The 144,179-nt window shown below is 38.2% G+C and overlaps 8 protein-coding genes across 9 annotated transcripts; 4 read left to right on the forward strand and 4 right to left on the reverse strand.

Moving 5' to 3' along the window:
- The first annotated feature begins 1,488 nt into the window (after positions 1–1,488).
- ddx28 (DEAD (Asp-Glu-Ala-Asp) box polypeptide 28) lies at positions 1,489–3,561 on the forward strand. 2 transcript variants are annotated; one of them, XM_079867918.1, is made up of 2 exons: positions 1,489–1,565; positions 1,691–3,561. In XM_079867918.1, the coding sequence occupies exon 2, from the start codon at positions 1,763–1,765 to the stop codon at positions 3,329–3,331; it is 1,569 nt and encodes a 522-aa protein (XP_079724044.1). In that variant the 5' UTR covers positions 1,489–1,565; positions 1,691–1,762; the 3' UTR covers positions 3,332–3,561. The 2 variants fall into 2 exon arrangements, with proteins under 2 accessions (XP_079724044.1, XP_079724043.1); XM_079867917.1 differs by having other exon boundaries at positions 1,490–3,561.
- Positions 3,562–6,797: 3,236 nt separating this feature from the next.
- On the reverse strand, positions 6,798–64,139 carry galr1b (galanin receptor 1b). Its single transcript, XM_079867330.1, has 3 exons — positions 63,214–64,139; positions 49,892–49,957; positions 6,798–7,136 (listed from the first exon to the last, which is right to left on the reverse strand). Exons 1-3 carry the CDS (start codon positions 63,910–63,912, stop codon positions 6,819–6,821), a joined length of 1,083 nt encoding a protein of 360 aa, XP_079723456.1. The 5' UTR covers positions 63,913–64,139; the 3' UTR covers positions 6,798–6,818.
- A 7,280-nt stretch (positions 64,140–71,419) lies between these two features.
- On the reverse strand, positions 71,420–74,288 carry ctrb.3 (chymotrypsinogen B, tandem duplicate 3). Its single transcript, XM_079867617.1, has 7 exons — positions 74,213–74,288; positions 73,896–73,999; positions 73,703–73,782; positions 73,518–73,602; positions 73,129–73,309; positions 72,327–72,460; positions 71,420–72,240 (listed from the first exon to the last, which is right to left on the reverse strand). The coding sequence occupies exons 1-7, from the start codon at positions 74,262–74,264 to the stop codon at positions 72,079–72,081; spliced, it is 798 nt and encodes a 265-aa protein (XP_079723743.1). The 5' UTR covers positions 74,265–74,288; the 3' UTR covers positions 71,420–72,078.
- A 1,145-nt stretch (positions 74,289–75,433) lies between these two features.
- LOC307156503 (chymotrypsin A-like) lies at positions 75,434–77,215 on the forward strand. The gene is made up of 7 exons (XM_079867914.1): positions 75,434–75,532; positions 75,677–75,780; positions 75,904–75,983; positions 76,131–76,209; positions 76,345–76,525; positions 76,749–76,882; positions 76,997–77,215. Exons 1-7 carry the CDS (start codon positions 75,481–75,483, stop codon positions 77,156–77,158), a joined length of 792 nt encoding a protein of 263 aa, XP_079724040.1. The 5' UTR covers positions 75,434–75,480; the 3' UTR covers positions 77,159–77,215.
- A 3,314-nt stretch (positions 77,216–80,529) lies between these two features.
- Positions 80,530–83,126, forward strand: LOC307155533 (chymotrypsin A-like). The gene is made up of 7 exons (XM_079866236.1): positions 80,530–80,657; positions 80,787–80,890; positions 80,976–81,055; positions 81,220–81,298; positions 82,260–82,440; positions 82,664–82,797; positions 82,914–83,126. The coding sequence occupies exons 1-7, from the start codon at positions 80,606–80,608 to the stop codon at positions 83,073–83,075; spliced, it is 792 nt and encodes a 263-aa protein (XP_079722362.1). The 5' UTR covers positions 80,530–80,605; the 3' UTR covers positions 83,076–83,126.
- A 2,020-nt stretch (positions 83,127–85,146) lies between these two features.
- On the reverse strand, positions 85,147–86,771 carry agrp (agouti related neuropeptide). Its single transcript, XM_079866890.1, has 4 exons — positions 86,696–86,771; positions 86,351–86,522; positions 85,794–85,873; positions 85,147–85,388 (listed from the first exon to the last, which is right to left on the reverse strand). The coding sequence occupies exons 2-4, from the start codon at positions 86,463–86,465 to the stop codon at positions 85,206–85,208; spliced, it is 378 nt and encodes a 125-aa protein (XP_079723016.1). The 5' UTR covers positions 86,466–86,522; positions 86,696–86,771; the 3' UTR covers positions 85,147–85,205.
- Positions 86,772–89,399: 2,628 nt separating this feature from the next.
- On the forward strand, positions 89,400–94,690 carry atp6v0d1 (ATPase H+ transporting V0 subunit d1). Its single transcript, XM_079866298.1, has 9 exons — positions 89,400–89,623; positions 91,203–91,374; positions 91,609–91,787; positions 91,969–92,048; positions 92,690–92,767; positions 92,874–93,050; positions 93,262–93,339; positions 93,466–93,629; positions 94,343–94,690. Exons 1-8 carry the CDS (start codon positions 89,497–89,499, stop codon positions 93,625–93,627), a joined length of 1,053 nt encoding a protein of 350 aa, XP_079722424.1. The 5' UTR covers positions 89,400–89,496; the 3' UTR covers positions 93,628–93,629; positions 94,343–94,690.
- A 7,163-nt stretch (positions 94,691–101,853) lies between these two features.
- On the reverse strand, positions 101,854–115,410 carry hsd11b2 (hydroxysteroid (11-beta) dehydrogenase 2). Its single transcript, XM_079865180.1, has 5 exons — positions 114,768–115,410; positions 106,725–106,937; positions 104,642–104,827; positions 103,439–103,576; positions 101,854–102,795 (listed from the first exon to the last, which is right to left on the reverse strand). The coding sequence occupies exons 1-5, from the start codon at positions 115,039–115,041 to the stop codon at positions 102,365–102,367; spliced, it is 1,242 nt and encodes a 413-aa protein (XP_079721306.1). The 5' UTR covers positions 115,042–115,410; the 3' UTR covers positions 101,854–102,364.
- Positions 115,411–144,179: the final 28,769 nt, after the last annotated feature.

Genomic DNA, 144,179 nt, shown 5'->3' on the forward strand with positions numbered 1-144,179 from the left:
TGGGCCCGATATGGAGCCCATCAAGAGTCCATCATCAACCCATCTGGGCTAACCCATGTGGGGCCTCCATGGAAACTGAGGACAAAATTAGCTGGGTCCCAGTTGGGTAGCCCAGGTGGGCCCCAGATATCAGCCCAAGTGCAACCCCTTTGGGCCCCATGTGGGTTTGTTGGCTGGGAGGCTCCATTACCTTGTATCTTACGTTATGGCCCCGTAGAAGCAGTTTTTGTACAAATAGGCTAATGATTGCGTCATAACCACGCGACTCTCTGTCGCACAGTAGAGAAATTACCGTATGGACAGGAGGAGAAGCTTGCGTGCAATCGGGGGGACGTGGAGGCAAAATGACAAAATAATTAATCAGAATACTTAGCAAATGTTGCTCATAGCTCATGGACACCTCCTACTCACACTCTCCGTCTCTGCAAGTTTCGGAAGGGAATGATTCAGATTTCTCTTGGCACAGCTATAGAAGACAGACAGGTTGCTCACGTCACATCTACGCCGTCAAGCTCAGTTTGAGTCTGCGCAGTACGCTCGGCCATCAGGAAGTGAGTGCTTCTAATTGACTTCACTTTTCTCTGTTGAATCCAATGGGGTTGCTGTGTCCATTTCTTTTACTGTCTATGAGACGGGCTGAATTAAAATGCATTCACTCTCTGACATTAGGTGGCAGCGCTTATGGAAGAGCAGCGACATAGCGTTGCCTTGGTTCCCGATTTAAACAAATCTGCACTGCACTGAGGTAAGAGGAAAATAAAATCCTGGAAAGTTGAATTTAAAAAAAAAAGAAGAAAGAAAATGTCATCGAAACTTCTCTTTAGGGATTTTAAAATAGATAAGAAATTGAATATTTATATTTTTCTTTCAATATTTTGAGCATCACGAACTCCTGTCGAGCTTGCTGTGCCTGTTAAGTTACAGTATTTTCTGTGCTTTCCCTTACCAAAATTAACCATGGTTTTATTATAGTAACCATGTTTTTTTTTTGATTGCCAGTTGTATCAGTTTACTACAAATACAATGGTTAAACTATAGTGTAGCAAAACCATGGTTTATTTGTGGATACATGGTGGAACTACAATAACCATGTTTTATTTGTTATGGTAAATTTTCTTTATCTTTGCGCCTGTCTTGAGCGTGTCCTATCTCCGGCCATGTGTTAACGAATATTTCCACAAAACAAATACATGTTCTAGAATAAAGAACATTAGTTTTGCACTCTTAAAAATTATTTTATGCTTCCACTATTTCTTAATATGAATCACTCCCTGTCCATGTTCTAGACAATGTTTGAAAATGAAATAAATCGCTTTCTGTATTCCTCAAAGTCGCTTTAGATAAAATCGTCTGTTTAAATAAATGTAAATAAATTGCAGAAATAGCAAGAGTAGGCAAGTACGCGGTTATGAATTCAACAATGGTCATTTCACATTTGAACAATGGGGCTTTAATTTTGACATTAGCCCGCTGTGTTTGTAAACGTCATCATCCTGTGCCCGGACAAACTAAGCGCATGGGTGCATGTGAGATCAATGTTTTTTCCGCATTTGTCACATTAAAAGGTACTTCTCTTATCCGTTTGTGTATTAAACAGGACATACGATATTCATTTTCGTTTGTACTCGTATCCACAATGCAGGCAGTGAAGTTAAGACGCTGTGCCTTTCTAATTTCCAAACTCTCGCAGGCAACACGCTGTTCTTCTAGTTCGCAGCCTGGCAGGGGACAGACCGCGTCCATTAGTGCGGGTCTACGCAGAATGACAACAGCTAGCTCACAGCCTGTTGTGATCCGCATCCCGAGACCCATGCAAGAACATATAGAGAACGTCAAACAGATGCAAAGCAAGAAGTTTGACAGGCTGCCAACAGTCAAGCCGGGCAGACTATTGATCAAGAGCAAGAACCCGCAGCTAAACCAGTCTGTAGGCTATACACTTGGAAAATTTGAACAACCTGTTCTGACATCAAAGGGATGGAAGAGTAACAAAACGTTAGGGGATTACTTCTCCATAAATAGCATCCAGAGTGCTCCACCATCCATGCTCAAGCAGAAGGACAAGGGTAATGACATAGCTTCCACCACTAAAAAGACATTTAATTGCTTTCACATTTGTCCAGAACTGGTTGAGACTTTACACAGTCAGAATATAATTCACCCCACCACAGTGCAGATGCAAACCATTCCTAAAATACTAAAAGGATGCAATATTCTCTGCGCTGCAGAGACAGGAAGTGGAAAAACACTCGCTTACCTCCTTCCCATAATCCACAGGCTGCAGGAGGTGCCGTTCACAGACTCTGAGAGAAACATTCGCGCTGTGGTCGTTGTTCCATCACGGGAACTAGCAGAACAAGTGACATCTGTAGCTCGATCAATCAGCCAACGGTTTGGAATAGTGGTCAAAGTCGCAGGAGGTGGGAGAGGTGTGGGAAACATCAAAGCGGCGTTCACTCATGGTCAGCCGGATGTTTTAGTGGCCACACCTGGCGCTCTGCTAAAGGCTCTCCAGAAGCGGTTCATCAGCTTGAGCGAACTAAACTTCCTAGTCATCGATGAAGCCGATACTATGTTTGACGTCAGTTTTGCGGGCTTGCTTGAGGATATTTTTTCGCACACCCAGGTGGCGTCCAGACTCTCAGAGACAGTTGGGCTTGATCATAAAGCTCAGCTGGTTGTGGTGGGAGCCACGTTTCCGGGTGGTGTAGGAGAGGTCCTCAGCATGGTGACTGACCTGGCCAGCATGGTGATCGTTAAAAGCCGGATGCTACATCATCTCATGCCGCATGTAAAGCAGACGTTTCTCAGGATCAAAGGTGCAGACAAGATTCTAGAGCTTCATCAAGCTTTGAAGAAGGCTGAACTGGAGCATAAAGGCGTTCTGGTGTTCTGTAACTCGGCTTCCACTGTCAACTGGCTGGGCTATTCGCTGGAGGAGATGGGTGTTCGTCATATGAGGCTCCAGGGAGAGATGCCTGCAACCATGAGAGAGGGAATTTTCAGGAACTTTCAAAGAGAGAGTGTTGATGTTCTAATATGCACTGACATTGCTTCAAGAGGTTTGGACACACAGAGGGTTGGACTTATTGTCAATTATGACTTCCCAGAGACCCACACAGATTACATCCACCGGGCAGGGCGCGTGGGTAGAGCAGGTGGCTCCGGCGGAGGGGAGGTGCTGAGCTTCGTTACTCACCTGTGGGATGTGGAACTTGTGCAGAGAATAGAGACAGCAGCCAGGAGGAGAACATCTTTACCAGGGATGGAGTCAGAAATTCAGAAACCCAGCAATAAAACTGATGTTAAAGAAATGGAGAAAAACAAATAGGTGGTTAAAGTATGATCTACAAATCAGCCTTATTAAAAATGTTAAATGTTTATTGTATATTTGTTGTTTGAACCTTTAAAATAAACATGTTAAAATAACGTTTTGTCCTAAAGCTTCTGTTCACATTTGTATTAGACATCTTAATGGGATAGTTCACCCAAAAAAGAAAATTCTGTAATCATTTATCACATCATTCTAAACCTGTATGACTTACTTTCTTTTGTACACAAATGATCAAAAAAAAAAGAAAAGAAAAGTTTATTTATTTATTTATTTGACCCCCAATGACTTTCAAAAATCTTCACAATATATTTTCTTATGTGTTCTGGCCAAGAAAGAACACCATGTAGGTTTGGTATTATTTGGTTCTTTGTGCATTTGTTGTTTTCAACCTTTACTAAACATTTAAGAACATTTTGGCCTAAAGCTACACATTTGTACACAAGCTAAAATGTACACATTGTTATTAGACATCTTAAGGGCTAGTTCACCCCAAAATCTAAATTCTGTCATCATTTAAATCATGTCTGAAAGCGCATATCTTAGTAAGTATTTCCTACTCTAGGAAGAACACCAGAACACCTTTATTCTTCAGTTTGGCCTTACTTTGGAACTGTTAAAAAATATGTTTTATATAGTTTGAATGTGTATAGTATGAATGTATTCCACACATACTACATTTGTCATGTTGTTATTGTCATGTGACCTACAGTGTCAGTTGCATCGCTTGACTCGCTTCACTGCTATTCATGATGCTATTCACTGTAATTCCTATCCCGTGGCCTCATGGGATAGTAAAGTGTCCATCAGATGCTCACTTCAGAATAGCACTAAACATTTACGAACATTTTGGCCTAAAACTTCTTTACATTTAGACTGAATGTTGTTTTTCATTTGAAAATGTTTGCAGTGACCTCTCACTGTTATATTATGCAAGGTATTTGACACTGAACAATAAATTGTACAACAAACAGACTAATTTAAGGAAGCTGTAAGTGGTGCTAAGACAAAAACACATTTAAATAGCAAGGTTGTCAGTTTTCCTGTTTTATTGGTTGATGTGATGTTGGTTTATTTGCATTGTTATTTCAGTGGTGCTAATGCTGCATCTTTTGCCTAATGGGAATGAATGTGATATAGAGGTCTAAAAGTGAGGCTTCATGCTTCACTACCAACTGTTTATCACGGCACAACAGGAGGGTTGCCATGAGATAAATTTGAACTTTGCTGCAGTGTTATTGAGAAGAGGGTCTTTCATAACATTGATTAGAGAAGACGTAAACAGGGAGCTGTGAAGAAAAAGCAACCTGGCCAAGCAGAACTACTCTCTTATGAAGTAAATGTACACGTTCTTGTTTTTTCAAGTCCATTTTGTGAGATTCATGCTTTAATGTATGAAAGACAGACAAACACTCATGCAAATGCCCTTGAGGTGCATAATGTTATTGACTTGTAGAGTACAGCAACATTTTAGCTTTGAAATGCAACAAATACTTTTGGGTTTAATTGTACACTCCATTTAAAGGTTCATTTGGTTCATCAGAAATGCAGAAGGAGATCATTTTAGTGAAAGTGTTGAAAAAAAGAGGATGTTTAGGCTATATGTGGATCTGCTTTTTTCACATTAGAGATATTTGGTGTAAAATGTATAGTGAATGAGGTTGCATATCTATAACTGTTAATGACCCAAATTATGTTCCAGGCACAAAAAAATTACCATGCTTTATTTCAACTCTAATAATTAGAAATTTATATTTGTTGATTCAAGTTTATTTCAAGAAAACTTGCATTGAATGCATTGTAAATTCAGGTTGCTTGCAATGCTAAGATATTTGATAACTTTTGTCTAAAAAATTTTGACTCAATTTTAGTGACTGGACAAAAGTATAGAATTACTAATGAAATAATGGTCACTGATAGTGATACAGAACTCAAAGATTTATTTACCAGCATCTAATCTAATTATGATTTAAAAAGAAAAAAAAACGGAGAAAAGTGATGTGCTTTGACACTGACAATGTCTGAAAGGGTTAACTTTGTTATTAATGATTTGTCTGAGCATGATTTAGCATCACCAGATTCTGGATATTTTCCGTGACTACTCACCTGGGAGTTCTCCCAGTGTAAAACATTTTTTATCATGGTGCACTGCCAGACCTATATAGTGCTGCTGATACTATGTGAAATGCAGCACTGTTTATAAATATACATCATATACTTATAAAGAAAGAAAATAACAGAAAGTTACCAGTCTGTACTTTGACACAGTCATTCCAAAGTTATGTGATCTGTGCAAAAAAAGAAAAGAAAAGAAAAAAAGTGTAATTTTTAGGGTTATCTACAGCACTGTGTTATCATTTGTAGTACTATTATATCACATTATAGAGAGAGCTGCATTGTAATGGAGATGCATTCCACAAAGGCATGAGTGATGGTAGCATTTTATGCAATCATATTCACCTGACAGGAACCTGACCTGTTGGAAAATGTGCCATTCTTTTTTTGTCATCAGGGAAGTTCCTAAGTTTTGAGACATTCTTGACTCGTTCCTGATTCTAAAAAAAAAAAAAGTGTTTATAAGAGGTTTTGTCCTGATATCTCACAGAGAGCCGTGAGTAATAGACTGGTAAGAGATGTGCACTCACACACACACACACACACACAAAAGTTTCCACTGGTCTTTTGTTTAGGACAATCACCAGTTTATGTCAAACAGTTAACCATAAGCATTAGGATACAGATAGACATCCTTTTTAAACAAGAACCCACTCTAACTTACTCTTAAAGGACCAGAAAACCTAAACATACATTTTATTTTTCATTGAATTAGATATTTTTTTATTTGAATTCTTAAGGGGGAAACCTTCAATAATATTTTCTTTTTATAATGGATATATGACCAGAAGACTGGACATAATACACTGAAACAAACGTCACCAAATATATAATTACAGCATACAAGTAAATATTGAGGTTTATGGCATGTTTATACTGAGACTGAAAGTGTTTGTTGAATACAACATAAACACTAAAAAGGAGTTAAGACAGCACAGTTCATTCACAAACACAGCCTTTTACGAATCACTTCTTTAAGAATCACTTTTCACACATTCAAAAGAATCACCTTTAGAGTGGATCTTTCAAACATATTCAAAAACTATCTTATAATAATTATATTTTTAAATGAATATCTACATATGTTTGAGTTATTTTCAATAACATTAAATACACATTAAACAATGAACATACAAAATGTAATAAAACAACATTTCAATGACAAACATTATTTACACTTAAATAGTTCACACTTTTTTCCTAAGCAAATGCCTTTGATATACATGGATTGAGATATTATAGGATTTTTACTTCTCAAGGTAGCTTTTTCTTTTTTTACTGTCCTTGTTAGTCAAACCTTCTTGAATATACACTAGGCTATGATCCAGAAACATTTTTTTAAACAGTGCTGATATCTCAAAAAAAATTTGAGTCACAAGTTAGTAGTGGAATGTGTCATGGAGAAGTTCTCCATGCGAATGCGCACCACTTTCTCCACAGGCGGAGGGGAGTAAAAAAAATGGCAAGTGAAGACCTGCTTGCAGGCTTTTCTGAAGTTTTCCGAGAGGAAAGCGTAAAGAATGGGGTTGACACAGGAGTTTCCATAGGCCAGGCAGTGAGAGATGATGCGAAACGCAAAGGAAGCATCATTCAAGGGAAACTGGCCGAACTCCACCCACATAGCAATAATGTGGTGCGGCATCCAGCAGATGAGGAACGCAGCGACAACCAACAACACCGTCTGAGCCGTCTAGGGAACACAGAAAGAGAGAGAAAAATTGGTTGGTTAATCGAACCTCAGATGACCTGATTTTTTCGCAGGTATACAGAAACAAACTTTCTTTAAATAATTGACAGAGTTTTTTAAGGTGTTAGCACTTGTGAAAGTTATTCTGTAAAAGGTGCTGGCCTTTTTAATAGATGACAGAATTATTGAGGCTCAACAGAGCGTATGATTCAGACTCTGCTGTAACCGTAACTGAGACAAGCATCTGTGTACAGTATGTGGGCTGGGAATCAAAGGCTGGACAGGACATTGAAGAAAGGCAATAGTGCAAGACTGTGGTAGCAGATGGCATGGGTCTGATTTTCACTGAATTGAAAGTGGAGGCCGAAGTGGGAAGAGTGTGGCATATTCTTCCTTGTTTCTCAACCTGGAGTCAAACTGTTCTTACAAGGCAGATGACACCCAGTGAACCTTTTGTAGGCTTGATAATGCATACCTCATCCTGCAAAAGATGAAGAAACGCATCCTTTGAGTGGGCAGATGAGGCTCCACACCAAAAGATGATTGATGAGAGCAGAATGAACTCAATTATGAAACTAAAATTAGCAGTAATGTGTAGCGGCAAGAGATGCATTCTCTAATGGATGTTATGTAGTCGCTCTGTTCAAAATCTATACAATAAATGGTGCCTGGCAATATGAATGATGCTGGAAGAGAGGCTGGAAGGGACGCCAATTTTCAAAATGTTCTTTTTATATTCACTTCCACAACTTTGTAAAGCTGGTTGTTTTTGCCACACCAGGAAAGCAGATATTCAACCTTCCTCCAATTTATGAACTCATTAGCAGAGATAAGACCAGTCTATAGTTGGCACTGGCCATGTGGAGAGCATCTGCCTAACAGAAATCACAGCCCACACATTGTGATTTGCTTAAGGTTAAGTATTGTTTGTAATAGAATAATTCTGAGTAAAGCAACATTATCAAAGATAGGATAAACATATGCCAATATAGATTATATCCAGTATATTTGGCAGATTTTGAAATATTCCAGACACTTCCAGTGGTAGAACATCAAAATGAAACAAATACACAAAGTACTTAAAAAAGGTCTGGATATTTGAAACTATGCACCAATACCGGTACCAGTATTGGTATCGGGCCAATACTGTGCTTGTGTACTTGTACTTATTAAAATGCTCTGATACCAACAACCGATACCACACAATTATCGATACCTGTACAGTGCTTGTGACAGAGAAACACTGACAACAGAGCAAGAAGAGAGCAGAATGGATACAGTATATCAGAGAAGGATGTCTGTGTCACGTTTTGGGTTTTGTTTCTTGTTCTTGTCATTGTCATGTTGATGTGTCTTGTCATGTGATCCTGCCATGTGTCTTGTCATTGGTTAATCGTCTGATCATTATTCACAGGTGTTCATTGTCTTGCAATTAGTCTCATTGCCTCATGTTTGCCCTGTGTCTTTGTTGAGTATTGAATATTTCCTGTTGATGTTTTTGTTTTGAGTTTCCAGTTTCATGCCTTTTGTTTTATGTTTGATCACATTTTGTTAATAAATTGCAATTGCATCTCACTTCAACTTAATTGCCTCCAGTGGACTAAATCATTATACTATGAAGTAAATGTATCGAATTAATATAGAATGTTTAACAAATTAAATATTTACTATATAGCCTATGTAAAGTGGATTGAGAACGCAGCAGCACAGACGCACAAGCTTATCAAGCGCACATCCCTTTTTCACAGACATCGCTGGAAAGTTTGTAGTTCGGTTGGATATGCCAATAGCAAAGAAGGTAAAAGAAGGCACATAACTAATGTTAACTGACGGTAAAGAGAGAGAGCGCACTTCTGTTGCATGCTCTTAATTGCTGATCGCTCACGCAGCACAAGCATCATTTGGATTAAAACTAAACGCATGTGTATACTATGCAGAGATGGGCATAAATACTATAGCCTAATATAGACCCGCCAACATTCTGTTACAGCTTGAGGAAATTGTGGAAAAAATTACGAAACATTGCAAAAACATTAGGGCTATGCAAAACGTTCAGAATAACAGAGATAAAACATTGTGTTTAAATAAACTGACCATAAGATAAAGTAATGCTAGCACCACAAATGACAAACAGAAGTCAGCTTTTTATTGGCCTTATAAAACTCTCAACTGTTAAAACAAAACATCACGGATCGAGCCTAAAACTTATTTAAACATATGCGTAACAACACACACACACACACACACACACACACACACACACACAACAACAACAACAACACACACACACACACAACAACAACAACAACACACACACACACACACACACACACACACACACACACACACACACACACACACACACACACACACACACACTTAAACATCCCAGATAAAATCTGGGAACCTAAAAAGGCACAATATTTAATTGAATTATTATAAAATAAATAAATATTAAATTAAATATAAAACAAATAAATAAAATAAGAAATAAAAACCTCAGATATCATAGGTGTTTATGTAGCAACTAAATAACAGCAAAAAGAAAATAAATAATACTAAAAAACATTAAATGTAGCTACTTAACGAATGAATTAAATAATGAATCACTTAGCCTAGCCTGCTATGGAAGAGCATTACTGATCGACTGCGGTGAACTTCATTTGTTGACTCCTTTCTTGTTGCATGGCAAAACGCGGGATTGCTGTATTTTTTGACCGCCCACTCCCACCCCCAGCAAAGGTAAAACCGTCCGCTCACACGACATTTACGTTGGGTCCCACATGACCCCAATCCCAATGCAGCCCTCTAATAAAATGAACAGTGAAAATAACAGAAGCCTGTACAATAAATTTTAACATCCAAATATAAGTATGAAAATAATTGATGGAAATATAAAGTTGCTAAACAAATTAAATCAATGAAAATGATTCATATTCTTTTGGATTCTCTACGTAATATAGCTTATTTAAAAATGACAAATGCAATGAAAATGCACGTATGGGTTTTAGCAAGTATACCAACATTGAAAGTATCGGTATTAGCCTTGTTCTGGAAAAAGTGGTAGGCCTATCGGTGCATCCTGCTTGAAACAGAGTGTGGCCGAGTGATGAAGACAAACAGAAAAAGAGAAATAGACCACCATGATTAGTCACAGGATGAAAGTCTAGCAAAGTGCAATACATTTTCTGCTAGATTGGTGTTGTCCTCATTTGGCCCTAGACTCGCTTCAGCCTTTAATATCCTTTTGAGCTTTGAAATCTTGATAGAATGATTTAAAATTTGACACTTCATACTTGGCTGTACCACGTGAAAGCTGTGCTACATTTGAGATATATTTTGTAGAGAAATCAATATCATTGTCAGACTGATTGATTGATTATTATTGAGCAATGTTAGACACAAAGCAACAGTTCTGATGAACTCCTGTCAATAATGAAGAGTGACTGGCGGATTTAACTAACTGGTGAGCATATTTAAGCAGATAAGGAGATAAACATTTCCAAAGAGGTGCCATTGAACTACTAATGATGTTTGAAAGCCATGCTTCTTCATCACATCTTTCCCTATACAGTACCTACCTGGAATTTCCTATTTACTAAGAACATCAGGGTAACAAGATAAATAACTGTTTGGTGGAGCAAATACACCACAGCTACTTCTCACATAAACAACAAAATAGCAACTCCTTGCTCGACTTCAGTATCACTGCGGACAGACATGGTTTACTTCGGAAACACAGCTGGAGATTTTACAGGACAGGATCAGATTAATGTAAATAAACAAGCGAGAAACCAACTGTTTCTTTTCTCCTTTGGCGGTCATTTCATCTTACTTTAATCTCTCTGTTCAATGCTCATTATTCACAATCCATTTTATTTCTGAGGTGTTCACCACTGAATAGCGGTATCTTTGATTTTTAAAAGTGAGACTGAAGGATAGACACGGATCTCTTCAGGTGGTTGCAATGTTATTTATTTATTTATTTATTTATTTATTTTTAAACCTTTTATGTAAAAATATCTTTCTAAGAAATTTCAGTAGATAATAAACTCTAGACAACATGAGCTGTGGAAAACTGATCTAGGAGCTTTAAACAGGTTTTTAAAACCATTGAAAATCTCTCACAGCCTCACTTTCATACCTGTCATGGCCCTGCTCTGAATAACGTCTATAACCGCTGGTCTAGGATCAGTTTTCTCAGTAATAACAGCATATTGGCGAAACAGATTTGGTGTTTTCTTGAGAGTGTCAAAGGTTTTTATTTACAAAGTGTTTTATTTTTGCCTCTTGTTAAATTTAATGAATTAAAATAAGCTAAAGTAACACGATTGTTTAATATTTTACAACTTAATTTAATTGTGTTCAATCAACCTAATATATTTAAAACTGAAGTTTACTTAATTAATTTGTGTGAAAACTACATGAATCATTTTTGTTGACAACTAGCAGTGGATCTGTAGTTCTCAGCATGCTTTGCAAGGGACTGCATTATGAGGGTAAATTTAGGGATTAAAGTGTTATTTTATGTGTTTTTCCAGCCTGATCTCACGGCAATTCGTACGAATTCTACGAGGTGGCTAATTCGTACGAATTCATACGACCTCACTCGTATGAATTAGTAAGATTTTTGCTAAATCGTACATATTGTACGAATTGCCCAATTCGTATGAATTCATACGAATGACTTACCCCTGACCCCGCCCCTAAACCTACCCATCACGTGGGTTTAGACAAATCGTACAAATTCGTACGAGTGAGGTCGTACGAATTCGTACGAATTAGCCAACTTTTTATCACTCGTTCGAATTCGTACGAATTGGTCGTGAGATAGCGTTGGTTTTTCTGTAAATGGAAAGATGTTGTTAGTTAATGTTAGGGTTTAATATTCAGTTATGTTAGAAACTTAGAGAACTTTCTGTAATGTTTTTGAATTTTGTCGTTACCATTATGCAGAAGAGTGGCGACTGTGTTTAGCTTAAGGCTGTGGGCACTCAGTACACACTATACATGCATTAAACCTCTTTCGCAAAGTGGTTTTAATTTAATTGAAAAATTAAATATAGTCAACCTGACAAAACTTTATCTAGCAGGAATGACTAAATGAATTTAAGTTCATACAACAATATTACAATAAATCATTTCAAACAAATTCGATTTTGTTGGAAAAATGCAATTCATTTTCGTGGAAAAGTTTTCCTTAATTTAATCAAGTTAGTTCAACAGCTTATTTTTTTTAGTGTATCTGATGATTTCTTGAGAGCAAACTGCCAAACAGACGTGATTAAGTTAAAATCACTCACCTCTCAAACTCAAAGCTCAAACTTTTTGTCCAGTGCTGAGTTCCACACGCTCGCAAATACTCTCATTATAAGTTAACTTATAACAAACAAACTTTAGAAATTACATAGGCTAAATAGGAGATTCATTGTGCAGTCAGCTTCATTGATTATAGCAGAACTTTGTGAGATTGCAATGAATTGAGATGAATCATATGAGAGCTTTTTAGTGATTATAAGGGGAGCGCTTTTAGCTTGCTTTCTAGGCGATATACTGTGTATGTATATATATATAATCCATTTAGAATTTGAATGGATTCTGACTAATAATAACAAACTAATAATAAGACCAACTGACAGAACCCTGACATATTTACTCATCCTCATGTCGTTCTAGACCTGTATGGCTTTCTTCTGTAGAAAACAAAAGACATTTCAGTGTTTTTGTCCATACAATGGAAGTCAATGGGGTCCACTGTTGTTTCATTGGATAAAATAACTTCTTTAGTGTTCCTTAGAGAAAGTAAGTCATATAGGTTTGGAGTGACATGACAGTTTATAAATGATAACATTTTTCCTTTAAGAAAGAAATATGGTCAATTTTAATTTTAGGTTAACTATTAAATAGTAGCCTGGGTTTCCCCATGCTGCCTTGCGCGCAGCGCGATTTTATTCACGCTGCTAGGCAGCCTGGACACCATGGACCAAAAAGGGAACCAATCACAGAACGGGGAGGGAGCAGCAAGACGATGACGACGTCTATGCAACACACCGAAGCAGTTTGTTTATATCTATGGATCCAACATGGCAGCAGACGCGAAGTTACCTTTCGATGCAGCCTTAGATAGTGTTCTAAGTAGTTTAGAACGCAAGTTTATTTCGTCTTCTTCCTCGTCCAATTTCTGTCGCTCTACATACGTCATCTGGTATAATTGAAACGATTGGCTAGAGCTACGTGCAGGCGCATTTGATAGACATTCGTATCGCCCAATAAACGGCTCTGGGCATTCGTAAACCACGCCTCAAATACAAGAAAATGAACATGTGGTTCCCAGACCACGTCTCAATGAGAAGAGGTCTGACGTTAGCCAGGCTAGTTAAATAGCATAGGACACATCCAATATCCAATATTACTTGCAAATCAAAATTATTTATGGGTCTCTACTGGGTATTTTGTATTCTGATTTAAGAATGACAAAATGCTCCATACAACAAAACAAAACATAACAAAACAACCAGTACTTTAACAGTGTAGAGATGCACAACACTGCAAACCTGCAACCATGTTTTCTTTTCAGATATTAAAACTTTCTCACTGACATGCATAACAACCATAATGACACAGATGAAACAGAAGCTGTGGGCACTAGGGCCATCGCATTGAAACATCTTCAAAAATATAACAAACATGCTTCATTTTTGTGATAGCAGGAGGAAGAGCACAATGGGAAGGCCTAAATATCTTTGTCCACACAGACACATCATACAATGAGCAAAATTTAAACACACACTGAGGGGAATTTTTCTTTCTTACATTTTATGACTGACCTAGCTCTGTCCACTGTTTCACAAACAGCAGGTAAAAAATAACATTATGTGTGAATTTGTACATTTTTAATGGTGTGAATGAACAGCAGAAAATAATGAGTGGCTCATAACAGCTCTCAGACTGATTCAAACATAATTACTGCTATTTCCCCTCTGCCACCATCCACAAAACCAACTGTCAGAACCCTGGGCAAAGGAAAACAAGTTGTTTATACAGCACGAATTGTGAAGGTAGCCTGTTACTATGGGCTGAAAGGGTTTGTCAGTGGCCAGACACCTGTTGTGACCTCCACTGTCTGCAATTATGTTTCAGTTCTCTTCTCCTTGGTCTCTCCCTGGGTCTTCTTTCTTTCTCTTACTAGACTGTTTTGCTCTCTTTCACATAATTCTCTACCCAATTACACGATCACTTTTCCATGTCTACTTCACCTGCAACACATTTGAGTGTTAACCTTCAAATATATGCTACTTAATGATATACAATAAGTCTATCTGCATATTAAGCTGGCTTGAAATCCACTTACATGAAAGTAAGACATTTCTTTGATAACACCTTAATACTCCAGTTCAGAAGGGTAATTAACAAGTGAATTGGAAAGTGTGAGAGTGAACTATAATGAATAGGACTGCTAACAACTCAGGTAGTTTGTAATAATTACATGGAAAATTACTTTCAGATGTACTGTCAAGAGCCCTGTCTATATTTATGAAAAATAGGGTGAGTATCAAAAATCATTAAAGGCCCACTCAAGTGCAGAGGGGGAGAGAGGGGGAGAGAGGGAGGGGGGAGAGAGGGAGGGGGAGGGGGAGGGGGGTGTAATTAATGACAGAATTTTCATTTTTGGGTGAACTAACCCTTTAAGCAAATAGAATGTTTTTTAAAAAGTTTGTTTAAATGGAGGAAGCTTTTTTCTCCAACTCAAGAGAATTGATGACAAAAATTAATCATTGGCCTCAAATTCTGCTCTCACTCTAAGCTGAAAATACAAATTATATGTAATGCTTTTGCAAAAAAAAAAAAAAAAAACAAACAAAAAAAAACAAACAAACAAACAAACACATTAAGCAAAGTTTGATTTATACATGGAGCCTCATACACCCAATAACAACAAATACACGCCAACTCTAGAGATACAGACATTCCTTCTTGAAGAAAAAACTAATAAACATAAAAAGGAAGACTAAACATTAAAAATGTTTAATTCTGTGACTGGAGCAGTGGATTAAATTATTGAAGGATAAAATTATTGGGATGATTTACTATATGTATTTAAAAAAAATTAGGCTATTATGTGCAAACAGATAAATAAAACATTCCATATATATATATATATATATATATATATATATATATATACATTTATATACTAATTATATACACCAACACCACTAATATATAGGCCTATATATTTATTAGAGGTGGGCCGTTATCGGCGTTAACGGTTAACGTGCTGCGTTAACGTGAGACTCTTAGCGGGCAATAAAAAAAATATCGCCGTTAATCTATTCTCAAAGTTGGGTTGGGAGCTGGGTCTATATTAAGCAAGCTATGGTGACTTTCACCTTGCTATTTTAGCGCGGATTCGGTTCGGTACGCATTTTCAAACCGAACGGTTCGTTGGACCATTTTTCCTGCCGACCAAAATTTCATTATTTCAAATGTAGGCGGGTCGCGCGTGGCAAGCGCGCTCATAATGTGAGACGCTGGCGCGACCACAACATTGCCCAACATCAAATGGCAAACGTAATGCAAGCCGAACGAAACTGAGCTACTCGTTATTGTGTGGTTGACGGACCGTTGTTTATCAGTTTAGACCAAAGCAGCGCGAGCCGATCTTGATCAAGAGATTCAGTAAATAAATCATTTGAATTCGCTACTTAAGTAACATCGCTGCGAGAGTGAGAAACATTCACATTTTTCCGTTATTAACGGATCAAACAGTGCTAAGCCAGGAAGAAACATTGTGCCATGAATGAACTATCCAGTGTCCACAGATCTGCAACATTTACCATGGATTTACTGTAGTAAAACTAACTGCAACCATGGAAGTTTGGCAGGAATAGTAGGCTATTGCTTTCAAGTAACATTACGTTGGTTTTATTTTGACATTATGAATAAAATTGCTGCCCTCAAATGTTAATCTGAACTAAAAATAGACCTTTGTTTATAACTACTACAATATTAGGCTACATTTCATTTTTTCCAAGGAGCTGTTTTGTTTTATATGCTCATCAAAGTAAAAAAAAAAAAAAAAATCATACTTTATTATGCTAGTTTTAATAATAATAATAAAAAAAATCTCTGGCATTTCTTCACAAGTTCTTTTAAATGTCACTTTGTATTTAAGAAACACGTGCCCTTTAGTCATTATTTGGGTAGCACACACATATTCTGAATGCCTTCGGCAGAATTCAAATGAGCCATTTTAATCTAGATTAATCTAGATTAATTCCAAGATTACAGTGAGATTAATCTAGATTAAAAAAAATAATCTATGCCCACCACTAATATATATATATATATATATGCACACACACACACACACACACACACACACACACACACACACACACACACACACACACACACACACATATATATAAAACCTATTATTATATTGCTTATTTTTGAGTAATTATTTTTACCAGTACTTTTACTTGAGAAGTTTTACCCATGATTAAAGTTTTAAGTGTCTATCACTACCCACTTCGGACTGGCAAATTGAAATTTAATGCTAGAACTAAAAGAGATGGGTACAGAACAACATTCAGGTAGAGTGCCTGTACATTTACATCTGTAATGTAACATTCTTAAAATTGCATTTTTAAGTAGGCTACGTACTTTTGTTAGTGCTATGACCCTGGTACCATTACATCCTTTTAGCTCTGTGCACTAAAAGTAAGAGGAAGAACGAGAAAGGCATTATTGTGTTTAACCCTTTACCTGTCACCCCCCTTTTTGAGAATGGACATTAAAATGCACTATTCAAGCTTAAATGGTTGTAATTCAAGAATGCTTTGGAGTATAGACCCAAGTTTGGTCTTGTTTTAAAGGGAAAAAATAGCAGATTATCACTGAAGTGAAATCATTTCAAAAAATTAAAGTATGAAAAAGTTATGGAAGTTTAAATGTACATTAAATCAAATATAATTTATTTAATATTTTTCTTTTATATAAAATATATATTTTACTAAATATGTTTTACAAAAAAATTACTATAAAATCAAAGCCAAATATCTAACCAAGTTGTGTTCCAAATTTGAAGTTGATATCACAAAAATTGAAGTTCCCATGAGATTTTGTTTAGGCGTATTACCAAAAATAGCCACCGGGTGCCATTGAATTCCATTGAATTTAACTGTATGCATTCTACCATAAAAAATTAATAAATTTCTGTCCAAATATCACTTCTGTCACAAAATATGGAACCTTGAGACTCAGACCTTTCTGACAATATGTGTTTTGTCAAGATTAGAAAATATTTTGATCATAAATTATGAAACATGACGACGCCCAAAAGGGGAGGAGCCTGATAAAATAATTTAGAGTACCGTTTCTATGGTAACACAATGTCCAATTTCAAAACAGTTTTCACAGGATGAATTCTGAGATCATAAGCTTTCAAATGATACCTAATTTATGATAACTACTAAAATATGTGATGTAATAAAAAAGGAAATAAAAAAGATAATATTATATTTTAGAGGATAATATGTATATTATACTTTTTAGAGGATAATATTATTTTATATTTTTTTTAGTGACAAATACTAGATTAAATGTTTTATTATGAACTTTTAGCATGAAAACCAAAGTTTCAATTATTAAAAGTGTGTGCGTTGACTTTTTGTGACAAACGCCAGAAACGCCTGTTATGATGTAGATTTTTTGAGGTGCACTCTTGTCATAAATTCATCTATTTCTGTTCCTGCATAAATTGTAACAAAAAACAGTGCTTAAATATCTATTAAGGAGTCTTAGACCTTTCCAACAATATATAGTTTGTCATGATTAAATTAGGATTTAATTGTAATATAGTGAAGTAAATTTAGGTTGCCCGTATACGGGCAGGTGACAGTTAAGGGGTTAAAAAGCTAGATGGAGCAGAACAGAACAAACTGCATGCATCTCAAAACATATTTTTTAAAATCTGAACCGTTTTTAACAACACAAGAGTCTTGTCAAGTTTATCTGTCTTTAAACCTTGCTTCAAAATAATACTTTCAAAAATGATACAGAATTCCAAACATATTTTCTACCGTTAAATTCTAGTTAAATTTCTTTCTACCGCCTGTTGTTTACTTATTATTAGACACCTTCATTTTAGACCATTAGTCACTAAATGCTCTGTGAACACTGCAGGTACCATGAAGGTCACAGGCGCAGAAGTGGACCTTTAATTTAACAGAGCTGAGTGCTCACTAAGAACCAACTCACTCACATATCCTTAAGGTTATTTATTGTTTGTTTTGTTAAACAATACATTTCCACCAATTTGACATATTTTATGGACAAATAGGTGGCTATTATCAATCACACCGACAGTGTTATCAGCCAATCACAGTGACATGGAAAGCCATCCCCTATGAGAACACAATAAGAGACACTACCTCCCTCTGAACCTTTACCCGCTGTTGCAAGCACGACCCAATGCATGGTGGTCATTAAATATGTAAAAGCTTTAGCTCTCTGCAACCCCCCCCCCCCCCCCCCCTAAAAAAAACCCTGTATTGTTTTGATACACAGTTTATCCGCTCGGGGCATCGCACATCTCTATACTTAAATTACAAGTAAGCCTTTTCCTTACAGCATGCTGACTCCTTATCGGCCACATAATGAGAAGACAGTTGCTTTGGCAGGAACATCAATCCATTGATCTCAAAGGAAATGGAATCCTTGCTGTGGTGTGCAACACCAATGTAATGGGTCTCCCTTTGATGTGGCTGCTAGCTCAGACTTTTGTCTGTTGAGAAGCGAGTGTCCCTTGTTTCTGCTTTTATTACATTATGCACTCTAAAACATTGTTCAACTTCTCTTTCTTAATCTTTAATCAGATTCAAAACAAAATAATCTAAAGGTGTATCTCTTGGTATGACTGAGTGATATTAATGGTGTAAACAGTGTTTACATCATCAAGGACTGATCATAAATGTATTAAAACAACACTATGTAAAGTGAAAGCTAAACAAACTCAGTTATTTTATTGTACGGCCACCTTTGATAGCAATTTTAGCTGCTAGTTTGTAAGTTTAATTGGCCACATTTACATCATACAGATTCTATCTTAGCAAATTGTAAGTGCATTAATCACATTAATGGAAATTACTAGGACAAGTATCCGTGAAATCCATAATCAATTAAATGTTAATTTAATCACTTTGCTGCCCAAAAAAATAATCAAGAAGAGACATTGCCAGTGGACTAGGACAGCGAATCTGAATTGGACTCTAGCACATTCCAGCATATTACTGAGCATCCCTACTGTAATGCAGTCATCATCATGCTTTACTGTAGGGAGGGTGCTCACACAGTAATGTGCTTTGTTAGATTTATGCCAAACAACATATTTGAACACAGAGGGAAAACAGTTCAAGATTAAAAATTCTTGCAGAATGATTTAAACTATATCCTGTATCCAGGCCCTTACACAATAAACCATAATTTATGAGTTCATATTTGCATGATCCTTAAATGAGATAAAGTTAAACATATTTGGAGTGCTATGCTATCTATTATGTAAGGGCTCGCTTGACTTGAGAGATAAATGGAGTACTTGGAGTACTTTAGTAATAGAGATTACTAAAGAATATTAAATACATAATAGAGAGAACATAAATAGAGGAGGATGTGGGGTGGAAGAGGGATGCTGGAAGTATTGTCACTGGACTGAGGTAAGCGGCTATTTATATAGACTGCTCGTGTAATGAGTGATAGGACATAAGATAAGATGAAGTTATGTTTAGAGCACCATATATGTCCCAGGGTTCCGAATATTTTCATATGCTACTGTATGTAGGCATTTATAAAACACACAATTCAGAGTATACGGGTTCAAAACAAGTTCATCTTTATCAGCAGCATTTGTGACAGGCTGTAAATGACCAGAAAATTATTTTGACTGGCCTCAGTTTGTTAAAAACAAACACAATTCACATTTACAGTGAAGCACTTACAATGGTAGCAAAGGGCAATGCATTCCAGAGGGTTTAAAAGCAGATACGTGGAACTAAAAATTCTGTTAAAGCACTTGTATTAATTCTGCCATACAAATGTGTGTAATGTGAACTGTAATGCTGCTAAATCATGCTTTTAGCACTGGGACTATTTATATGGTCATGGAAAAGTTGAAGGATTAGGATCAAATTCAGTGCATAATACATGATTTGTCATGTATTATAATAAACATTTTGTCAGTTCAATTTATTTTTTACAGAATTTCAAATTCCATGATTGAAATGTGTTCGAAGCATAAAAATCTATATTAGCATAAACGTCACTGCAACACAGCCTCTTTGTGCCTTACTGCAATCATTACCTTACTGCAAGACAATTTATTTTTCCTGCCAAAACATTTGGATTTACATTCAATCAACAAGTTCAAAGCTGAATGGATGGCATCACAGGACAAAGAAAAGTCCAATTACAACAATTTGGCACCAACTACGCAGGTGGACAAAAAGAGAAGCAACGCATGGGTGACACGATCAAAGGAGAGTTTGAAAAGTATGCCATATGCAAAATATACTATGCTGTTCACACAAGCAATAACATTCCGTCTTTTTACCCATTACCAAAATACCGGTAAACTCTGTGATACCAGTAATCTGCTTTAGTTTTACTATCTGTCCAATTTGACAACATTCTTGAGTGTGAGACACTGAAAAAGCTGTGACACAACGCAATGGTCAAAGACCTCCTTCTAGCACATTTAGATAGAAAAACAATTAAGCTTACTGTAAACAGTGTGGAGTAATCACTTCATCTCAATCAGGGCTTTATGACTGGCCCAGAGCAGACTTCTTACATTAGCAGGTTCTGACCTCCTACCTGCTCATAACAAGTAATCTTATGCTTTGTTCACACATAGCATCATAATTTACTAGAAAATGCTACTCAATTTCTCATACCAAAAAGACTGGTAATTTACTGGTATTTTTGAAAATGTCCTGTTCACACATGGGGCCCTATCTTGCACCCAGCTCAATTGACTTTGTAGACCGACGCATGTATCATTCCTATTTTGCACCCGCGCAAAGCGGACTTTTCCCTCCACAGACGCACGTCGGTTAAATACACTTGCGCTCCCCGGGGCGGTTCAGCGCAAAGAGGAGGCGTGTTCCGGCGCAAACGTTCCCTCATGCTATTTTACAGGTTTAGAAAACAATTCCGCCACTGACCGAAAAAAACCCCAGTTTAAAGTCAGTGGGGCGTTGCGCATGTTATTCATGCTATTTTAAGGGCGCATGCTTGGCCTTAATAATGTAGCGTGTGCACAACGCGCATACACTTTGATTCTCTCATCTACACACAGACGCAGCAGTTCTCATTTTTGCAAATCATACATTATTACGATAGATAGATAGATAGATAGATAGATAGATAGATAGATAGATAGTTTATTATAAAAGCATACATCTAGCTTACACATTTACCCAAATTATCATGATACGCCTGTTTAACCGAAGTTAATTTGGGTGTGTTTCTCCATCCCCAACGTCCCTGACGAGAACGTCGGTCTCCTCGGCTGTGAACCGCTCCTCGCGTGCGCCTGGCAAATCCGCCGTTATAATAGGAATCCGCTATAGTACAAGCGCGCCTGCTCTTAAAGGGAATGTGAGATGACGCTCTGATTGGTTTATTTCACGTTACGCCCAAACCACACCTATGAATAATGAAGCTACTTCAGACCAACCCCTTTTAGATTTGCGCCGGGCGCAAGAGTCATTTATCCCGCCGGGAAAATAGCAACAGCGCCCAAGACCCGCCCACAAAGTTACTTGCGCTTTGCGCTTGACAATTGCGTCTCAGATCGTTAAAATAGGGCCCATGATCTCTAAACAGTAACTTACCAGTAAAGACTGTGTGTGTGAAAGGGGCTATAGTTTTACATAATTTATAAACAGACAATCTATAAAGGAACCTTTTTTTTTTTTTTTTTTTTTTTTAAAAAGCATTCAATTGAATTCATTCGCCATTCTTTAGTTCCTCATTATATAAGCCAGGATTGTAATCAAAGTGGAACATGAAGCAAATGCTGATTTTTATTAATTCTAGTAATAAGAATATTTAAGAAATACCATACAATTGTGTCTTAAACTGGTTATAATCAGCTTTAGACAGTAAAACATGCAATCAAGAATAGACAAAAACCTCTAATGACTGTTTTTTAAAAACGGTTCCCTACAAAGGCAAAAGACCTTAACTCGCTGAGTGTGGACAGTGGAACTGAGAAAAATGACTTTAAAGATTTTTAGTTGTTCCGCCAAATTAAGTAGGACACTGGAAATCTGGCAATTAGATGTTTTAGTAATGAAAATTATCTACATAAAAAAATATTGAGCTCAACCTTGACTTTTGACCACTATTTTAAAGTTACTGTACTGTGCCTTTGTTTTGTCGGCAAAAAGTGAGAAGTCATGCCAAGGCAAAAGGCAGTAGCCTAACTTCCACATTATCAATATTTGGTTGCTGATCACCATTAACAAAATCATTATAGTAACACCTGCAAAAGCTAGTAATCATGGTATTTATTTTGTATGATTTACAATTACTTATAGCCATCTATTGCTATCCTGTGCTTTGGTTGCATTCTGATGGCATTATTAATACATTTGTCATGACAAAATACCTCCATAGATATATGTTGGCTCGACCGTGTTTAGGGCAATGCTGAAGGCGCCGGCGAAGTTTTGGCACTCTGCCAGCTAGATGCATGAGTGTTTCAACCAGGTCCGGTACCCGAACTGGGTGAGGCGGAGCTTTAGATCTTTGTTGTATTCACCTGCTACGGCATGTGTAACATGTTTCTGTCAACTTTGCATATATCCTTCGCGATCAATATCGCACGTTTGTCGATGGAGCGGGTTCAGACCATACTAAATGTTCTGACCGCGTTTGTGCAGAACAAAGCTCTGAGGACATTAGAAGTTACAGGGACTGATGGCAGCTGTACAAAGTACACAGGCTACACTGTAATTTCAATTTTAATGGACAGTAAAACAAAGACAGATAACCGTACAATCTGATTTAGCCGTTTTAGCTTAAATTGTACCCAGCGTTACTCGTCGTAATTGCATTTTTACTGGTAAGAATTAGAGAGCTCTACAATTCAATTCTTACTAGTAGCAATTCCAATTAGAGAGCTCTACAAATGAATTTTTTCTAGTCATATGTCTCCATTGACTTCCATTCATTTTTAATTACGGAGCTCTACAATTGAATTGTTACTAGTAAGAATTCCAATTACAGAGCTCTCTATTTCAATTGTTAAGAATGCAATTGCAGAGCTCTTTAATTCAATTACAGATCTCTGCAATTATATATAATTGCAGAGCTCTGTAATTGAATTAAAGAGCTCTGCAATTGCATTCTTACTAGTAACAACTTAATTAGAGAGCTCTCTAATTGGAATTGTTACTAGTAATAATTGAATTAAAGAGCTCTGCAATTGCATTCTTCGTAATAACAATTGAAATAGAGAGCTCTCTAATTGGAATTCTTACTAGTAACAATTCAATTGTAGAGCTCCGTAATTAAAAATGAATGGAAGTCAATGTAAATTTTCACTGTAAATTTACAATAAATTGCAGGTTACCAGTTGCATGACTTTCACAGTAAGTTACCGTATCATTTTTACAGTAAATAATTGTGAAATGACAGCTGTTTACTGTGACTTCACAATAATTATGCCATCATATTACTGTGATTTAGCAGTAAGCTGCTGTATAATTACTGTATTTTACTGTGCAATTACAGTTAGTCTATCATATTACTGTAATTTAACAGTAAGCTGCTGTAGAATTACTGTATTTAACAATGTCTATACTGTGATTTAGCATAAATGATGGACCAAACAAAACTGATAAAAACAATGGTTTAACTTTTATTTTTTAGAAGAAAAATACATTTTACAGTTTTTCTCGATTGCTTAAACACTATAACCAGGCTTTTGAACTAAAATTTCAAAACCATAATGCCATTTATCAAAAAGCACACCCATTTCACTAAACTATAAACACTATTCCCTGTTTTGACACATGAGTCAGATTGGTTGAACTGTCACTGCAAAACTCTACACACAAATCCCTTCATTTCTCATTGCTTAGACCATGTTGTCATATAGAAAGCACTAGCATTCAAAATTGTTCACTCAAGTCAGCACAGCTTCAGCTCAATTAGCACACAATTATCCAGATGGAAACACTAAGAGTCAAAATGTAACACACATCAATCAGAACCTTCAATAGATATATAAAAGGGCCCAAATCAGTTCATTGCGTTTTGGAACAATGGATCCAGAAAGACATGAAGGAAGAGATCGGGGAGGGATAAGAATGAGGAGGAGGAAGGACAAGAAGACAAGCAGTCTCAGATGAAATTCAAGCCACTCTAGTTGCCCATGTCTTAGTCAATGGTGTGATTATGAGGGAGGCTGGGCTACGAGTAAGGCCAAATTTGAGTCGCTTTACCGTCGCCTTGAGAGCCTTCAGGGAGGTGTGGTGACAAACAAAATTCTATTACTGAATAAGAGACAAACATTTCCAATAGTCTTTGATGAGGTTTATTTTCTTGCAAGAAAAGGCCAGCAGTCGTACAGTCACACAGAGTAACACAGAGTGTGACAGTGAAGGGAGGGCATCCTTTCTCCTTTATAGTCTTGACTCCCAGAATGTTATCTTTCTAGGCAAATGATGGTATTTCAACCATATGTGGAACATTCTTAGACGTGTCCATCATATTGTATCCTTGAGTGGAGACCCTCCTGTCACGTCCCAACACTCTTTACCATTCCAATACAATTCGAATTCCATATTAGAATATGGTTTGTGTGCTCTTTTACTGTCATATGTTGGTCACACACATCTTACTGTAAGTAAATATAAAAAAAAAAATTGAGGAGAGAGTAAAAAAAAAGAAGAGTAAAACAGGAAAAAAAAATATTTTTGTGTGTGTGTGTTTTCTGTGTATGAATAAAAATGTGCCAATGTATCCACTGGTTGTGTCTTTTGTGTTCATCATGTGAAAAGGTTTGTGAGGGGGGAACCACAAGCAACATAACTTTCCAGTTTTGGAAATGTTGTTTTGAATTTATTGCACCAGTGTCTTAGATTATGTTGTAGTGTGTGTGATTTTGATGGCTTGTGTGTCCTGTCTGAGGGCAAAGTTTGGTTTTTCAGCGAGAGTGAATGGTTTTGAGTGTAGAGCTTCATTTTGACCTGAAAATAGGATGTTTGGGGAATTGGGTGAGACGTTATGGATTTGTGTTTATAGTTTTGAGAATACGAGGCATAGTTTCAAGAAATGTGTTTAAGCAATCAAGAAAAACTGTAATAACAGGAATAAACACTGTGTAACATGAATGAACACTGGGTAACATGAATGAACACTGGGTAACATGAATGTCTGTCAATATGTGTGTGAATGTGTTTACTATGTGATAATGGTACTTGAAAAATACAATTTAATAACAGGAATAAACACTGGGTAACAGGAATGAACACTGGGTAACAGGAATGTGTTTCCATGTGTGTGCACTGTGCATGTGTTTACTATGTGATAATGGTACTTCACAACGTAGGAGCTGAAAAGAGAAAGAAGGAGAGATAGAAGAGAGTGAGAGAGGGAAGAAAAAGACAAAAAGGTGGGAAAAGAGAGGGTTGCAGGTGTCTCGCTCCTTCCCTTGCAGCTGGCACCTGCATAGTATGGGTTCTGTCCACTATCTACAAAAGATAAGAAAGACAAAAAGTTTAAGTTACTGTGGTGGACTGGCTACCTGCAAGTATGGTACTCGCATTGTAAAACTAATCCTAAAATGTCTACAATTTAAGAAATTACAATTGTAAAACTCTAAAAAATGATAAATCAGATAAATCATGTGAATAGTACTATATCAATTAATATTAAATCAACAAACCAGAGGACTCTCTCCTGTTACTTTTGCTCAGTCCTGTTATTTTTCATATGAGTTTGCAGCCTGTCTAAACTCGTAGAACAGATTAAAGGGATAGTTTACCCACCCTCATTCCAAACACGTCAGCCCTTCTTTCATCTTTGGAACACAAATTAAGATATTTTCTGACTCCTCCATGGACAGCAATTTTATTACCACTTTCAAGGCCCGGAAAGGTAGTGAAGATTGTTAAAATAGTCCATGTGACTACAGTGGTTCAACCTTAAAGCAGCACTAGGTAACTTTTCAACCTTCATAATATATTTCCAAGAATCTTGTGATGGTACATCGACTTACAATAGGTTGAATGACACGTCTGCCATAGCCTGACGTGGTCTGTATAGTTTTTAATCGTACTTTTAAACTTCGGGGTTCGGGTAGTAACACCCGCGCACAGAAAGAACTACAAAATTCGACTGCTTTATGGCATAGGCTACCTCACTTCCCCCAACACGTCCTCACATGCTGTTGGACTTGTAAGTAACGTTATATTGCTTATATTGTTTATCACTCGGACAAGCTTTCACTCGTTGGTGTGAGCTAAAAAGCACAGCGTTCTTGTTGATGGATTAGTAACTTAGACATCTTCGGAGGCTAGCTCGATGTCCGACAATTTGAAACGCGTTGTGTTTATTCCCCAATCGAACTCGTGTAAGTTAACTGTCTGTCACACGTTTTACCGTCCACAGCATTACTTGATAGACAAAAATAGGACAAGAATGAGCATCAAACAGAAACAACCCGCTTACGGGGTGTTCGAGGCGCACATACAATACAGACTGTGCAGAGTCAGTTAAACAGGGCGCGCGGCGCAGCTCTTAAAGGGGACACACCTTATTGCCACTCGTTACAGCTTCCATCTGACTGAACAGGGACCGGTATACAGGGGGGAGGGGATCAGGCCGTGAGTGAAGAGACTGCTCTGCGTGAGTGGTATTTACGACAGTAACGTTAAATACAAAGAGTCCACAGCGACTCTAGGGGTCGTTGTTTGACCAAAACGGAGTTCTTACCTAGTGTGGCTTTAATGTTATGAAGCGATGCAAAAATACTTAATAGTGCGGAACGCACAAAAAGTATTCTCGTCGCATCATAGCAATAAGGTTGAACCACTGTAGTCACGTGGACTATTTTAACAATGTTTTTACTACCTTTCTGGGGCTTGAAAGCGGTTATAACATTGCAGTCTATAAGCGGGATCAGAAAGCTCTCGGACTTCTTAAAATTATCTTAATTTGTGTTGAACAAAATTCTTATGTGTTTGGAACATCATGAGGGAGTGTAATTAATGAGAGACTTTACATTTTTTCACACTTTAATAGCTTAAGTAAACATCTTACTGCATAACTAATTCTAGCTTAAAACAGAGACAGTGTTTCGTTAGTCTGTTCTGAAGTTGGAACACAGCTTACATTAGACTGACATCCATTCACAGTCAATGAGCTTCCTGATCAGTGTACAGATTTGCTGGTTTATGTGTCCTCTCTGCCTCTTTGATTTTGTACCTGTCTCTGGGTTGATGCCCAAGAAGCACCTATAAACAAAAAGACAGAGAAGAAAGATGTTAGTTTAAAGTGGGATTAAAAAGGTTTCAGTTCCCAGTCATCACCTTCAGTGGGTCACTGCTGTTGCAGTACTGAGCAAAACTAAAGTTAGCTCAGTTTTAACAAGGTGACATTACTTGGATTCAATTAAACAGCAACCATTTAAATAAATTAACAGCAACTGAAAAACATTTACATCACAAACACAGTCAAGAATAGTCCTGCAACAAAGTAAGTTAGATGTATGTGATTTACCCAGGCAAAGCATTTGCACACAACAATTTACATCATTTACACGTACTGTTTGCAGAGGATGGAGGAAGAGCCTGTTGCCAGTCCATCTCCATGTGGTTGTTTCTGCTTGCACTCTTCCTCCTAGAATTATTACCCGTTCACAGACAAAATGGCTCCTAATATTTCCAGATGTCGACCTGTTTTACTTTAGAATACCTCAGCTACTAATTCAGTGATAAACACATTTATTTTTCTATATCTTTTTTATAATAAAATGCACTTTATTTTTTCTGTTGACGAGACAGACAACGGCTGCTCCATTTCACACACGGCAGAAAAATATGGACGACGCCCAGCTAGCTAACGTTACTAATTTGAGATGAATTTATTCCACCTTTGCACAAATCCACAACACTATAATTTATCTAGTTGATCATAACTGTCTACACACATAAGGCCACAGCTTACCTTATAACTTTATTTCCCGGTGGTAGAAAAATGCTGTGGGAAAAGAGAGAACGCTGTTAGAGTAACGAACGTTAACTAAGAAAAGCATTAAGCAAAGCTAAAGTTCAATTTTGACGGTGTAGCTAACGTAAAGTTTCACAGTTAATAACTTAATACGGTACACTAACTTGCTACACTTAGAGCTGGTAAGTCCCGCCCCCTCCGCTAACGCCGCTGGACCTCTAGGTTGAAAAATCGTCAATGCAAGTGAATGGGAGAAAATAATTATTTTCTGGTCCCGTTTGAATTGTGCCATGAATGTGAACATATGTTGTCTGTGAATTTTTTATATAACTTTTCATGTTACAAGTTTGACAGTATATGGTCGACAGTATATTCTTCGGCTAGCAGTTGTGGAAAAGACATAACGAGAAAGACTACATGTCGCCTATGTGACGTCACCCCATAAAGTTAACTTACCCGTGGTTTTCGCCAACCTCAACGATTTTGTCCTCTCCCTGAAAGAAGGAGGTGAAGTGCACCAAAGACACAGCCATGTTTAGCGGGATCCGTGAGCTAGTGTCCGTGTGCTAGTGGTGTTGACGTTTCAAACGCGTCGAAAGCAGCGAGGAGTTGTAGTCGACAAAGTGCTCTCACACAAAGTCTAACCGTATCAAACTTCTACCCGCTAAATTGTAGCATTCTTTACACGAAAAGTTATATAAAAAATTCACAGACAACATATGTTCACATTCATGGCAAAATTCAAACGGGACCAGAAAATAATTATTTTCTCCCATTCACTTGCATTGACAATTTTTCAACCTAGAGGTCCAGCGGGGTTAGCGGAGGGGGCGGGACTTACCAGCTCACAACCAACGTCTGTTCATTCAAATTTGCGCGCTCAAACCTAGACGAGTCTGCTCCAGCTAAGTTACAAAATCATGAAACAGAACCTACAACTAACGCTAATTTGGTTCATACTTTTAAATAACATGCAATTCATATTAAAAACAGTCATCAAATTGACAAAGTTTGAAATTTAAACACTTACCGCTGAATCCGTCGAATGAGACCAGACCACGGAGGAGATCAGGGAGCTCAGATGACGCAGTTGCAGCGCGAAAATGACGGAATTCACAGTAGTTTCTTGTAAAAGCCCCGCGCCTGCATTATTTTCACAGTAAAAGTCTAAATACGGTATTATATTGTGAAATATCACAGTTAAAGCCTGTGAAGTGGTAATAATGTAATTACCTGTGAAATAGTAGCCTACAGTTATCTTGTGAAATCCTGGAAATATTTTACAGAGTAGGCTACATATCTTTAATTCTTTTTTTTACTAGTTAAAATTCAATTAGACAGCTCTGTAATTGCATTCTTACTAGTACGAATTTAATTAGAGAGCTCTCTAACTGGTGTTACAGTGTTCTGCCTTGGTTTCTCATTGGCTTTTGGAAGTTACTGTTAAGACAACTCATTATTTTGTCGAAAAACAAAATTGGAATTGATTCAAGGTATTATAGGTATTTGTTCGTCCGAGAGAAAAACTGAGTTTCAAATTACATTCCACTCACAGAAGTTCCGTGATGGTTAAAACAATGCTGCATTCCTTCGGTACACATGCGTACTGAACCGAAAGACCCATGCCAAAATTTTTCAGTAGGAATACTTTCACTGCTACACTACCTGTCTGTCTGTCCATCCGTCCATCCATCCATCCATCCATCCATCATTATAAATAGTGATAACCAAAATCAACATTTATTATCCTCTCTCACATTGTAAGACCTCAGCTCTCACATGGTGTTGAAGAAAAAAGTGAATGAAGAAAAGCAGTCACTCAGTAAAAGAACCACTGACAAAAAAGAACCACTTGGCTAAATACTTTGAATCAGAGTTTTAAATATGACTTGATTCAATACAGATAATGGAATAAAGCATTCACAATGTACAATATCATTCATAATGACATTTCCTTGAAACCTCTTTTATGACATGTGACATTTGGCTCTGTCACCAAAATCATAATTAAAATCTTAATTCCCAACACTTTATCACAGGTAGGAAAATGATTTAAGTTGAATGGAACGTTTGACAGACATCTGTCAAAGGATTTATTATTCAGCGCTGGTGGCCAGATTAAGAGAATCTATTATTTATTGTAATTAAAGGATGGCAAACCCATTCCTTTGCTCTGGGACAGAGTTTTTTTTTGTTCTCTTTCTTTCGGAAATTCAGTGAGTTATTAGAGTCAATCTTTCAAACGATTCGTTCGTTAAAAGGTTAAAAAATACTCATACTGTCACAATCTCCATTCACTTCACCATCACGGTCACCTTTACACTAAATTTCCCATAATCCCTCCTGGCTCACACCTGCACACACTTCATAATCATCCACACCTGCCATCATTCACCCGCATCAGCTCCACACTATTTAAGCTAGTCTTGTTGTTGTATACATGCTTCAACTTACCTGTTGGACTATCTGCAGTGCCTTCCATCTTCAATCATCTGTGTCCCATATCCAATGACTCTTCACCACCTACATTACAAGAAAGCACTGTTACCATTAAGCTAAGTTTATACAAACTATCTGACTGCTTCACCTCTTACCTGTTATCCTCGGCAGCTTCTATTCTCCACTCCTGCAAATAAACTTGCCTTAGTGTTTCACTGATACCTGCGTTGTCCTCTTCTGTTGCTGAAAGAATACTAGACCACAAAGAAAAAAAAAAATTGGCTGAAGATCATCTCCTCTCCCTTTGTCAAAAATCCCTCTGGAGTGGTATGTGGAGGAATTTAGAGTTTTTCCATCTGGTGAGTTGGAGCAACACTACGCTCAATACCCGCTTTCAAATGGGACTGGATGATGAGGTAATTCGGTTCCTGTCTCCTGGTCGTTGTGATTCACCTTTAGTCAATTCCATTAATTTCATCCTCTGGCTAAATGGTTCTGATTCCTTGGTTGAAGTTACAGTGGACAATTACTACCCTCATCCAGTCCCATCCTGAAAGCATTTGGGTTTCTCATCCGCTCCAGAGCCTGCTCCAGAATGCTCTCCATAGTCCGCTTCAGTCCCAGAGTCCAGTAACAAGCACGTTCCAGTCCCAGAGTTTTGTTACCAGTCCATTTCAATGAGAGAAATTAACCAGTCCTTTTAAGAAAGGGAAATTCTCTAACCCGTTCCAGCCCCAGAGTCAGCTCCTGAGAATGCAGCGCTGACCATTATGGCCATGGCCATTTGGTGTGTGGGCTGCACACGTTGGCACCAGCCCCTGACCAGAGTCAGAGTCCACTCCAGCCTCTGAGCCCATTCCAGAGTCCTCTCCAGCCCAAGAGTCTATAGCTCCTCTATAACTCCTCCCAAGAAGATTTTATTGGGGGCCATCACCAACCATTGTGGCCGAGCCAGGTGTCAAGGCCACGGAGGCCAATCCTTCATGGCCCCCTGAGCTACCTGCACCGCAATGGCCCCCTAAATAAACTTGCCTTGTCTAAACCGCCCCTTGTCAGCCTCCAGGATGCCCTTCTGGGAGGGAGGGAGGGAGTACTGTCGCGATTTCCAGTTTATTCGCGATGTCCAGTCCTGCCATCATTCTCCCGCATCAGCTTTACTCCATTTAAGCTGTCAATCTCTTCATCAGTTGTCTAGTCTCGTTGTTGTATACATGCTTCAACTTACATGACCACTTACCTGTTGGACTATCTACAGCCTGATGCTAAATTGCCTCCATCTGTCTTCCGTCTTCAGTCATCTGATTCCCATATCCAGTGACTCTTATGATCCTCACCACCTACATCACAAGAAAGCACTGTTACCATTCAGCTAAGTCTATAGAAACTCTCTCTGACTGCTTCACCTCTTACCTGTTATCCTCGCCAGCTGCTATTCTCCACTCCTGCAAATAAACTTACCTTTGTGTTTCACTGATAAGTGTGTTGTCCTCTTCTGTTGCTGATACGTATGTGCCCAAAGGTATGAATTCCACAACTGATTCAGTATATATTATGCTTTTTTAGAAAAAAAGAGTTTAGGGTTGTGCCAAAATGATGCTTATAGGCTATAGAGATTTTGGTATTGTGTAATTACCATAAATTTTATGAATCTGCACTAATTCTCCCTTGTTAGAGACTTAAACGGACTGCAAGTATTAGGCCTGCTCTCCCGGCACTCATTTGAATCAAATGGCTGTGTCAGATCCCTCTACCCAATATAAACCCATGTCATTTGTGCACCAGTGTCTGGAAAGTTTGTACATATCAAAAGCTAAATTCAGTCTCACAGAAAGGGATCAAGATGAATGTTGAAAAGGGAGAAAGAGGGGCACCATTATGACATAATAACACAAAACCCCGCCCACTGTCATTATGCCATAATGGCACCATATGTTAATAAGACTGAGGTCTCATCTTGCAACAGACTGACTTTGATATATAATACCTATATAATGAGCCTAATAATGATTTAACCATATTTCTATTTGTCCACAATTTCTAATCGTAATGTTCTTGAGACGAACCCCTAAAAACAGTTATAAATGTCAATCACATATGACAGAAAGGATCCCAATTTCCATTATAAAGCTGCACACGGTGCAGTGAACACCTATTAATTAAAAATACCTTCGACCAGCTCCTTATCAATTAATGACAGCATTTTTTCTGCACATATATTAGTCTCAGTTTTGAATTGTGGCAACTCCTTTGTGCAGTTACAAGAAAAAGAATATAAACCTTTTTCTGCTTAACTTGGTCTTAAAACTTGATCTGATAGGTCACAACAACAGACAAACAGAGTTGGCATAAATTCAGTTTTTGTGTCTTTACTAAATATATGAATTAAACATTCACAGTACATGATGGGAAAATAATGGACATTGAATTCAATAACTAGTTTATGCTTTGTTCAGCAACCATGTCCATCAACAGTTTTCTATAATTGCGGATCAAACCTGCAAAAAATTATGCATCATTTTTCAAAACAAAAGTTTCAGTTCAGCAATATTCTTGGGATGTCTGGTATAAATCTCTCTCTTAAGTAAGGTAAAGCCAAAGCCATATAGACAATATCAGGACTGAGCCACTCAAGGTGTATTTTCTTTTGTTATGCCATTCTGTTGGTGTAGCTATTTACTGCTGTGCTTTGGGATGTTTTCATGTTGGATCACCCAACGTCTGTTGAGCTGATAAAAAGATGGCCACACATTCTCCTACAAAATGTCCAGATATACCTGGGAATGAATTTTTTCCCCATAAATGATAGCAAGCTGTCCAGACCTTGAGGCAGCAAAGTAATTTATAACCATTTCCGGATTTTTGCAAATCAACGTACTTAAAGGAATAGTTCACTCAAAAATGTAAATGACTTATTTACTCACTCTTCAGTCATGGCTGTAGCCGTTCAGCAACAAATCCAGACCTGGAGGGTATTGAAGGACGGCGGAGCACGGAGCCGACACACAGCGGAGCCGATCCGCAGCCGTTCCGCAGTTGGTGGAAATCCGGGGTCAGTTTTTATAGAGAACAGCTCTGACCAACACCTCCAATCTCTGACTACGTTTACATGTGCACCAATATGCGATTATTTCTAATAATCAGATTAAGGTCACTAATTCACTAATAAGTATGACTATACCACACTCAGATAGGCATATTATTCGGTGCCGTGATGAACATCGCAATGCCCTGCACTGCCATCACGTTCTTCGCGCTGTCTGGATGAAGATACGAAGCAGAGACTGCGCAGTGAGTTGTGTTTACAGAGTTTAGCGATTTGGAGAACTAGAGAACTTCAGAATAATATCACGGAGTTCATTCATGAAGTTGTGTGAAAAAACACACTATATCCGTGTAGAAGTGAGCACATGCACACTTTGGTCAGAGCGGTAATAATGCGATTACAGTGTTTACATGCCTGCTCATTGCGATTAAAATCAGCATACGGCACGCAGTTTAATGCGAATATGGTTATCACGATTATGAGCTTAATCGCATTAGTTTGATCAAAGTATTGCACTTACATGAGGTAAAGTTTAATCTAACATTCCCAAAATCGCATTATAATCGCATTAAGAGGGTGCATGTAAATGCACTGATTGATTGGACTCCAGGATAGTTGAATTTTGACTTTTTTTAGGATAAGTTATTGCGTGATATTTAAGACGACTGCATTTGTCTACAGTTGCAGCGTAGTGGGATATCAGATCAAAGTTTAAGACCAATAAAAGTAATATAAAATCTAATATAATATGCTGTTTTGTAAACTTTTCAAAATGAAAATTCTAAATGTATTTACTATGTATTATAAATGTAAACATATAAATTCATATGACATTACATAATGACATCTAAATTCCGATTACATTCCGGCCTGGTTTCACAGACAGGGCTTAGATTAAGCCAGGATTAGGCCTTAGTTCAATTAGAACTTAAGTAGATTTTATAAACATGCCAAACATTACTGTGTGAATCTTGAGACACAATGGCACTGACATATTTTAAGATAGTTCCTTTCAACTAAACAGCTCAAACATGCATTTTATTCTGGGACTAGGCTTAAACCTTGTCTGTAAAACCTGTTACGGAATTAGACTCACAAGACAGGGATGAAGCAAACAGGAAGTTTGACAACAACAGGGCTGGTGAACGGGAAGCAGGTGAGTGGGAAGTGCAATGCTGGATTGGAGAGTGGTGTGCTTGCAGTGAAAGGAATGCGTCTTCTTACAGGGATGGTGATGGATCAATGGAGATATGGAGAGATGAGATGCAGGATCGCTGGAGACTGGGAGAACGCTGGAGAAGTCAGGTAGATTGTGGAAGGCAAGGTGAGTAGTCCTCTTTCCAACCAACCAACGAGACCAGACCGTGAACAGAAGTGAAGAGGGAGTCTTTATAGTGGTGGTGATAAGGTGCAGGTGTGTGTGATTAGGAATGACTTGCAGGTGGGAGCAGAGGAGAGTGATGGGAAGTGTAGTGCAGGAACCTGGCAGACCTGTGGGGCGCCCTGGAGTCTAGACTGGTGTAAGCAGGTGGGTACAGACTCCAGGGCGATGTCGGACTAGCAGGTGACCAGGGCGGAGACGGCCCTTCAGGCGGCCATGGCGGGGACAGCTCAGGGAACCAGGACAGAGCCGGCATTTATGGTATATGGTCCCCCCCCAAATTTTTTCTTGGGGAGCTCCAGGTGTCGCTGGGATGGACTCTGGACAGGGTCAGACACTGGAGCTCCCACTGGACTCTGGAGGATGGAGACTGGACATTTAGGAGCGGCCGCAGCCATCTTGCACGAGGGCTCTAGTGCAGCGACTGCCATATTGGACGAGGGCTCTAGCACGGCGGCAGCCCTCTTGGGACGAGGCTCTGGAATGGTGGCGGCCATCTTGAGACGAGGCTCTGGAATGGCACCGGTCATCTTGAGACAAGGCTCTGGATTGGTGGCGGCCATCTTGAGAGGAGGCTCCGGGAATGGCGGCGGACATCTTGGGATAAGGCTCTGGAATGGTGGTGGCCATCTTGAGAGGAGGCTCCAGAATGGTGGCAGCCATCTAGGGACGAGACCCTGGAAGGGTGATCTCGGCAGAACGAAACTCTGGAAGGGTGGTCTCGGCGGGACGAGACTCTGGAAGGGTGGTCTCGGCAGGACGAGACCCTGGAAGGGTGGTCTCGGTGGAACGAGACTCTGGAAGGGTGGCGGCCATGACAGAAAGGGACTCCGATTCGGCTTCTCCTATGGTGTAGGACGATCCACTCACCCACAGGATGTTGTCGAAGTATTGTCCAGACCCATCCAAAAGAGGGATTTGAGGGTTGCCTCTTTCCAGGACACCTGGTGAATGAGGAGGAGGAATTCCTCTACTTAAGTCTCAATCGGGTGGTGGTCCTGGGAGATGGCAAGAAGCAGATCAGCCGGGTCTAGGGGACTGAGGAGGATACTCATATTGTTGTCTGTCTGTAATAGGTCTGGTCTTCTGTTACGGAATCAGACTCACAAAACAGGGATGAAGCAAACAGGTAGTTTATTGACAACAACAGGGCTAGTGAACGGGAAGCAGGTGAGTGGGAAGTGCAATGCTGGATTGGAGAGTGGTATGCTTGCAGTGAAAGGAATGTGTCTTCTTACAGGGATGGTGGTGGATCGATGGAGACGTGGAGAGATGAGATGCAGGATTGCTGGAGACAGGGAGAACGCTGGAAACATGCGACCTGTATCTGGATGTTGTCCACAAACACATTGAAAAGACAAGTGTAAACGCGCTTCTGATCGGAATGTTATCCGATCAGCGTGTCCAGGTTCGGTGGTAGTCAAGGACGCATTGTGATCGTATCTCAGTGTAATGTAAACGCAATCCAGCCATCGTGTCTGCATTCACAGGTGGACGTCACACAAAACCCCGCCCACTGTCATTATTCCCCCTCCTCTCTCCGGAACTGAGAGCTGTGTGGTTTTGCGATACTTCGCAAAGATACAGTGCGAAGTACATGTAGGCTACATCGCAAATATACTGAAATGTTTGTCTTCGCAGTTCGCACCCGAAAGTTGCAGAACCATTAATTTTCTGTAAAGAACGCACATTTTTTTCCACCACAGCTGGCAACGTTCTCGGACCCATACATTTCTCTGTACCGTTGCAACCTCTTCATCCTCCTAATTTTGCGAGATTTGTAAAATGTCCCCCGACTGAAAACTGTTCTTAAAAGAAAACCCACCACTTCAGGTCGACTTTGCACCAGAGCCATCCTTTTTTTTTTTTTTTTTTTTTTTTTTGGAATGCGAGATCCGATCTGTTATCGAGATACAGAAGCCACTTGATGTGGACAGGTGTAAACGCACCGTGTCAGATTGTATATTGTATAAATTGTATATTAAAATATAAGTTAACAGACTTAATAGATACTCTTGATTTGTGAAATTAATTAGCGAGAGATCTAAGCTGGCTGACCATTTTCCCTTTTGTAATTCTTTGCTGTTTTCAGCATGAAAGAAAAAGAAACCTTAATGTAAAAACTTTTTTTTTTTGTCGGTGAAGAAGGACAGAGTTTATAACGATTTATAAGCACAATTTAACCAACCCAAAATATGTCCAAACCTAATGTTGTATCGCATAGCGCTGTGCTTAAGACGTACACTACAAAAACTGGGCCCTTACACCTTCAATAATATGATGTTAGTCAAGTGTAGATTGTACAGAATGTGAATCCTCACATCTAAGATGAAACTTTCCACTTTCAAAACACTCTCCTTTGAGAAGATTTCCCTTATAATATGTGGGTACAGCCCCAGATGTTTGGTAGTTCTCTGAAATTGGGAATGAGAAAGGAAATCCTTGGTGTGTTTTTGCTGTCAGATATGACGAGCCCCAAGGTGAGTGTGAAGAGCTCTTATACTCCCGCTCTGGTAGAGAGTAAGCCAGGAATAATTAGAATTAGCCAGCTGCCTTTTTTTTTTTTTAGACACAACATAGTTAGGGGTTTGACAATGACAAGTGGGTGTGGTGGGCTCTCGGCTCAGAAGTGACTAATGAGCTTCTCACCAGCCACGGCTCATCTGTAAGGGCAGGTGGGGCAGAGCCCAACCAAAATATTCATTAAAACTGAATCAATAATAATAATAATAATTTGTTACATTTATATAGCTCTTTTCTGGGTCCTCAAAGCGCTTCACATATGTAAGGGGGGAATCTCCTCAACCACCACCAATGTGCAGCATCCACTTGGATGATGCGACAGCAGCCATATTGCGCCAGAACGCCCACCACACACCAACTTATCGGTGGAGAGGAGAAGGTGATGAAGCCAATCAGTATATGGGGATGATTAGGAGGCCATGATGGACAGGGGTCAATGGGCAAATTTGGCTAGGTTACACCCCTACTCTTTATTAAAGGACATCCTGGGATTTTTAATGACCACAGAGAGTCAGGACCTTGGTTTAACGTCTCATCCGAAGGATGGTGCTCTTTGACAGTATAGTGTCCCCGTCACTACACTGGGGCGTTAGGACCCACACAGACCACAGAGCACCCCCTACTGGCCTCACTAACACCTCTTCCAGCAGCAACCTGGTTTTTCTCAGGAGGTCTCCCATCCAAGTACTAACCAGGCTCAGCCCTGCTTAGCTTCAGTGGGCAACCAGTCTTGGGCTACAGGGTGATATGGCTGCTGGGATATTGCTATATGTACAATAATAAATTGTAAATGTGTTCAGCATTCTGAACTTTTTCAGATCTTTCAATCTAATGGGCAAATTAAGCTCGAGCAATTTACATTTGCAATTACGACCAGAGGCTACGAGAAAACGCATGTAGAGCAGCAACTTTTGTTTCTGCTCTGACAGCCGCAAGGCCATGCTGAACGCTGTGAGTGTGCGTTAGAAATCAGGAATGGTGAGAGAACATTGTGCTTGGTACGTTTTTCATCTTCAAACCAAATATAACCTTCAGCTGACAAAGTTTAAATTTCATCTGGCAAGCGCGCTTCTCGTAATGTCTTTTGTGGCTGTTCGAGTGCTTTCGACCACATGAGCCGAATGAATGCGTTTCTGACTACCTCTGACAGAGGTCGAAATTGGACAAGCTCAAAATGTTTTAGAACCCGTTAGCATCGTCTATTTGTGATCTGATCGACCAAAACACTTTTTAATACCAGGTGTAAACAGGCCCTGTAATCTGCATTTGGTCAGTAACTAGTCTGGCATGTCTGTTCTTCATATCAAATTAATGAAAGTTTAAACGTGCTAATGTGAAATTTAAATGTGCTAAATAGATACTGTGTCGTGGCAGGGAGGGGTAAATTGGGCATGAATTAGCTTAAAACTCCTGTAGTCTGAGCCCGGCTTTAGGCAGTACTAAGATAGCATTCTATGAGTGCCTGTCAATTAACATTAGAGCGCCACCCTCAGGCTGAAAAACGCAAGGACGTTAGACCTCTGCCAAAAGTGTGTCTGCATGAGTTCAGCGATTAGAATATAAAGCTTACAAAATGTTTATCATAAACTAGCGCTAAGACCCAATCTGCCCAACCTATATTTAAGGTCAGGAGCCGCTACTGCTTCTCACCACCAATTAACCCAGGAGAAACTACAAGCAATAATTGTCCACAATCCAACAAATGTTCTTTTTGGTTCTTTTTATTGTGTTTTTTTATGCAAAAGCACCTACATTTGCAAAACACAGATCATTGCCCATGGTGACCATTTACAATCACATAGACATGGTTGTGTACCAAACTTTTTTTCAAATTATTATGTAAATTAGGTGATACTAAATCAGTGGAAAATCTCTTGCTTGAAAATAACTCAATTTGGGTTGTTTTGCAATCCATCGCTGGGACAAATATGTATGAACCCAACCGTGAGTTATTTAAACCTAGCATGTTGGTTTGTTCATTTAAAGGTTGGATAGGCAATTTTGGAGAGGCTAACAATAGCAAGCTAGCTTTGAAAGCATGAGATCCCACCCTCACTTCAGAGGAATTGCCTACCCTACCTTTAACTATTATTTTTTTTACCTCATACATGGTTTCATGTTTCCAGATTAACTTAAATCTTGTACAAAACGTGTAAAATACGCTACACAACCACTGTGTTTACAGTATACAGTTATAAGTTTTTATTCATTTATACAATATTACCTAGATTTAAACTTGTTTAACAAAAATTTTAGACAAACATCTAACATTTATAAGTATTCTTCTGTCGGTGTGTTGCTGAAATCTGAGCTGGTGATGCGCTGCCGTTTGACGGGGAAACTGCAAACCTCAGACTGTCACGGTTCATGAATTCACTGGCTTTTCCTTGTCTTGTTTGATCGTTGTGTTGTGTGTATCATTAGTGTGGGTGTGTCCACTGATCATCAGCACCAGCTGATGATCATTTACTCATGTATATATTCTCTGTGACTGGTGTTCTCTGTTGTCAGAGTGTTGTGGTGTTCCCGGTGTTAATTCCTGTCCCGATTTGGCTGTCTCCTGTCGTCTTTGTTACCCATTGGACTGTTCAACGTGTCTTCGTCATCGGTGTTCTTCGTCACTACTCTGGATTCGGACTTCAGCTTCATTCACCAACCACCACCAGCCCGGTTGCTCATCGATGTCCCTGCGTCACTCTCCTGCCCCAGTGTGTCGCATTGTGTGGACCTGACCTACTCTGTTTATTCTCAATAAACTTACCATTTTACTTGCATTTGCCTTCTCTCTCTTGTTGCCATGACACAGAGTGCTTGCTCTATATTTCTGATAGCTGAAAGATGTTGTGACAGACTCCTTATAACCTGTAAATAAACAAACAGTAGAGTTCTGAGAACATATTTTAATATCCAAAGTAATTAGATTCAGTATTATAAAAAAAATTAAATCTGTTTATTTATGAAAAGAAAAAGGATTTTCCATCATGCGAAAAGACTCATGCTGACTGATGTGATAGCTGACTGACACCTCTGTATGTTTGTGTAAAATAAAATGATTAATAGCACAGTAAAGAAATTATAGATTAAAGAAAATGTATACAAACCTTTATTTCAGTGAAGAAATGCACCAATTCACAGTCGCTGAAAACTGATCTCTCCGGAAAAGCCCGCACTCTGTTCAAATATTAATATTCAACAATATTTTTGATCTGACTGTAACGCCACTGTATGAATACTGAACTGAGCTGGACGATCAAATTTTTTCACAGAAATGCTTTATAGATTAAATACGGAAAAAAACGGAACTGAATCAATACTGAACTGACTTCAGCTGAACAACAGCCGAAATGCATAATTTTTCCTGTTATCACTGTAAAGCTGCTTTGAAACAATCTGTATTGTATAAAGCGCTATATAAATAAAGGTGACTGACTTGTGTAACTTAACAGCTGGGTTGTTTCCATAACACTGGGTTTTTGTTGCATTGGAGGGTAGGAAAGGCATGCATTGTTTCAACAGTCAGTGAGATTGACTCAGCATATAACCTAACAGCAGGGTAACACAAAAACTCAACCATGGAAAAAATAACCCCTAAAAAATTACCCAACAGGTTCAACCCAGTGTCAACCCATTGTCTTTTAGAGTCATCTATGAGGAATGTAGAAATATGATAAATTACTTTTCTCTAAGCTCCAATTACACAAGCTAACTTAGACAAGGCATCCCATGGGAAAGAAATAGATATTTCATTTAACAGCTTGGTTTTCAGTAAGTAAAGATACAAATATTGATTGGATATTATTCTTATGTATGCTGAAATGAACTGTGACATTGGGAATTAATTAAATTACATGGGAACAAATGTTCAATTGGGAATGAAGTCTGTGACCCTATGTGCCGATTTATGTTTTTGCAGATGGGTGCACACACTTCTCACTTTTAAAATTGTGTGTATTATAACACGCCGGGACCCGATGTGAGATCCACCAATCAGAGAGGTTCCCAAATCTCAATCGATTTTTTGATTGGTTAAAATAAATTAAGAATATCTGTGTTTTTTTTTCGTGGGTGCTTGGCCATTTCTGTGGATGCTCAGGGACTGGTTCCTTCAAGAAAACGGGGTTTTTATAATGTTTTTTTCTTTTCTTTTTTTTCAAATTTATGAGTAAAATAAGATGTGTGTGGTAAACATAACTTGACAATACTTTGATGTTTTTTTTCTACAATGTAAACTGCACACACTCACACCCCAAACTGTCCTCACTAGTTACTTATTAGAAACATGCGTTTCAAATATAATCATAACAGCTTCAAAATTTGCATTTTCAGTATGGGTGTGTGTAGTTTACATTGTAGAATTTTTTTTTTTAAACAACGTAAGTTCTACAACGTGAGAACAGGCTTTATTTTACTCCTAAATTGAAAAACCCCATTATAAAAACCCGTAGGAAAATCTGGAAGGAACCAATGGTGAATTAGTCTTCCTTGTTCTGACGTCCTCCCTGCACCTCTCTATTTTGTTGATCCTGGAACAACATTCCTGTCCGAAAATTTTGCCCTAACCCCATACCTGCCACTAAACCAAACCCTACCCATATCTTATCCCCAAAATCAGAAGGAAAGGATAGGCGAATAACACTGATGTAGAAGCTTACCTGGTTGTAAGCCTAAACTTAAAAAAATAAATAAAATAAAATAAAATAATAATATGTCCCTCAAATATGATTGGTTGATTGGAATGTTGTTCCAGGATTAACAAAGATGTTGATCCAGGAACATGTTGTACTTAGTGAAATCACATTCACCGAGAAGCAGAAGAAAAAAAATATACAAAAAGGCATGGTAACCACCAATAGAGATAATAGGCTAATGGAAAAATGATAGCATCTGGCTGTCTAATCCTGCTGTTTCGGGCTCTGTGACAGCACTGACCCCCAATTAGGGCTACAGATAGCAATAACAACAAAGTACTCAAATAACCCTGGATAATGGGATTATGGGTAGTTTTCTCAGTGCTAATCTCTGTCCACTAAAGTAGGACGGGAAATTGAAACAGCAGACCTTTTATTGAGTCACTAAAGCTGTTTTGGTTATAAACTTCTTGTGTCAAGACATATTTACTCAAACTTACACTTCTACTCATTGTGATATGTTCACATTCATATGGATTGGTTTGGTAAGAAAGCATCTGCTAAGAAAGCTAATATATTCTCCTTTGGCATACTACACTTGGTGTTTGTCCTTGTGATGTTGAATTAAATAGATCACAGTCTTCTCTTTGGTAGTCCATCGTATCCGATAATGACATTCCACCTCATTTGCTGTGTACTCTTTCATGACTGTGCTCTTTCATGACACAAATTTTATTACATATTAGGCATGTAAAGTCTGAGTTTGTAGGGGCAGGCATGGTTGTATGTCTCCGTAGTCTTTTTTGTTGTTTCCTTATACAGGTCCTTCTCAAAAAATTAGCATATTGTGATAAAGTTCATTATTTTCCATAATGTAATGATAAAAATTAAACTTTCAAATATTTTAGATTCATTGCACACCAACTGAAATATTTCAGGTCTTTTATTGTTTTAATACTGATGATTTTGGCATACAGCTCATGAAAACCCAAAATTCCTATCTCCAAAAATTAGCATATCATGAAAAGGTTCTCTAAACGAGCTATTAACCTAATCATCTGAATCAACTAATTAACTCTAAACACCTGCAAAAGATTCCTGAGGCTTTTAAAAACTCCCAGCCTGGTTCATTACTCAAAACCGCAATCATGGGTAAGACTGCCGACCTGACTGCTGTCCAGAAGGCCATCATTGACACCCTCAAGCAAGAGGGTAAGAAAGAAATTTCTGAACGAATAGGCTGTTCCCAGAGTGCTGTATCAAGGCACCTCAGTGGGAAGTCTGTGGGAAGGAAAAAGTGTGGCAAAAAACGCTGCACAACGAGAAGAGGTGACCGGACCCTGAGGAAGATTGTGGAGAAGGACCGATTCCAGACCTTGGGGGACCTGCGGAAGCAGTGGACTGAGTCTGGAGTAGAAACATCCAGAGCCACCGTGCACAGGCGTGTGCAGGAAATGGGCTACAGGTGCCGCATTCCCCAGGTCAAGCCACTTTTGAACCAGAAACAGCGGCAGAAGCGCCTGACCTGGGCTACAGAGAAGCAGCACTGGACTGTTGCTCGATGGTCCAAAGTACTTTTTTCGTATGAAAGCAAATTTTGCATGTCATTCGGAAATCAAGGTGCCAGAGTCTGGAGGAAGACTGGGGAGAAGGAAATGCCCAAATGCCTGAAGTCCAGTGTCAAGTACCCACAGTCAGTGATGGTTGAAAAAAGTTGACTATTTATTTATCTCAAGAAAGTTGAGAGACGCAAGACCCAACACTCTGGATGAGCTTAAGGCCGCTATCGAAGCATCCTGGGCCTCCATAACACCTCAGCAGTGCCACAGGCTGATTGCCTCCATGCCACGCCGCATTGAAGCAGTCATTTCTGCAAAAGGATTCCCGACCAAGCATTGAGTGCATAACTGAACATATTATTTGAAGGTTGACTTTTTTTGTATTAAAAACCCTTTTCTTTTATTGGTCGGATGAAATATGCTAATTTTTTGGATTTTTGGTTTTTCTTTACTTTTTTGCCAAAATCATCAATATTAAAACAATAAAAGGCTTGAACTACTTCAGTTGTGTGTAATGAATCTAAAATATATGAAAGTCTAATGTTTATCAGTACATTACAGAAAATAATGAACTTTATCACAATATGCAAATTTTGAGAAGGACCTGTATTTCTCTCAGATTCCAGCTGCACTATTCCTGTGTGGCAGAGCTGCTTACAGGTGGTTCGGTTTGCTGCTAATTCTTCCAGGCATGATGGATTAATTTGACACTTTCCTAGTGATGTTTTTAGTTGGTCTTCTTTGTACCGCTTTTTCTGACCCCCTGCAGAACGGCGGCCCTGATGGAGCTGACCATAAAGGATCTGTCGTGGAAGACGATCTTGAGGCAGCCTAATAACATGCCCAAGCCAGCGTAGTTGATGTTCAGTGACTGTTGCCTCCATACTCTTGCAGTTTGTTCTAGCAAGCACTTCAGAATGTGGTACATGGTCATAGCATGTGATCCCCAAGATTCGCTGCAATTACCTTAAATGTAAACACTCCAGCAACCTTAGGTGATGGCTGCATATGACCCAGGCTTGACAGCTGTAAAGAAGAGTGGTGATGCAGACAGCTTTATAGATGGTAACTTTAGTGCACAATTCAAGGTGCTTATTTTGAAAGACCTTGCATCAAAGTTTGCCAAAGGCTTGCCTTATCCGATTTTTTATTTTGTAATCGAGATTGCAGTCCTCTGATACAATGCTGCCAAGATACTTAAAGGATGGCACTATTGTAAGTGGTTGTTGTTTTATGGTAAAAACAGACATAGTAGGTGGAGCCTCCATTGGCATATCACTTCAGTTTTGTTGGTATTATTAACTAACAAGCCCAATCTGCTATAGGTCTTCACAGCAGCAGCAAGGATAATTTGCAGGTGTTCTGGGGTATGTGCCAAGAGCACGCAGTTGTCAGCATACTGCAGCTCAAGGGCCCGCATAGCTGAGATCTTGGTGGCGACCTGGAGCCTTCACATATTAAAGAGGTTTCCATCCAACCTGAAGTCAACAGTGATCCCATTACAAGCATTTAAGTTTATCACGCAGAACCAAATTTTGTCAAGATGTCCCAGAGCAGCTCTCGGTTCACAGTGTCGAATGCTTTGGAGAGATCGACAAATGGCATGAAGAGGTCCTTTTTCTTGAAGCTGTCTCACTGTGAAAATCATGTCCACAGTACTCCAATTCTTTCTGAAACCACACTGTGACTCTGGCAACAAATGTTCGGTTAGGTTTTCCACCAGCCTACATAGCATGATTTTTGCCAGGACCTTACCTGCGACAGCTAGCAGCGATATACCTTGACTGTTGCTACAAATAGATTTGTCAACCTTGTTTTTAAATAAAATTGACAATGTTTGCATCCCTCCATTGTTGAGGGACACACTCCTGTTCCCAGACCTGCAGGATATATTGATGAATCATCCTGGTACACAGGTAGCCACCCTGTTTAAGGAGCTCTGCTGGGATGCCGTCATTGGGTCCGTCCCTTCAAGAACCCCAGCATAACTGCACATTAAACACTAACAAGTATCCCCACTTTTCTCAAAAACCGAAAATAACTTATAATAATAATTAATTGGTCAGAGCAAAATCAACAAGCAGCAACATCTTTTTATGTGTGTGTGTGTGAAGGGTGCAGTTTATTGTAATAAAGTCAATTTCAGCATTTAGTTTGAATATTATGTTATATTTTAGCTAGAACTTCACATGATTCTCTCAAATTGTTTTAGACCTATACCCACAAAAAAAGTAAATACATAAATACAATTTATAAATACCAGTGAAAGTTGTTCTCTTCAAGTTCTTGGACTCTCTTGCTGCCTGTTGTAGTCATTTCAGTACATTGCAGACTGAAAGCCCACAAATCCATGTTCTGAAACAACATTTTCCCCATAATACCCATGAATAGATGACTACATCATCTACTATAAAAGGATCTAAGGTTAGATTTGTTGCTATAGATACAGATCTCAGATTTGTAGTTGTGCTCTAACACCAATCTTTCTCACATTAAAAGGTCGAATTCACCTCAGCATAAAAATAACTGTATTGAGGTCTAGTGCATTTTGTATGAGATCCCAACATAGGTTAGGATAATCTTACTTTCATCAATGATTAAAAGCGTTATTAGAATTCCCTTCTGACCCCAGCCACCCCATAACACCCTGCTTGGTCGCCACTGGATACAAGAGACCACTCTGGAGCGTATTGGCTATTATGGACCATTATCTTAAGTAAGGAGCTAAAACCACAGATGCAATGGTTGCATGACATGCATGAATTTGTCAGTTTTAATCAAGCAGTGCATTTAAAATATCGGATTTGAAAGTCAATATGTCTGAAATGCTCAGGCTGTGCACTATTAATGTTCTTGAAGGGTTATACAGGTTATCCAGGGTTATACAGCCACATTATACAGTTTTATAGATATAATTATATAATCACAGCTAAAAAATACATGAATGTCACTGCATTATTTAACAAAATATCAAACAAGTGGTATATTTTGAAAAACAAGCTGAGATGTGCAGGTGAAAGGTTATTTACCTTTCTGTCTTATCTTTGGTGGTTCTGTATTATCCATCTCTATGTATACAGTATTTTAAATGTGATTTAAATATATCCACTAATTTGTTTAATTGATTAGGGGAATCTGAATAGAATAGAAGCTGAATAGAATTAGCCGTAGGTATAATATTTGATTATGTTATACATAATGTATGTTATAGGCTGCACAATACTTATTACTTGATAATACCAGAGACAATTTATATAACTCATGGGGCCGTATGCACCCAAAAAAAAAAAAAGGTTTATCTTACCACTAGGAGTTCTCCTAAGAGCTCCTAAGAGTTTTGGCTTAAAACCAGTCACTTTTTATGAGTGCGCTCTTTTAATTTACACACAGTAGTTTGTAGAGAAGCATAGCAGGCAGCCTGTGGGAAGGAAAAATATATAATGATAGAAATGTATACGTGTGTGTGTGTGTGTGTGTGTGTGTGTGTGTGTGTGTGTGTGTGTGTGTGTGTTTTTTTTACCAAGTATTGTGTAGCCTATAAAATAAATTTTGTATTATGAATAATTACACCAACAGATAATTCTAATCAGTTTCTATTCTCTTCAGTTTCTCCATAATCAATTTAACTAATTAGTGAATATATTTAAACCACAAAATACTGTACAGATATAGCGATGGATAATACAGAACCACCAAAGATAAGACAAAAAAGATAAACCTGACTGTTTAAATCTAAGAAAACACCTTTTAAAATGATACATTTGTAAAAGTTCAATGTAATTGTAATATTTCAGTATATTTACTGAGTTGCAACTCAGATTGACAACAGCAGCCATGCTTCGGATCGTTTCTCTTAGGGATTTAGAAGTCCGCAGGAGGACTTTGCTGTCCAATGTTTTAGGAGATATTTTTAGCGTTAAAAATGCTTTGTGACTTACTTTTAGATTATACATTCACTCTCAGAAAAAAAGGTACAAAAGCTGTCACTGGGGCTGTACCTTTTCAAAAGGTACACTTTTGTTCCTTTTTACTAATTTGTCCCTTTTAGGTACTAATATGTACCATTAAGGTACCAATACGCACCCTTTAGGTACAAAAATGTACATTTTAAAAAGCTACAGCCCCAGTGACAGCTTTCATACCTTTTTTTCTGAGAGTGTACTAAAATTAAGAGAGACAGAGCCCTCATTTTTAAGAGTTGCCCCTACATTTCCACATTAGGAGCAACATTTAGCCTTAAGATTGTTTGTGAACATGGCCCCTGGCTAGGGACTCTTAGGAAGACTCCTAGTGGTAAGATACAATTATTTGTGAATACAGACCCTGGCGTGCACCTGTGAATTGGGGTATTGATAGCAGATTCTAGACGGGACGGCGTCACAGTATTGTATGTATTAGCAACTGGAGGCAGCACAAAAATAGTATACTGGCAACAAGAAATTGTTCAAAATATTGTATTGACAACTGGAAATTGTCTGAATTGTCACAAGTGAGTTAGTGTTCGTAAAGTTGTTCAACACTCACTGGTTGTCAAACATAGCAGAACGTGTAATTCCTCGGAATAACTGTAGAGTAGACATGTGGTTACTCTCTGCTAGAGCTCTAGTTCAATGAAAAGTGCCAGCATTATTTGTTTGCAGATGCTACATGGTGTTGTATTTTGTCATCAATGCAATACAATCCATACATTTGCGGCTAAGTTTCCAAATTCAACTAAATCAATCTGCTTAAATTACACTGCAATTAATTACTGATTTAAGAGTGTCAGATTGCCAGAATTTAATGTGAATAACGGGGACCTATTATGCCCCTTTTTATAAGATGTAATATAAGTCTCAGGTGTCCAGAATGTGTATGTGAAGTTAATTTTTTAATGAAAGGAAAAACTTGCTGTTTTCAAGCATGTATTTTTAAATGCAAATGAGCTGCTGGTCACCACCCGCTTTCCAGAATAGGGCGAAGCCTTTTCAGCTCTGACAGTTTAAACTTCTGATATATGGTTTTCTGAGCACACATATCCGAAGCATGCGCACATTGACCTGGACGTCAGACGGCGCGTCCTTTGAGTAATAAACTAAGTTCTCTTTCACGTCTTATTGCAGTTAAACTGTCAAATACACACAATGTTATGTCAAAAATGCACAAAGTTCACATAAACACAGCCGGTTATGTGAACGTAAACATTAAGTAAAGAAATCGCATGTGTATATATTACAGTAGATGTGTATTAAAGTGAAAGCAGCGTAATATACTGTACCTACTGCTATATATGCTGTTAAAATTAATCAAACAACAAAAGAAAAACAGAAAATCACTCACTGCTCTTGACTGAATAACGTTTGCAGCTTTAATAAGAGTGCATTTATTGCTTGAATGCTGCTGTTAAATGCTCTGGGAAGATAAACATGGCGGACTGTGTACAGCTCACTCAGAGCAGGGTCTATGCTTATAGGGCAGAGTCCGTCAGCAGTCGTGGACAGGGCCTGTGCAATGTGACGTCACATTACATAGAAACTGCAAATGGCTTATTCTGAGACACTACTTATGATTAATGGGGATAAAGGAGTGAGAGGATTTTTACCATTATAGGGTTGTTGTGTACACACACTGCCGACACATGTATGTTCAAACACCATGTAAAAGTGAATTCTGCATAATATGTCCCCTTTAAAATGATATATTATATGTGTTGTCATTTATTTAAAAATGTACTATATCATCCATGAAGGTTTATGAGGTCTGTCATGCTCCACTAGCTTTCATACGAATGCATGAATTTTCACAATTACTGTGGTAATATCATGCCAGCTTGCCATCAAATCTGGTAAAAATCGTACAAAACCCAGTTTCACAGACCATAATATTAATAAATGTTGTCACACCAGGAAAAGAACACATATCCAGGAAAAGAACACACATCCACAAAACAAATCTCTTACCTTTCGCTTTGACCGTTCAGACTTCTTGGACATATTTTTCATTTTTTTATGAAGATGATATAATACCTGGAATAAAAAAGCCACATTAATGCCTAAGAGTGTATACCATTACTCATCCACCATTAAACAAGAGGTTACATATTACATTTTTACAACAGGTATGACAAAAACAGTAGTATGACATTTACACATAATAAATACATTGATTACATTAAATACATGAGTAAACAATCTAACTCACAATAAATGTAATAAAAGTAGTCTAATGTTTAGTGGCATTCTTCTGAACTAGCAAATAAAAGCCATACACTTCATGGAATGCTGATCTCCATACTCATAATGTAAATGTATAAATATATACATATATATGCATAAAGAGCGCATGAAATCTGTTGAAAGGAACAGCTTTCTACCCTGTGTTGACATTTACTTTATTGAAAAGATTGTTTGGGAAAAAAATCTCATATCTAAAGACAATAGCTCATAGTCTTTGAATTATTATTTGCTACTTGTTAAGCCCCTTTCACACATTGATCCCAGAACATTGCCATAGAATTGCTAGAGTGCCTTCTGTGTGAAAGCAAACGCGTCCCGGGATTGATTCTGGGATCAATCCTGGTATGGGGACCAACTAATATTGCTGGGATCAGTCCCGGAACGCGTCCTGAACAAAAGTCAAGTCAAGTCACCTTCATTTATATAGCGCTTTTAACCATATGAATTGTTTCAAAGCAGCTGTGCGGTGATAATAGGAAATTACAGTTTCAGAGATTATTTTAGAGCTGCTGTAAAGCCAAAACAAAGTTATTGTCCAGCTAAAGTTAGTTTTTATTGATTCACTTCCGTTTCGAAGATCATTAGTTATTAACTTGGGGCCGCTAACACGACACCGTTCTAACAGAAAACCCTCAACGCGTTCTGGCCGCCCAAAACAGTGCCTCGAGAACGCACTCCCATAAATAGGTTCCAAGGTGCAAATGATTATCAGTTTTCTCTGCGCAAACTAACGCAACCTCTGCGCAAATCTCTGCGCAAACACCGACATCACACACATGCGCATCATGTGTTCAGTCCATAGGTATGCGCGTTTGAATATATATGTGCGCAGGCGTGTAGTCCTTCTTTATAGATAAAACGACAACGTTTTATTCGTACAGAGGTAAAGGGAAGGGAAGGAGGCCTTCACAGGGGAGAGACTAATTGACACTTCAGGACTGTGTTGTCGTCGTGTCCAGGCACAGGTTCACCATCAGATCTGGATATGGTGGACTGCGGTAAACCTCGGGATAAACAGAGAGACTAATATTAGCGTAGATGCCATCCTTCTTATGATGTAACAAGTACATCAGGATTTATGGGAAGTGTTCTCGGTTCCGGCTAACCTAAACTATGCAGCCTAACATTGAATTATAGAAGTCTATAATGTGTTATGTGAAAACTAGGCCAAAGATAATGTGTTTTTAGTCTATATTTGAACTGACAGAGTGTGTCTGCTTCCCGGACAATGTTAGGAAGACTGTTACAAAGTTTTGGTGCTAAATAGGAAAAGGATCTACCGCCAGCAGTCGATTTTGATATTCTATGTATTATCAACTGGCCGGAATTTTGAGATCGCAATAGACGTGAAGGACTATAATGCGTTAAGAACTCGCTCAAGTGCTGCGGAGCTAAACCATTTAGTGCTTTGTAAGTAATCAGCAATATTTAAAAAAATTATACAATGTTTAATAGGGAGCCAATGCAGTGTTGACAGAACCAGGCTAATATGGTCATACTTCCTGGTTCTGGTAAGAACTCGAGCTGCTGCATTTTGGACCAGCTGTAGTTTATTTATTAAGCGTGCAGGGCAACCACCCATAATAGCATTACAATAATCTAGCCTTGATGTCATGAACACATGAACTAATTGTTCCGCATTTGTCACAGAGAGCATATTACGTAATTTAGATATATTTTTAAGATGGAAAAATGCGGTTTTACAGATACTAGACACATGACTTTCAAATGAAAGATTGGTATCAAAGAGCACACCCAGGTTCCTAACCGACGACGAAGACTTGACAGAGCAGCCATCAAGTGTTAGACAGTATTCTAGGTTATTACGTGAGGTATTTGTCCAATAATTAGAATCTCTGTTTTTTCAGAATTAAGTAGTAGGAAATTACTAGTCATCCAGTTTTTTTATTTTATAAATTTTTTTTGTTATCCATTCCAACAAAAGGTATAAGGGGTGTGTCGTAGTGATGACGCATATGTCGACTCTTTGGGGGTTTTAAATGCAGATCAATGTTCACGTTGCACATTAACAAAGGGTGCTTCTCCTTTCTTATTTGTGCATCCTTGTTTCCTTTCCTCGCTTCCTTTCATCGCATCTTAGCTCCACCATTGGAGGATGTAGGAGCGAGGAAACGAGGAAGCATAAATTTGAGTATTGAGAAGCACTCAAAGAAGAAAGTTTGTGTTCGTCAAGGAACAAAGAAATGATGACATCCTGACGTCGCGTCTTTACGGGATCTTTACGGAATATGTGTGAAGTTGAACGCACGCACAGATTCCAGAAAATCACTGGCAGTGTGAATGAACCAAAATCAAGCGATCCCAGGACAAATCCGTCACATCAGTGTATTTTCTGGAATCTCTGTGTGAAAGGGGCTTTAGTCAGTTGCAATGGGGTTTAGAACAAAGAGACATTCTCATTATAAGAATCTGACAGGACCAAAACTTTTATGGTCGAAGATGAGTTATCAACATTTCTGGTCCAAAAAATAAAGTCTGTAAATTTTAAAATGCATATTTTAGCTAAAAGTAAATTTTGTTAACATATGACTACAAAGTATAGATACTCAAAACCAACACATATGAACTAAAATCCATATACCTCTATTTTGATTTAATGTTTATCTAAACGGCTAAACCTCAAAGTATTGGTCACAGTCCAAGCATGGCGATATTAATTGTTGGTCATAATTCCACAATTACTGTACTGTTATTGAAAACGTCTCGGTTACGTATGGCAACCCTCGTTCCCCGAGGAGGGAACAGAAATGTACGTCAGAAGTGATTCTGATAAATGGGAATCTCGCTCGAGAGCCTATCCACTTCGACTGTAACTAAACGAGCCAGTGCATCACGGCACGAGCATATAATGAGCGGCAGGTGCATCGCATCCTTGTTTTTCCGCTGAGGAGCCGGACTTGTGACTCGGCCGTACAGCGGAAGCTCAGCAACTGTGGCGAGGGGACGTACGCCTCTGTTCCCTCCTCAGGGAACGAGGGTTACCATACGTACATACGTAACCGAGACATTCCCCTTTTATGTACCACTCACTATTATGTACGTCAGAAGTGATTCTGATGAATGGGGATATCTACCAAAACACCACTGCTACTGGCCCTTCCAGTGCTCCGCTTGAGCTTCCTGGCCTGACCGCAGTTTTGGGAAGAAAGTAGGAGCTCTAAGCAGAGAAGGTCAGTCACTGCTGTTCCGCAAGACCCACTCAGCGTGACTTATTGGATAACGCTGGGAAAGCGTGCCCTTGAGGAAGGGAACGCTGCGGAAGCCACATCCTACCCCGGAGGGAGGCATTGTGATGGTTACACATATGGACTAGCCAAGCAGGGTAGTACAAATTATGGCAGTCTCTGGGGTGGTTCCAGCCTAGTTATTCGGGGGAAAGAACACCAGCAGAGACGACAGAGCAGGCTCTGTCGAGGGAAAGACATGGGCTCATCCGCAGAGGAGCTGATCGTGGAGGAATACACATATGGGGTCGCCGCAGGGACCGCTACATATGGACACCCAGCCTAGCACAGGTTCCACAATGCATACGAGTGTAGGCCTGGCGTCAGACGCTCTGCAACATCTGACTGCCGCAGGGGTGACGGAGGAACTCAACAGGGTTATCCATTTCTGGGGAACACTACTGGAGCAAATAGACGCATGTATCCAGCCCAGCGGGGCGGGAGTGGCATTGCAAGCCGACACTAAGAACGGGTCCTTTGCACTACTGGCCACTGGGGGCGAGTATACAGGAAGATACCGGCTCTACACGCAGGCTATAGAATCTAGCGAACGTGTTAGGTGTTGCCCAGCCCGCAGCTCTACATATATCTGTCAGCGAGGCGCCCAGGAGGAAGCAACACTTCTATTTAAGTGTGTTTGCAACTAGAAAGGGCAAGGCATGTCTTGGGACTGATATGCCAAAACAATAGCAACCACTATCCAGTGGGCTAACCTCTGCTTGGAGACAGCCTTTCCCTTCTGCTGGCCTCCGTAACAGACGAAGAGCTGATCTGAGGTTCTGAAGCTTTGTGTTCTGTCCATGTATAACCACAAGGAGCGGACGGGACAGAGAAAAGCTAGGGCTGGGTCTGCCTCCTCCGAAGGCAACGCTTGCAGGTTCACTACCTGGTCCCTGAAGGGAGCAACGTGAGAGTTGGCCACCCCAAATTCTAGGCACGATTCGCCAACGAAAATGCTTGCAGATCCCCTACCCTCTTGATGGAGGCCAGAGCAGTCAGGAGCACTATCTTTAGTGACAGGATCTTTAACTCACCTGACTGCAGTGGTTCGATGGGAGGTCTCTACAGTGCGCTAAGCACCAGAGACAGGTCCCAAGAGAGTATAGAGAGGGGGTGAGGCGGATTCAGTCTCCTCGCTCCCCTCAGGAACCTGACGATCAAGTCATGCTTTCCCAACTACTTACCTTCAACTGCATCGTGATGTGCAGCGATAGCGGCAGCATACACTTTGAGGGTGGAGGGAGACAGCCTTCGCTTCAACCCAGAGATGGGGGACTCGAGTCACATGACTTGACTCGATTCAGACTCGAGTCGCAAATTTAAGGACTTGAGACTTGCTTGACTAAATTAAGAAAATGACTCGACTTGACTTTGACTTGAGATCCAATGACTCGAGACTTGACTTGACTTGAACTGTGTGACTCGAGAATGACTTGATATACATTTTTATATAAATCATCGCAACATCAATTGATGAACAAAATGAAAGCAACGGAACCATTGACGTCAGTCATCAGATTCTGCGCGATTGCGTGATGCTGCACAAGCCCAGAAAAAACATACATCGCGGTGAGCGCGCTAAATACAAAAACATCTCCCAGCATCGTTTCTTTTTGGATATAAACACTAGAAATTGACCATATTCATACATGAAGATTTGCTGTACGCATAATAACAGGCAAGGGATATCGGACGACCATCACAACCTCGAACAGTCGAACTTCATTCACCACGTCTAAAAGTAAGGCTTGTTTAACCTGTTTGTTATAGATAATTTGACTATCTTTAAATCTAGAGAGAATATTGGTCAAAACAGCATGCCTCTTTATACACAATTATGTTTTCAAATGTAGCTTAATGTTGTCAATATTCAAATGATAATTAATGATGGCATATGTTTTGTATAACATTTGCCACATTTCTTTCCAATCATGCTTTAAAGCCAAATATGTCGTTCTTTCCAATGACGAAAAACAACATAGAAAACTGTTAATGTTTTGTCGTGTTTTATGTTTCTCTTAAAGCAGGGTTAGATGTTATCTGTTGGGGGCAAAATGCCAGCAGAATTAATATGCACCCAAAATTCAAAATGTGGTGGAAAAATGGACCTATATGAGTTATTTTTATAATTACCCTATAACATATGATATTAAAAAATATTTCCAGAATATTGGCGCGATTGCAAATGTGATAATGATTTTATAAAACAGTTCAATAAACAAAGAGTGAATATTGTGATGTGACATTTTAGACATAATATTCCAAATATTCTCAGTTTTTGCTCTATTTCTCCAATGACAATAGTTCCAAACAAGCCACAGAAAGAGTTATGCGTATTTGTGATTCAGTGACCTAGTTGCTTAGTTCCAGAACGAATCTGCCGTTTTGAACAAATCAGTTGAATGAATGCTTCTATGACTCGTACATTAAGACGGTGATTTGGCGCCACCTATTGGCGAATTTAACTTAATTAAAAATATATAATTTATATAAAGGGGATGCCAGTTTGAAGAATGCCATTTGGTGGCATAGGAACCATTATACTTGAATTGTGAATTGTTTAATACCTTTTAATGGTCTTCTGCAATGCTTGAGGCATATTTATTTTTTCATGCTTTGATGTTGGCCTAATTTCAGTTACATTTACATTTTAGGCTATGTAGTTTGAAATTGTATTTACTTTTATTTTTTAGATTTTTATTGTAGTAACCACTCAGCTGTATGTGGAAATGCATATTTAAAAAAAAATGCTGCAAATAAAACCATAGTCCACAACTTCTGTAGTTTTAACTTCTTTTAATATATAAATTCAGTGAAATCATCAAACGTTTGTATGACTTGCCAGTGACTTGTGACCCAAGCTACGACTTGACTTGACTTGCTTGACATAAAGCAGTGACTTTTCACAAAATTGACTTGGACTTGCTTAAAGGTCCCATGACATGAAATTTTCACTTTCTGAGGTTTTTTAACATTAATATGAGTTCCCCTAGCCTGTATATGGTCCCCAAGTTTCTAGAAATTTCAATCGGTGTAAATCGAGCTTTTGCTATCTTTCTCTGCCTTTGAGAAAATGGAAGCTCAATCGCGCTGATCTTGAATCTCCTCCTTGTGACGTTACAAGGAGGAATGTTACCTCCCCTGTCTCTGCTTTGCCCGCCCAGAGAATATTTTCCGCCCATGAGAAAATGCGATAGGAAATAGGAACGCGCGCGCGCGATTTTAGTTAGTCCACGAGAGATATCATGGCTTTTGAGCGAGCGAAGCATAACAATTGCTCAATAATTGGATGTACAAATGAACACCGAAGGGTTAATACAGAGCTGGGGTCTCATTTATAAAACTGTGCGTAGGAACCTTACTAAAAGTGTACGTGCGCCCGAAAGCCAAAAATGGCGTACGCAAAAAAATATTCAGATTTATAAAACCGTTCGTACGCCAGAACCTGCGCAGAATTCACTTTATAAATCCCAGTCAGCGGAAGATTGTGCATACATGCGTCTCCTCCCCGAAATAACCATATATGGAGCTTACAACGCCTAGTTTTACTATGCAGATCCTCATCAGCATATCATTTGCATATGATTATTCATCCACGTGATAACGTTTAACGGTACAAGACACATTACATTAATAAAAATCATGTAGTTGCCTATCCTTGCCTTGTTTTTGAATACATAAATCAAATAGTGTAAAATACATTTCAGAGAAAGTTTTTCTCAATCTTTTCCACTGGCCGAATTTTATTTTTAATTGATTTATATTTTTAATGTAAACAGATAGGCCTTGGGCATTATTTGCACGAAACTATTTTCTCAGACAATCTTGTATTATCATGATAAGAAATTATCTCTGTGGTTAAAACATTAAAACACAGCATGCCACAGGAAAAGTGTTCAAAAACATCGCATCCACAACAAATATTTCTATTGACTAAATTTGAATATAAAAATGCTGTAACTTCTCAGTAATGATTTCATGTTTGAATGCTTAACTCCATTAATTTGAATGGCATATTTAATCTAAATGTTTATATCAGAAGTAAAACATAGTTTAAATCATTATTTTATTTATTTAAACTGTTATTTGCGTCAGTTTCACTAAACGGCTCAACACGCTCGCTGGCGCGGACATTTAAGAAGGGATGGATATTTGCTTCAAGTGACAGGCTTGGTGAGTGAAATTATATTTGTATTATCTTTCTGTATATGTTTCATTTCTTTAGATTTTCTGTCTAAAAGTGACCAAAAATACACTTAACTCCAGCTCACCATCGGTGTCGCCAATTCCCTTTGTCTCCAGAATGTGCGTACGCACGGCTCAAAGTTTGCTTAAAGGTGCGCACATTCTCCCGTCAAGTTTGTTTTTTATAGATCACAACCTTTGCGTGGGAACTGGCGTACGTACGTTTCCAGACCCGTTTTGTGCGTACGCACGCTTTATAAATGAGACCCCTGGGCTTGCTGAACGTCTGAAACTAAAGTCTGGATCACTCTCTTTGGCTCAGCTACACACCTCGGACAAGTAAGTCAACTAATGATATAAAAGTGTGTTGCTTTACTGTTTATGGTTGCCTAGACTGTTACACGTAGAATGTGGCTGTCACATTAGCTATGCAGCTAAGTTTATGTGTGTGAATACACACACTGTAACGCGAGTGTTGTACACTTCTTTGTTATTTGGATAACCGTTTTCCTGTTGGTTATACGGCGCGCGTGATATCCGCATTTCAAGATCGCAGAGCTTGATGATGTAATTGTAATAAGATAAATTACAGATGTTACAGATCTCTCATGAAAAGGCAACAGTAGGTTAGCGTTAGCTACATGATAATAACTGTAAACCATCCGAATAAAGTACCGTATCCAGACATAATATTTTAAACTAACCATTCGGAAACGTCCTGCTGGAACCGCTGAGTTGTTGCTTCTCCATCCGGATCAGATTCTGGGTCAAACTGAAATGCTTGAACGACTGCGTGTCCTCGTGCCATTGCTATATCCAACGTAAACATGCACGGACCGGTACCGTTGTGCAAGATGGTCAAGGCCACACCCACCCTCCACCTTGCGCCGCCTTTCTCCTCCTCATTAGCATTTAAAGCTACAGACACCGAAACGGCCTGTCTGAAGGAAGCTCATTCTGGGACTGGCTTGTAGTGGCTATAATTCTGCACCGAGGCTGAATTTTTGAAAAGAGATTTCAGATACAGTACTAGGGACCACTAAGGCCTATATTAAAGCCTACAAAAAGTAGCATGTCATGGGACCTTTAAGGCTTGAGACTTGAAGGTTAAGACTTGAGACTTGCTTGTGACTTGCACATATCCTTGGGGGTCTTCCCGGTGGGAAGAAAACCATTCAACAAACAGGTTCCACTTCAGTGCATAGAGGCACCTCGTTGAGGGGGCTCTAGCAGAAGTGATGGTGTCTACCACCACCTGGGGTAGGCCACCTAGTCCAGAGGTCTGGACGCAGGTGCCATAGACTGCCCCGTCTCTGAGAAAGCAAGTCCTTCCTCAGAGGAATGGGCAAAGAAGGGGCTGTCACAAGGAGCATAAGTTCTGGGAACCAGGTCTGGTTGGGCCAATATGGCGCAACTAACAAGACCTGCTCCTCGTCCTCCCTGACTTTGCACAGTGTTTGTGCGAGAAGGCTCACTGGGGGAAACGCAAACTTGCGTAGACCCCGGGGCCAGCTGCGCACCAGTGCATCCATGCCGAGGGTCCTCTCGGTCAGGGATTAAAACAACTGGCAATGGGTCGAGTCCAGAGAGGCAAACAGATCTATCTGAGCGGCTCCGAAGAAGTCCCATATCAGCTGGACAACCTGGGAATGGAAACGCCACTCGCCCTGAAGCGCAAGCTGTCATGAGAGCTCGTCGGCTGCACGATTGAACACGCCAGGGATGTGAATGGCACGAAGCGACCTCAGATGCTTCTGACTCCACAGGAGGAGATGGTGGGTGAGTTGCGACATGTGGCGGGAGCGTAGACCACCTTGACGGTTGATGTACGCAACGGTCGCAGTGCTGTCCTTACGGACAAGTACGTGCTTGCCATGTAGCGGCCCTTTGAGGCGGCCCAGCGCAAGGCGTACTGTGAGCAACTCGAGGCAATTGTTGTGCCAATGCAGTTGAGGCCCCGTCCACAGACCTGAAACTGCATGCCCGTTGTACGTGGCCTCGTCAGCCGGTGGCCGAGGCATGTTCTAGGGGAACACCTGTGCGTAGAAACGAAGGGTCCGACCACGAGCTGAGAGTTGGCCACCAGAAGAGGAGCTAGATCGGGGAATAGGCAAGGGGACTCCACCTCATTTGAGGCACATAAGTCTTGACCGCGCATCTAGAGCGAGGAACGACGCGCGCTGGATTGACGTGACAACCAGCGCTGTTGGCCGGCAGCTTGACGGCATGCGGCACGCTGAACGACTCCAGCCTTTACAAGAAAGGGGAGACAAACAACTGGTCATGCTGACGTGGTCATGCTCTCATGTGAGAATATGAACCACCCATGAACCCAGTCTCAACACGCTTAAGCCCAGGCATGTGAAACCGTGATCGTGGCCGTCATATGAGGATAGGAAATAGGGCTGGGAGAAAAAAATCGATTCACCTATCGATTTTTTTATTACAGAATCGATATCAATTCAAATTGAATTGCTTTATTTTTGTCCTTGCTTATAGATGAGGTTGACAGAAGTTAGCCACTTTCGTTTCAACAGAGGATGAAATGTGTCGTTATCTTTGAGTGTTGAGTGATGTAATATCCCTTTCAAGTGGACGCGTGAAAGCGACATGAGACTGAATGCATTGAAAAGCCCTTGCGCTACTCATATGCTGAGAGAGACTAGAGCTGCACGATTCATCTTTAAAAGACTGTGATCTCGATTCAAACACCCACGTGATCTTCCTCCATTTCGTCTGTCTATTAAACCTTTGACAAAATCATATCGCAACATTCAAATCTGCGTTGGCGTTGCCGCTAACCCAGAGAGAATAGTCATGAAACATGAGTCTTTTCAACCTCATACTAGCATTATTTCTGTGATACAATAGTTCATATTATTATAGAAGTTCAAATATAAACACTGATGTCTACGATAGCGATCATAGAGTAAATCAGCTATAGATAGAAACTTGCCGCTTAAAATAACGCATTATCGATTACATTGTTTCGCCACTAGGTGGCGACAAGTAACTTTTAAAAAATGTATTTGTTATTGAATCATTTATTAGAGAATGTAGTACTGTATGATGCTTCTGAAATAAGTCAGAAAGATGTGATGAATTCTTTTTGTAAATATGACTCATCTTATACATCATGTAGCCTACAGTCTGTAAGTGAATGATTTAACTTTTGCTTATGGTCTAGTGTAAAAAAAAAAAATATATATATATATAGCCTAATAATAATAATAATAATAATAATAATAATATATATAGACTGTATATATATAGGCCTATATATATATATATATATATAGGCCTATATATATATATATAGGCCTATATATATAGGCCTATATATAGGCCTATATATATATATATATATATATATATATATATATATATATATATATATATATATATATATATATATATATCCTTTTCTTTTTTTTTTTTTCTTTTTTTTTGCAATATCGAATCGCAATACTTGTAGAATGGCAATTCTTAAAAATAAATAAATAAATAAATAAATAAATAGCAATACATATCGTATCGGCACCCAAGTATCGTGATAGTATCGAATCAGAAGATATGTGTATCGTCCCAGCCCTAGGAATAGGAAACGACTGCATCCAGAAAAACACGTTTGAATGACGTCTTGACGTGTCAAACCGTGTATGCTCTTTTAGGAAACTACTCTGGTGCTGAAGCACCCAGGGATGACCGCGGCAACACAAACAGGATGATAGTGCAAGCCTGATGTGAGCAGCACTCACATTCTCATTGAAGGCGCAACATTCTGAGCTGTGAAAACACCTATTTTGCCCTCTGTGAGATTGCGGCCAGCGCTGCACTGTAACACCATCACCAGCTTGAAGAGGCGTTCTCCTGAAGAAGCAGACTTGTCTTTTGAAGTTTAAACAACTCTCAGATAAGATTGCAGAGCAGGAATAGCATTCACTGTCTGGCTCCAAAGCGAAAGACAAGGATGTGATGCACCTGCCGCTCATTATATACTCGCGCCGCGATGCACAGCAGCTGGTGCAGTTATTGTATGCCAATGTGCATTGGCTCGTTTGGTTACACTCGAACTGGATACGCTCTCGAGCGAGATCCCCATTCATCAGAATCACTTCTGTCGACGTACGTACTGTAATAGTGAGCTGACGAAGGGGAACACATGCACATTAATGATTTTCTACGATGAGGTCACTGCACATGCAACTGCAGATAACTTCCAGCTTTGCTAGAAGCAAACAGATTATGAGGAGTCTGGAAAAGATTTATCTTCTCGTGACATTTGGATAATCTTAGGCTACTATTTGTAGGTAACTTTATCTCTGAATCCAAAGGGAATGAATTATGAAGTGCCCACCAAACACTCTGTGTGGGCGCATGGCCATCTGTTGCATCCTTGAATAAACTATGAATGCTCTCGAGCACGTTTGTAAAAGTTCTTGAGTTATGACCACGGTTATTTTGCCAATGCCCATAGGGTTTCACAGACAAGGCTTAAGCTTAGAATATATTTTAGAATGTCACTTCCATTGTTTTGTCTCAAAATGCACACCAGTACTGTTTTTTTCTAAGGCACATTTAAAAAAAAAAAAAAAAAAGCTACTTAAATGTTTTAATTAAACTAAGGCCTAATCCTGGCTTAGTCTAAGCCTTGTCTGTGAAACCGGACCAATAAGCAGCTGTTTGAAAAGTATCCTACATTCTGTTTTCGACCATTTAAAATGGGTAAAATTGAATAATTTGGACATATTCGCATTGGGATCCCCATATCTATGGGTTTGAACTATGTAAGGCCTTAAAAATAAAGATTACAAAAGAAAAATTAATAAAAAATTATAATCTTTAAGGATATTGATATTTTAATACTTTTTGAGTGACAGGCACACAGACTTTTTGGCACTCAGACAGATATATTCTATGCAATTATGTTGATAGAAAAAAATGATATGCATTTGTTTCAACATAATTTTTTCTTCAGATAGTCCTCTTTAAATTAAAAAAGTATCGGCTTTATGCAGAGTGACACATTTGGTTTTTGAACACTGAAAATGTGTACAGTTACCAATTTACTCATGGAGCTACATTAAGATCCCCATGTCTCTGGAAATGAACTATATTGGGCCTTAAAAATTAAGATATACGTTTGTTAATAATTGGAATCTAAAAGGTTATTAAGATATATTTAATAGTTCTTATGTTGCAGGCATGCAAACTTGGAGCAAACAACAACAACAACAACAACAACAACACAAGAATAACAAAACCAAAGATTTGAGCGGGGAAATTTCTGAAATTCGGCTGATTTGACAAGGAATGACCCCATAGTGAATTATTATGGTAATTGTGATAATCATGTTGACACGAGTTAGAGGAAACGCGCGCTGTAATAAAAAGTCAGTTCTGAGTAAGCAATCACGCGCCAAGTAGTTTTCATTTTTAAAACGTGTAATAATTTCTTAGACGCTCCAAAAAACCCTCTCATCCTCACACTTTAATTTTAAACGATACATCAGATAGGCTAGCCTACAACATGAAACGTATAGCTTTGTAGCAGGTATAAGTCCTCCCTCGATAGTTCTACAAGATTTTATCTTTTATCTTATGTCGAATCCTTACCTTGGCATAACAGCATGTGATCAAAACCAGCGGTAACAGATACCCTATCACGAGAATGGTCACTTTATAAGTGTGCTTGGCCACCCGCTCGGTCCAAATCTCCCAGCAGAACGTGCTATTGGGAGCCTTAGGGTGATCCGTCAAAATTTGGTGCTGCGCAACCGGGACTGCAAAGATAAAGGAAAGCATCCAAATAACACAAACGCCAATGAGCGCATTCCTCCGGTTACGAATACAGGGGGACTTTTTGGAGAGCACCACGGCAATGTACCTGTCCACGGACATGGCCACGAGCGTGAAAATGCTCACCAGCATGCTGACCGTAACGAAATAGTGCACAAATTTACACAGAAACGCCCCGAAGATCCACTCGGGAAGTGAGTATATGGTGGCCTGAAACGGGACGCAAAACAGGAGGAAAGATAAATCTGCTATGCTGAGATTTATGATGAAAATGTTAGTGGTACTTCTCGAGCGCCTTGACTTTATTTTCCCAATAACAACCATCACTAGAGTGTTTCCAACGATTCCCAAGAAAAATATACATCCAAAAATGACGGGCACAATCACTATCTCCGGACCAAAAGTGTCGGTCGTTTGGTTCGTGTCCATATGCTCCTCTGTCCAGATTACCGTTTCATTTCTGGATAACACCATGTTTACAAGGATTCGAGAAGACCGGTCGAAACAAAAGAACATAAGTCCGTTCAGAAGCACAGAACAATCACTCCCCAGTTTGGTTTCTCATTTTGTCAAGTTAGCGCGCGCTGACAAATCCTTGGCTCGGTTGTGGAGTACTCCAGTTACGCTGGGAAATGCACCGGCTGGGTATGAAGCACTAGAGAGAACGCACATCATTCACTGGCGCGTGTTCTTTCCAGGGAAGACGCCGGAACACTGGCTCCAGCTCAGTGGGGAAAGTTTTCGCCCGGAAGCGTTAAAAGATCCTTTGTCGTGATTTGGTCATGATCGATTCACTATGGCATAGTTTATCTGAAGGTTAATTGGCCTTATACTATATGTTACTTGTCATAACGATAACTATGTCGTTGGGTCAAAGAACACTATCATGTTTGTGTAGGCTATGTCATTATGAACTTGGCTTAGAAAAATTCAGAGGACCTTTACGCTTGTTCTCACATTATCTAGGTGTCAAGAAGATACAGATAACCAGGCGCTGACTCAGTGACTTGCTTGTTTGTATGCTACATCTGATCTGCCTAGCCTACTAGCCTGCTGATATCCACAACTCACAGTAGGCTACTGATTTGTCAAAATATTGTTTTTTCTTAAGTTTAATTAGTAGGCCTAGCCTACTTTCATTACCCTGTTCTTTATAAGAACCTACTAACACAAGCAGCGTTCCACCCACACAAATAACCTTAATAAAATGATGCAAGAGTGTTCAGTGAACTCAATAAAAGAAGAATATCCTTTCACTGTTTCCGGGATTTTATAGCATCTGTTACTGTGCAGTTTTAAAATATGTTCCTGAATAGAATGTTCCATTTTGTTATGCGAAACAAAAGTCTTTGTGAAAACAATGCAATCTTTGTTACTCTAGGGAAATGTTCTAACACACCTGCTATATTACCCATTTACAAATCAAATTAAATAGAAAGGATTCTTGAAGGGGGGAAAAAACATTAAAAAAAAGCTTTTTACATTGTTGTATAGGCCTACACCTGATATTAATTTATAAAACAAGAAGTAACTGTGTTAATGGAAACTAAAATATCTGATTGATATCAAAAGAATGAATGCAGAAAGCCTTGCACTTTAAGCAAAACTGCATTGTCAGGTAAAGTATAATAGACTTAAGACTTTTGTCTAAAGCCAAATGAATAGATTAATCCATGAAGGTGTCTTATTATAATTGCAAAAGCAATGTGGCAATGAATATTAAAGTTCAGTGAAAATTGCTTAAAAATATGTGGGAGAATCATTCAAAGTGGAATATTATGCTGGTTTTCTGATATGCACACTTTCCTGCATCTTTCACACTTTTAGGCAAGGAGGGATATTTTTCCATAATGTTGAAGCTACTCTTTTCTATACAATGAGTGTGGAGCTAAAAAAAACAAACAAAAAAAAACCTACCAATGTGCTCTGTCAGTACATGATATTTGTTGTAGGAAATTAATGTGATGGTTATTGGAATTCTCAGACTTTGTTTTAGTCTGACTTCTCAAGGGACAAAGGTTATGTGATTCTGGAGTTGGTTTTAAAAGCTCTGAAACACCTGCAAACAGTGGTTGTTCAAGGCATACAAACTTGTTCTGGCACTGTGTTCTTCTCATCAGACAACATGTGGCAGATTTCCCATTGAGGAGACAAGGGAAGTGCCAAACCAGACTGTAATGCATTGGAGGAGGATAGGAACTGGAGTGATCTTATAGGATCATGATCACTTGTGTCCTTTTTTTCCAGTGTGGTGATGTGCTGTGGTTATTTACTGTAATTGGTTATGGTGGTCCCAAGGAACTTGAGTGATTCAGTCATAACCGCAGCTGCACCTATTTTCTAGAAGAGATGGGTTAATTTCCAAGGGGTAAAACGAGCAGCCCTGAGGCACTCTAGTGCTCATATGGAATTTTACAGGTTTTAGCCCAGGTGTTTGTGATCCACTGACTCAAAGATGGTGTTATATTTACTTGTCTCAGAGCAAAAGTTCACAAATTGCATTCTGATGTATTTGCCAAGTGTAGCAGAGGTGTAGCACTGTTCCCCTCAAGCAAGTAGCAGGAGGTAAGGGAATGGGACATGACACCACGCACCACAAGTGAATAGGGTGAAAAAAAATAAAAGAATTAATAGATATGACCATACTTCCCCAGTTGATCACACTAAGACATTGTTTTATATTACTATTTTTCTGGAATGTTATGTTTAAGTATAAAAACGAGGTATTATCTGATTAAAAATGCACAATTTTGCAGACATTTTCAGAACAGAAGCCCGAACACTGGATAAAGACCGTTTTAAAATGATCATTTTGTTGACATATTATAATTAAAGTTTTAACAGAGAGGATTTAATGTATTTTTATCACTACATTTAAATCAGAAAATACCGTCAACAGCCAGAAAAAAAATTCAAAAATTGTCTTTAGCATTAAATCAAGCTACATTTATGAACAAACCCCTCTGTAAAAACCTTCAGAATATAGATATGAATAAAACTGAAAGGTTTATATACAGTAGGCTATATGTATGCTAGTTTTTACCTCCTCTATAAGAAAACACTGAAATGCATATTTTGATCTGAAAGAAGACATGTTATGGAAGCAAAATGTTATGGAAGCAAAATAGCCCAAAATCTCAAAATTGACATGTCCTTGAAAAAAACAATAGTTTTGCCAGTATCACATTGGCATAAAGTAGAGTAGTACCAAGTACAAATGTAGGTATTCTTTTTAACAATACTGATGTCAAACATGTTAATTTGGAAATGACCACTGACATGCAGCTTCTAAAATCGAAAACACATACACCACAACAGTAACATTTATAAATTTTGTACAGTAGTCCAGTTCAAACATTTAGCAAATCACCTCAAATACTGTATTGCAATCCCATTTAAGCATTTGGCAAACACGTGAAAGACACTTCATTCACTGATTGCACCCCCTGGGAATCGAACCCATGACCTATTTAGGTCAATGTTAAACTTCATCCATCAGTTTAGAAGCACTTGAACTCCTTTGTCTGGTTTCATTATCCATAACGGTCAAAACTAAGTACAGAATCCAGTTAAAATCAAACAGGAAACCAAGCTTACAGACAGAATAATATTTCTGTTTTGCTGATAGATAGTTTTTACCAGCTTCATATGTGTATAAAATTGTGTTGTGCACAGCTCTCTTTAAATAGAGCATTGCCTATTCATCTTATGTAAGTATGCGATGCATTAATAAAATTGTAATAGGATAAACAAAATAAACTAAAATAACCAATTAATATAAAACAAAATTTAAAATGAAATATTTTACAGTAACAGCCTACGTTCTTGCTGTCCACCCCTTAAGGACTCTCTGCATCACTGGTTTTAGAACCACTGAAGCTAGAAGCTTAGGGACAGTAATTGTTTGAATAGATTTATAAACACAGCTGGTGTCGTCTTATCAGGCCTTGCAGCTCATGTTTTGTCTTTTGAGAAGTATATGGACATTATCCTCTTTGATATAAATAAAGTAGACATTTTGAGAGAGATAGGTGAAGTGGCAAGGATGAGGTGTGAGTTTTTACAGTAAATCTGTTTCATGTGTGATAGCAATTGGAGGTTCATGCAGAATTTTAGATATATTATAAGTAGGTAAGCTGTAAGTGGTTTGAACAGTTGATTGTTAAGGGCATTATTGCTTGAAACATTGAGCATTAGACAATCACTTAAGACATATTTTTAGACTAACACTTTCCTCACCTGACTGATCTGATTATCTATTTTTTTCTCCCAGCACAGACAGAAATTTTGAAATAACCACAATGGCACTGTAAAAAAAATAATTTAATCAATAAGTTATGACAACATATGTATTTACATTGCTTTAACTCATCAAAAGTCAGTTTAATTTAATTTAAGTTGAAATGACCTACATATCCCAGTTGATTATCCTTAACAATTTAAGGCAGCAACTTTTTTTTTTATAGTGATATGATAAAATGTATTTGTATCTTATATTTCAGATTCAGACATTTCACCCTTAAATCAGTTCATCTTTGTAAACCAATGTTGCACGGCAGTCAACGAGCATTTCCACTTAGCATTGTGAAAATAAACATTGAAGGAAGTCAAGGAGAGGAACATGCATGGATAGTGTTGCAATGTGTTAGCAGGGATGTGACTGATAGGAGAGGGGACTGAGATGTTTAAGGGCTGGGTAAGAGTGATAATGTTTCCAGCTGCTAGAAAATAGCTGGCACAAGCTTTTGGAAAAAATCCTCTGTGCCCATGGGGCGGGAGAAGCTCTTTCAGTTAAATGTTATTTTAAAGGCTTTTGGTTGTCTTTATTCAAGGTGATTGTTTAGAACCTCTACTTCGGGGAGGGGGTGTGATGAATGCTCTGCCTTCCCTTCAAACAAGGTTTCCAAATTACCTCTTTATACAACATTCTCCCTGCACTCTTTCTGCCATACACTTAATATTTTTGTATTGTCGTGTTTGATTTAAAAAGCATCTTCTCTAATCCCATTGGGTTTATCTGGACTCTCTGGCACACAGAATTTGAAAACTCCTGTTCAAGTTTGTTTATGTATAATAACCAGAATCAGAAACCAAAATTGTTTTGTTGAGTTGTGAGTTGGTTTGTGTGTGTTCATCTCTGTCATTATTCCTATTTGCCTTTCATAGTGTTCTGATACCTAGAATAAGGTTAAGAGCTGTCAACATAATTGATGTTTCCATACTCCTCATTTTGAGGGTTGTTGAAGTGGCATGTTGCTGAGGTTATGCAACCACACGACCAATGCGGTTGTGTTGCACAGTACAGTCCGTTTTTAAAGCAGACACACACACACACACACACACACACACACACACACACACACACACACACTCACACACACACACACACACACACACACACACACACACACACACACACACACACACACACACACACACACACACACACACACACACACACACACACACACACACACACACACACACACACACAAAAAACTCATCTGTTGTTAGAAGCAGTATCAAAGCATAGCACCTGTATCCCAGTTGGGCTGGAATTCTCAGTACACTGACTTTTTTTTTAACTTGGCAGTTGGCAGTCTTGATCTTCTCTGTCAAACTGTGGGCAGAAGGCACACATGAAAACTATCTGGTTCATAGAGGATCGAGTGAGCACCTCAAGTTCATTATGGCACACATTAGGGAGGTCTCAAACCCGAGATAGAAACGAGGTAAAAGAAAAAAGAGAAATGTAGAGTGATGTAAAGAAATGACTGAGACTATTGAGCTGAGACTGAGTGATATAAATGAAATGAAAGGTCAGTGAAAAAAGGGAGACATTGAAGGGGACGATTCATAATTTGTAAAAAGAAATGTACAGCAATATCGGAGGTTAACCACAAAAATAAGAAATTACACTGCCATTAATCATGTGAAATACAAGTATTAAAAAATACAGGCTGAGTGCAGCCAAACACTATGCACAACCCTCACTGAGATAACACACACTGTCACTCAGAACACACTGAGAATAAAAACACTAGCATCAAACACCAATACAGAAAATACAAACTTTTCATCTTTACAGTTTGAACAATTTCAGTGACTTCATACAAAGTAATATTTTCTTCAAAGAAAAGAGTGACATTCTTTCACATGATTTATTTAAATTTTTAGAACATAACAATTCTTTAAGGTAAATGAAAATTAGCAGTTTGCTTCAATAGTCTGTAGTAATTTATGGAATTACATGTAATGAGAAAAAAAAAGGTAGAAACTAAAAGTACATACTGTAATTTGAACAAATAATCAAATAAACAAGACACCTGCTTAGCCTTTCAGCTGAAATTGCAATCAGCAGTGTTTGAAAGGCACAAGGCTGAAATCTATTCTGTTTTGAATGTGTGGTTCACAGTTTTGACAGCAGTGTGTTAGCATTTGAACAAAGTGCTGTACATCCACAGTGTTGTGCAGGTTGTGGTTAAAGTCATGGGATAAGTGTGTAGAGTTTTGAAAACTGTGTTCAAGCAATGAAAAACGAACTAGAGTTTGGTCCACATGAACTGCTGCTGTGCAGACTGTAGTTAGAGTTTTGCACATGTGACTCCAGTTGTGCCCACTGTCGTTTAGCAATCGAAAAAAACTGAAAGATGCTCATATGCACCTCAGTGCCAGGATAATTATAGGTATTGCCTCATCTTTTGCAATGCATCTTTTTTTCTTTTTTCTTTTCTGTATCCATTCTTGACAGGACATCTCAAAGAAGAAATGGTGGTAACACTTTACAATAAGGTTCAGTTCGTTAACAGAGGTTAATGCATTGGGCATCATCAACTAACACAGCATTTGTTAACGTTACTTTCTCAGATAGTATTTTTTTTCGATTTCAGTTAATCTTGGTATTATAAATTATACATATAATTAACAATGAAATATAGTATATTTATGAATTGCATTAACAAGTTAAAATAATCTATTTCCATTATATGATTTTTTGTAGATGTTTTGTGAGACTGGATTCTATTTATTTCTGATTCTTAATGCATATGCATGTATTGAGCATATTGATTGTTATAGTCTAACTGTAATTGTTAACTGTTAGTGCCCATTTGCAGATACTTGTAGAGAAACTGGAAATGGGATACCATTAATTTAGTGCTCAACTGAGGCAATTTAAATCAAAATCTTTTCTGAAATGTACAAAGTATCACCTTTTTTCCCACAGGTGACTCAAACTTCCTCTATTTGATTGTGAGAATTGGATTTGTGAAATTCCTTTGAAATGTCCGAACAACCAATGTCCAAAAACAAAATATACTCCCATGAATCTCTTACTGCAAGAGGTTTATGGAGAGGCAGAGCCACAGATATTATTGCCATGCTCTGTGATCCACTGAACCCTCTCAATACTGGAGTCGGTCCTAAGGGGAAATCGGCAAGCGTTATTCTATATTATCTTCCAGTCAATCCAGCTGTTCTCAGTGGCCTTGAACTCACATGATCCTTCTACTAATCTCAAATGTTCAATTCTGGTCTGATCAGCCTTGCAAGAACACAAAACTGATGGTAGATGAAAGGTGGATGACGCAAGCAAACTATAAAAAGCAAAGCTCCACAATTGCTCGGTTCTGATTCAGAGTGACACCTCGAGGCGACATTCACCTTGAAACTACAGTCATGTTGTAAAAATTTTAAGTGTTATTCAACCAACGTCTAACCAAGAGCTGAAGAGTCCAAGCTTTTAGCAAATCAATTTATGCTTGAATTTAAGAAGTGGTTAATGGGGTATTGTATTTTTATCAGTCTTAGCAGAGAGGCAAGATGAGAGCTTCTCCTATTGTATAATTTGTCTCATCCCTTCTCTATCTTTTGTTGAAACAACTCACTCCACTGTTGTAAATGTGTCTTAAGGAAGATCAGGAGGTTGCCATGGAGACACCTTACATGGCGTTTTACCTCATATTTAACTGACTGATTGAGACTGAACCTGAACACACCAAAATATGTATAGACAAAAACATCTTTCAGTTAGGTTTATGTTTGAAATAACCACAGAATAACAGGGGAATTACATTTTTTCTAATATAATAAAGCCCATCCTCACTTTGATAGATTTGAAAGCTCTAGTAAGTAGGAACAAAAGACTGCCTTATGGAAATTAAAAACAATGCATGCATACTAGAAAACAGAGATTGTATTGATGAAAAGAAGTAGCGTGATCTGCCAAAAATATACTGAGTTAGTAAATATGACGCTTTGTGTGAGTCTTTAGCGCCCTCCTCTGTCAAATCTGCGTATGACAAGTAAAATCCATCTTGTGTTCTCCAGGAAAGTATTGTACCCATTTGCTAATTTCTAACACGATGAAACGTTTATGAATAAATATGTAACTGTCACGGTGTAGATTTTGCAGAATCTGTCTAAAAAAGAAAAGAAAAAAAAACCAGACTGGAGAAATTAAATGTTGGTTATTTTTAAAAACCCACTATAAAATGATATGTTGTATGTATTTATTTAACTATTACAGACATTCTATAAGAGCAATAAGCCTCTCATAGCATTAGTTTGACCACGATGATGGTTTTAAGATGGTTTTAACATCAGCCTTGAGTGGCTGTCATAGATATTGTTTTGTTAGCTGCTGTTTAGTAATGTTAAGGAATCTCTATACATTGTGTGTGTTTAGTTGGAAGCCAGAATCTGATCCACCCAGTCGCGGAGCTCAGTGACACGGGCGTATACACCAGGCATACTGGTGTCACAACGACTGCTTCCCCAGGACACAATACCCACCAGTGTCCAGACATCACCCTTCTGACACACCAGAGGACCACCAGAGTCACCCTAAACAGACAGACGGACAAGAGAGTTATGGTGAGAGAGTTATATAATGAGAACTTGAGGAAGTGAGGAAGAGAAGATAGTCTTACCATGCAAGAGGAGGCACCAGCAGCACCAGCACAAATCATGACATCATGGATGTTGCTTCCCCAGTAGCTCTTACAGTCCTGGTTGGACAACAGAGGCAGAGCAACTTGCTGGAGCTCATTAGGGGTGAACAGAGCTACACACACACACACACACACACACACACACACACACACACACACACACACACACACACACACACACACACACAGAGAGAGAGAGAGAGAGAGATATCATAAAACATGTTAGGTATTGTAAAAATATTATAAACATGTACGCTATTCAAAAGTTTGGGGTTAGTAAGAATTTTTTTTCTTTTCTTTTGAAGTAATTAATACTTCAATAAGGACAAGCGACAGTAAAGACATTTATAATGTCATGAAACATTTCTATTTCAAATAAATGCTGTTCGTTTGAACTTCCTATTCATCAAAGAATCCAAAAAAATTTGTATCACGGTTTTCACCAAAATATTAAGCAGCACAACTGTTTTGCTAGCTTTGCCATCACAGGAATAAATTACAGATTTTACTGACCCCAAACCTTTGAATGGTAGTGTATATTATGTAATTAGAGATCAATAGGCATATCTATTATTATCATTATATCAATTATATAACCATTATAGATATATTTCAATAATATAATGATGTGTTATTTGTATTATTATTTTGCTGTAGAAATATATTCTAAATATTCGAATTCATTACACTTGAATGAATATCAAATTTTGAAAGATATTTCTATTGATCTAGAACCAGAAACAAGTATGTATAATAGACTGTGATGTTATAGATAATCAACCATTGTGTCTGGTCACTCCCCAGCCAGAAGTCACACAGGTCATGCCAGGAGCAAATTCGTCTGAAGTCTCAGCAAGACAAACAGGAGACACTTGGGCATTCAGTGAGACGGGGGAAGTCAGCTTGATCAAGGCAATGTCATTCTCGATGGTATTGGAGTTCCACTGAGGGTGGGTGAACACCTGTAATTGTGATTAAATCATAAATTTCATGTCAAAACAGAGAAAAATCAGTAAATAAATAATGAGTAAATAAATACAGAGTAAAGGTTTAGTATACCTAAAAAGCATTATCATGTTGCATTATCATGTTGAATGATTATTAAGTGGACATGTAAGTGTCCAGCTCTTGCGTGTTATTGAGGAATAAGTTTTAAGTTTTAAGCCTCACTTTTGACACTTTCATAGTCTGCGTGTCCTCCTGAGTGTTACCGCTTCCCTTGTTATGCTCTCCCAGGATCACACGGTGACTAGTTCTGGACATAAGCAAGAGAGGTTTATTAATCCACGTCTATCCCAAGATTCATGCATAGTTAATGTAATGATTTAACTGTGATTAGTCTAAGTTAGTCTCACCTCACACCGCAGTGAGCAGCAGTCACAACCCAGTACTCACTGATCAGAGAGCCACCGCAGAAGTGCCAGCCAGTGAAGTCCTGTAATTTAAACAACGCATTGGCAAAAGAAAGAGACAGCGAGAGAGAGAGAAACAAATTATATTTTGTATAAACTGTGCAGTATAATCTACCATTAGCTACTAACATTATACCTGCAAGGAGACCTGCCAGGGCCAGGAGTGAGGAACTGCCTCCTCACCATTCACAATGCGGGCATAACCACTGACAACAGGAGGAATGGCCGGAACACCACAGCCTAAAGAAAAAGGAAGAACAGGAGATCAAAGAAGAATGAAAATTGAATGAAATTTTATAGTATATAAATAGGCTAATTGACCAATGGTTTCGTAAATGCAAACAATACATTTTTTTTAACATACTGTAGGGTGCTGGTGACTATACTGATCTTTTCAGCAACTATGAGTATGACCTTAAAAAAATAAATAAAAATAAATAAAATCTTCCTCACCATAGGCTGCACTAATGAAGGCAACACAGGACAGCAGCCACAGGAAAGACATTGTGCAGAAGACAGCATTATTGATAGTAGAAAGTCCTATTTAACACCAAACCATGATTTCGCACACCAATGAGGGCATGGCCACCTGATGTCATGGTCAAAAATTAACCCTGAGAGTCTGCATCAGCTGGTCTTCACCTGTGCAGAATCCCATGATTTTACCAGTACTTGAACATTGCCATGTTTAACATGCAAAGTACAGTGCATTTTCGCATAAACCGGGTAGTTCTTTATAAATGTGCTATTAAACAAATGTGCTATTATTTTATTTTATTTTATTTTATTATTTTATTTAAAAAATGTTCTTATTGTTTAATTAATTTAAATTGTTTTATTTGTTGATTGGGTTTTCTTTTTAGGAAAATAACAATTAAAAAATTAAAAAACATAAACAACTAAATATTTTGCCAACTAAACCTTCACTGGAAGGTTCACATTTAATTTGACTATCTTTTTTGAAATATGACTTGTGTCATCATCTACTCACCCTCATGACCCTGTATGACTCTCTTTCTTCTGTAGAACATAAAAATATATACGGTATATATATTTTGCGAATTTTTATATATATTTTTTTACATTGAACTTAATGGTAACCAAAATGGTTTGGTTAATATTTTTGTTTGGCGAAAGCATTAACATAACTTCTTATTCATAGATTCCATTACGAAAACACATTTGCAACTGAATAATAAAATAATAATAATAATAATAATAATAAACAAACAAGCGAATATACTCTAAATACTGAATTGTTCTATTATTTTTATAATTACATATTATTTATTTTATTGTATTATTTATATTATATAATACATTATTTAAATACATAAAAAAAAATATATATATATATCAAATTTAATTATATTAGTTCTATTATTTATTTATATAATTATCAAAAATAATTAATTAAATATGGATTTTATTTTGCAAATTAATTATCACAAAACATATAGAAGTGGTAATAATGATGAAGGGGACTAGGGATTTTTCAGGCATCTGGAAAATTAGGATAATTAAAAAAGATTATATTATTTAATGATAAGTTGATGAGTTATATGATGCCTTTATATGGGGTTTCTGGAATACTTACGATCTTGATAATAGGTGAAAACTCAAAGTAAATGTGTCAGCAAATTTATGTAGCAAAATATGTAAATGTGTGGGAAGGACTGGTATATAAACACTCAAACGCTGGTGACGGCCCTGATTCAGAAATGGCTTTCATTTGGATTCTGTCGTGTCTTGCTTTCATTGGAACTGCCTATGGTTTGTTGCTGTTTTTTCCTCTGTAAAACAGATTAAAATTTTCTAATAAAAGTGTCCGGTTTAATACCTACCCATCAAGGGCAGAATGCTTGGATCTGTATGAACATTTCTACAATTTTTATTTATTTATTTTTTATTCTCCAGGCTGTGGCGTTCCTGCCATCCCCCCTGTTATCACTGGCTACGCCAGGATTGTGAATGGTGAGGAGGCAGTTCGTCATTCCTGGCCCTGGCAGGTGTCTCTGCAGGTACAAACAGACATAATTTTAATAGATGACATATGGATAATATAAACACATTTAACAAAACAAAACATACATATATCTTGGCTAAAACATCCATAAATAAATAAATCTAATGTCTCATTACAGGACTCCACTGGCTTCCACTTCTGCGGTGGCTCCCTGATCAACGAGTTGTGGGTTGTGACTGCTGCTCACTGCAATGTCAGGTAAGACAGTATTAAAAGTATAAACAGTATAAATTATTATTATTACTATTATTATCATCATTTTTCAGAATAAGTATGTTTTTCTATTGAGCAAAATAAATCGGCGCAACTCTGAAAGACAAAAAGTTTTTTTTATTTTTTTATTAGGACCTCTCATCGTGTCGTCCTGGGTGAGCATGATCGTTCCTCCAACGCTGAGGCCATTCAGACCATGACTGTTGGCAAGGTGTGTTGACTCTTCATATTTTCTGTATCATACCTAATCCACTGAGACAAGGTTTAAATAGAGAGATGAGAAAACTGCTGCCAATATGAGAATTGCTGCAGCGAATGCTGACGTGTCTGTATCCTCTTCCCAAAGGTTTTCAAGCACCCTAACTACAACAGCTACACCATCAACAACGACATCCTCCTGATCAAGCTGGCCACCCCTGCTCAGATCAACACTCGCGTGTCTCCTGTGTGTCTGGCTGAAACCAGTGACAACTTCCCTGGAGGCATGAAGTGTGTGACATCTGGATGGGGCCTGACCAGGTACAATGGTGAGTTTCAGAATCTCTTTTCATTTCAGCATTTATATCATGTTTGCATATATTTAAAAAATATTTACATTTACAATGATGAAACTTTTATTTTAGTTTTAATATATATTATAGCATTTGTTCAGTTTTTATGGTTTAAGAAGGTCAAACTTGAGTTAGAGCTCTGTTCTGATTTATTTTCTATGTTGAAAGCTTTTAAAATGCTGCCAATCTGTCCTTTCAGCCCCTAGTACCCCTGCCCTGCTCCAGCAGGCCGCTCTGCCTCTGCTGACCAATGATGACTGCAAGCGTTACTGGGGAACCAACATCACTGATCTGATGATCTGTGCTGGAGCCTCTGGTGCTTCTTCTTGCATGGTGAGCTCCCAAATAAATATGTGACAATTATTTATTTCTATAATGATTAATGAAAGTTCGTCTTACATGTATAGGTAAATGTTTTGATTACAAACTCTTCTATGTGTTTTACAGGGAGATTCTGGTGGTCCTCTGGTCTGTGAGAAGAATGGAGTCTGGACTCTGGTTGGTATCGTGTCCTGGGGAAGCAGCACTTGCTCAACCAGCTCGCCTGGTGTGTACGCCCGTGTCACCAAACTCCGTGCCTGGGTTGACCAGACCATTGCTGCAAACTAAAGCACAATGTTTATATAGTAGTTCTTGCTCATAATTTCATCAATAAAGTTTTAGTTTGAAACAAAAACAACCTGTTTGTGTTTTTTGTAAAAAAAATTTTTTTATAACTTTGTAATTCAATAACTTTGTTTAAAGTGGACAATGGACTTTCAATATGTTTGAGTGAATTTTTCTTATTACATAATTTTAATAATTGCAAATTCATCAGAACATTAATTATTCGAAACTGCTATAAGTGCAATGACCCTGTTTGTTACTGCAAAAGAAGATGAGATGACAAATGTGTATATAATATAAAGTAATAATAACAACTAGCAGATCATCTCGAAATCAAAAGAAATTATGTTTTCAATCATGTTTTCTATAATAGCTAGCATGCCTGGAGCTCTTTTAAATGAACTCTGTGAATAGAACAACTATGCCAAAAAAAAAAAAAAAAAAAAAAAAAAAAAAAACGTGACCAGGACAGAAAAGTACGGAAGAGGATTAGGGCCAGGCAATAATAAAAAAATAAAACCATCTCGAGATTAAAGTCATTATAATGCGAGATTAAACTCGTTAAATTTCGAGAAAAAAAGTCGAAATACAATCTTGAGAATAAACTCATTAAATATTGAGAATAAAGTCGTTGTGTTTCGAGAAAAAACTCGTTAAATTTCGAGAAAAAAGTCGAAATACAATCTTGAGAATAAACTCATTAAATTTCGAGAATAAAGTCGTTGTGTTTCGAGAAAAAACTCGTTAAATTTCGAGAAAAAAGTCGAAGTAATTGTGAGAATAAACTCGTTAAATGTCGAGAATAAAGTCGTTGTGTTTCGAGAAAAAAAGTCGAAATGAAATGTAACGTTAGAGAATAACGCATTTGATCAGTGTTCATTGCATAACCTGATAGAGGACATGGCAGAGTTAGATCACTTAGACAATCTATATTTTTGACTTTCTTTCAGTAACAAAGAATAGAACATTAGGTCTAGGTCGGCTAGGTGTTTTTAGAAGAAAAAATCAGTCCAATTTGCGCGATGTACTCGCTTTTGTCCAACATGAAATTCATGGAGGTTTCGTGGTTTCCCAGGATACCATAAGACGCATTATTAAACTTGTTGATCCTCAAGGTGTGGAATTTCGACGAAGGAGACGCTTGAGAAGACGCCACTTGCGCTGGCCCAAATACACTCTGGCATATGGACAGCTATGATAAACTAAAACCGTACAGCATTGCCATTAATCGCTGTATAGATGGTTACAGTCGTTACATTCTGTGGATGGAGGCGTACACAACCAACAACGATTAATAATGTGTCTTATGGTATCCTGGGAAACCACGAAACCTCGATGAGGTTGATATCAGTAGGCTATGCAATGAACACTGATCGAATGCGTTATTCTCTACATTTCATTTCGACTTTTTCTCTCGAAACACAACGACTTTATTCTCGAAATTTAATGAGTTTATTCTCAAGATTGTATTTCAACATTTTTTCTCGAAATTTAACGAGTTTTTTCTCGCAACACAACGACTTTATTCTCGATATTTAATGTGTTTATTCTCAAGATTGTATTTCGACTTTTTTTCTCGAAATTTAACGAGTTTAATCTCGCATTATAATGACTTTAATCTCGAGATGGTTTTATTTTTTTATTATTGCCTGGCCCTAATCCTCTTCCGTATGTCACAAGTTATTTTTTGTAAGGATATGAAAAAATGAAGGAAAAAAGGAAAATGTTAACTGATATTAATTTAGTTACCTTTAATTTGTAATTTAGTTACCATTCATTTGTAATTTATAATAATATATATATATATTTTGTGTGTGTTTTATATATTTTAATTATATGATAACATTCTTGTAAGAAGTTTTATAAATATACTGCAAAAAATATAAAAGCATAGAACAATTTAATACATGTTACTGAATACTAAAAAAAACCAAACCCCCCCCAAAAAAACCTTCAAACCCAATAACTTTGGACAGCCCCAAATTTCACACTTTATCATAAGGGTTTTTGCTGTGCAATTGTGAATATATCAGCATAAAGTCATTTAAACACAGTTAATGTTAACTGTTAATCCAATAAATCTTAAAACATGAAATAAATGCTACTGGAATGTTACTTATTGTTATTGAGCTGTTTCTCCACTCTCCTTTTCAACTCTTACTTTTCTAAGCAATAAGCAATATTGCATGCTTCTTTAGAATCACTAATGTTGCTGCATTTTCAATCCCATTCAGAACTCTTTGGATAAAAATGAGTACCACATGAATATATATAGGGCTGAATTCAGGTTGATTGGGACACTTTTTTGCCATTGAGATAACTGAATACAAAATGACTTATGAATAAAAACATATTCTAACAAGCTCAGATTATCTTTGAATGAAATCTCATAATATTCGCATTTTGGAATATTTGATCTTAGGTATATCAGTGCAAAGTAAATTGGATGCATATGTAAATAATGTAATTATGTACATTTACAGTACACACAGCTGAACTGATGAACATACGTGGAATAGGTTACCTAAATAGAAATGAGCTGGGAATCAGTGCAGATGTGGACACAGAGGCCTTGAAACCAGGAACACGGCTTTATCAGTGCGTATGAAAATATAGCTATTCAGGTCAGGGTTATTGCAGTCAACATAATGACTTTTGAAAAATGTCTGTTACGCAACAAAAAGTAGAGGAGAAAAATTCAAAAATTCATTCAATAAGCTTATTTGATAAATGCAAAATATGAAATCCTCTCATTAAACTTACAGGAAGCTATTGTGCAGTCTATTTAACAGAGAATATTACACAAAATAAGAAAAAAATAACAGCTCACGTGAAATATGCCATAGCCATTTTGACCACGCAGGTATTATTAACTATATTCATTCATATAACATGGAGGTTATCACTTTTCTGAGTACAGCTTTCCTAAGAAATGTTTTGCATGAAACTGAGAAATTTAAGATAATATTAGAGCAATTTTCAATCATTGTGAAACTGAGAGAATTAACAGCATTCATATAATATAACCTGCATGTTACTGTATATGAATACCATTAATTCTCTCAATTTTCAATAATTGTGAATCAGTGAAAGTTAAAGGCATTCTTTCATGGGTAATTGGGAAGTATTTATGTAGCTCCAACAGTATAGTGCAAGCAAGGTGTTAGAAATGCCATGGTTAAAGGTTTAACAACCAGGGGATGCACAAACTGATAAAATGATTACTTTCAATGCAGTTTAAGTCTGTCAAATGCATAAATATAAATGTAATTCAATAATGAAAGATTTACAGCATCCAGAAGGAGGGGGCATTATCTTTTGTAGGGGTGGAAAAAACTCTCTCTTGCAAGGTGCACAATATCCCACAGTGGAGCGATAAGACGTCCAGCATATGAATGAGGACTGACTATATAAAGCCCTCAGAGGAGCAGAAAATATTCAAGTGCAGCAATGGCCTTCTTGTGGATTCTCTCCTGTCTCGCCTTCTTTGGTGCAGCCTATGGTACAATCCTGTTTTTCTTATAATAAGATACCATTATATCAGCCTTTAAGCCTGGCTAACCTTTATTAAATTGTGCTCAGGATGCATGAATCTGTTAAATTTCTTTGGTGCAATTGTTTGGTCTGTTAGGCTGTGGTGTTCCTGCCATTCCCCCTGTTATCACTGGCTACGCCAGGATTGTGAATGGTGAGGAGGCACGTCCTCACTCCTGGCCCTGGCAGGTGTCTCTGCAGGTAAAACTGGTGTGAAAAACAATGCTTTTTTAATGCTAACTCAAAAGATTGAATCATTTATTTCATCATTTTAAATTTATTACAGGACTCCACTGGCTTCCACTTCTGCGGTGGCTCCCTGATCAACGAGTTGTGGGTTGTGACTGCTGCTCACTGCAATGTCAGGTAAGACAGTATTAAAAAGTAAACCTTAATGCCTATAAGGATCAATTGGTGAATAAGTTTGAATTTCAGTTATCATTATATTTCATATGATATTTATAGCCTATTGTTCTGCTACCAAAGATTTTGGGTTATACCGTTTTGATTATCTATATATATTTTTACAGGACCTCTCACCGCGTCGTCCTAGGTGAGCATGATCGTTCATCCAATGCTGAGGCCATTCAGACCATTGCAGTTGGAAAGGTGTGTAGACCCTCAATATCTATTTTATTGAGTATCGCAGTATTTCCTGCAGAATTCTGTTTTGCCAGTGGGAAGCCCCTGTCCAAATTCACTACATAAATATAAAGCACAATCGCTTCATTTATTAGAAATATATACCAGATGCATGAGATGATGCTCATGCAAAGCATTCTTCAAGCATTTGACATCACTGAAAATATTCAGTACAACTACTATTCAGGTCTACCTCTATCATTGTAACAAATTTCATGGTTTAACTATAAGGTTAAAATGGATGCCCGTTCGAGAATAAATAAATAAAAAATAACAAATAGGGGCTACATCATTCAGTGCTTAACGGCTCCTAATAACGACAACTTGCAGTACATTAGTCAGTTGTTGATTCACTAATGTACCTAGGGTGCGTTTCCCAAAGCCAACTACCCAGCAAGCAATAGCCGTCATTTCACCATCTCGGTTAACTAGACCCGATATAGTCCGGCTATGAGTAAAACCCACTTCTAGACAAAATAACCCTGAATTTGATTACATGTCGTTTTTTTCCAAAATAACTTGCGAGATGTATGATATTCCATCATGTAAGCAAAGTCAACAGTGATTACAAGGTGTTTGGTTTCATGTCTTTGACATGTTGTATGCGTAGCCTGTGCGTCTATTCCTGGGCTATGGTTAGACGTCTATTCAATTTTTTTTTTTCTCTATCACCATTATATTCCATCACATTCAATACAGATTGCAAACACACACTCACAACCTAGGTAATATGATTGCTTTTCACAAAAGATTCAGCAGCAGCGGCACAGATTCCCAATTGTTGAAAAGCACTGCAAGAAACACTAGCATATATCCTACATGAACCATTGTTCTGAGGTAATCTTTTAATAGAAACATGAAGAGAGCGTTTCCACTGATTGCTACCTTAAAATTGGAATGCTAACATGTCTGTATCCTCTTCCCAAAGTCCATCAAGCACCCTAACTACAACAGCTACACAATCAACAACGACATCCTCCTGATCAAGCTGGCCACCCCTGCTCAGATCAACACTCGCGTGTCTCCTGTGTGTCTGGCTGAAACCAGTGACAACTTTTCTGGAGGCATGAAGTGTGTGACATCTGGATGGGGCCTGACCAGGTACAATGGTGAGTTTCAGAATCTCTTTTCATTTCAGAGTTTATATCATTTTTGCATATATTTAAAAAATATTTACATTTCCAATGATGAAACTTTTATTTTAGTTTTAATATATATTATAGCATTTGTTCAGTTTTTATGGTTTAAGAAGGTCAAACTTGAGTTAGAGCTCTGTCCTGATTTATTTTCTATGTTGAAAGCTTTTAAAATGCTGCCAATCTGTCCTTTCAGCCCCTAGTACCCCTGCCCTGCTCCAGCAGGCCGCTCTGCCTCTGCTGACCAATGATGACTGCAAGCGTTACTGGGGAACCAACATCACTGATCTGATGATCTGTGCTGGAGCCTCTGGTGCTTCTTCTTGCATGGTGAGCTCCCAAATAAATATATGTGACAATTATTTATTTCTATAATGATTAATGAAAGTTCATCTTACATGTATAGGTAAATGTTTTGATTACAAACTCTTCTATGTGTTTTACAGGGAGATTCTGGTGGTCCTCTGGTCTGTGAGAAGAATGGAGTCTGGACTCTGGTTGGTATCGTGTCCTGGGGAAGCAGCACTTGCTCCACTTCAACCCCTGCTGTGTACGCCCGTGTCACCAAACTCCGTGCCTGGGTTGACCAGACCATTGCTACTAACTAAAGCAGCCATGAATACTGTCTTTATTTTCTTTAATAAAGATGTATGACATGACCTTTTGTTCCTCTTTCTTGGATTAATTATTATAAAGGCTATATATTCAAAATATATATTTTATTTTTCAGATATAATTTATACACTACCAGTCAAGGGTTTAGACACACTTGCTCATTCCTTATTATTAGTCTTATTTTCCCCATTTTAGAATAATCATAAAGTAGTCAAAACAACATCATTACACAGTAGTTCTCAAACAGGGGGCCGGGACCCACTAGGGGCCTCAGCACAATTCTAAGGGGGCTGCAAGAAGATTAAAAAATGCAGTTATTTACACTTATGGAATTATGGATTTTTGTTATTTTAATTGATTATAATTATTTAATTATTTTAATATTATTGCCTCTCATAGTTTCTATACATAAAAAAAAACAAAAAAAACATTAAAAACTTAAAAATCATGTGGGCCCTTTTAAATATTGTCTCTGACAATGGGGAACTGATATTACACAAATGGAATTATGGGAATTACTGTGAATATAGTGACCAAAATGTTTAACAGATCAAAACTAGTTTACATCTGATCTTCTTAAATAGCCACCCACCCTTTGCTTTAAATACACACTTTGGTCATTTTCTCAGCCTATTTTATGAGGTAGATCCTGGAATGCTTTTTACGAAGTTCCCATGAATGCTGGGCTTTTGTTGCTTTTTTTCTAACCAATCCTTTCCCCACTCACTAGTTACTAGGATGCAGCTTTCCATTTAAGAAGCACCCTTACTCAATATACTGTACCATGTTGTCATGGCTTTGTTTGGTAGTTAGCAAGGTCACTTTGTAAAGAATAACTGTGCGCCAATAGACTGAACACATAAAACGCATGCATGTGACGTCATTGTTTTCATAAATTTGCGTTGTTTTGTAGTTTAGAAGACAATAGTGGTATCGTTTTTAAAATCTTGCACTTTGAAACCTGTATTAAAAAGTTAGCATTTTCAGACCCTAAAAACGCCATTTTCGTTTAAATGAACTGCCAAAACGCATAAAAGTTTTCCATTTTTAATTGAAAATGGTGTCCTTTAAACGGCTCCTTAGCCTTGAGTTTAGCCAGTCTGCCCGTCTGTCTGTGGGCCCTTTACACGACACCGTTTCTTTACAAAGTGCCTTTGCCAACTATTGGCCTGGCATGCATAAATAATAATACAGCGTTTCCATGTAAACAGGGATCATTTTGAGAACGTTGTCATCTATACACAAAAAACGCAAAGGAAAAACTTTTCCGTTTTTAGTCATTGTCGTGTAAACATAATGTTTCCATGGTTTTTCAGTGATTGATTAAGTTGTATCACCTGTTTCTTTGATTTGGTTTGCATTTGTATTTAACCCGCTCACTTGCACTCATTCGTTGACTGGCCTTGTTGTTGTTGAAATGTTTCATGGACTCACCTTCTTTGCTGAGAATGCTTTAAAATAACTTACCTGTGTGTTTACTGTGTTTTTGGATTCCTGTGGGCTACGATAAATTAATTATGGAATTTAAAATATTACCTGGTTTCCTCGCTTTTTTGGACAAATGATATCATGAGTTCCTTTTTTTGTGCTACTCCTTGTTTTGCAAAATACTCCTGCAACTGGGTTCTTCATCTTCTGTGTTGGTGTGTTGTTACACATGTGTTTTTTGGTAACCTTTTTTTTTAAAGCCTTTTTCCCCTCAGTTTTTCTTCTGCCTCTCAGTGTATGTGTGCTGTGCAGTTGTACATGGTTGAATTTCAATGTCAGGCGGTTTGATACTTTTTGTTGCTCTTTTAGATAATACTCTTCACATCTGCAATAAGAGTTTATTGAATGCATATATACAAAATATTTCAGGCAATGAGTAGATATTGACCTAAAATTGCAATAAAACTACACCTTAAACTGCAGCAATAAAAGTGTTAAGAGCAAATGTGCACTCTATGCTTTGTGCAGCTTTATTAACACATTATTAACCATTATATTTGGTCTATATTAAACTTCTCTGTGGATAGTGTAAGGCTGTATGTTTGCACTATCCACATATACATGCTATAGCTGTATAAACTGTAAACGTTAAACCACCATTAGCCACTTCAGGGTAGAATTTGGCTCTATGCATATTAGTTTTTGCAGGTGTGGTCCATGCTACGGCAGTAACAGAAGGCTTTAAAGAAACGGCAGTAGCACGTATCGCAGGGGTTGCAGCAGGGCAGGTGGTGGCCCAGGCAGGACTGCTGATGAGGGATACAGCGGCTGGGGGAACGGGTGCCTCTTCTCTGAAGCCGTACAGCTTTACCCAGATCCTGTGGTTATGGCAACGAATCAAAAATACTTCAACACAGAGAATAATGTTATAGTGCTCAAACTTTTCAGACCAAGTACCATGTTAAATTATATCAGAACATCCAAGTCATCACCTTCACCATTTGAGCAACATTGCACCGCTTACATAGGAATGTGGGCTATGCTTTGGAGTAAAAACTAACCAACATTACAATTGTAAATGGATCAGATATTAAAAGTAAAAAATGGAAGAAAAAAAAAAAAAAAAAAAAAAAAAACAGGACAATTTAAATGGAAGGAACTTTTTGAAATATTTTTAGCACTGTCATTTGGCGAACCAAGTGGGGGCACATACCACTGGTGGTACATGTAAATTCTGTAAGTCACATGATATTAAATGTGAAAGCCAAATGTAAATGAACCACCTCATCATAGGATCCAAGGTCTTCTAGCAGTTTTTCTTCTGCAGAGTTTCTTTCAAGGTGCTCCAGTATAGGTAGTACATCTGTGACATACAAAACACAAATATGCCAAATATAATTTTTTTTTAAAGAAGTGACTGTATCCAATTTGAAAATCATTAATTTAACACTTAATGTTAACTGGGATTTACACAATGAAGGACTGATAATTTCTGCAAAAATCTTTTGTACTCCCCATACTGATCAAAATGTAAAGATTATGTTCAGACAAAATAGTGTCCACTTTAAGAACTGAAATTATTTTATTTACAGTATATCAAACATAATACGTTTGGACAAACCTACCACTTATTTATTATAAGTATTTTTCACATTTTAGAACAAAAAAGAAAAAGTCTGGTAAAATATCCCATATAAGATATGTGTGAACATTTGTAGTGTACGAAATCACATTAAAATGTAAACAATAACAGCAAAAATCTTAATCTCTGAAAAGATCAATAGAAAAAGATACACACCACGTTTTATCTAGGAAAATAACATCAGTCTAGAAACCTTACCTGTGTCAGAAAGAGCAAAAGAGTTTTCACTACGTCTTAGGTTTGGATGTGATGCCATCACCATAACATTTATCAAAAACCAGCTGAAGATGGCTGTGTTCAGCATCATAATCATTTAAACTCAAAAACAAGATAAACTTCAGCCACACTTTTAGTGATCTGGTTGTATTCACTGAAAAAAAGAGAGAGCAGTCAAGAAAATACAGATTGAAAAGTCTTATGCATATGTTTGTGAGCAAGTAGAAAGTGTGTATTTTTCTAGTTGCACTGTTTTTGCCCTACAGTACGTGTGTGGATCTATGTACGTTTGCACATGTTTAAGTTAACTATGTAAGTTTGACCTACCTGCAGCGTTCCACGTCCCAGGCTGAGTGTCTGCACAAGACTCCTCGATTTATAAGGCTCCTTGAGGTGGGAGGTGAGGGACACATGGTGCTGATCAGTGGATGGAGGTGTGGTCTCTTGTGCCTGGCACAACCACACAAACACACACATACATGACTGCCCACGCAGTCAGGAAAAAATAAACAAACAGAATATCCTGGATGTTGGTGTCTGATGGAGTATTACTGTAATATGTTAGAATAAAAAATAAATGCTGAAATATAAGAAAAAACTTAACACCTATTTAAGATTTTAAAAATGTTAGTTTATTTTAAATGTATGAAATCATTTGAGGAGTGTGAAAAATTCATTGCTAGTTAGTGAAGCTCAGTAAACATGGTTCTGTATTTTGAACCAATACTCAGTTGAATGACGCTTATTTTTAACCTGATATTTATTTTGCATATTTGTTGTTAACGTACACAATTTTATATCTATGTATTCAGTACATATTAATTTATTATTTGGCTTAATTTTGTGATGTTTCTCATCATAGCATCATTTTCTTTGACACCGTTTGACACAATCACACTTTTAATGATCTTTAGCTTAATTTTGTGATTTTGCTCATAATTGTTGCTTATTCCTGATAAATAAGGAAAATACCCTATTTGGTAATATTTGAGCTAGGCACTGAATTTGTACTTTTGTACTATTTTTCATGCTCATCCTATAGCTAACGCTCAGCACTGACCAGTAAACACTTCATTATGAAGCTAATACATCTATTATCATCTGATGACTCCATCCTGCTGATTTACTGCTGATGACGCAATACAGCATCCATTTGTGTGGAAATAAATTGTTTAAGAGAAAGGACTTCAGTACTTATCTTTGTAAGGTCAGATTGGTCTGAATTGTTTATAAGTGGAAAATAGAATGTGCAATTAACAAAAACATATGTTATTCAAATAATTTTGTACAAAACAAACAGGCCAAGTCAGAATTGATTGTTAGTTTATTTATTGAAAGACTATTCTATTAGGATTAGGACGAAGTAGACACAAATGTATGATAAATCTCTCTCTTTTAAAAAATAAATAAATAAATGAATAAATACATCATGTGTGTATGTAATGCTTAACTGTCAGACAACTTCTCATCAACAAATGTTTGCTGCAATTTTATACCATGACATGCTTTTAGCCATGCATCTAATATTGAATTAAGATGATTTCAGTTCATATCCTGCTCTCTGGAAAATATAAACCGCATATTTGAAGAAATAATAGACTGAGTGTTTCCGTTGAAAGACAATTTATCAACATTTAAGTTTGCGGCAAAAATAATTTATCAGAGGGCAATGATGAGTTCACAGAAATCTGTTCATTTTCCAAAATAACATTAATTAATCTTACGGTGAACACCATCATCTGTACAAATCTCTCCATTTATCTTTTAGGATGGCTACGTGCAATGTTCAGTGTACTTCTCTCTCAGAAGGCCGTCTAAGTGCACCATACATAGATAGTGCTGCCTTTCAAACTCCAGTCCCCTTTAAATAATGAAAAAACAAAGAAACATATTAGTTGATTTGTTATGATGGTGGATGGGTGAATACTGGGAATATAATAAATATAGTTTAAAAAATGAATTTTGCTGAAGGCCAACCAAAACATTTACATCCAAACATTAATTTAAACAAACAATCTTTTTTGAGTTAAGTCCAGCTCAGCCCTGACTGACTTGGGTTGCTTCTGTTTGGATGGTTGACACACCTAACCAACACAAAACTCTTGTAACCTAACAAGGCACAATATAGGCCTATTTAATTGAATTACTTAAAGCATAAATAAATATTAAACAAATCAAATATAAAACAAATTAAATAGGAAATAAATATGTTTATGTAGCCTAGCTAATTAACATATATCAAAATGAAAATAAATTATTAATTAAATAATGAATCGCTTGGCCAAGCCCTGTTTATAGAGGAAGAGGTTGTTACTGATCGACTGCTGCTAAATTCATTTGTTGAGTCTTTTCTTGTTACGCGGCAAATTGTGTGACGACGGGACCCGTGCCGTAGTTTTTGACCGTCCACTCTCCCACCTGCAGCAAAGGTGTGAAACCCCAACCGCGGGACCCCGATTCCTATGTGTAGGGATGGTCTGAGATCAGTATTTAAGGTCTGATGGTCAGATGCTCAGTCACATGAGTTTGTGTGTGTGTGTGTGTTCATCCGGGTATTCGCAACTTCAGTTATGGGACTCGGAAGTCGGACTCATTTCCACGAATCGATTCTTTCGAACCGTTAGATTTAAAGATTCTTGCTTCAAAACGATTCTCAAGTGTTGTTTTCCGTCACATCTATTGTTACTAGCTATTTTACGATTAAATTGTACTAATTATCGTTTATTATTATGTATTATTATGTTTTAGTGTCTCACTTTAGTTTATTGCAGCTAGGATTCAACTCATAATGCAAAAATTAATTTTGAAATTACAATTTGCATTTATAATAAACTAAATCTTTTTTTTTTCTTTTTTTTTTTTTACATCTTTCAGGTGAAAAAGGATTTTAAACATGTTTGTTGATTAAACTGACATACAATTAAGATGTAAACAATCCAGTATTTGTAGAAATTCTGATATTCGGCTCATTGAATCATTCAGAACTGTTTTGTGAATCTGTTCAAATGGTTCATTAAAATGATTCGACTCAGAAGAACAAATCGTTCATGAATCGGACAGCGACTGTGGAGCTACATCTTGCTTTTTCTGTAGCTAGTAACTTACACAGTTAGTCTTATTTTTTCACCATGCCTTTCTCCGAATTATATTTTAATGTGGATAATGGTTATCTGGAGGGGCTGGTGAGAGGTTTTAAGGCTGGTATTTTATCTCAGGCGGATTATTTGAACCTTGTTCAATGTGAAACTCTGGAAGGTGAGTCAAATGTGTGTGTAGGCTGCTAGCTTATCTGATCTGTGTCCGTTTTCATTTTCGACATTTTCACATGCAATTGCGTGTCGTTTTTGACATGTATTGTCGTTTAAATATGCAATCCGTATTTTATCATTGATGTGGTATCTCGCTCATAAATCGTCATAAACAACAGCACAGCTAATGTCAGTTAGCTTGTTTCTTGAGCCAGCTCAGATCCTCCGAGCGTTTAAATCCCCTTCATCTGGCGAAATTCAGTTTTTACATCCTTATATTTCCCATGTTCCTCTGCCCTGATATTAAGTAAACACATGAAGTCCTCTGATCATTATATTATGTTACTTTTTAATTTAAGTGCAATACATGTACATGCTAGCTGTGGTGGTTTCAGCAACACATTCTATTTTCTGATCTTTATATTTACGTATTTATTTTACATGATCGTACGCAAATGTTTAAACCGCGGATTTATTTAAAACATGCAATGTAATGTACAGTATCAATTTTAAAGGCCTGCGTTTAACCTGACGGACTGATGGTTACCGGAGCATCCTCGGTTGTGATTTCAACGTCGTATTACAACGCCAGTAACGTTAATTGATTTAGACCCGTTTAAAGTAATGATTGGGATAAATAGTAAATATGTGTTTTTATTTAATTTTTTAATAAACGAAAGATAATGGTCTCATTTGAGGAATGCTAGTTGATGGTGCTGGTCATGTGATACAGTATGTCATGACGTCAGCTCTGTAGGATGGGCATATTCTCATTCAACCTGTGCTGATGGCAGTATACCTGTTTTTTTATGACTTTACTCGTCCAGCAGTTTACTTCCACTTATTCAAAAAAAAATAAAATAATAAATTGCTTTAATGAGAGAAAACCAATTATGACCAAAATTGTTTAGATATACAATTTTAAACATCTAAATCAACTGCTGCATAAATTTAGACATCCTCTAGATGAAAATTTTACTGGAGCAAGTAATTTGACAGTATTCACCGGAACAGAGCTTTGTCACTCCCTGAAAACTCCTTAAGAATATAAGTACATTTTAAGAAACTGCAAAATATCTATCCAACTAGCTCCAAAATTGCTACTTTTGCTGATGTTTCCAACTTGTGTGTATTTTGTAAAATTTGGGAAGAAACTTTGCTTCATTTATTTGATCAATTAATCAGATACATTCCATTTGGGACAGTTTAAATCTAAAAAATCCTTCAACCTGTGCTGCATTACTGCCTAATATGCCAGACTTTACAATTAAAGAACTTTTAAAATGACCCCAAAAATGAAAGCAATGTTTTTAGAAATTAAATAAATTGTAGCTAATTTTGTCTCCGCCTTTAAGAATCAATGGGAAGTGACTCACTTGGAATTTTTGCTTGTGCTTTAGGGAACTGGAAACTGTGTAAAAACATTTCCGAGATTAATGAATACAGAAATCACTTTGAGCACAACCCTTTAGCATTGAAGAATGAGAATTTGGATTTACAGATAAATTCATTATCATCATCATCATCATCTTCTTTTGTATTTTTTCTTTTAACCAATTAAAGTTTTCACTTGTATTTCTCTTCAGACCTGAAGCTTCATTTGCAGAGCACTGACTATGGAAGCTTCCTGGCCAATGAAGCCTCCCCCCTCACTGTCTCCGTCATTGATGACAAACTAAAAGAGAAGATGGTGGTTGAGTTCCGCCATATGAGGAACCAGTCTTATGAGCCTCTGGCCAGCTTCATGGATTTCATCACGTGAGTGCAGTCAGATATCAAAAAGCATAAGCAAACCAATGCTGCCAATTCACAACACGAGGTGTCAAATATAATGCTGTATTTTACAAATTTACTGGATTTAGTGAATATTCATAACTAAGACATAAAAAAAAAAATATAGCTTTATCTGCTCGATTTTAAACTAATCACTATGTTTTAAAATATTTCACCTCTCAGGACCCGTTATTAAGCTATTTTCCGCTGCTTTTTCAGATACAGCTATATGATTGACAACGTCATCCTGCTGATCACTGGAACTCTGCATCAGCGGGCCATCTCTGAGCTGGTGCCCAAGTGCCATCCGCTTGGCAGCTTCGAACAGATGGAGGCCGTTAACATTGCCCAGACTCCAGCAGAGCTCTATAATGCCATCCTGGTGGATACACCACTTGGTAGGACAAAAATGAACACATGAATCACGTTCACTTTTTCGTTCACAAGTTTTGTGGCTAGAGGAAGTCACTGATTGTCTGGATTTTTTTTAAGCATTCACAAATCTCCAAAACATATTCTAAATAATACCAAAGTGCTCATCCCCACATCACAGTTAAAGACTGCTTCTGTTTGTTTCAGCTGCTTTCTTTCAGGACTGCATCTCTGAGCAGGATTTGGATGAGATGAACATTGAAATAATTCGCAACACCCTTTACAAGGTCAGCCTTGCGATGGAAAATACAGGGATGTAAATCTTAAACATTCATTAGGAATATTCTCATGACATAACAAATATGCTTAATTAAACACAGAAACTCGCTGGTGTTGTCTGGAGATTATGTGCGGGTAGTGATCTAACTTTGACCCTGTATGTAGTGGAGACCGGGGCTAGTTGTTACCATATTTACTCCTCTGAATATTTTTCAGGGTAGGTTGATTTCTGTATAGGCACATGCCAAGGCTTGGCTGCAAAAACTTTATTGAACAGCAGTGTTGTTGAGCAGAAAAAAATTATACCGTAGGTTAAACACTTGTTTTGTTTTAATTTTTTTAAATTTGTCGCATACACAGTTATCTACAGAATACAACTTGCAGTGAAATGTAAGCCTGGTCAGCTACTTAGACTGTCCATTAAATATATAAATAGTAGTTAAAAAAGGTAAGATAAGATGAACACAAGAAATAATGATGGAAAAATGTGTGATGATAATAACAAAATAGCAATAAGGTCATTAGGATTCAAAAGTGCTGGGCATGTGACCAGCAAAATATGTCAGTATTCTTTCTATTTCTGTGCTCTGTCTGGCCTTTAACCTTGAAACCATGAGCTGTGGTTGATCTCTCCTGTCTGTGTCTCCAGGCATATCTCGAAGCTTTCTACAAGTTCTGTTCCACACTGGGGGGAACAACCGCAGACACCATGTGTCCAATTCTGGAGGTGAGTAATACGAGTACAATGAAAAAGATTCTGATGGGATTTTTTAATTGTTATTGATACGTTTCAGTCTTTTAGTAACTAAAGCAAAGCTTTGTTTGTGTATCAGTTTGAGGCAGACAGAAGGGCTTTCATCATTACCATTAACTCCTTTGGTACGGAGCTCTCCAAAGAAGACAGAGCGAAACTTTTCCCTCACTGTGGCAAGCTCTACCCAGAGGGTCTAGCACAGCTAGCCCGCGCAGATGATTACGAGCAGGTCAAAGCTGTGGCTGAATACTACCCTGTAGGTATCTGTGTACAACGAAATGGCTTCAAACTAACACTTCATAGACAGCATGATTAAATTATGACAGAATGTTCAGAATTTTTGGAACTTTTAATTCTATTAAAAGTTTAATTCTATTCTTTTAATTCTAGTTGTTTTGATGTGAAGGTCATGTATTTTGGGCCACCAAAATGATTTGAGGATTAACACTGAATTCTTGTTGCTTCAGGAATACAAGCTTCTCTTTGAGGGTGCTGGCAGCAACCCAGGAGACAAAACCCTTGAGGATCGCTTTTTTGAACATGAGGTCAGCATTACAGAGAGAATGCTACTACATTGAACCTTATGCAATTCAGGGATTTTTTTTATGTTAGCAAATGTGTTTTTTTGAAAGTCCTCTGCTAATGGGAAAATGTTGGTTATGTGTTTGCAGGTGAAGCTTAATAAGCTGGCCTTCCTGAATCAGTTTCATTTCAGCGTGTTCTATGCCTATGTCAAATTGAAGGAACAAGAGTGCCGGAACATTGTGTGGATTGCAGAGTGTATCGCCCAAAGGCACCGGGCTAAGATTGACAACTACATCCCCATATTCTAATGGTACATAATATCAGTCTTGAGTAATGATCCACATGGCATGTATTAACTGTGCTCTGTTAAGGTTTGAAAATTATGATTCTGTCTCCTCCCTGTTTCTTGCACTATGCCACTCTTACCTTTCATTGTGATTGTCTTTATTAGAGTAAATTATTGTTTGTTTTTGTCTGACAGATTTGCATTCCCTCTCAAAACTTAGGATTTTTTAAATGAAAAGTTTTATAAAAGTAGTCAAATGTTATTTTGCTTCATAATGTTATGACTGTGTAACAATGTCACCTAGAAAGCAATCACAGCCCATTGCAAGTAAATAAATGCAGGGAGTTACAGGAAAACAGGAGAGTTTATGTTTTAGTGAAACACAAAACTAAAGAGAGATCTATTGTCATACTCTTCCTGTGTAAGGCTAAGAAAACACGCATTCCATCATTATTGTTTATGCATTGAATACTTTTTCAATTAATGTACATTTTCAGATTATAAACTCCCTGAACTCGGGATCTTAGAGGATCCAGTATCCACATCTGATGAGGGTTAGAGAACCACTGCTAACCTAGACTGCTGTCCTTATTCATGAAACAAGCAGAATGAATTTCAGTATAAATTTTACATAAAATCCTTTTTGTGTAAATTGTTGGATTCAATGCAACAACACGGTTTATTTAAGAATGGATTCATAATTGATTTACAGAGAAATTGTTTTCCATGTGTTTCAGGAATACAGAACAGTAGGATTATCCTTATAAAAAAGAGAAATGTGGTGGATTTACACGAAAATGTTTTTTGTGTGTATAGATTCTTCATAATGTATGTTTGTTAAAATGAGAATTGTGTGCTTGCTGTTTGTAAATTAGTGCTAAAATTTGTGCTGACATAATTTATGGAGTAGATCATAATTCATGATTGACAGCTGAATTGGTGAGGTCTAATGGATCTAGTATTAAGAAAGACCTTGCCCTCTGCTTGCAATGTAAAATCTATTGTACTGTTGTAACCATAATGTTTGTGTTTTAAGTGATCTAAATGAAGTCTATATATATATATACATACATACACACACTATATATATACAGTAATTCTGTGTTTGTATGTTTTATTCTATCTTTAAGAGAAAAAGAGAGGATTGAAAAACAGCCACTATTGCATTTTGTGGAGATATCTAGCTTGATTTAGCAGTAGTTACATTAGCCACCACCAGATGGTGCAAAGAGCCCAAAAATCCTTCATCACCATGTGCAGACTGGCTTGGAAGTTGGCTGCTACAGCATGAGCTTTAGAATTTAAATGAAAATTTTACTCCGGACATTCAGCTGAACACAAAAGGATTTACTGTACCTTCCAACACAACCTGAAGTTATTCTTTATAAAGATAATTAGCCTGTTTAAACATGTGGTGTTCTAGTTGACAGGAAGATGTGTCTGCCAAAACCCACAAGATGACTCCGGGGCTAATGATGCCATGTTTGCATTAATGCTGTGTTGCTGTAGGCTACTCTGCCAAAAGCTAAGCTATACCTAAACATGTGAAGGACGTACCAACCGCTTACTGACAGCTTCAGTCTTTTGTAAATACCAGATGTGGTTTGAACATGTAGTTGAATGGCTGGTTATCTGTGTTTTAAAACACTGGAGAAGAAATTGTATCTTAGTGATGTTCTAAACACCCACACAGTTCATTGAGTTTTGTATTTCTGTTTGGATGAACAATAGTTAAGGTTTTTTTTTGTGTTTTTTTTGAGGGGGCTTTGGATCACTCACTGATCCTCGTTCTTTCTACGTGCTAAAACATTATGGTCCAGGCCTCATTAAAAACGCTTAATTACTGCAAACAATCACAGCCTTTTAGTTCCACAGTGCTCTGGACCTATTGCGGATCAGAAGACTAAAAATGGCTTGGACTCTAGCAACCTTTATGAATGCAAATTATCTTAGCAGCCACATCACCGCAGCCAAGACAAGAGCACAATAAGTTTAAACAGTTCCTCCTCCTGTTGCCACACAACTCCTGGAAAATGCATAAATCTTTCAGACGCTCCAAGCCACTTTCATTTAGTAAAGTTATAAATATGCAATGTATCTGTTTTGACCAATGTTAATGTACTATTATGGTGGACTTCATTCTGTTACAGTAGTGCTACATGTGGTATTCCTGTTTAATCTTGTTCGGCAAATAGTGATCAAAAAAGTTTGGTTTAGCCAGATCTAATGCAGTTCGATGTATACGATGGAAGTCCCAGACTTGAATGAAATAATGGAGGTGAATTTATAGAACATTATGGGATTTATGGCCATTTTGATTAGGCGATACATGTACAAAGTTATTGTTGGATCATCACCTTTGCATTGTAGGAACACCATCTAATTTTATTACTTAATGTCATTCCTAACATGCATGGCTTTCTTTCTTCTGTGAAACACAAAATATATTTTGTGAAATGTTTTAATGTCTTTTTTTTTGTCTATACAATGGAAGTTAATGGTCACTAAAACTGTTTGGTTACCAACGTTCTTCAAAATATGATTTTTTATGTTCTGTAGAAGAAAGAAATGCACGCAGGTTTGGAACAACATAAATAATAACATAATTTTCATTTTTGGGTGAACCACCCCTTAAAGTTCATGCAATGCAATGTCTTTACTATTGTATTTAAGAGTAGTAGGCTAAACAGTAGAGTAAAGAGTGCAAGACCTACATCTTACATCTTCTGTCACAGAGCCTTTAAGAGCATGTTCAGTATTCTCTAATTGGATTACAAATCCCTGCAATTCAGCAGGATGAAGCCCTCTCCACCCATGAAGTTAAGAGAGACACCTTTGGTTATTTTTTGCTGATACTAGGAAATAGTTTTAGTGTTTCTGTGGAAGTCACAGTGTTCCCGTGTACCCAGGAGAACACACATTTGGTTAGCTCTATAATCAGATATTGAAATAAAGATATTTTGAGAATATGGAAAGCAACTGTGATGCACTGTCACCTGCTATTCAGGAAAAACGATCACACTGGAAATTCAGGGTCAAATATACTGTCTTTTTTTTTTTTTTTTTTTTTTTTTTACATTTTTCTTTGTATACTTCCTGGTGAAGAAAGGAAGATGCATAGCAAAATGAGTATGCATCAAATGCAGGGTGCAGACACAGCTATACTTACATTTTATAGTGTGTAGTTACAAGTAGGCTACGTAGCCTGTGTGTTCCTTTGCACTTGCAAGAAATGGTTCTCTGGTTGCACAACACTCACTGATGCCCTGGGATTTGACTGGCATAATTACAAGCGCACTGGGCAGCTTCTTCTCCATGGGCTTTTTCTTTGACAAGAAGATCTCTGTTGGAAACCAGATGAGCAAAAATAGCCTGCTAATGATGTTTTTGTGGGCCCTTGTCAAGCAGTGAATGAGAGAAGTCAAGGACTGATGTATGCAGACTTGTACTCGTTGACCGGTACTTACAAACAGTTACAAACAGACTGAGAAGACAGAAACAAAAGCAACGTATATAGGCATCCGTAAAACGCTGCAGTCTTTGTATCTACTGCTTTATAGTCACTGCACATTAAATTACGTTACACAGTCCTATGCTTATGCAAAGCTTCTGCAAAAGCTTGCATCAGACACAGGGTGGCATTCTGCAAAAGTGAACATGAAGAATAGCATCATTTAGATTTGTTTTAATTACTTGAAAAATTACTTGTTTAATTACTTGTGCTGCGGTTGCCAAACTGTTAATTATTTGTGTGGATGAAATTAATGACGTATAGCCACAGTTGCCCCAGATCATTCTCTACTCATTAACACAGCCTAAACATTAAGCCCCCATCAATGTAGTTCTTACAAAGGCCGCTGTATTAGATGGGCATGTGTGTCCTACGTGCCCTATGCCCCTCTGTGTCCCTCATCTTGCTTTGCCATCTGACAAATGCCCCGGCAACTCGGCCCCATGTCCTACTGGCAAGTGCTGGGAACAAATGCGCTATACATTGTTTACAATGTAATTGTGTCCCACAGTTCCGGAAGAAAACAAACAAACAGAGGGAACATAGAGAGCATAAATGGTTGTTTGGCACTGCATGGATGACCAAGTGTCCTTCCTGTTTGCTTGCAGCACTGTCTTATGTGTCTAACATTACGGACATTGCAGTTTATCGCTCTGGCCACATCTGCAGGCCTCAAGCCTCCCTGCAGCAGGAGAATGGCATTCACACAGGTGAGCACTGAGTAGGGATCCCTGGGCATTTTTCAGTAGAGAGGTCTCTTATAGTGTCCTAAATTATTGGCACTGTGACCTTAATTCTTCCCACAAATTAAGGTCTGGATAGATTAGATGGTAAGCAAACAGTCAGTTCTCATAATCAGTGTGTTGGATGCAGGAGAAATTGACAGGAATAAAGATCTGAGCGACTTTGACAAGGGCCAAATTATGGTTTTGGATCTACTTCAGCCTAGTGTATCTGGCCAGCACAAACCTTACCATTTTCCATCCAAGTATGCTCAGTGTTAAGAACTTAGTATGTTGATGTTGGCAAACGTCCTGTTCTGGATTTTAACATCTGCAGCGCTGAGACAGTGTGCAGCACTCCACACTCCTGAGGGGAATTGGCAAGTGAGAACCGTTGCCTGTGGCACACCTGCAAAGGTTTTGAAATGCTAAGCTTTTAAGCAGACTGAAATTTGTTGCTAGCAGGCCAGACACTCACTAACGTTAATCATAATATCAGTTTTACATACAAGTACTTCAAGTACGGCTAAATGTGCTGACAACATGAAGTGTTAGAGTGGAAAATCTTGCAGCTGTGAAGTAATGATGGATGGACCTACAGTGTTTATTGATGTAGTGGTGTGTTATTGTTCCCTATTTTGAATGGCACAATCTCCTGCCCTTTGTCCTTAACACCCCACCACAACCCAAGGGTTGACTTGTGTGTGAAACATTTTTTGTTTCTTTTCCTTTTTAAAAAAAAAAAAATTTTCCTCTTTGGAATTGGCTGAACTCTTGCCTCAGGACACCACTAGCATTATTAATCTGAACTCTTTCTCAGAATTTTCTTTGCTTTTCTCTCTGCTCTGCCAGATTTCTCAACTCTTGGACATACTTGGGGTCCAGTATTTTGTTTAATTTGGTCCTTTTTTGCCACGTTAGCTATCAGTGGCAGTGTAAGGAACAGTAATTGATGGATAGTTGATGCAGATTTGAATCTGTATTGTGTACATGAGCACCACGTCTCAACATGTCAGAGCATATGTCTTGTAAACATAATATCTTGGAAGTAGTGCTTGAAAATTAACATTTATATATATATATATATATATATATATATATATATATATATATATATATAATGATTACTGTTGGACTTTCAGTTCATCACAGTAAATCATTTCTTACTTTGTTTTAAAAAAAACAAACAAAAAAAAAACAGTTTCCCTTAAATAGAGTTGTTCCCTTTTTGTGTTTTGTGTCCTAAACAACGTCCCTGCCCCGACCATTTAGTTGATGAAACATGAAACATCTTGAGTTTCTTTTCTGTTTTTTTTTCTTTTTTTTTTTTTTTCCATTTTTCCAGAATTGGCTGAACTGCTTCCCCAGGACACCACCAGCATTGTTAATCTTGTCTCTTTCTCAGAATATTCTGAGGGGGAAGAAGATTTGGCAAATGATGCAAGATCGGACTTGAACTTGCATCACCCATGTGAGCACCACATCTTAACGTATGAAAGCACATGCAATAACTGCTAGAACATGCTGAGACTTTGAAGGTTTTTTTTTTTTTTTTTTTTTTTTGATGTATTGATTTTTAAAAGTTGGAGTTGGATATATTGTCCTTAACAGCCTTTAGTTTTACATCACAGTCTGGCAAAACCACACATGACAGCTTGCGAGGATGAAAACAATGAAAATACTTTAAAAATGAATGAATCCTAGCACTTCACAATAAGTTGATGGCTGGTAAATTAAATAGTTGATGTATGAGTGTGTTTGCATAAGTTTGATGTATAAGTTTGCACAACAATGAAACAATGAAGCAGAAATGTTTGTAAAACCTTTTTTTTCTTTTTGATAATCACACAAATTACTGCAGCTGGGACTGGGAGAGAGGCTAAACATACTTTTCTCTGTTTATTACACAAGTGCCACTCATATTTACAGTGTTTACTGGCAGGGACACATTGCATTGTTTAGGAACAAAGTTCTCATCAATTATGGACCAAGCGCTGCTTGGTTAATCACAGGACCCAGTGTGATGTGGTGTGTGACAATGTGTCCCATTTATTCCTTATTATGTTTCAGCTATCAAAGAATGTCCACACTGCTCTTTCCAAAAACAATAAATGCAGTTAATGAGATAAACATGATTACCAATAAATCTTCTGGGATTTTGACCTTGCTACAAAGGCTAAGCTTCTTAACTGTGGGTGTTTTGACCCCGTTCCCCTGCTTTTTGAATGTCTGAATGTCTAATTCCATGAAATTAGAGTATGACTTAGCTCTTGGTATGACTTTTACCAGGAACTGAGCCTTTCTGCTCTGGTCAAAAAGCTTTGAAAATCAGTAGGCCTTTATTGAAAAGTGTAAGGCAATGGCCTATAGGTCATAAGGGGACACAGATCACTATTTACACAGTGTCAAAGATTGAGACTGAAGCCATTGTAGATCTGCTCACATTTGGCTGAATCCTCTGTTCAGTGTCCAGAATCTCTCAAGTAGAGACCATCATGGTCAATTAGAGTGGCTCTCATCCTATTTTCACTCTTCCCTCTACTGTGTGTTTTATTAGTATTTACTTCCCCTATAGCAGATCAATTTTACTGCATTTCACAACAGGCCATATGCATGTTACTTAAGTTGTGTTTGTTAAGTGTTTTAAAAACATGAACTCTGGTTGTGGGAAATTGCTGCATTTATTTGATCAGAAATACAGCAAAAACAGTATTATTGTGAAATATTATTACATTTTAAAATGATTGTTTTCTATTTTAATGTATTTTAAAACGTAATTTATTCCTGTGATGCAAAGCAAAACATTTTAGCAGCCTTTATTCAGTCTTCAGTGTCACATGATTTACTGCTCAAGAAACATTTTTTATGATCAATTATTAAAACAGTTGTGCTTCTTAATATTTTTGTGGAAACCGTGATACATTTTTCAGGATTTTTTGATGAATAGTGAGTTAAAAAGGACGCTTGTAAAATATGTTACTGTGACTTTTGATTAATTTAATGTATCATTGCTAAATAAAAGTAGGCCTATACATTTTTCAAAACAAAATCTTTCTGACCCCAAACTTTTGAACAGTAATATATGTGTACAATTCTAATTATGTTATTTAATTAGATTTATAATTATATATGCTTACTATAATTAAATAAATTAAAATGTACTTAAAAAAAAAAAGAAGAAAAAAAAAAAAACTATTAGGGTTTAGAGATCAAAATGTTTTTCTAGCTCTGTTAAATCTGGCTTGTAAGACTCTGGTTTCATTACACAAACTGACATTTTCAATTAGCATAGCTACAGCTAATTGCTAATTAACACAGCCGAGTTGGGTGGCTGGGTTTCAGAGAGGTCATTTAGCATACACAAAGATCTTGACCAGCTAAAGGGAGCCATTGTTAATGTCCTCTGACAGGAAATGCAAAAAAGCAGAGGTCAATTATGTAAAAAAAAAAAAAAGTCACCTTTAATATACTCTAAGAATGATCAGGTGAACAATTTATAGTTTTTCTGTTTTTATTTTTCATATTTGTATAAAATTCACAGTTTAAGTGATTTATTAAGAACAAAATGGCATAAATATGCCAAAAAAATATGACATTGAAAAAAACAACACAAATATAACAAATGCAAACCTATGGATTTAAAAAAGGACTTCTGAACCACTTCAGCACATTGGTCACTTGTCTACAAAAAACAACCAAACAAAAACAAACCCACAATATTCACTTGATGTTACACTCTGACTATATTTGACCCTGGACTGAAAAGTAACATTATCATCAGCCTCTCAGTGCAGTACATAAAAAGACAGCCATGTCAGTTTAATGATCTTACATGCCTTAGTGAAATCAAATCTATTGCATTTGAGGCCTTTTCACACCAAGAATGATAACTATAACAATAACTATATTATCGTCCACTTCTGTTTATTCTAAGCGCACACAGTTATGTCATCTGTCACTTAAAATGCTCCAGCTCTTTAAAGTTTGGTGAATTCTGATTGGCTGTCATCAATCGTTAATCGTTCATCAGCTGGAAATTTTTTTTCTAAAAGTGAGTCCAGCAATATCATTTCTCTGTGCAATTATCGTTAGAGCTATGATTTGGACTCTCGACCTTTAGAAATATCTTCATCATTATCGTTATAGTTATTGTCCTTGGTGCGAACGGGCCTCTAACGTGTGTCCATGGCGAATACCCAGAGTTAATGCATTCTGCAAAATAAATAAACCATATGTTTTGTATCTATTTGGATTTTGCCTCACCTGAGAACTTGTATTGACTATAAATATGGCCTGTGGGCATGACCTCTTCTTTGTTATTATCTTAATGATGCTTCATAGTGTCAACTGCCTTCTGAGCACTGGGTTTAGATGATTTGATGCAATTCAGTGATCCCCTCAAAATATTACACAATGTATACAACAAAACAAGACAAGAGAAAAGTAATGTATACATAATGGAAACAAATCTCTAAGTAGATCACATTAAGTGGTGCTAAAGGATGTTTTTACACTGTTTACCAGAACTAATCAATAATGTTTGTGAAGCTGTTATTGTTGTTACTGTTATTCATGTTCTCCTTTATGCTGTTGTTATTGTCGTTGAGGCTCAGGCCTTGCTGTTTCCTAAGGCCGCGAGGCATTACCTTCTTCTTTACAAACAGTTTCTGGAGGAACCAGTCGCTGATGCTCAAAGGGAAGTAGCTGCAGATGAAGTACATGAGCATCAAACCCGGCCCGGCGTAGTATCGCACCTGAGGTTGAGGAGAGAGTAGTGCGTCCACAATGGTGTTGATGACAGGACTCAGATCCTCATTAGCTGTTTTTGCGTAACTCTGGAAGAGTTCCTTTGTTTCCAGCATATATTCTTCCCCATATTCTTCAAGAAGGCTAGATGGCAAGTTCTGGATCAGGTTCTTGAACTCTTTCTCCCAGTACTCTGTGTTACTGCTATGCCCTGCAAGGTAAGAAAAAGAGCAGAAAGCATGATGCAACGGGCTAACAAAGGTGGGGGACATGGAAAAATCCACACAGAACAGATTGGAGACATAGAAGGGAACGTAAACGGAGGTCTGGGGACACTTTATTAAATATTTATATTGCATTTCCAGACCTGTATTTGGCTGGACTATCTGTTAAGTCGGCGTGTAAAGGAGGACTCAAATGTCAACTCAAAACCTGATGGATCCCTGAGGCTCAGATGTAAATAAACAGCTAAAATGAGAACTTTTTCTCTCAAGATGTGAGAAATATCTGAAGGGGCCATTCACTAGGAAAAAGCAGTGCTGTCTTAATTTAATTCGCTTGTTTTGTTATGTGTCCGATAACAACACAAAATACGTTTAGAAATGGAAGAAATAAATGGTAATTTCACATCTTGCCTGTCTTTTAATTAATTTACAGAATGCTACAAACAAGCTAATATATACAAACCAGTTCCTTCAACTACTGTAGATGTTAAAAAGGTGGTTGGCCTTGGGACATGTTACACAATTATAGAACCACTGTGATGAGAATGGCAATATACAGGTAAGTGAATCATCACACTGGAGGCATACAGTGTTTGTAACTTGATTTCATGTTGTAAAAATGTTAATCACCTGTCTTAAAGGCAGAGGGTAAGATAATGGAGACTTTGACACCCCATGGCTCCAGCTCATGACGAAGTGTGTTGATAAAAAGATTCAGCGCAGCTTTTGAAGCCCCGTATGACGCCAAATGAGGGAAGGGATGCTCACCTGCAGAGTTACAAAGAGAAAGAATGATTAAATGACACAGATATCCTAATTACAATTTACAGCACTGCACATCCTTGAACATTTTAATAAGCAGGCTTTAGTTAACACATTACTGTTTAAACCTGCCACATTGGCAGTGAACCAGTACAATGATGAAATGTATGCCAAAGGTATAAGTGTAGGTTTTTTTTTTTTTTTTTTAACAGAGGGATTGTCATTCATTGTTGGTGTAATAAAGATCTGTATTGAACACAGGAAGCCTGTGGAGGTTAATTGCAGATTGTGACTGTTTATAAAACATGTGGTTTTGCCTCAAGCCTTTGACATTTAAAAGAGTTTCTGTTCAAATCATCGGGAGAATGAACGGGAAGACAAGAGGCCTCCTGTTAGTCCTCAGAAGTAATGACTGTTCATCTCTATTGAGACAGTAGCATCTGCTGCCCATGCCAGCTAAACCATTTTGTTTCCTTCTGCACTGATGGGGACATCTTTATTTAAAAGGGCTGTGCACCAGTGTTTACAGAGAACTCAACTGTGTCCTGCGCCAGGCGGTTACTCATAGTATCACACTGTTTTGGCACAATGAAGGTAAACAAATGGAGACAAAATATGGGGAGTCAGGAAAAGCTAGAAAATATGCTGATTTCTCCTGCTGACTGAATTCCAGCATGAGCTTAAGCAGAGAGTTGCTCTCTGTTGAGATTGTTAGTGGACACTTGAGAAGAAAAGAAAACAGGTGGATTATAGTTTGGGCTCGGAATAGTGTTTGGTTAGGTGTGATGAAGCCAAATGGAAGGCATAAAATAAACATCTGATGGACAGAGATACATTTATAAGCGCTGGCAGTTTTATGTACATGGCAGAGAGAGAGCGAGAGAGATTCCTAATTAGATTTAGCACTGAAACAAGAACCTAAAAACACTCATAAACATGTCATCATATGTATAATTTAATTTACTCTTTCTTTTCTTTCCCTTTTATTAGTGGTGAAGTCTGAGTAGAGTAACTTAATATGTGCATAAGTGCATTAGCTACACTGGTTCTCACATGTATGTGTATGTGTACCTGAAGGGCTGGAGATTGTCACAATCCGGCCTTTAGCCTGTCTGAGAAGGGGCAGGAAGGTTCTGGTGACATGGAGGGTTCCAAAGAAGTTGACCTCCATGCATCCTCTGTAGTTGGAAATGAGGGAGAGCTCAGCATCCCCAATATTCACACACAATCCAGCGTTATTTACAAGCCCCCACAAATCTAGAGGAAAAAATCATGCCAGAGTATTATTTTGATTTCTTCTCATTTTATTTATGTAAAAATGATGAAAGGTCGAAGGCCCCCTGTTTTTTTAACACAATATTCGAAAGCTCCCCAATATAGACTAAGATATTTTCTGTTTTCTGCTGCAATTATGACAAAAATGCTTGTTTAATTTTTTTTTATTATTAACAGAAACTGGGAGTATTGAAATATTTAATAAATTCAACACTATTCATTTTGTGAATTTGTGTGTGTTTTTTTGTTTTTAATTTATATGAAGTTAGATTATTTTAAAATATTTGGTTTCACTTTATTTTGATGGTCCCTTTAACACACTGTTGACTATACGTAACGTTGCACCTTCATGTCTACTAACTCTCATTAGAATGTTAGTAGACTGGTAAGGGTTAGGGTTAGAATAAGTTGACATATACTTGCAAAGTTACTTATAGTCAGTAGGATGTCTGTTGGGGGACCATCCCAATAAAATGTTAGCAGATATTAAGCAGACAGTCTACTAATAATCTAATAACTGCTAGTTGACATGCAGGTGCAGAGTTTCTTATAGTAAACAGAATGTTCAAAGGGGACCATCAAAATAAAGTGTTAACAAATATTTATAATCATTTATTAATTTAAATACTTTTAATCTATCTTGTGGACCACTTAGATGTTTGCATGCTGAGAACCACTGCTCTAAAGTTACTGGAGGAACACTGCATCCATTGTGTTGGTCATCACATTTTCATAACAACACCCAAATTGCTCACCATTGATTAACAATTGTCAGTGTTTAATAGCTGGTTAAATGAGAAGACAGCATGTTTATTCTAAGATAATGGTTATATTCACTCCCATCCTAGATTAGGGAAATTATTAGCAGAATAAGGAAACCAATGGCTTAACCAAGAAGGGAAAGAATCAGGGAGAGGAAAGAATAAAGGAAGCCTGAATCAGTTAGTTAAAAACAATTCACTCTTAAAAATAAAGATTCTTTAATGGGATCTATGATTTTATTAAGAACCTTTAACATTTATGGAACCATTCCCTTACACAAGGTTCTTTGTAGTGGAAAAAGTTTCTTCGGTTAATTTAAATATTCTTTACACTAAGAAAAAAAAAAAAAGGTTCTGAAAGGAACTATTCACTGAAAGGTTCTTAAGGGAACCCAAAATGGAACCAAATGGTTTTTCTATGGCATGGCTGCAAAACCCTTCATTTGGAAACTGTATGTGTAAGAGTTATAAAGAAGGAAAAAAAAAATCTACAAAAATGTGAGCAATTAAATATGTCCTCACTTTTCCCTGCTCAGCATTTAAATTGTGGAGACCCCACCCAGGTTTTGAGAAAGGAAGCATGGACAAATTTTTTTTTTTTTCTTTTGGTCCATAAGCCACCTGGCGCTGTGGTGTGTGTGATGTATGAAAATAAAACAGCCCCTTGATGTACTGCCAAATTACGCACCACCCTTCCACCCCATCCCCTCCTCTTCCCAACACTATCTCTGAGATTAGACATTTTTGTCTAATCTCAGAGAAAGAGAAAAACATGCTCAGACACTATACACATACACATATACATACACCCGACTATGCTGAATCGCTTGTAAAATAAATGAACGTTTGACCACTGAGCACGAATTAATTGACTTATTTTACCTACATTAAAGGTAATTCAATGAGGTGCTTTATTGATAGCATAGTTTCAAGATTGGGTTCAACAGAAATGTTAATGAAAACCACAAGCTGGTTAAAGTTTATTAAGGGTAACCAAAAATCATTGGCAGTTTTAAAAATATAACATTCTTACAGGGGTATTTTAGGTTCACTGTGTTCAAACATGTTGGAGTGAGATTGTGTGTATGTATTTTCTGGCATAGTGCGAAAGTCCTCACCTCTCATGCCAAGTTTGGCCTTGGTGTCGAGGAGGGCTTGCTGTACCTGCTGAGGCTGGGTGATGTCTACCTGCAGGAGGGTAAGGCGTGATGAACAGACTCTGCGCAACTGCTTGGCTCCCTCCCCGTCCAGGTTCAATACGGTAGCGAACACTTCAAACCCCATTGCATCTAACCACTTTGCTGTAGCGTTACCAAACCCTGAATCACAACCTGCAGAGACAGGGGAGGGAAACATGAATGTTATGCCAATTAGAAATCAAAATACTAACTCCTTCTAAATACTCACATTTTGGCAATATTTGACAGTAATTACGCTTACAGTGAGGAAAATAAGTATTTGAACACCCTGCTATTTTGCAAGTTCTCCCACTTAGAAATCATGGAGGGGTCTGAAATTGTCATCGTAGGTGCATGTCCACTGTGAGAGACATAATCTAAAAAAAAAAAAAAAATCCAGAAATCACAATGTATGATTTTTTAACTATTAAATATTTGTATAATAGTTATTTATTTAAATAACTTTAAAACTATAGTAGTTTTTATTTAAAACTATTTATTTGTATGATACAGCTGCAAATAAGTATTTGAACACCTGAGAAAATCAATGTTAATATTTGGTACAGTAGCCTTTGTTTGCAATTACAGAGGTCAAACGTTTCCTGTAGTTTTTCACCAGGTTTGCACACACTGCAGGAGGGATTTTGGCCCACTCCTCCACACAGATCTTCTCTAGATCAGTCAGGTTTCTGGGCTGTCGATGAGAAACACGGAGTTTGAGCTCCCTCCAAAGATTCTCTATTGGGTTTAGGTCTGGAGACTGGCTAGGCTACGCCAGAACCTTGATATGCTTCTTACAGAGCCACTCCTTGGTTATCCTGGCTGTGTGCTTCGGGTCATTGTCATGTTGGAAGACCCAGCCTCGACCCATCTTCAATGCTCTAACTGAGGGAAGGAGGTTGTTCCCCAAAATCTCGCAATACATGGCCTGGTCATCCTCTCCTTAATACAGTGCAGTCGCCCTGTCCCATGTGCAGAAAAACACCCCCAAAGCATGATGCTACCCACTTCACAGTAGGGATGGTGTTCTTGGGATGGTACTCATCATTCTTCTTCCTCCAAACACGTTTAGTGGAATTATGACCAAAAAGTTCTATTTTGGTCTCATCTGACCACATGACTTTCTCCCATGACTCCTCTGGATCATCCAAATGGTCATTGGCAAACTTAAGACGGGCCTTGACATGTGCTGGTTTAAGCAGGGGAACCTTCCGTGCCATGCATGATTTCAAACCATGACGTCTTAGTGTATTACCAACAGTAACCTTGGAAACGGTGGTCACAGCTCTTTTCAGGTCATTGACCAGCTCCTCCCGTGTAGTTCTGGGCTGATTTCTCACCTTTCTTAGGATCATTGAGACCCCACGAGGTGAGATCTTGCATGGAGCCCCAGTCCGAGGGAGATTGACAGTCATATTTAGCTTCTTCCATTTTCTAATGATTGCTCCAACAGTGGACCTTTTTTCACCAAGATGCTTGGCAATTTCCCCATAGCCCTTTCCAGCCTTGTGGAGCTGTACAATTTTGTCTCTAGTGTCTTTGGACAGCTCTTTGGTCTTGGCCATGTTAGTAGTTGGATTCTTACTGATTGTATGGGGTGAACAGGTGTCTTTATGCAGCTAACGACCTCAAACAGGTGCATCTAATTTAGGATAATAAATGGAGTGAAGGTGGACATTTTAAAGGCAGACTAACAGGTCTTTGAGGGTCAGAATTCTAGCTGATAGACAGGTGTTCAAATACTTATTTGCAGCTGTATCATACAAATAAATAGTTAAAAAATCATATATTGTGATTTCTGGATTTTTTTTTTTAGATTATGTCTCTCACAGTGGACATGCACCTACGATGACAATTTCAGACCCCTCCATGATTTCCAAGTGGGAGAACTTGCAAAATAGCAGGGTGTTCAAATACTTATTTTCCTCACTGTAAATGGCATGCTATGCCATCAGCATTGGTGACATGTAATCTCACAACTATGACCTCTGAACATCAATAAAGTTCAGGGAAACCAGAACGGTACAACAGGAAACAAAACAAAAGCACAATTATATAAAGTCATGATCCCACATCAAGTTGCATGACAGTGTGATGCATCAATCTCTGAAACATGACTCTTATCTCTTTACTAAATTACACAACTGAAAGAGATATTGAAGTTGGTGTCCTTCAGTTTGAAGACAATGTCCTTATCGTCCCAAGGGAGATTGTGGTTTTGGAGCTGTATTGCTAAAATGTTAAAAATGCAAATCAGGACTCAACTAAACAAATCCAGCCATGGTTACAAATGCATGCTCATGACTGATATCTGGGATGCATACACATTTACAGAAGTGGTTGCAGGGAACGACACATTAATAAAAAAAATATAATATCCAATCTTTATGAGGGTCATTTGAGTACGGATAATGTGTAAACCCATAGGAACTTTACCCCAAAGACACAGACGAATGTTAAAAAAAGACAAAAAGGAGAATAACAGCAGACTTTCTGTTCTTTTTCTACCCCTGATGTGCATATAGTTCTTGGAAATGAACGGCAGTACACTACAGATTCTGGAAATAAAAGTGACATGAATAGATACACAGACATGAATATTTCTCTCAATGTAAGGTCTACAACATAACTGAACTACTGGAATTTAGAAATGAAAGTTTTATGTGAGTGCCAATTTTTATAATCCTTGTTCTTTTACAATTGATTATTAGGAATTTTGTTTCTATCCAAAACAACTTATTCCATTCTTTGTCCTTTTTGTTTGGCAGGCAAGTCAAAGTTGTAAAGCTACAAAATAAATACAAAATAAAATAAAAATATTAATAATAATAAAACTGATGCATGTTAAGGAAAAAAAAAGTAGAATGACTCAAGTGTATCAGAGGTCAGTGGCCTCACTTTTTATCTCAAATTTGTGAATATGTGGCAAACAATTATACACCAGTTATGATAACAGCAGTTACACAAAACCTCAATCTCACCTCTGCATTTTATCTCAAGGTCCTCTGAGGACACACACATATCTGTCAGTGCACTAGCTGGGCTCTTTCTTTGTCAGTGTGTTATCCGTCATAGATACACAAAGTATTCCTCAATAAACACGCCGAGCCTGCAGAAGGGAGGGTCTTGGGATGGGGGAGTTATTATTATTAAATAATGCAACTGTTCAGATTTACCTTCCATTATAACTGTTTATAATCACTCTACTATCATCACTTAAATTAAACGTAGGAAGATCTTCTTTTTTAAATATTGCCATTACCCAGATAAGTTATTCCCAGCCAGGCGTACATGTTCCCCAGCAGGTACTAAGAAGGCTCAGGGTAATTTTAATTCTGGTCATTCTAATTCTGTGGTAATGCTGTAGGAACTACATGGAAAAACAATAATACTTTCCATTTGAAATAAATGAGTGAAAGTGAAAAAGAGGATCACATAGGGAAATCTGTGTATTGGTTCTGAATGTTTTTCCCAACTAAAGTCAGAACTGCTGTCAAACTATAAGCATCCAAATAAGCACCAGTGGGAAGAGAAGAGAGTGCAGACGACAGACCCAACAGACCCAACATCCACAGAGACAGGCATGATCTTCACTTGCAGTAACTGCAACAGAACGATGAATGAAATGTCTTCCAAGAATCGGGCTCTACTGTCACAGCAGATGCTGTAATTCAACAAATGCCTAGAGACCCCAAGGTGCAGATTCCATTGTCTTTCGAGACAGAAGGATGCCAATGTAAAATGGTGATGTAGCGGAGAGGTCAGACTGCATTTCATTTGTGCATCTGTGCCAAGTAAATCCTCTCTGAACTCTAGCCCCACGATGCCACACTTAAACCTTGCTTATCCATTTAACCTCTTCACCTGGCTTGAACAACTAAGCATAGCGGGAATGCCACAGGTGCCCCTCCCCTACATTTTTCTCCAAATATTTACAGTGTACTGTTATGTAACATTGATATGGGTATTATTAGACACTTCGGGTTGAGCATATCTCATCCCACACTCAATTGGTCTGCATTCTGGAGTGGCTCCAGGGACATTGGGCAAGGAAAAGGCCTGCCAGAGCCCTGATGAGCGACTTCTGAATCCCCACACACAGATATATGTGACGGCAGTGAAGCCCACATGGTTTAGAGGACAGTCGGTACTGGCAGTGTGTGCTAATCAGTGAAGCAATATGAGTAACTTCCCTGACTTCAGTGAAAAAGTGTTAGACACAAAACAATGAGGCTAATGGAGAGACAATGAAGCAGAAACCAAGACACACATACAGGTATAGTGGCCCAAAAACATGTAGGACACTTTGCGACACTTGATGTCTGAATGTCATTGCATTAAACACAAAATATCAAAGCAAGAAGTATCTGCAAACAAACAATGCTGAAATTTTAGAACTAACTAAGCCTTTTTTAAACAGAAAAAATATATATATAAAAAAAGAAAGAAAGAATCTAAATACTTTTTTTGTTTTAATTTAGCTATTAATAATAATAAAATGTATAATAAATTTAAGATAATTAAAATTACATTTATAAATTTCTAAGTGTAGCTTAAGTGTCTAAATAATACTTGGGACCAAGATAAATGCATCTTTGGCCTCACTCGCTTGTGATTTCACGTGCAAAACCATGCTGATGATAGAGGGGCTAGCGTTCAGATCTCTGAATGGTGTGGGATTAATAGTGCTTCCTCCTGCTGTCCTCAGCATGTAAACACAATGAGTGTGTCTCATGCTACCTGATCAGATTTCCTCACTGCCCTTCATAACACAATCATGCAGACTAATGTCACCTGGTACTTAGTAGCTCATTTAGGGATCCGGATTGACGTCATACATTTCAAAGAAATGTTGGGGTTCTGAATGAATTATACACTGGTTGATCTTGACAAATAAATCTCCATAACTCAAGTGGGGAGAGTCAAAAGAAGCAAGTGTTAGTGCGGACAGATGAAGAGATGAGAGTGTGTGTTTATTTAACACTAGAAGTTCACACCTTCATGGTGCTAGAACCTGGTGTTAATCACAGCTTAGTTCAATCATTATGGTTTACTGGGAAATCAAGAAATAGAGAGAGGTAGCAAGATGTGAGTATACAAGTTTCAGCTAGCTATGCAGTCTTTACAGAGTATTATTAAAGTTAAAAGAAATAATTTCCTGGAAAAAACTAAACAAAAACACATTTATACACAGAGAACATAAATGTGTGCACCATTCCTTTTTATTGGGCAATTTATGGAAATCCTCCCTAACAATAAGCACGTTTTTATCAAAGAAAGCGGCTTCATTATGTAGGAAGGAAGCATTCTTTGAGCAACAGATGCCTCAGAATAATTAATAATAAATAAATAGAGTCAAGATTACAGAAGTTTGCATTCTAATTCTAGTGAACATTACACTTTAAAGTTATTCTTCCATAGCTGGTGATTAACATGTACAAGGTGTACTGGCCTTGCAGTCTATAGACGTTTTTCCAGCCTGACTCTAGCCAGACTAATGGCTTTAGGTTGCTTAGTCAGCCAATTCTGTAACCTTAACCCCCTGTCTCACAGCAATTCAAGCCCTGAATGTGCCTTTCAGCTGGCTTTGTAAGAGGTTTACAGGTTTTCCACATTCGCTTGGTTTTTGCCAAAAGAGTGACTTACAGCTTTGAGAGCGGTAATTTAAGAAAATATTCCAATCAAAATTACTCAAAAGTATGATACTGTGTAATTATATGCTAGCTCTGGTACAAAAGAAACAAAGACAAGGAAATGAAGAAAACTAAAATCAAATCAAGTGGGGTGCTCTGTGCCAACCTCAGAAGCTCACGCTGGTTGTGTGTGCATGTATTAAAGCAAGCAATGAAAGAGGTTGACTGAGTTGATGGTTACCATGCCAATAGACGACAGACAGCTTTGGGGGATTTAAGGAACCCATATGAGTTATTTCTGAGAAACCCACGTCCATCAAACGATTATAAGCTTCCTTGGAGTAACTGATTGAATTTAACACCTTGCCCTGCTAAGTGAATAACAGACATGCCAGTTAGTTTGCCATGGCAGCTCATGGAGAAAAACTTGACATGGTCAAAAATTAAATGACATCACTATAAAAAATAAATAAAAAAAAACTGCCAAATATTCACATAAAACATTACATTTTCATTCTGAAAGTCCAGGCTAATAATATAGTATGCAGGTGTACTAGTGTGATAGATTTTTCATACATACAGTAGTGCATGAGTTACTCAAACTCTTCAGGGTTCATGTACTGCTCTTGTGCTTGTACCTACTTTTTTTTTTTTTTGTGTGGTTTGTCATATAGGAAAAGCTAGAATAGTTAGCAAAGAAAGTTAGCAAGAAATTGTTTGCAAAATAGGTGTTTAGAGCTGCTTTGGGCTTTAAAGGATAAAGAGATAACATATTCCTGAACAGTAAAGGTAAGTGCTCAAATGAAGTAAATGGCTACTGAAGGAGCTTATGATCCAGATTAAAAATGAGTTCTAAAACTACTTAACAGTAAAATAAATCATCACATAAGTGCCTTTATTCCTCAAGGTCTGAGCTAGCAACTACACAGTGTTGTTGAGATTCTTTTAAAGAGCTGCTTATTGCACATTTCACACATGCACACAGTTTTCATATTGAGCTAATATCATTTTCTATCCCCCATGCCTAAAGCTAACCCCCACATAAAACTTTATTCATTTGTAGGATATTAATTTGAACATTATTTTTTATGTTTATTAAGATATTTTCTCTTGGGGACAGGGGGCACTACCCCACACAGAGAAAAAGCAACAAGTAGTTTTGAAGCTTGGTGACTGGACAAAAAGTGCTGAGCAATTAGAGCAAAAAAGGTATAGTTTACTCAAAAATGAAAACTCTTGTCATCACTTATTTATCCTCATGTCATTCTAAACCTGTATGACACGAGGGTGAGAAAATTATGACATCATTTTCATTTTTGGGTGAACTACCCTTTAAAGCAATGCACTCAATGCAACTACAGAAGTTTCCAAAGAACACTTAAAGAAACAGTGCACAAAGGTGCAGGTGGAGAAATACAGCTATAATTTGTAAATGAGTTGTAAGTAAACCACCAGGTACAACACGGCAGCTCTTTGATTTGATTTATGGCTTACACTGCATTTATGTTGCATAAGATCATTTAACTTAGAATCAGATTAGCTCAGCCAATTAAGAAAAAGCCAAATAACCTTAGAGTACTCTCATCCAGCAGGACACAATTGACGTTAACACACAACACATAAGAAGGATAACAAAATTAGAACATACCTTACAAATACCACTCAAACTTGGCTTACCTTGAATACAAAGGCACATGATCAATATAATTTGGTTCATACCACATGTTTTCCTCATTGCCATAAAATATGGGTCAATACAGTTAGTGATTAATCATCACACTGAGCTGAACATTACATTCTCTTTAGCTTGATATGATATATGGATAGAGAAAGTTGTTATACAAACATAGTACAGAGTGTTCTGGATCAGGACCAAGTCTGTACTCAAACACATGCCACAGAAAGTTTTGTGGGGTAAAAGTGAGTAAAGTAATTCATATGGAACTTCCCATATAAGAGCATAGCATGTTCTGACAAGGAGGGTACAAATTTGAGACTCATTCAGTCATAATACAGGTAGAAAACGTTCTAATTTTACCTCTAAAAGTTACTGAATCACTAAATAGAAAAACAACAGCAATCATAATATAATTGTGGCAATTTTGCACAACAGAATCCACCCAGCATGACCTACATTTCCCAGCTGTTTGCACAATCTGTGCTTATCAATTCACGTGCATTTTATGTCAATACATAATGATCCTCTCAGTCAGCCATGAATCACAAGAAGAAAACAAAACTGTCATCAAGCACTGAATATACAAACAGTCTGAACAATGACAAACATGATCACACATTTTATTCTGTAATTTAGTTTCGGTTTGGTTCTTCTTTTTCTTTCTGTTCTTACCTGTGATGAAGACTGCCTTGCCTTCAACTGGCAGGAAAGGTTTGGGGGTGGCCCATGTAAAGTACAGCCAGCAGGACACACAGAGGACCAACCTTGCCAGCACAGCGGGCATGCACAGGGCACACAGTCTCTCCACCAGCAGAATGGCACCCAGCCATGCCACCACTGAGGGCATGGCACCGATATGGAATGCCAGAAACCTCTTCACCGCTCCACCAACAAAGATGGACATTACTCCGATGTAAATCCAGAAAGACACTGAAAAGTCTTCCATTGTACTAGAGGTGAAAATGCTTTGTACTCTCTCCCTGCCTCTTTTTTTTTTCTTTATTTCTGTCTCTCTTTTACTGATACTGGCACCCTTCCCTCTTTTTCTCTCTCCCTCTCACTTTGTCACTGTCTCTTTCTCAAGTGGGATCACTCTTACAAATGAGCAACCATGTGCCTGCTCGGTTCCCTATAATCTCGAGCTCACACACATCTCACACGTTTCAACTCTGAGTAGGCGAGTAAGAGCTAGTGAGCAGATTCGTCTGACTGCATGTGTGTATATATAGTGTACTCTCCAGGAGAGGGGAGGGACTATGCTCAAGCAGATGTAATCAAAGCCCAATAGCCAAAGCTTCGACCCCCCCCCCCCCCCACACACACACACACACACATGCATATGTTTGTCTTCTTTCCAACAAAGCATGTGATCTTTTTTTCTATTTTGAATCACTAAATAGAAAAACAACAGCAATCATAATATAATTGTGGCAAAAACTAACACAATTAGTTTTACTAATTTATTTGGCTTCAACAATCCATTGTGAAAACTTTCTTCTGCAAGTTAATAGAATTGTGAGTGAGAAAAGTATTGTCTTTTTTTTTAAATACTGCTAAATGGGAACCTTACACAATTTAAGACAATTTAAGTTGCTCTGAAACAGTATGTACTGCAAAAATTAAAACTCACTTGACTTGAATTACAGGTGTCAGTGAGACACTGTGACTTTCCCTTTGTGGCTGGTTGTACTACATACATTGTACTTCTTTGTGTGCATGTGTGGTGACTGTCTTTCCTCTGTAATTAATCCATAAAATGTCCCTTTGATGTGTTTTGGCATCAGTGTATATGTGTTATAAGCCCGGCAGGTCTAATTTACTGGTTCTTTCAAAGTTACATTAAACAAAATTTTATTCACGGGAATGTACAAAAGTAAGCAAAAACAGGACAAAAAGTGCTGCTGGCAAATAAAAAGTAGAGAAGGTGTTTGTATGTGTGCAATGAGGAAAGAAAGTTCTCATTTACAGGGTCATTAACTTTTCTTCTTAGTGCAGATGTTTTGCATATTTTCACAAACTTATGACAAAAAGTCCAAGAAGATACATGTAATATCAATAAAACATTTAAAATATTAAAGATCATATTTACATATAAATCTCCTTTTGGTGACACCTGCAGATTCATGCTTCCCATAGCACACATTGAGAGCTGTATTACAAAGATATCAACAGTACTAAAAATCAAAGCATTAAAAAAAGCATCAAAGAATAAAAAGTAATGAGGAACAGAGGGAGGAAGGGGGACAAACGGTGGATGTGAGGCACCTACGGACATTGACCTCATTCCCTCATCAGGTGTGTTATTTCATCCTGAACCTCATGTCATCATTACCCTATTTCTGTCATTTACACACATCTTTCTTTAGAACGTGTGTGAAATAGGTTATAAGCTCTGTTTGTTTCTTTCCATCTCTCTTTCTCTAAATTTCATCCCTCCCTCTGAAGCTATTCACATTGAGTTTGTCTAATTACACATGACAGTACAGTACACAATAAGAAATTACACAGCTCCTCCTTCACCCAGCTCAGACAAAACAAACTCCAAACCCCATTATTCATCTCTAAGCCTTAGTAGTAGTTAAAATATTTCCTGCACATCATTACTTGCTGTACTTGTGTACTTGCTTGCTGTGTACTTGCGGTGCTGTGCTGGACACAGTGTACCTTGGCTTTGAGGTGAATGACCTTTAGAGGTCACAGAATATATTGCCATTCATCAATATCACCACTGGTCAATCCTGTGCTACACACGCTCCACGACATTGCCATACAGTGATCACATCGCATGATACTCATTCTTATGTAAGCCTTTGGCACAAGGACTAACTTTTATCATTTTGATGGGTTCAATGTTTTCCACCTGAGGTTATATAAGGAAGTGATTATAGGTACAGAATGCCTAATAATGTAGTGTTATATTAGTTTATGAGTACAAATTGCGTGTGAGTTCTGCACTTTGGATGTGGAAAAAATAGTGTTAATACTTAGGCATAAAGGGGGAAATTAGTTCTAAACATGCACCTGCATGAACAAGTGCAGTGTTGATATGCTTTTACATATCTGAGGTACAAGGCCACAGTATGTGATATTCCTCCTCAAGTCTATCACTGTTTGTCCATGGGGGGCGATAGAGAGCTGTAAAACTATCACTCCTTGAAGAACAAACCTTCTGGAGAAAATGTTCTGGCCTGAGCACACAACCAACTGAATGGCTTCAAAACAGAACAGAAAGAACTGTAAAAATTAATAATAACGGAAGTATTTATGACTTGCTTAAAGTAGCATGAATTATTATTTTTTTTAACAAAAAAAAATTGTATTTGGTTGTTGTGCTTCTGTTTTCTTTATTTCAAGGTAAAGGGGTAGGACAAAATAACAGAGAGCCAATATATTAGTATCAATGACCCTCAGCTACAGAACAATCCTTCATGGAATGCCGTCGTACAAATCCTGTGTATCGTGAGATATTGCACTACTATGCAATAAGAAAAGCCTGTAGTTCCTGGATGGATGGAGGATGTGAAATTCTACTTAGCTCTCTGAGATCCAGCACTCTCTAAGTGACATTTGATTGGAGGAGTTTGACATTATCATGCTGTTTATGAACATATTTGCATTTGTTTAGAGTTCATATGGGAGCATTATCAACCAGGAATATCAAAACATCAAGAATGATTGCCCCATAGGATGCACATGGCTTCAAACTTCTTGACAGTCACACAAACATGCATTGAACCCAATGTCTCCAGCAAAATGGTTGCCTATAGATTTATAGACCACCCAGCAATTCCTGTTCCTGAGGTCAACTCAGGAAAGAAAACTGCATTTGTCTAACCATTTTTGAGGTCTTTAAAGGAGAACTCCGGTCAATTTTAACATTGAGCAAATTTTTTTGTAAATTTGGAGTGCTGTCAGTACAGAGAACAACGACAAAAATCGGTGTTGCCTACTTTGTTATCCTTTGTTATCCTCTTTTTAAAATGTTCACCCTGTTGACTTAAATGGGGCAAGTTTTAAACCTGCTTTTAGCCTCTTAACATCCTTGATGTGTCATTACAAGTGCCCAGCCACGTGAGTGATTCCTTTAGAGTGAACGCGGGTGAATCTGACTGCAGTAGATGTGCAAGATATGAATAAAAATTATGCTATTTCAGCCAGCGCACATACCTGTATTTACATCCTGTTTTCGGTTGAAGTCCACAGTAGTCAATTGTCGAGTTCACGCGCATAGGTTTAGTACGTACGATCATGCGCCCGAACTCGACATCCGCAGATATGATATGGCATCCGCAGCCACAGTAACGCCGCTCGGGTTGCTTCATATGAGACCGCTTCAGCACTGGCTTTATGGCCGAGTCCCGAGATGGGTGTAGCAGAGCGTCATGTACCAGGGGCATGTCACCCCGCTCTGTTGCCAAACTCTCAGCTCGTGGTTAGACCCTTCATTTCTACGGGCAGGTGTTCCCCTGGAACAAGTGTCCAGGCATGCTTTGGTCTTCACGGATGCCTCTGCCACCGGCTGGGGGGCCACGTACAATGGGCATGCAGTTTCAGGTCTGCGGACGGCGCCTCAACTGCATTGGCACATTAATTGCCTCGAGTTGCTCACAGTACTTGCTTTGGGCTGCCTCAAAGGGCCGCTACATGGCAAGCACGTACTGGTCCGTACGGACAGCACTGCGACCTTCAACCATCAAGGTGGTTTACGCTCCCGACGCATGTCGCAACTCGCCTGCCATCTCCTCCTATGGAGTCAGAAGCATCTCCATTCACATCCCTGGCGTGCTCATTCGTGCAGCCGACGAGCTCTCACGACAGCCTACGCTTCCGGGAGAGTGGCGTCTCCATCACCAGGTGGTCCAGCTGACATGGGACTTCTTCGGAGCCGCTCGGATAGAGCTGTTTGCATCTCTGGACTCGTCCCATTGCCAGTTGTTTTACTCCCTGACCGAGGGGACCCTCTGCATGGATGCACTGGCACACAGCTGGCCCCGGGGCCTCCGCAAGTTTGCGTTTCCCCCAGTGAGCCTTCTCGCACAGACACTGTGCAAAGTCAGGGAGGACGAGAAGCAGGTCTTGTTAGTTGCGGCATGTTGGCCCAAACGGACCTGGTTCCCAGAACTTATGCTCCTCGCGACAGCCCCTTCTTGGCCCATTCCTCTGAGGAAGGACCTGCTTTCTCAGAGACAGGGCACTCTATGGCACCCGCGTCCAGGCTCAAGGCCCCTCGCTGACAGATATATGTAGAGCTGCAGGCTGGGCGATACTTTACATGTTCGCTAGATTCTATAGCCTCCGTGTAAAGCCGGTACCTTCACGTATACTCGCCCCCAATGGCCAGCAGCGCAAAGGATCCGTTCTTAATGTCGGCTTGTAACGCCACTCCCGCCCCGCTGGGCCGGATACGTGCGTCTATGCTCCAGTAGTGTTCCCCAGAAACGGCTAACCATGTTGAGTTCCTCCAGCACCCCTGCGGCAGTCAGACGTTGCGGAGCCAGGCCAACACTTGTATGCATCCTCCACGATCGTCTCCTCTGCGGATTAGCCCATGTCTTTCCCTCGACAGAGCCCACTCTGTCATCTCTGCTGGTGTTCTTTCCCCTCTATAACTAGGCTGGAACCACCCCAGAGACTGCCATATGTTGTACTACCCTAATTGGCTAGTCCATATGTGTACCGTCACAGTGCCTCCCTCCGGGGGAGGATGTGGCTTCCGCAGCGTCCCCCTCCTCAAGGGCACGCTTTCCCAGCGTTATCCAATAAGTCACACTGAGTGGGTCTTGCGGAACAGCAGTGATTGACCTTCTCTGCTTAGAGCTCCTACTTTCTGCCAGACACTGCGGTCAGGCCAGGAGGCTCAAGCGGAGCGCTGGAAGGGCTAGCAGCAGTGGTGTTTTCATAGATATCCCCATTCGTCAGAATCACTTTTGACGTACGTAATAGTGAGCTGATGAAGGGGAACGTCTCGGTTTACGTATGGTAACCCTCGTTCCCAGAGGAGGGAACGGAGACGTACGTCCCCTCACCACATTTGCTGAGCTTCAGCTGTACGGCCGAGTCACAAGTCCGGCTCCTCAGCGGAAAAACAAGGATGCGATGCACCTGCTGCTCATTATATGCTCGCGCCGCGATGCACAACAGCTGGTGCAATTATCGCATGCCAATGTGCATTGGCTCGTTTAGTTACACTCGAAGTAGATAGGCTCTCGAGTGAGATCCCCATTCATCAGAATCACTTCTGACGTACGTCTCCGTTACCTCCTTGGGGAACGAGGGTTACCATACGTAACTGAGATGTTCTCTGAAACAAGGGTTTAGAGGTGTTATCACTAGCATGGATTCAAGATAAAATCCTCACCCCTAGAAAAGGCCAATTCACAACGTGGACAATCATGTCACTTCTCAGACATTCCACGACTCGAAAAACGGCAATTAAACATTCACAAGAACAAGTGCCAACCAACACAGACAGGGGTAACACACTAATCCTACAAAACCTGGCGAAGTGTCTGTTGCCGTTATTTGGCATCTGTCAATGCAGTGTGAATTGGCCTTAGCAGAGTGTAACTGAAGCTACCCAAGGGGCAGGGGTCAATGGTCCACTCTTAAGGCCATTTAAATGGGGTCAAGATCAAAACCATTCCTCAACATGGCTATCCCAGATCTCTAGGAGAGTTCTGGACGCTTTGAACAGCCCTGACTGAACAAGCATGAAGGCCATGGCTGACACCACTTAAATGTTCACTCATTTTGTACAATAACTTTGGCACTAATTTTAGAACCTTGGTATCATTTTTAAAGAAAATTGCACTTGCAGAATCATTGGTTTAAATAGACAGTTTTTTCACAAAATAGATCAACGTACAAGATACCAACAATTTCACACTACGCATAAATACATCACTGTAACAAGACTAGTCGAGAGAATACTACAGACAGTGGAATCATTGAAAAAATTCTGAAATGTACAGTATTGATGTAATACAAAGAAATTACAACATAGGCTTCTTTGAATCAAAGCAAAACTATTTAGCTACAAAAAAGAAAAGAAAAAAATACAGTAAAACTTCAAAAGCAGTGTTCCTCATCTGTCTTACTGTAAAGAGTATAACAACGGATTGATAACTGAACTTCTATATTTCAGTCAACCCTTTCTCATGAATTCAGACACAGGTTCTCATTACAAGAGGCTCCATACAGATCAAAAACATAAACATGTCTCCATGTCAAATCTAAAACATGAACATGGGACCATAGTGTATGCAAATGAATGATGATGAAATATTACATCCATTGTTAAAACTATGCATTAGGAGTAATGCAACATTTACTTATTATTTTGATCAGTTGTTTCAATTGATAGTTACATCATCTGATATTAGTGCCAAAGTGATTGTAAAAAAAGAACTGTAATATTTCAATTATTTGCCTTTATTTTAATTTTCATATTGCTTTTACCCAAACCATCACGGACATTATGAAAATCTATGAACCATACCATGTATTCTGAGATCAGTTTCATCAGCACATAAGCACACAGAAAGAAAAAGAAAAGTGGAACCGTTTTGTCTCGTTTCCATTTTGCTGAATTTACAAAAAAGCCGTTATGCAAGTCTTATTTCTTCTTGAGGGGCCTGAATGGGAAAGAAGACCTATACAGGCAAGACATTCATAACTAAAATCTCTCCTCTCAAGTCCTGTCCGCCAGATAATGTTGCTATCAGTTCAGCAGGTGTGATTCACACACACACACACACACACACACACACACACACACACACACACACACACACACACACACACACACACACACACACACACACACACACACACTTGTTTTTATATCAATATGCAGACTTTCAATAGACATAATGGTTTTTATACTGTACAACCCCCCTTTTTGTAATGTTTATTTTTAAGAGAGTATAGCTGGCTGAACTGATATGCCACCTTTTCCCAAACCTTTCTTCCTGATGAAGTTTATACATAAACAGCCAGTTAAACATTGACTCCTATAGAGCCCTTTAAAAACTATGTATCTATTTGGCAAATGTAGCACAATAATTGGGTCAAAAAGAAAACATTATGTGGACTTCAATAAGCTTTGTCTTATTTAAAAAATAACAACATTGGTGACACTATCATTCAGGTTGAGAATGTTTGAGATGTTGAGAATGAATACCTGAATGACATCTTACACAACCCCATCAGGATTTTTGGCTGGTTACGGGATTGAGGTTTTTCTTTAAAATATTTTGACAGCTTTTCACATTTAGTTTTAGACATAGTTCTCCTCATACTATAATATTTATAAAATTGCAAGTGATGGGGAAATGCAAATTTGCAATAATAAATTGTGTGAGAAACGGGTGCTTAGATGACCTTGGATTGAATATATTGTAATCATCTTATTTTGCTGTTCTATATATTTGATGAAGAGAGCTTTGTTTTACTTTACAACATTGTTCCGAAATTAGAGGGGTTACCAAGATAAAGTAAGTATTCGGCTGGAGATGTGACGTCAATATGATGGACACCATGATGCAACCTTTAATATGTAAAAGAAAACAGCTTTTATTAAGCTACTAAAAATGACTGGAGTCTCATCTGAGTGAGACAGTTAACATGTTTTTGGAAAAAAGAAAAAGAAAAATATAGCTGTGAGCAGCGATGCCGGGCCCAAGATGGTGGCACCGCCACCCCGGTGCCTTTAGGGTAACCAGAGAATGTCTAATATGGCGAGAAGTTTCACTCTCAGTACACTTCCGGCTTCTGAACTGGTTGCAGTTCCTCTCTGATTCCATATGAGGGCGCTCACAGGACGAGTGCAGAATGAATGGAGGTCTATGGCGCTATACCAATAAAAATCCACTTTTCTCAGGATATAATTTTTTGTCTAGTAATTTGAATGTAGTATTCGAAAGGAGATGCAAATAAATTACACATTGCTGGGTGTTAGATTTTTTTGAGTCACTTATTTGCTTTAAAAAGTCTTTTAAAGTGTCAATGACGTCATATACATGTACGACCAGAGATACTGCTTCACGGCAATCCTTCAGTCACTTTGGTGCGTTCGCGCTCTGCACTTTCTTTTCACTCGAGGCATCGACAACACAGCTGACACAGGTAAACACACTTGCTAGAAGAGTTTTTGTTTTGTTTGTTTCTGGTCCCGCTGCGGATGACACGATGCCATCAAGCGGTTTCTCTGGTCGTAATCAGTCCTTCACTGACCAATCAGCATTCATTAGCAGAATGCTAGCGTGTTATGGGCAACAACAACTCAACCTGTAAGAAATCGAAAGGACATAAGTACTCGTTCATTCAAATTTCGACCTAAAACCCATGTTGAACTTGCAAAATCTACAATCAGATTTGAGATTTATCAACGGCAATCGGGTGAAAGAAATACATTTAGCCGTCTAGCCCCATAGACTCCCATTCATTTTGCACTCATGGCGATCGCCCCCAGTGGAACTCTGCTGGTACTACAACCAAAATTCGGTACAATAGAGCTTAATAGGGAGTGGGCAGGCTCTCCGTAGACGGGCTCTGGGGTAACTAAAGGCTTGGGCCCATCATAGACCAACGCTACTTTTGCGTCATCGAAGGGTAACGCCCCTTTTTGGGGGAAAACAAACAGATTCCCCTGAGAACAGAACTCGCTCGCTCTAGACCTGCAAAGTTTCTTGATAGCAAAAATCGCACAAACATACACTCTCTTTGGACTATTCAGACATCTACCACTATCTTGTGGAATCACCAAGTAAGTAGCCTATTTTTTTTTGTCATTAACACACTCATAGTATGACAAACTAGACGATGAGGCCATGTCAAGAGGAGTCGGTGGTTTACTTGGATCATATTTCACTTGATTTAAGCTATTGACATAGTTTTGTTGTCGACTAGCTATAACTTACTAGTTAGAAAGACGAAGCTGCTAGCAGCTACGTGATTAACGTTAGCTCTCACTAGGCACGCTACCTTGGCTGTTAACTTATTTTACTGTTGAAATAGTGGCAGGCTAGGACTAAAGTGGACTTGGCTGGTTTCTGCTTGTGTCTAGAAAGTGCTAGGACTTTGAAAGTTGTAAAAAGGTTTTTCATTGTCTCTACCCCACTTAAGGTACGGACTATTTATGTTTTTAGCCTCTGACATGATTGTTCTGATTACAGTGTTTGAGGGTTTCTTACTAGTATAGCTAGTCGACAACAAAACTGTCAATAGCTTAAATCAAGTGAAATATGATCCAAGTAAACCACCGACTCCTCTTGACATGGCCTCATCGTCTAGTTTGTCATACTGTGAGTGTGTTAATGACAAAAAAATAGGCTAACGTTACTTACTTGGTGATTCCACGAGATAGTGGTAGATGTCAGAATAGTCCATATTTGGCCACTGCGTGGGGTCATTAATCCAGTTTTCGACCATTTCAAAGGGACACCTCTGTAACTCCCTATTCAGTAGCTTCTTTAAATACCGCTCACGGCCCTCGGCCGGCAAAGAGAGTGTATGTTTGTGCCATTTTTGCTATCAAGAAACTTTGCAGGTCTAGAGCGAGCGAGTTCTATTCTCAGGGGAATCCGTTTGTCTTCCCCCAAAAAGGGGCGTTGCCCTTCGATGACGCAAAAGTAGCGTTGGTCTATCGCTGCTCGCAGCTATATTTTCTCAGTTGATATTACAGTGTAATTTTTATATGTTAGTTTGACTATTTTATTATTATATTTTATTACGGCTATAATGAACAGGCTGCAATGTCAAGATCGCAATGCTGGAATATGTTGTGTGTGTGAGACGCGGGCGCGATCGAACAGTGGAAACATAAAAACATAGGCTACTCCGTCATTTTGTTCATACAGGACATCATTCAAACTGCAAAGTGTTTACTTATATTTGTGTACACTCGCAATAAAACACAACATTGTGCTTTTGTAAAATAAATTCAAGCAATCCGCCCCCGAAATGGGGCTTATTTTAAAATGAAACTAAAATGCTCACAGCTGCACGGGCATTCATAACGGTGCACATCCACGGAAAGGAACGAGCAGAACAGAGTCAAAGTTTTTTAGTTCATTCCTACTTCCATAGGAATTCATTGAAAAAGCTCGCTCTGCTCCGCACCATTATCAATGTCTGTGCGGATGTCCGTATTTTACTTTCGCTTTTAAGTAAGCGATTTAAAAGCCCTCAGCGCTGTCACACGTCGATTAACCGGTGGGAAAATATTCCCACAGTCACATCCCTAATATATTTATATCTAAATACAATAGGCTTACCTGATTTTGAAAACAAGAGGGCAGTATAGCACTATGTATGACTTGATTTATTTATTTTTTGGACTAAACAACCATTCTGGCTGTTTTTAAACTTAAACATAATTCTTTAATTGAAAAAAAAAAAAAGAATAAAATGGGTTTAGTTCTGATATTTCTATACTTTTAAATAGAAATAAATGGTGTATAATTACATTTTTAGAGATATTCTGGTAGAAGATATAGAAGATATTCTTTTGGTGTTTCCTTTTTTGACATTAATTTAATCCCTCGCCATAGCAAAACCGTTTGAGATATTTATTATCCGTTCACAATTTAGCATTTTTAATGTATTTTCATCATGTTGAAAAAGTTTGGTGGGAATAAAATAAACCACTTAAGAGGAGTGGGTAAAAATTCAGAGGCTGATTTTGCAAAAAATTCACATTAAAACCAAAATATCTGACTTCCTGTTGGTCGGAGCTAATGACTGTAAATTTGAAAGTTGTCCGGCTCGATGAGAACAATATACATACTGAGTGTTGTTACTGTAGGTAAACCTAACCCCACCACTTTTGTCAAAAGCATTTTGAAAGTGACACACTTCCTGCTGCCAGTTGGTGGCGCTATAACTTTGACTCACAATAGTCACATCCATGTGATCGGCCTCTTACAACGAACACACTGCGGAAGTTTCATCAAGATCAGTTAATGTATGCAGAAGTTCTAATACACTTCCTGTTTCTCTTTTCTCGCCATAAATTCGTTTCCTCGCCACGACCAAACCGTTCGAGATATCAAAAATCCGTCCGCAATTTAGTATCCTCAATGTCTTGACTTCATGCACACCGAGTTTGATGGGGATTGATTAATTCTCTAGGAGGAGTGTTTCAAATTCCACAGCAAGCGTTCTCCAAACAACCCATAATAGCTGACTTCCTGTTGGGCTGGCGTAAAACTTGACTAGGGAAAGTTGTTCGGCCCGATGAGATCTATATGTGTACCAAGTTTCATATTAATTCATGCAAGCGTGTTTGATATATGGACCAAGTTTTTAGACCCCGTTCAAGGGGGCGCTGTTGAGCCCCCTTGCCACGCCCGTTTCTGAAACTTTTCACATGTCTACTGGCTAATAAGTGTGATGTGTCTGTCGAGTTTCATCCAATTTCAAACATGCTAAGAGTCTCAAAAGCATCCGAAAAGAATATCAAAGTTTGATGCGTTGCCACGGCAACAGTATCTAAGATATCAATAATCCTTTCACAGGCCTACATCTGCCATGTGTTTACATTATACACATAAAGTTTGAAGCAAATCGGGTAAAAATAAGAGGGTGATTTCAAAGCATTTTGTAAATGACACACTTCCTGCTGCCAGTTGGTGGCGCTATAACTTTGACTCACAATAGTTACATCCATGTGATCGGCCTCTTACAATAAACACACTGCTGAAGTTTCATCAAGATCAGTTAATGTATGCAGAAGTTATAACACATTTCCTGTTTCCATTATTCGCCATAAATTTGTTTCCTCGCCACGGCCAAACCATTCGAGATATCAAAAATCCCCTGCCAATTTTTCATCCTCAATGTCTTGACTTCATGCACACCGTGTTTGGTGGCAATCGGGTGAATTCTCTAGGAGAAGTGTTTCAAATTCCACAGCATGTGTTTCCAAACAACCCTAAATAGCTGACTTCCTGTTGGGCTGGCGTAAAACTTAGAGCATGAAAGTTGTTCGGCCCAATGAGATCTATATGTGTGCCGAGTTTCATATTATTACATACAAGCGTGTTTGATTTATGGACCAAGTTTTCGGACCCCGTTCCAGGGGGTGCTGTCGAGCCCTTTCAGGGCTTGGGCCCTAATAATAATAATAATAATCCTACCAAAAACAATAGGGCCTTCGCCCTTTCAGGGCTTGGGCCCTAAAAATAATCCTACCGAAAACAATAGGGCCTTCGCCCTTTCAGGGCTTGGGTCCTAAAAATAATCCTACCGAAAACAATAGGGCCTTCGCCCTTTCAGGGCTTGGGTCCTAAAAATAATCCTACCGAAAACAATAGGGCCTTCGCCCTTTCAGGGCTTGGGCCCTAATAAAGAATCCTTAGGAAACAAAGAATCCCTTTCAGGGCTTGGGCCCTAAAAACTAATGTTAATAATACTTAAACTTAGAATTGCTTATTTTTCATGCAAAGCTCCAAAACAGTTCAAGCAGCTTCAAATAATTATGATATTAGCTAAATAAAGTGCTTATTGAACCATATGGAAAAAGAACAAATCAAATGGATCAACCATGAAATGTAGAGGACTGTGTGATCTAGGAGCCATTTTTGTTGTTGAAATAGATTTGATTTTACTTTTCAAAAGTAGTTGTTTACCTTCTGGTTGTAGGACCTTTTGCTACTGAGAAACACAGGGAGAAAAGACACATATATAGATAATCCTCTTTAGTGTCTTAGACTAAGAACAAAGGCTTGATTCAGCTCCCTGCTCATCTCAAATGCAGAGAAAGAAAAGAAGTGTGTGAGAGAGAGAGAGAGAGAGAGAGAGAGAGAGAGAGAGAGAGAGAGATGTGGAAAAAACATCTTTCCCAGGACAGTGTGTTCTTAGGATCTGTCAGACATATACTGCAGAGACAGAGTAAATATTGGACATCTGCCAAACACAGCACAACTCGTACATTCTGCAAACCCCCTTCCCACGCACACACAAACTCACACATACACAATGATACTAGTGATGTATGTCTCGAGACCAGTCTTGGTCTCGAGAGCACTTTTACGTGGTCTCGGTCTTGTCACTGCCTTGACGGTCTTTGGTCTTGGTCTTGGTCTTGGTCTTGTCTTGGTCTCGGACCTCTCGGTCTTGTCTAGGTCTCGCTGTCTCAGACCGACATAGTGGTCGGGGGATTTAGCAATACAATACTACAATATCCACGACGACACAACGTTCGATAATGCAACATTATTATCCGCAACGGAACGGATTGAAGCGCGCCTCCGAGTGAAGACAGTGCGGTGTGTACATGCGCGAGCCACACGAGAAAACACTTTATCCGCGCCACTGATCGCAGCGGCAACTCATACCGGCACTTTGATCACTAGATTAAAAAAACACATATCAGTGACATGATGGGTTTTAACTTCATTCAGGAGATTTTGGGTAACTGCACAACTGACAGATGACTTTGAGCGCACCGCCAACGGTGTGTGTGTGTGTGTGTGTGTGTGTGTAACCACACTGTAAAAAGTGATTCTGAGTTTTAGTCAGGTGGACAAGTAAAATCATGTCCTGTCAACTTGCAGTGTCTCACTACATAATAGGATGAGTTAACAACCTCAACTTGAAGGGAAATGGAAAACTTAAAATAACGTGTTCATATAACAACAAAACATAGGTTCTTTCAATTTTCTGCCTCATGCGCATGTGCCAGAAACTTTACGTCATGATGACGTACTATTTTAACGAATTTGAGCCAGACGCGCCATCGCCATTTTCTGCACGAGAAGACAAGATCACGAGACGAGTTGCTGATGTGAGAAAAAAGACAAAGCAGCTCTTATTTGAACGACTACAGATGGATTTTTATAGTAAGTATACCCTGATTTGTTCTTTCTTTCATGTAAAAATTAGGCTTGTTTCGTTTGCGCTCACCGCTCACCGACCATTTTTGCTAGCTATACAGTGTGTTAGACACCGAGCTGCTGTCGAGACGTGAGCAGAAAGAGAAGTCGTCTTAGACTAGTATAAGTTCATGTTGGTAAATAAGTTAGATAAAAAAAGTGTATAGGCCTAAGTTACTTTTTAGCGTGTTCTTGATCGGATCTCACTATCGTTAGAAACACAGAATAGTAACGTTAATATCTGAAGCACCGTCGCCATCTAACGTTATATTTGTGTTTACCATTACGAATAAAAATGCTTGATTTAACTTACTTATGTTAAACGCCCAGTTGTTATTTTTTTTCAAATTACATACCATAATGTTTTTGAGCACGTGCAAACGGTGCGTCTTCTGTAGTCCTATATTGCCATGATTTTGTATTAATATAATGTCAACTTTTTGTAGTTCATAATCACATGATTAAACTTTTATGTCAATTGTGTTACCTGTGAAGCCCTGAAGAATCATGAACTTCAGGATTACGTTATTTATATAAAACATTTTCACATAATAAAAGCTATATTTACAGCACTGCTCAATTTTATATTGACAGCAACATATTTAGTATTGTAATGGGTGATTATTAATTACAAATTATTGAATGATGTTTTGAATAGCCTAGCTTTATCACAGTGGTTCTCAACTCGTTTGCCCATGGCACCCACATTTTCCCATGGTAATTTTTTATGCCTATTAATAAATTTGTTTACACAAAAATTGTAGACTCTCTCTTATAAACAAGTACTGTCCCCCTTTACTTAACATTTATAAATTGTAAGAATATGACTAATACTGATAAATGAACGCTTAACAAGGTTAAGCTATTTAATAGCAGTCCCAAACTAGTTTTGTTAATACAATGTTGGATTTACCACAGTCTTTTAAAAATAATATTTATTATTTTATACAAAGTTAATATCAGGCTATATACAAAATAAGACAAAGTATTGTAGTGATAAATTGGCATTTTTGGGTTATGGAAACAACACTTACCATGGTAAATACACAATACTAACAATAACTTTTAATATAACACGGAAACTGCTCCTGATTAATGGAATGAACATCATACCTGCATGCAAATCCTTCTCAGCTAACACGACGTACTAGTAATGCTCATAGTTTCTTTTGTGCTTTATAGTGAAGTGATGCACAGGGTGCAATTAAAGAGTGTGCGCTACTAGTGCAGTATAACGGCTGACAGGTGAGAGACTTTTTATTTCAGCGTACACCACTGGTCACTGGTAGTTCCTATTGTGCTGCGTTCTTGTTTGAACAATTACGTTATCGTGGCATCCGTAATTGCAATTAGATATTTGAATAGTTATGCAGCCCTATGTTCAGTGAATATTTCTGTAACATGTATATGTGTACTTGGATGGAGTTTTACTTTTTTTTTTTTTTTTTTTGCAGGATCAGTATAGTGCAAGCAGAGTGGAAGCAGAAATCGATGAGGTGGTGTTGCAAGATTTGCAGATTTTCTTCGCCCAACCAGCGTGCCCTAATCACACACTACAAGCTTAAACACTGCCATCAGGTAAGTCACTGTCCACTCCCATGCATCTATAAGGATTGCGTATGCACATTTAGGAGTGAACTGTCTCTGAAGAAGCATTTAACCTGTGAACATAGTCAATGTCTTCAAGCCTCCTCAAAATTGCTTAAAGCAACATCAAATGTGAACTGTGACCTGTGTAATTTTTCAGAGGCTTGCAGTATTTCACAGTATTTTGCTCATCTTACAATGCACATTAAAAAGAAAGAGTCAGTGAGGTGCCCCTTTCAAAACTGTAGTTTCCAGACCAGTGTGTGCAGCACTTTCCGTGCTCACAAAAGTAGGAATCATCGCCACAGCACTTTTCAAGATTTTCGAACAGACTTGTATCAAACTTGCATTCCTGATGATTCAAATCCTGCATGTGCAGGTCACATTACTTCCTGAACAAGTGCGCACCCGAGTCCGTGTTGCTTTCACATTCACCCGAACCGCGGCACGGTTCGAGTGCAACCGAACAAAGACCACTTCCTCCAGGTAGTCTTGGCTTCGGTACCCCAGTGCACACCCGAGTCCACATGACAGCATTCACATTATGATTTTGTCATGTGGACTCGGGTGTGCACTGGGGTACCCGAAGCCAAGACTACCTGGAGGAAGTGGTCTTTGTTCGGTTGCACTCGAACCGTGCCGCGGTTCGGGTGAATGTGAAAGCAACACGGACTCGGGTGAGCACTTGTTCAGGAAGTAATGTGACCTGCACATGCGTTTTAGCTTATTATGATGTATTTAGTTAAATAAAACACATGTAAGGGATGATAGTGTTGATGATTTACCTTGGATACGAGCGAGAGTGAGCCTTCAGTGTGTTCGCGCATAACGTGTGGAATCAGGACAACAAATTTGGAAATCCACTGTCTCCTCAAAAGAGTTAGTTTGCAAGCAGCAGAAGCCCACATTATACGACACACACACACACACACACACACACACACACACACACACACACCGTAAACCTGTGTTGTTCACTCAGCTGCGCATAATAGCACCGAATTAATATATAAACCCTATATATTGACCCACGTTCTGTTTTCTATCATGCGTCATGCACGTTTGTGATGGCGTAATAACACACCAGGGTTTGATAGAATCCAGTTGAGTGTGAAACCAGACCAACACTGCGGGGGTCGCCGGGAACAACTGCGCTCAGGCTCGGAGTCCAGACCGCAGCAAACGAGCCCAGTGTGAAAGCACCCTTAGACACTCCTGGTTTAAGTGACATGAGCTGGTTACATCCACTATTAAATCTTATTTTGGTGCTGAACAAAAAGGTAACAAACAACTGTTGTTGTACCACATCACTGGTGATTTATTTACAACAAAAGTATACAAGTGTACATTATTTGAAATTAATGTTTTTATTTTTCAAGACAGAGGGAGGGGGTGAAAGGAAAAATGAAAAGAAAAACGAAGGATTGAACCAATAAAGCAGGTACTTTAACCATCCTATATTTTACAGACAACAAACCAAAGGATGAGGACTGCAGCATTGCTTGGCCTGCCGTGGTGCGTCATGCTAGAGACTCCTTCTAAATTCATGAAGATATGCGAGGTAAGCTGAAACCTTTAAGGCAAAACAAGGGAAAATTGAACATTAGATCTCTTAATTTGCAGGGGTCTGGGGACTTTAAATTGTTTGTGAAATTGGTTTTAAGTAATAGTACCTTAATTTTGTTTTCATTCTACAAAGCCCAGTGACCGTGAAGAGGATGTGATCAAGGGCGTGGTGATCGGAATCCTAGTGGTTGTGGAAAATGTGATGGAACCTCTCCCAGAATTCTACAATGACGTTGCCCTGGTGATTGAGGAAGAAGTGGTGAGGCGTCACCTGAGTGACATACCTAATGCTTTTCTGAACCTGATGGGCCTGGTGTACGCATTAAACCTTGACTACCCAAAGGAATTAAAATTCACTTTTGAAGTGATACAGCGCCTGTTCATTGGAGTTGGATCAGACTCTTGCACCGCAAGAGTTCACTCTTTGAATAGCAAGTTGCTGAGATAAGATAAACTATTTTCTCCTTCTTGCTACTATTAGCACTTACACTGTTACACTGTTTCAAAGTTTAAGACCATTGTTATTTTAGATCTCATTGTTTCACAGCGCAAAGCAGTAAAACAGCCCAACGCTTCTGTGTTGTACGTCACACGCATCATACACATTACCAGTGTCGGCCAATAGTTAGCCTATGTGTGACGTACAACCCAGAAGCGCACTACGTGAACTATTACACTACGTGAACACACTCGAGGCCCAGAGAGAAGGAAATGAATAGTGGAATAAAGTCGTTATTTTTGTTTACTTTTTGCGCACAAAAAGTATTCTCGTCGCTTTATAAACTTAAGATTGAGCCACTGTAGTCACTTGGACTATATTAACGATCTCTTTAATAACTTTTCTGGGCCAGCAAGTTTCAATCCCTTAGAAGCTTATGGAGGAGTGAGACAACTCTCAGATTTAATCAAAAATATCTTAATTTGTGTTCCAAAGATGAACGAAAGTCTTACGGGGTTGGAACAACATGAGGGTGAGTAATTACTGACAGAATTTTCATTTTTGGGTGAACTATCCCTTTAAACACAGCTTATTGTGAACTCTTCATGTACTCTTGTTCCTGTAAGGAAAATATCTGATAACAAGGAGAGTTATTTGTATTATTCTCTAAGAATGGGTCTGTGCATAAAGAAGTTTGCACGTGTTTGTGTGAGCTGAATATATGTGAGGGTTTTTCTTGTGATGTTTTTATATCTTTGCAATCTAATTCTTTTTATCTGTTTTTGGGTCCAGTGCATCTTTTTAAAAAATAAATGCTGAGAGTTTCAATTTTGCAGTTGTGTTGATTTCATAAAAAAATCTGGTTCCAGGAAGATATCTAGAACTTCTTGTCAAAGCAAGCAATGAAGTCTAGTAAACTCAAAAAGTTAAGTTGTGATGTTGAGGAAAAATTACTATTTTATGTGAATTAGACTTGGTTAATGGTTGTGAAAACATGAAAAATTAAGTTCAACCAATATGTTTTTAAGTTGACTTAACAAAAAATCTAAATGCTTATTAATTGATACAGTACGTTGGCCCAATTTACTGCAAGTTATTTCAACAAATACATATAAGTTGAGTTAACTTAACTCCTAATGTTGGCTAAACTTAAAGGAGAACTCCGGTCAATTTTAACATTGAGCTCATTTTTTTGTAAATTTGGAGTGCTGTCAATACAGAGAACAACGACAAAAATCGGTGTTGCCTACAAAATGATGTTATTTAAGCCAGCGCAAATACCTGTATTAACATCCTGTTTTCGGTTGAAGTCCAAAGTAGTCGATTGTCGAGTTCATGCGCATAGGTTTAGTTATGATCACGCGCGTGAACTCGGCAATCGACTACTTTGGACTTCAACCGAAAACAGGATGTAAATACAGGTATTTGCGCTGGCTTAAATAACATCATTTTTATCCATTTCTTTCACATCTACTGCAGTCAGATTCACTCGTGTTCACTCTGAAGGAATCACTCACATGACCTGTGCACTTGTAATGACACATCAAGGATGTTAAGAGGCTAAAAGCAGGTTTAAATATTGCCCCATTGAAGTCAACAGGGTGCACATTTTAAAAAGAGGATAACACGGTGTAGGCAACACCGATTTTTGTCGTTGTTCTCTGTACTGACAGCACTCCAAATTGACAAAAAAATGAGCTCAATGTTAAAATTGACCGGAGTTCTCCTTTAACTGAGTCAATGCAACAAGATGACTTGACCAAGTCAAGTTGTGTCAACAAATCATTTTTTACAGTGCATAGCGACAAAACGACCAACTTTCGGATCCTGCACTTAAGCTTATAAAATGTTATTAAACATTTTATTATGTATTTAAAAGTTGCAGAATGGATTCATTTGGAGACTCCGAAATCGGCAGAGATAGGCAGGCATTTGCTTAGATGAATTTGTGTCTTTGATATCTGTGTGTGTGTGTGTGTGTGTGTTGTTGTTTGATTACAGTATTGTATTTAAGATGGTGGTGTTAGACTAAATAAATGGTCTTTTAAATATCATCTGCATATCTCCGTTGTGTTGACTAAACATTAGGCCTAATCCAAGTTTATAATTGTGTATCTTTAATTTGATGTTACTATTTCATCTACACATTAAGTATAATTTCAATTGGTTACATATTTCTCATTCTTTAGACAGTTGTTGGAGGAGCAAGATGGTGTTGGATGTGTTTGATGTTTTGTCAGATGAACCAGTCAGTACCAGTCATGTCAGTCCTCAACAGTACACAAAAGTTAAGAGAGTCTCAATCCTCTAATAGTGCAGTAACAGCCGTCATGCAATTGCTACACATAGTTGATCTCACCCATTCTGCAAAAACATTTACAGTGACCTCACAGTCACACACATGACATGGTCTGTCTCTGTATAGTTCTGCCTGTGTAGTTGAAGTAATACCGTCTAATATGTATTGAATGTAAACTGCGGCTGAACCCTAGTATGCTGCTGTTCTTGAATTCATAGTTATTGCTTAGCTTCAACACTAGTCTGTTTTGTTTTTTTCCTACGGTCTTGACTTGGTCTCGGTCTTGGTCTCGACTTGGTCTTGGTCTCGACTTGGTCTGTCTTGGTCTTGGTCTTGTCTTGGTCTCGATACCCTCTGGTCTTGGTAGTGTCTTGGTCTCAGTTTAGGCGGTCTTGACTACAAGTCTAAATGATACACAAAAATAAATTAGCTTACAAATACGAACACAAAAGTCACGCTAAGGCATAAATGTGAGACAATCTGCAACGGCAACACATTCTGTACGGAATGTTCTCTTTCACACATTCTTTTTTCTTTTCCTCATTACTTTATCTCTGCTCCATTTTCCTCTATCTTCTTTCCACCCCCACTGTTCTGTTTTTTTTTTCTCACTTTCAAACTCTGCTCTCATTTATGTGCTTCTCTATCAGCTTTTACATCTCTATCTCTCAATTTGTCCAATTTTTCCCTCTTATTGTTATTCAGTCAGAACATGATGGGCATCATGCACAGTAAACATGAGAGAAAGAGACTCTGCACAAAATAGAAGTGTGAGTATTTAGGCATATGCAAGCAAGCCTTTGTGACTCCCAGGATATGAATCTGGTCATGTGTAAATGTACAGTATAGTAATTGGCCTATAAGTAAAAAAACATCAGTAAGTAAAAGTGAGTTAAGCACATCGTGCAAAAATATGTACAAAATCCGAATTGGGATAAATCCCAAGGCACAGGCTTACACACAAAACAAATCTGGGAACAGAGCTGTTAGGTACAACCGGGTGATTTGACAGAAAAACATCCAAATATGAAAGCTGCAGTAACATTTTATAAATAATCAGTTACCCATTTAAACACATTTAAATTGAATTATTTTAAAGATGCAACTGACTTTATCTAATTGGTCCCTAACTCTGTAAAATCATATGTTAAGCACTATTACTACATCGCTGTATAGGCTACTATTTGTTATACCTGTTCTCTTCTGTACAATTCAATACACTTTAACAAACCCTATAATCTAGGTTAACTATATTTTGAAAGTGATTTTGGCTTATAGCCTGTTGGATTTTACTCATGTTCCAGTAATAACGGATAATTACAAATAATGAGATGATTACAAATCATGTTTCACTGCTTAATTTACTAACATGGGTTCTCAACTTTTTAATCAGCTGAGCCATTATGACCTATTTACTACTCCTTGAACTAACCACAGTTATATTTAAATAATTTAATAAAATGTATTTCATTAAATAATAATTTTAAATAAAGATGCTAAGTGGGTGCCAGTGCTTATACTATTGCTTATATATGCTGTTAATGTAATGCTTTTAACAAATATTGATGTTGTTTCACAACATTTTTGTATGCAGTTCTCAAATCATTATGGAACATGTAATCAGTTTTAATCCAAAGTAAGAGTTTGCTTTTAAAGGTTAACTATTAGGAAGGAAGCAAGGCATGCTGGCACTTGACTGCAGTTTGTGTTTTTGGTGTAACGTGCTAGTCATTGGTGAGTTGTAATCCACCCTTTATCCTTTTGAACAAAAACATTGCCCAAATTAAATCCGCCAAACATACTCACAGATTTCTGGAAAACACAAACACCCACTATGATGCTTAAGGAATGTTTGTACTCTGACAATTTTTCTCATGGCCTTTTCTGCTGAAACAGATTTTAGCTCAGGAACAATCTGTTACGTTTGTGTTTTTACGTGACTGAAATTAAATCATAAACAAGAAACAAATCTTTTAAGCTTTGGATCCTCAGACCTTTGGGCAGCATAAGTCCTGATCCATTCAATTATGCCTTATCAGGGATAAACTGGAACAACTTAAGAGCCCAGTTAAATTTCCCCAGTAGAACAAAGCAGAGCATACACTTTTAAAAATAAAGGTTCCAAAAGCAAGCCATCAACTGTTTGGTTACTGACATTCTTCAAAATATAATCTTTTGTGTTCAGCAGAAGAAATAATTTTTGAGTGAACTATCCCTTTAAGGTGTGTGTAGATTAACTCTCCATTTGAAGTCTCAAACCCTTTAAAAAAAAAAAAAAAACTCACAGCAATGTCATAGAATAACCATTTTGGGTCCTGCAAAGAACCTTTCAGTGAGCAGTTCTTAAAACAACAATTTTGTTCTTGTGAAAATCATTTTATTAAAAATAAATTTAATACAATTTAAAAAATTTACTCCTTGATGCAAGGAGATTGCAGACTCAGAGAGAGAGGTGGATGAGTGACAACAGTGCTTTATTGAACAGCAATACAACAGGTAAGTGATGGTCACTGCCAATAGTAAATGCTTTTAGAATGATGCAGTTCTTGGTATTGCAGGTGAATAACAAGTTAGAGACTTCAAATGGAGAGTAAGTCCACACACACCTTAAAGGGATACCCTTACGAAAAGAAGTATACTTAAGTAATGTTCAAGTATATTTTTAAGTATACTTTATGTAGTAAGTATACTAATATCAACGTGTACTTGTAGTAAACTTGTAAGTGTACTATTTCACTACTGCTTGGGACTAAATTGGCCCACTTTTATATAAAAGTATATGTTTAAAGGGATAGTTCACCCAACAATTAAAATGCTGTCATCATTTACTCACCCTCATGTTGTTCCAAACCTGTATGATTTCCTTTCTTCTGCTGAACACAAAAGAAGATATTTTAAAGAAGGTTGGTAATTAAACAGTTGCTGGTCCCCATTGACTTCCATAGTATTTTTTTTTCCTACTATGGAAGTCAATGGGGTCCATCAGTCGTTTGGTTACCGACTTTCTTCAAAATATCTTCTTTTGTGTTCAGCAGAAGAAAGAAAGTCATACAGGTTTGGAACAACATGAGGGTGAGTAAATGATGACAGCATTTTCATTTTTGGGTGAACTATCCCTTTAAGTGTACTATAAGTGTAAGAGTAGTAAACTTTAATAACATTACTGTAGGTTTCTCATTTGTAATGCATCTGTACAAGTGAACTTATAAGTATACTAGTAGTTTACTATTTTAATACAAGTAGTATTTTTCTTAGTTTATGAAAGCACACACTGAAATGTACTCTCAGTAAACTACAAGTAGTTTATACAGCAAGTATACTTGTAAGTTAATTAACTGTTTGTTATATCTGCCTTTTTAATGGACATTTTATATAGCCAATATGCCAATGGTTGTAAGTATCAATGCTAAGACTATGTAGTATTTTTGGTGAATTTATTAACTCTGTGCTTCATAGCAAAGCGTTCACAGCTTTTGTGTGAGTACTCTGGGTTCGGGCCGAACTCCGAGCTTGGAGCCCTCCCCCCGGACAGCACGCCAAATACGATTTAAACTTTACTCCCTCTAATTGTATGTAAGTGTGAACTCGTAAACTTTGATTTAATTTTTTTCTTTCTTCAAAACCTGTAAAAAAAACAAAAACATAATGTTACTTTCCACACTTATGGTTAAAAAGGTCATTCCCAACTCATGTTTGTGTTTACTCGGTGGTAGAATTTTACAGAGGTGTGAAACTAGATGTACCGCATGGCGGTACAAAATATGACCGCCGCTCAGGCCTGCACTGGCTTTCCACAAAAAATATACTCATACATACTAAGTATGACAAATCTGTGATTTTTTTTTCAAAGGACCCTCCCATTCAATTTCTACAAACCTCTACCAAACGGTTGAGGTACCTGTTGATGGTAAAAGTCAGTTATCTGACTTTGGCATGGGTTTGTTGTGTTTTACTGAAATAAAAAACATTTTTTCCCCAAAAAAGTGGTTTTATCTTGTAGCCCTGGTCCCAGAGTTTTAAAAAAACAATGTTAACAAAATTAAACTCATTCCCACTGTACCTAGTAGAACACTTAATTAAATGTCCCATTGAAATTAATGGGATTTTATGGATTTAGGTGAAGAAAGTGTACACATAATACATTTTGGTCTGTACCATGAAGAGAAAACTGATTCAACTATATAAACTATATATTTTCTGAAAGCGTAGACTCTCAGGATGTGATCTAACATGGCATGAAACATGTCCCACCCACCTCATTAGTATACTGCCCAAGCATAACACATTGGGTATTGGTAAATCGGGTATATGGCTGATACCTAAAAAAAGTAGTAGTATGTGCATGTCTGTCTGTGTGTGTGTATGTATGTGTGTGTGTTTGTGTATGTGTGTGTCTGTGCGTGTATGTATGCGTGCGTACATGTGTGTGTGCGTGTGTGTTTGTGTGTGTGTGTCTGTGCGTGTGGATGTCAGTGTGTGTGCATGCTTGCGTTTGTTTGTATTCCTGCATGTGTGTGTGTGACAGTATGAGTGTACAGTCACTAAATGTGCACATAAATGAATTTATTTTATACCCCCCCATGGATGAAATTCTACGAAACTTAGCATACCCCCAGAGGATGTCAAGTTAATCATACACATGAAATATGGTGCAGTTCTGAACATCTCAACTGAAGATAGGGGCGATTAAAGCAGAATAATATTGCATTTTCATTTTTTATGGGAGGGGCGCAAATCACAATGAGTGATTATGGGCTAGGTTGATGTGGGCCCTTAAGAGCAACATACCATAAAAATGTCTTCATCCTCGGTGCCACGGTTCAGGTAGTTATTTAGGAAAAACTGCATTTTTTGGGTTTGGGGGGGCCCAGTGCGGGGGGGGGGGGAGTGGCCCCCGGGGACCAAACGAAATTTTTCCGTAAAAGTCTAGTGGGGCTACATGCCCACCAAATTTCATGTTCCCCGGTGTTTTAGTGTCCCTGGTATCGTTGACGAAAAAATTCAGTAGATGACGAAAAAAAAAAAAAAAAAACTTTGACAATCGATTATGGGCTAGGTTGATGTGGGCCCTTAAGACCAACATACCATAAAAATTTATTCATCCTCGGTGCCACGGTTCAGGTAGTTATTTAGGAAAAACTGCATTTTTTGGGTTTGGGGGGGCCCAGTGCGGGGGGGGGGGGGGAGTGGCCCCCGGGGACCAAACGAAATTTTTCCGTAAAAGTCTAGTGGGGCTACATGCCCACCAAATTTCATGTTCCCCGGTGTTTCGGTGTCCCTGGTATCGTTGACGAAAAATTCAGTAGATGACGAAAAAAAAAAAAAAAAAAACCTTTGACAATCCCTATATGACCGCTTTCGCTAGCTATGCTAGCGGCGGTCATAATAATGTATTGTGAGCAGATCAAGCGTTAACTCATTAATGATATGTGCAGACAGCATATTAATGCACATTGCTTCAAAATAAAAGGTGTGTCAGGGAGCAGTACTTGAACCCTTTTCACTGTCTGTAATGATGCACTTCTACAGTTATTAACATCGTAAATCAAGCTAAATCTAATTTTTTTTTATTTTTTTTTTATTTAACTATTTACATTTATATCTTTCCATATTTTGTTCTTTTGGAAAGTCATGGAAATGATATTGCAGATTTTGTTTTATTTTGTTTTATATTTAGCTACTAGAGAAAATGGGAACGTAATATTAGTAGAATCCTGTTAAGTTTGCCCAACTATGATGACTTCCACTCATGAGAATCCTTAAAAATGTAAAAAGGCTTATACTGAGATATTTTTATTTTTTTGCATACGTTTTTGAGCACAACATGGAATCAGAAGTATTTTTTCTTTGCTTGAGTAAGAGCAGTTAAGCTACCCAATACAACACCACAAAATTTGCATTTTTTTGATTTCTTATGTAAGATCTAAATTAGATTATTTCCCACTGTTTGATGGTGTAGCTGTTTTTTTTTTTTTTTTTAGCCTTTAAAGAAACCACTGGCAGTCAAGAGCCTGCTTTAAATTTGTGACTACATTGGGCAATGACAAAAGTATTTCTTACGCCAGAATAATAGTCTGGTTTACGGAGTCATTGAGTTTAATGGGCAGACACAAGGCTGTTATTGCTGAGGATAACTGAAGATATCATTTCTTCTCTGTGGAGAGTGTGGTGAAAATGTATAGTAATGTATACAGTGTGTGGCATATTTACAAGCTGTCTGAATATTGAGCATCTCTCTCAGCCATGAGTTTAAGTTTTTGTTAAAGGGATCATATTGTACATTTGATTATATATATCTAAAAATCAGATGTACAATATGGCGTGTTAAATAATGTATTGTGAGCAGATCAAGCGTTAACTCATTAATGATATGTGCAAACAGCACATAAATAAAATTTTATTTTATTTATGTATTTATTTTTACTCCCTCAAGGTCGACTTTTTGCAAAAACAGAAGCATGGCCATAACATGGCCATTTCTAACATGAAATGACAAACAGCTTTTTCTGCATTTACACACAGACTTCTATTTATTTCCCTCAGGTTTTTTTTTTTTAAATCATTATTTTTATTTTATGTTAATTTATACTAATATGAACAGATACTGAGAGGAAAGTGGAAGTGGAATAGGTTTGGAGAAGTTCTGCCAGGAAGACTCAAATGTTACGTCACCCATTACATATTTGGTCTAATCAATCATTATCTAAGACTGGGAGTATAAAAGATCGGTACTTACACATGTTTGAGTTCGCAGATGATGATGCAAACATTCACTTGCTAGCGCTCAGTTGCAACCAAAATGTCACAGGATAGGTACGCTGTTTGTGACTACTCAGACTCTGACAACGATTTAGTCCCACCATCTCCTCTCACTGTGCGACGTAGCACTCGCATCCAGTCATTCCCTATGGGCTCAGTGGTCTTCAGAAAAAAATATCAACACTCGAGGCTGCTGGTATACCTTATCAGCCAAGGATTATCGAGAGAAGATCTGCTTCTCCTGGCCCAAAACACCTCCCATTACTACGGATAGGCCTACCACCCCGCAAACTTCAGCAAATTCAGGCCAGACCAATTAAGCCGGCAGGAAAAGGACTGCTAAGTCTTCTTCACCTCGTCCAACCAAAATATCCACGTAGCATCTCCACCGGATATCTCCGGATCTGGCTATGCTAATTCACAACTACTCCAGGTAGACCAAAGCCTCGCAGGATCTGTCAAAGGTTTAGAGTAAAAAATGGCGAAGTTCGAAAAATCCTTCGCCACTCCTAACCTGCTACGGTGTCTCCTTATCTAAGAATAATATCATCCAAGGTAAGGACATAAACTTGGCTACTTTACCGCTTCCTTCGCCTGCAACCAACAGGAAAATGATGGACTCTGGCAACGTGGCAGTTTTCCTCAAAACATCCGATTCCAGATTGCAACGTAACCTCTCTTTTCCCGAGTTTGTAATTGCTTTCAGCATTTACAGAGACATTCTGTGTCAAGTTTTTACAGACTGAAGGGAAGAGTTAGATCTCTATTTAACAATGATGGCGGACTTTAATCAAAGATACGGGGGCACTTTATTTTACGAATATCACAAATCATTCTCAGCAAAATCAGCCTCCTTCATCTCACTCTTCATTTCAAGATTAGACTAGTCAGTTACTGACACTGAACTGCTTGACCGTCATTTTGGTCAAGTCAAGTCAAGTCATCTTCATTTATAAAAATTAAAAATTGCAATCAGCCCTATCAGAGCCAGATGTGGTTTCAGCCTTGATAGAAAAAGAAGTATATAAAGCATATCTCATTGGCCCTTTTGCTTCACCTCCTTTCTCTCCTTTTCGCATCAATTCCCTCCGCGTTGCAACCCGTAAATATTCTGGTAAAAAAAATGTCTCATTTTTGACATGTCTTCTCTACATTCAAACATCATAGCAAGTGTTAACGAATGCATTCCCTTAGCCCCTTTTTCTAAGCCATAATTAAGTTAGCTGGCCATGGTGCCTGGTTAGCTAAAGCTGACATTACAGACGCTTTCAAGATTATGCCAATACACCCTGTAGCAACAATGGCATCTGCTTTTCAAATTAAGGAATCATGTGACGTCAAAACACATCGTCTGGTTAATAATTTCCCCAGAGGGACATTTGAGCCATAAAGAGGACCCTGTTTTGAAGAACCCCTTTGTAAAACCCCCCTAGTTCAGCATGGACTTCCTGTGATTTTACAGCCTCAGGACATTCCAGAAGACACACACACACACACACACACACACACACACACACACACACACACACACACACACTCGTGGACTTTCAACCAGAAACCCACCACGAGATGCAACTGAAGCACATTTCCATATATGGACTTCCACATAGTAAAATTTCATTTTACCATTCATTACAAATTTATAATAGAGGTGTGGTTTGCTAGAGTAAAATCTTTCATTCCGAAGATTCATTGAAAGGAAATCACTCCATAGTGTCTTGTAACTCGAACCTGGTCATAAACTTTTATGGCTCCAAAGCTGCAGCTCATCCAGCTCCTTTGCAAGCCAACATTCCAACACCTTAACACACATGGAACATTTCAGAGAAAACTCTTCAAATGTTTGATATGTATTCCTGTGTTTCTCAAGTGTCTTCACATGCCATAACGGAAATACTGACCATTTTATTGTGTGTTTAAGCAAGCTTTATTTGTGTGTAATGATGCATATGAACATAATGTTATGTGTGTCCAATATCTACCTGTAATTCTTGGTATCTGTCTGACCGTCCTGTTTTAATTCAACCAGTCCCGCACATATTATTACAGTAAGATGTATTGTTCCAGGTGTACAATCTTAAGAAGAAATATGAATTCTTTCTCTCATAAGACATATGGTGAAAGTAGGCGTTTTCTTCTTCACACAAAGAGAATTTTCCCGCCTCAGAAAAGACAATCTGATTCGCTGTCGTTCCAAGAGAAGGCGTAAACAGATGTTTGTTAAAAGGCAGAAACCCCCTCATCACACTCTCTTCCTTCTTCGCTCACCGCTCTTCCTTCTTCGACCCCGCTGATTCCACTTCCTCTCTTCTCCGGTCGCTCTCATCCCGGACCTCATCCACGTGTAGCGCAGCTCCATGGCAACCAGCTGAACAGGCCTCGCCGTGGCCTCTGGGACACAAACCCCCGCGCCATGTAAAAGCCTGCTGCCTTAGAAACCAAGATTTCTGGCCTCTTCCGCACGGAAGACGAACCTAATTTTCGCGGTAACTTAAATTCAAGTAAGCCTTTACATCGTCTTGCAAAACGACCCAGAAGACGAAGCCAGACGCAAACCA

This window comes from Squalius cephalus, assembly GCF_949319135.1.
Source record: "Squalius cephalus genome assembly, chromosome: 3".
Taxonomy (NCBI): Eukaryota; Metazoa; Chordata; class Actinopteri; order Cypriniformes; family Leuciscidae; genus Squalius; species Squalius cephalus.

Bases quoted from the DNA above. Each gene is read 5' to 3' on its own strand.
- ddx28 (XM_079867917.1), top strand. From the start codon at position 1,517: ATGGGTGCATGTGAGATCAATGTTTTTTCCGCATTTGTCACATTAAAA.
- galr1b (XM_079867330.1), bottom strand. From the start codon at position 63,912: ATGTTCTTTTGTTTCGACCGGTCTTCTCGAATCCTTGTAAACATGGTG. The intron at 49,958-63,213 runs GTAAGGATTCGA...TTTTTATTCCAG, and splicing joins TCACATGCTGTTATGCCAAG to GTATTATATCATCTTCATAA. The intron at 7,137-49,891 runs GTAAGAGATTTG...TGTGTTCCCTAG, and splicing joins CTGAACGGTCAAAGCGAAAG to ACGGCTCAGACGGTGTTGTT.
- ctrb.3 (XM_079867617.1), bottom strand. From the start codon at position 74,264: ATGTCTTTCCTGTGGCTGCTGTCCTGTGTTGCCTTCATTAGTGCAGCC. The intron at 74,000-74,212 runs GTGAGGAAGATT...CTTTTTCTTTAG, and splicing joins CTTCATTAGTGCAGCCTATG to GCTGTGGTGTTCCGGCCATT. The intron at 73,783-73,895 runs GTATAATGTTAG...TTTAAATTACAG, and splicing joins CCTGGCAGGTCTCCTTGCAG to GACTTCACTGGCTGGCACTT.
- LOC307156503 (XM_079867914.1), top strand. From the start codon at position 75,481: ATGGCTTTCATTTGGATTCTGTCGTGTCTTGCTTTCATTGGAACTGCC. The intron at 75,533-75,676 runs GTTTGTTGCTGT...TTTATTCTCCAG, and splicing joins TTTCATTGGAACTGCCTATG to GCTGTGGCGTTCCTGCCATC. The intron at 75,781-75,903 runs GTACAAACAGAC...GTCTCATTACAG, and splicing joins CCTGGCAGGTGTCTCTGCAG to GACTCCACTGGCTTCCACTT.
- LOC307155533 (XM_079866236.1), top strand. From the start codon at position 80,606: ATGGCCTTCTTGTGGATTCTCTCCTGTCTCGCCTTCTTTGGTGCAGCC. The intron at 80,658-80,786 runs GTACAATCCTGT...TTGGTCTGTTAG, and splicing joins CTTCTTTGGTGCAGCCTATG to GCTGTGGTGTTCCTGCCATT. The intron at 81,299-82,259 runs GTGTGTAGACCC...CTCTTCCCAAAG, and splicing joins AGACCATTGCAGTTGGAAAG to TCCATCAAGCACCCTAACTA.
- agrp (XM_079866890.1), bottom strand. From the start codon at position 86,465: ATGATTATGATGCTGAACACAGCCATCTTCAGCTGGTTTTTGATAAAT. The intron at 85,874-86,350 runs GTAAGGTTTCTA...TGTATGTCACAG, and splicing joins TTTTGCTCTTTCTGACACAG to ATGTACTACCTATACTGGAG. The intron at 85,389-85,793 runs GTGGTTCATTTA...CCATAACCACAG, and splicing joins ACCTTGGATCCTATGATGAG to GATCTGGGTAAAGCTGTACG.
- atp6v0d1 (XM_079866298.1), top strand. From the start codon at position 89,497: ATGCCTTTCTCCGAATTATATTTTAATGTGGATAATGGTTATCTGGAG. The intron at 93,051-93,261 runs GTAGGTATCTGT...TTGTTGCTTCAG, and splicing joins CTGTGGCTGAATACTACCCT to GAATACAAGCTTCTCTTTGA. The intron at 93,340-93,465 runs GTCAGCATTACA...ATGTGTTTGCAG, and splicing joins ATCGCTTTTTTGAACATGAG to GTGAAGCTTAATAAGCTGGC.
- hsd11b2 (XM_079865180.1), bottom strand. From the start codon at position 115,041: ATGGAAGACTTTTCAGTGTCTTTCTGGATTTACATCGGAGTAATGTCC. The intron at 106,938-114,767 runs GTAAGAACAGAA...CTGTCTCTGCAG, and splicing joins CAAGGCAGTCTTCATCACAG to GTTGTGATTCAGGGTTTGGT. The intron at 103,577-104,641 runs GTACACATACAC...GTAACTCTGCAG, and splicing joins GACAATCTCCAGCCCTTCAG to GTGAGCATCCCTTCCCTCAT.